The sequence below is a fragment of the Mustela lutreola genome, chromosome 3, assembly GCF_030435805.1.
Source record: "Mustela lutreola isolate mMusLut2 chromosome 3, mMusLut2.pri, whole genome shotgun sequence".
Taxonomy (NCBI): domain Eukaryota; kingdom Metazoa; phylum Chordata; class Mammalia; order Carnivora; family Mustelidae; genus Mustela; species Mustela lutreola.
This window is the reverse complement of record NC_081292.1, coordinates 184,697,864-184,835,811: the sequence shown is the minus strand read 5'-3', so window position 1 is coordinate 184,835,811 and position 137,948 is coordinate 184,697,864. Positions and strand designations below refer to the sequence as shown.

Here is a 137,948-nt window from a genome sequence, read left to right as displayed (position 1 = left end):
TATGTGCTGTTATTGAGGAAATGGGGGGAGGGGTGGATCAATGAATAAATAAGAAGAGTGGAGTGCCCAGCTGCCACCGCGGGGGGGGGGGGGAGCTTCTACTGAGCCCATTTTGGGTCTGCGATTCGAAGGAGCCCCTGACCTTACAGACCTAATTCTTGCTTGGGGAGATGACTCCATGCCTCTGCCAGGACTGAGGCAGACAGAACACACAGCAAACATGGCCACTCGAGTATGGAAGACCAGGGAACGGGCACAGAGTGTCACAGCCAGAGGGACAGTAGAGGAAGCCTACTCCATTCCCTCGTGGCTGAGGAGGCAGAGCAGAGGAGAGGGTTCATCTAACTAAAGTCATTCAGCTAGTCGGCGGCACTGGGACACCTTGGACCCAGACCTCCAGGCTTCCTGAATCTCCTGCTTACCTGGGTGCCCCTGACCTTGGTCCCTCACTGTGCTTAGCCTGCCGTTCGTGTTGGCACCCGTGTTCTGTCTGCAGGGAGGAATCCCTCTAGTCTCCCTCTAGAATGTGCAGGGGAGAGCCCCTTTGCCCAGCTCCCCCTCGCCCATGGTAGCCTGAACTCGGTGGGTGTCTCCGGGCACCAAGCCGGGCTGCCACCTTGTGTGTGTTCGCACGTGGAGGTAGGCCTGGGCCTCTCTTTGCGCAAAGGGTCCGAGTGTCCGTACCCTGCGGTCCACCTCTCCTGCGTTGTTGGGCCCACACAGAGGACATGGGGACTTTTGGTTGAGCCTGTCTCCTTGCTGACTGTCATGAATATTTCCTAGTGTAAGAAAGCAATGAAGTGCCTTTCCTCCCTGCTCTGAGATAAAACTCTCTAAAAGAAGCCTTTCCTGGAGTTGGCATTCAGTGGCGATGGTACTAGGAGAGAAGACAGGAACAATTTGTCTATGTGCCAGGCACTTGCAATAGCACAGCAGGTCGCCTGATCTGCATTGTTGTGAGAACGAGGGTGCTGCCTTCCACGGACGGACCCATGCAAGCACCTTCTACCTCAGCAGTCCCCTATGGGAGGTGCGAGGTCCACAGGCACCCAGTCACTGTCCCAAGTTCACACACGTAGGGAGGGCTGGGAGTCAAGTTCAGGTTTGGGTGGCCTGGCTTCCGAATACGTGCTCTTCGCGTGGTCTCCTTCGGAGGACAACTCCGTGAGACACCGTGGTTGCTCCCCCCACTCCCCGCAGAGGAGAGGTGGACCACCGGGGTTTTTCCAGTCAGCCCCCGTAGAAATGTGTTCACATACTCATGGTATCATTGGAGAACAGACCAAGTGCTCAGTGTTTTAAAGGCTCATCAGAAGGAAGCTATGATTTTGCAGGTTCTGCAGGGATGCATGGCTGAATCCCTGGCACAGCGCAGGGGGAGGAGAGGGGCTGTGTGTGCAGCTGAAGGCCCGGGGACCAGGCAGGTGTAGCAAGGTGCCGGTGTGCCGGGGACGCGGGGGAAGGGTAGAACCACCAGCCTTAGGGGCCTCGCAGCTTGCAGAGACCCGGGCACGGACAGCTGGGTCTCCACAGCTAAAGTGATGGCGAACGTGTGATGATAAATGAAAAGTCTCATCTTCTTTGGTGCCAGGAATCAGTAGGGAGTGGTGAGGACGGTGGCCTGTGGTGACACATGCCCCCTCTGAAAGGGACAGCTGCTACTCAGTGGTAGTCTTGTGGGACTAGAGACTTAGTGTCCTCATTTTTTCTTTTTTTTTTTTTTGAGAGAAACTATAAATCTAAATTTTTACATGGAAAGATTTTTAATGTGATTTTTTAATGTGGGCTCCGAAGTTTGAAATTTTAAGTTCACATGCTGCCCCTGAGCTGTGGCTTGAAAAGCCCACCATGGAGGGCGGTGTCCTGTGGCGTTAGCTCGGGTCGACTTCAGGGTGAGCCGAGCTCTGGGGGAAGCCCAGCACTCCACAGCCCCGCAGGACACACGGGGACAGCGGCAGGTGGCCATGGGACCAGGGTGATGTCCTTTTAGAACTCCATGACCAAGGGGACCAAGAGGCCCCAAAAAGGCTGACACGGAATTTCTGCCTATTAGTGTATGGGTAGTTTTCATGTAAATTGGAGGACCCGAAGGGCTTTGACTATTCTGGCTGTCCCAAGTGAGGGAGATGAAGTGACTCATGCCCCCTTCAACAGTCCTCTTTCATCCCTCACCATGGCCCTGCGAGCTAGAAGCAGCTGCGTGCTGTTAACAGATTCACATGTGCTAACTGGCCCAAAGGGACACAGTAAATGGGATGGTAAATTCATGCCCAAGTACATGGCGTCAGACGGACCGGGTTCCCTGGCTCAGTGCTCAGGAGCCATATGGTTTGGAGCAACTTCGAGTTTCTGAGCCTCCATTTTTTGTCATTCTCAGGGAAGCAATACCTGTTAGCTGTGTTGTGGGAGGCCATGATTTAATGTATGGGAAGTGCTTAGCCCAATGTCTCTCGCCTAATGAGAACTCAATGAATGTTAGCCGTCGCCGTGTCCAAGTGCAGGTCTTCAGATGTCAAAGCCTGTGTTGCCATCGTCTGAGACATGCCATAAGAGTAGGACACACGGGATTTCCAAGTGTCAGGATGAAAATGAGAACATAGGGTACCTTGGTCGGACTCTATGTATTGATTACATGTTGACTTGATTCCTTGGGTATCGTGGGTCGACTAAAATAGATCATCAAAATTAATCTCCCCTGTTTCCTTTTACTTTTCTCATGTGGCTACTAGAAAGTTTGAAGCTCGTATGTCGCTCACATGAAATGTCTATTGGGTAGCACTGGTCTGGAACCTGGAGTCAGAACCGTAGGGCCTGACCCAGAGCAAGCCCTCAAGAAATGTGTGCCCATTGGGTGAAAGAATAAATGACTTCCATAGATTTCTCAGGCCTTCGTCTTCTCACTTGGGTCATATGCCCTGCCTCAGGCTCCCCTGCTCCCACAGTGAAGGACCAGCCCGGATTCTCAGCTGTCATTCATCATTAGGCCCTCCCATGGCCACACCGCATGGAACCGGGGACAAGGCCCCAAGGCATGGAGGGCCTTGAGAGGAGCACACAGCCAATAAACGGCAGAGCAGAGTGTGGAACCAGAATGTCTGGGCCAGAGACTGGGCACTTAAACACCACCTCATTTTGCCAGGGAGCCCCCAGGTCTCTTTAAGCACATGTTCATAAAGGCAAGAGGAGATTCTCAGGGTGAGGCAGAGCAAGTGGTCACATGGGTTCTAGCCAAGCAGTGAGCTCTCAGAAGACGGTGTCATCCCTCCCTCTGAAACCTTGACCCCAGATTAAGGTCAAGCCTGGCCTCCACCACTCACCCCCTAAGAAACGTTGAGGTTGTAGCCCCTACAGACAGAACTCGACAGCACTCTCACTCGGGGCATTTTGTCATGACTTCAAGTAAAAGGGCCTTAGGGTGTCCTTGTAACAGTGATAATGGTATTGAAAAAAGCCAAAAGAGCTGGCAATCGCTCTCTGGAAGTCTCTGAAATCGTTAATATTATTGATCCAGAGAGGCTGCCAGTTGGCATTTGCTGGATTGTTTCTTTCTCTGAGTTCCGCTAACATACGCACACATACCACCGCCACTGCCACCGAAGCGCAGTCTCAGGGCCCAGGGGGCCGTGGGTTCTTCAGTAAGAGATTTTGAGCAATACACTTAGAGTCAATTAAAGTCAAGTGTGAGATAGCTACATAATGTCACGAAGACTTGCAGGGAGGAAGGCTGAGAAAGGCAAGTGGCAGAGCCAAGTAAGAAGGACCAGGGTGTACAAGGATGCTGAAAATGGAAAAAAAATGGAAGACAGGAATTTTTTTTTTCCAGTGTTGGTCACTTTCTGAAAATGACCATGAGTCTCTCTGTCCTATTTCTTTCTTCTTTCTTTCTTTCTTTCTTTCTTTCTTTTTTTAACACTTTTTAATTTTATATATTTCTCTGAGAGAGAGAGAGAGAGAGAGCGCCCAAGCAGAGAGGAGAGGGAGAAACAGATTCCCTGCTGAGCAGGGAGCCCCGTGCAGGACTCGATCTGGGGACTCCAGGATCATGACCTGAGCTGAAGGCAGTCGCCCAGCCAGCTGAGCCACCCAGGTGTCCAACTGTCCTATTTCTTCTTAAGATCTGAGAACACTTCACAGGTCACACACATTGAAGCCCAGCCCTGAGAAGGCATGTGGGCAAGCAGAAGCTGGTCTTTCCATGGAGGGACAGGGTCAGAGGCTGGCCTGAGAACTCAGAGCAGACCTAGAGGAGAAATAGAAGCTAAGCCTTGCAAGTCACCTGCGATCGCATACTGGCGATGTGCCATTCCCCAGACACTTGGAGACACAAAAGGAGGAAAGAGCCTCCGTTCCCACTCTTGAGGATCTGAGGTGGTGGAAAAGGTGGAACAGAAACACCTAATAGTCAAGAGAACTCAGACCAAGTCAAGGTAACAACGAGGCGCAAGTGGACAGAGGGTAGATGTAACAGGACTGCTGGAAACATGGCTCCTAGCAGAAGGTAGAACATGCCTTGCTTGCGGCTTCCCTTCTCGGTGTTGTTGCTGCTGGAGAACTCTTTGTTTGTTGGATGTTTGTTGGTTGTTTGACCAGAAAGAGGATGGAGCCTCTGGATTTCGGGGTAGGCGCTTGAGGCCTGGGGTCCCAGTGAGCCGGTGGATAAGCTGACTGTCCTTGCTGCAGACCAAACGGAGCACCTGGGTGGGGAACATCCTTGACGTTGCTTTTTAGACTCTGTTTTATACAAGATGGTAATAGAGAGCTTGGCCAGAGGAAGGAGATTGGACCAGAAATCATCCTTTTGATCATGGCTGTTACTGGTGGCCTGGCCATCTTACTTCATCAGCAGTGTTTAAGAAAAAGAACAAAAACGATCAACAAACAAAAACAAAAACCTGCATTTACCGGTGTCAGGGCTCCCACCACCGTGTTTTCCAGAGCGGGAAGGTGGGTTCGGGTGGAGTGGGGGCTGGGCGCTGAGCTGCGGAAACTAGATCGGGTCTGCTCCCTGGAGGTGTCTGCCTGCTGGGAGCCCCTCTTGTCTCCCTGCGGTCGTGATGAACGTGACACAGGGAGCCAAAGCGGGGCAAGTGGAAGAATGGATTGCAATAAACGAAACGTAGCAACCTGTGAAAACAGCAAACAAGGCGACATCAGCAGTGAAAGTCAATGAGGCAAACACCATCTGGCCCTGAAAATGAATGGAGCGAGAAAGGGGGCCTCGCCTCCTGGGGATTCGTGCTCGGACTGGGAGTGGAGTCGTGTTCATGCCTGCTTAGAGTGGAGGGCGTTGGGGGCCAAGTGTTCCTGCGTTTCTGCAGAGCAAGATGTTGGGGAGAGGTTTTTTCCTCCTTGGTAATACATCAGGGCATATTTTCACCTAATGGGAACTGTTGGGTGGCAAGGAGTCCGAGTAGTAGCTTCGTCTCCATCTCGCCTCGGAGCCGGGGGCAGGGACTTGAAGACAGCGGAGTCTCCGAGGGACAGGCACCACCGGCTTGCAGTCCACTGGCTTGCACCTGACCGCCTGCATTCGCTCTTCCATCCCGCCACTTATGCATCCCTCTCTCCCTCTCCTTCTCCCCGTCTACCTCCTTAGTACGTCACTCCCAAACGTGTGCCAGTGCCTCCTCTCCAGGCTGCCTCCTCTGAACTCTCTTCCACGTGGTGGCCAGGGCCTCCTTGCAAGCCCTGATCTGCTCCAAGACCCCCGATCTTCAATGACTCCTCACCAGCCCCCTCCAAGCTGGAGCCGCTGCCACCCAGCCTGCCTCGTTTCTCACTTCCTCATCCCTCCCCATGCTCCTAGCCGACACCGCGTTCATGCCCAACTCCTACAGGCCACGAATGAGCCACCCCGTTCCATGCTTTGGGGTCTTTGCTTATGCGGAACCATCATCCTGGAGCATTTTTTGCCTTCTGTCTTCTCCCACATACCCTCACCTGTAGGCCTGCTGATGCTTACATACACAGATGTGTCAGTCATCTCTCCTGTGGCCCTCAGCAGTGGCCGCCACGTGCCAAGGCCGTGAGTCCTGTGGGCTGCTCCCGGCCAACAGCGGGGCACAGTGGGTCATGAAGGCAGCCCCGTCCAATGGGATGTGAAAGTCCTCCAGCAAGGAGCTTTTGGCTCAGGGACTCCTCGTTGGTCTGGCCACACCATCCTTGAAACTAACCTGATGTCTGAAGCTCTTTCTACCCCTTCCTCTTTCTCACAGGTGTCAGGCCTGCCCTGTGGTCTGAGGGCTCTTCCTTACGCCCTCTGCTCCCCGCACCAGCGAATCCGTGACTCTAATGTTCTCTTTGCACCGACCTGAACTAAAGTACTAAATTAGCAGCCCCTCTGTCTTGCAGACTTACCCTAAGCTCGCTGGGGTAGAACTGAAGCTTCTCTCCTTCACAGCCCCTCCCACCTTGTGCATACTCTGCATGATTGCACCAACTGCCCTTCCCTAGAATGATCCGTTTGTATGGCTGCCTTCTCCTCCCAGGCTGTAGACCCTAAGAGGCCAACGAGTTCACCGTCTTATTTATCTTGTTAATATTACCACCCAGCACAGTGCCCATTATATTCCGATTCCCCATAGAGATTTATAAAAGGAATGAATGATTGAGCTCTTTATTCAGTGATCAGTTCCCGTGGTCCTAGACCACGTGTAAGGTAGAGAGATGAATGAATCTCGGTCCCGACTTCAAAGGCGCTCTCAGGGTGGTTGATGGGATCAGCATGCAGATCACTGTTTTATAAATGAGAACGGAATCGCTGCTATCACAATGATGTGAGCAAAATGAGATAAGAACCCAGGGAAACCCGTGATTGACTCTTCCGGGTGGGGGCAGAAGGAGGAGGCAGCCGGGAAGGCTTCCTAGAGAAAGTAGCATTCCAAGGGGGCCACGTGTCACCTGCGGGGTTTATGCACGAAGAGTATGAGGGGAAGGGCCTTCCAGGCCAGAGAAACGGCACGCACACGGACACACCCGTGTGCTGTGATGGGGGGCTATTTTGTTCATTTTATCATGAAAATTTCCCAATTTTATTATGAAAATGTTGAAACACCCACTGTGCCTTCCCTTCTCGGCGTTGCTGCTGGAGAACTCTTTGTTGGATGTTTGTTGGTTTTCTCGGCCTGAGTCCCTAGTTCTCCGTCTGCCTCTGAGCCCGGAAAGCAGCCCTCCCCGGCTTCTCCACATCGTCAGTCTCCTTGAGTGACTTTCCTGTGTCACACCCGGCAGGCTCTGAGGCCAGGACTGGCGCCTGGGAAGCCAGACACGGGGCAGCATTCAGGGGCTGTGCCCAGCTGACCCGTCTTTGGGACAGAGGACTGACTGGCTCCTGCAAACGGAGCCCCACGGCTCCCGAGGGCTGGAGCCTGCTCTGGGCCTGGGGAGGCGGGGTACTGGTATCGTCTGCTCTGTCCACCGTCATCTGTTATTAGAAGGCATAGTCTGGCTGCTTCTTGAAAACTCTTGCCTGGCGAGGATTTGGAAGGCGGGAAGAGAGAAGCATGGGAGAGGGGAAAAGAACCCACTAGCAGCCTCCTGGAGGCTGCTGGTCCTGCTGGCCGGCTTTGCCTACAGCTCTGTTGAGGCAGGGCTGGGCCACTCTCACAGCCACCTCGTCAGATGTCTTCTGTGCTCTCAGCCAGGCAGGCTCTTCTCTCGAATGTTTTCTGGCAGCAAAAACTCCCCATCTCCAGTTGCTGCAGAGGCTTCTCCAGAAAACATCTGGTCTGGAGGCCCATCGCCAAAGTGAAGGTAGGGGAGGCCACTCTTGAATCCAACTTGAGATCCTTCTCCCCATCCTTGCCCTCCACTGGATCAGCAAAGAACTCTCAATGGCAAATTTCCTTGTGCTCAGATTTCCTTATTGGAGAACGACAGAGGCACAGAAACTTGGAAGCCCCTTGGGATCCTTTGCCTTGCGTCCCCCCCCCCCCCCCCCCCCCCGCCGCAAGGCAGCTCTTCCTCCAAAGCAAGGTTCTCAGGAAGGATGGGCAAGGATTTCCTCCAACGACAAGGCACCTGTTTTCTAGAAGGTTTCTAATCTTTTTTTTCAGTGGTTGCTTGACAAAATTTCGCTCTGTGAAATATGTACCATAATTTTAAAAATGACACAAACAGGGCACCTGGGTGGCTCAGTGGGTTGAGCCTCTGCCTTCGGCTCGGGTCATGATCTCAGGGTCCTGGGATCGAGCCCCACATCGGGCTCTCTGCTCTGCAGGGAGCCTGCTTCCTCCTCCTCTCTCTCTCTCTCTGCCTGCCTCTCTGTCCACTTGTGATCTCTCTCTGTCAAATAGATAAAATCTTTAAAAAAAAATGACACAAATACTACACGAAGTCATCCCTATTATTAAATGCAAATAACACAAACAGAGGGAAAGTGTGATCTCCACATTCCCAACCTCATCCTCTCCCAGAAATAAAGGACTCTGATCAGCTTGGTAGTATCTCTTCCACATTTCTCTGGAACACAGCATTTTAAAAATTGAAACAAGGGTAGGGTTCTTTTTTGGTTCTTCTATACATATGTGATCATTGTGCCTGTCATTTTGCGGATTATATTTTCTGGTTGAGGGCGTGACTTTGAGCTCTGTCCCTGTCAGTCCTTCAAGGTCTATGACATTTTCTCCGATAGTGGATGGCATCCCATGGTTTCAGTATCTCACACTTCATCACTCCCGTGTTGATACACACTTAGCTTTCTCCCCCCCCCCCCAATTTGTTTCATGATTACAATGATACCGCTCTGATCCTCATTTCCCAAGCTACTTGAGAAGGCAACATCTGCTACTCTCTCTCCAGGAGAATTCCAAAGAAATAGAATCCCTGGGTTTGAAGGGTATGTGCATTTTAAATTCAATAGAATACTACCAAATGGCCCTCCAAAGCAGCGCACTAATTCATCTGCTTACCCACCGGGTGGGGCAGATGCGCTGGCCAGCCTCCCACCACCCATCCTCCTCTGCTTTTCCCTTGGTGCAACCCACAGCAGGAGCTGAAAAAGACAAGCAATCACTTTCCCAGCTTCTCTTATAGCTAAGAGGAACTCTGCGATACTTTTCTGGCCAGTACACACGCACACACGTGCACACACACACACACACACACACACACACACATGCCTGCATGCACACGCCAACACAAAAGCATCCAGAAGTAGAAGCGTGGTTCTGGGAAAGCTTTTGCTCTCCTGATGGGAAGGAAAGATGTGCCCAGGGCTGCCCTTGTCCTTTCTCTCTTGCATTGAGCTACAGCTGCCCACTTGAGATGGTGAGGTTACACCCACAGGGGACCAAGAAGCATGGTAATGATGCCAGAGCAGAAAGAGCGAGTCTGGGTCACTTGTGTCATCACTGAGCAGTTGGAACAATGCCAGCAACCACCTACTCTAGATACCTTATTATAGAAAAAAAACCCCAAAACCAAAACCAAAACACCTTTAATTGTTTAAGATCCTGCCAGTTGGGTATCTGTTACTTGTAGTTGAATGAAAACTGAAATGAAGACACTGTGTGTTGGTGATGGGTACCCATATTTGCTTGGATTTAGCCGTGCTTTTTATACATTATGGTAATGCTATAACTTTCCTAAAATGCTGTTGAACAATAAAATGATGATAGCAATAACTTATTCACTGCCAATTTTATATGCATTATCTTCAATATTACAAAGATCCTGAGAGACAAATTATCTCTATTTTAGTAAGGAACCAGAGACTGGAAAAAATAAGTTACTTGCCCACAAGGCAAGGGATTATGGTCTCATTCTGGCTGCTTCTGTAGGTCCCCACTCATGAAGTGCAGAACCAGGTGTTCTTAATCCAGTAAGAACAATAGCACTAACAACACACGTAGAGGCACACGTGGGGGGCCGTACTACATATATAGTCAATGCCAAGGATAATGGAAGCCCCTTTGGCATTGACCAGTGGGTCAAGATTTGCTCTCAGGGTTGCCTCCCAGCTCCTGCTATGTATCCTGGCACCCTGGCTCGGTCCTATAGCCTCATACCTGGGTCTTTCCCATTCCTAAGCCCTTAAGTCTGAGTTCTGATTAAGGCCAGCTTGTTTTTCTCTTTAGGTCCTTTCACTGTGTCCCCCCCCCCAAGCAATCTTAACAAAAATTTTAAAAGATGCTGTTTAAAAGAACCCTCTCTGCATGCATATTATCTTCTTACTTAATCATTGGATACCCCTGAGCAGATTCCTAAAGATTAGGGGAGAATAATTGCGAACACTGTCATAATGCAAATTTGGGGCCCTAATCAATAGGAGAGAGAAGCAACCCACTCTGGTTCCTTTGGCCCCTCAACCAACGTGCCATGGATTTAAGCCAAAGCTTTGTTTTGAGATGTATGGAAATCTTTGTATTCATCAATTTTTTTTTTTTAGTTGCAAATTACATAAACATAGCTTAGACTAATATAAACAAAAATTCAATTAATCAGCAAATGTCCCGGGAAATCCAGTGAAGGGACAGGCTCAGTCACAGACTGAAGAGTCTCTCCTGCCCTTGGTGTTGCACATCCCTGCTTGACCTTGCTCTGAAGACAGGTGCTTCCCCTGCAGCAGAAAGTGGGGTCTTTCATTTTCCCAGACTCCCAGGTTCCTAACAACCACCGTGGAGAGAAACAGTGTCTCCTACCAGCTTTGATGGAACAATCCCTTGGAAGACTTGGGTTGGCTTTGGGCACGTGCGCATTTCTGAACCAATTCCTACGGACCAAGAAATAAGATACTTTGGTCATCTAAGCCAGAGTCACAGTCCCGTTGCTATGGCTGGAGTGGGTTTAGGGATTCAGCCCTACCAAAACCACACATTATGGGGGAAAGAGGATTTCTGTGCACTGGATGGACAAAAGCAGCATGTGTCCACCAAAATGACTTGAGGACTGATGGATAACATGAGATAATACTTCAGCCCTGAGGCTTTGAAGGGGGCTAGGTCTTACAATAATGTCACCACAATTCACCAGGTGTAGGCTCTCAGCATGTTCAGGGATGTGGCAACTATAGAATTTCTGCATCTCTCTCTCTTTTTTTTTAAAGATTATATGTATGTATATATATATGTACATATTCAGAGAGTTGGGAGAGGGGTAAAGGGAGAGGGGGAGAAAGAATCTCAAACAGGGTCCCCACTGAGCATGGAGCCTGATGCAGGACTCGATCTCATGACCCTGAGATCATGACCTGAGCCTAAATCAAGAGTCGGATGCTTAACTAGCTGAGCCAGCCAGGTGCCCTCTCCATCTATTTTTTGAAAAGATATAATAGCCTGTCTTGGAAGGTATAGAGGGTCCCCCTCTCAACTAGTTACCCCTTGGAATGGCCACTGGCTGGGACAGAGTAGTAATAACCCAAATCCAGCCTCAGCACAAAGGCTGTTCAAACCAAGTGACATTCCAGAGCTCAGGGGGCTTGAGAGAAATCTTCCTCTTCTGCTAGTCTCCCCCTGTTACAGGGGGTCCGTCCATCCTCCTGAGGACATCTGAAGAGCAGCTCCATCAACAGGCCTCGAATTGGGGTCACTTTCAAGAGAATGCCTTTGTCATAGACCTCCTGTGTTTTTGTCCTTCTGCATGTGTGCCTTTGGTCAAATTCATGTACACGGCTGTGATCGACCTGGCCTAAAGAACACAGCACAACCCTCTACCTGCTCAATGGGGATTGAAATACCACCACTTACAGAGTTTTTCCTTAAAAATGATCTCTTCCTGGGGCACCTGGATGGCTCAGTGGGTTAAGGCCTCTGCCTTCTGCTCAGGTCATAATCCCAGGGTCCTGGGATCGAGCCCCCCGTCAGGCTCTCTGCTCAGTGGAAAGCCTGCTTCCCCCTCTCTCTCTGCCTGCCTCTCTGCCTACTTGTGGTCTCTGTCTGTCAAATAAATAAATAAAATCTTAAAAAAAAAAAAAAAGATATCCTCCTAAAAGTGATAATTCCCCAGGAGAGGCAATATTGTTAATTTACTCATTTACAGTTAGTAAGAGTGAGTTCTTCAGGCTCTTTCATGAACAAAGCTTTCTTGATGTGAAATGTGGAGCCTCTTATTAGTGTCTAGTAACTAGGCCGTGAGACCCTTGAAGATAGTCGTATCTGATCGGCATTGGAGATGTCCACCTCAGGGGAACCTTCCACATAACTGTTACTCACTACTGGTTTTTATATGAATACTCTTCAATTACCTTCAAATTCCCAGTAAAGCTATCATATACAGAACGGTAAGTGGTAGTATTTTGGGTCCAAAGAGGGGAGATCCTGTCCACCATTAGGGTAGAGTTTAACCTAGAGTTACAGGGAAGGAATCACTGTAAAATGGGACAGAAACCCTGAATTCAGGAGATTCTGGAAATGGGAGTAGGAAGCAACAGAAGAAATATGAAGATCTAAATTACTAAGAATCCTGCTGACGTTTGCTGACTTTGAGAGGCAGGTGATGCAGATGGTATCTGGGTTACACCCAGCTGACATAGGGCTCATTCATTCCCCTCCCATGCCCCTCAAATCAGGATAAACCTTTTATATGCGTTCCCATTTTCCTGAAAGGCAGTATAATGTAGCGTTTAACAGCCCAGCACACGGCACCAGTCCCCCTAAGGTATAAATCCCAGCACAGCTATGTATGGCTACACGACCCCAGCCTGGCACTGAACGTCTCTGGTCCTCAGTTTTCTCATCTGAAAAATGGGCGTAATTGTAGTTCTCAACTTGCTGGGTGGTTTGGGGGAACTCAATGAGTTAACATAAGTAAAAAGTTCATGATAAGTCTTGACATAGGGCAAGCGATACTCATTTTGCTCTTTTTATTACTACCCCTACATGACTAGGGGAAAGGGCAGTATCCTCAGAAGCAGAATCCAAGTCTCCGCTTGATTAACAGTCCCAGAAGCAGAGGACTGCCCCTCGGTCGGAGGACCCCCAGGACTGCGGATGCTCTGACGGTGCTCTGAGCCGTGCTGCCGACGGTTCAAGGTGCCATGCACTTCCTTGCTAACCGGGCCTTGCAAGCATGCCGAGGACCAGCCTGGGACCAGCACCGGGGGCGTGGAGGCTGCTCTGTTCTCAGGACTCTTCCCTCTCTGACAAAGAGGGCACAGGCACAGGGTAAGCCCACTTCCTTTTCTTCCTGGAATCCCCCTGACCATGGCTCCTCTTCTTCCCTGATTGTTTATTGAGGCTTTGGATCAAAACTGAGTGTGATGGTAGGGTATTTGGTACCTGGTTATGCATTACCTGTTTAAAGAGAAGAGACTCAGCCGGGCAACCAGAGGCCGACAGGGTAATGAGGGCTGTGGTTCTCATCGGGTTGGAGCTTGGGCAGGAGGAAAACCTTCACCCCATGGGTTCTCATTTCCATGGTGGGCTGGGTGAAGAGTGGAGAGGAGATGCCACTGAGCGGGAAGAGGCAGAAGGAAGAAGGACTTGTGGCTCCGTATGGTGCCACAGGTGGGTTCTTAGCAACGCAGCTGGTCACCAACCCAACACAGCCCAGACCCTGGACTCAGATTGCTTTGAGTTATCTTGGAGGGTCATCCAGTTGTCCATGGCTCCCCAAGAACTTCCCAGTTCCCACTTGTCATTCTGCCGATAAAGGTGGGTGGAGACATGTGAGGGGGAAGGTTCACCATTATATCACCGCTATAGCTTCAGCCCCTTACAGGTGAAAATCACTCTTGATTGCTTATTACTAGGGAACAGGGTAATTGAGAAAAGGTGAGGAGGAATAATGCAAGATGTGTTTTTCCCCTGCTTCCTAGCTTCCTCACCTCCACAGTATAATGAATTCTGCTTATAAAAGCACATCATTACTCTTAGGAATTGGTTATTGTTATAGGCAAAGCAAGCCCCTACTCTTTGCTAGGAGTCCTTGGATCCAGTGGGCAGAACAACAAAATTAGCAGCAGATTATCTCGTAGACTAAAAAATTCTATGATTTGTGTGTGTGTGTGTATGTGTGTGTGTGTGTGTTGTAAGCTGGTGATAGATTTGACTGGGGCTCTTCAAAATTTTGTGGCTATGCTTAGAGCCCCCAGTCTATCCACTCTGTACCACTCACCTGGAACCAGGACCAAAAATCTAATTTTCAAATAGGATACTTTTTAACTTTTTTTTTTCCTAGAAGGAGAGTACTTTGTGATTTTTTTTATGGCCCTTTGTCCATAAAAATGTGGTTGAACTGTGTCCATTGTCTTTTCAGAATTCTCCAGTGCCCAGATAAAGCCAACTCTCCATTACATAGATATCTATTCAACTACAATATGATTGGACAGCATCAAAAATTGATTTTTGATTACACTCAAGTTTATGGGGTTTTGGTTGCTTGATTTGTTGGTTTTGGGGTTTTTTGGTAGGAGACAGAAATAGTTTATAATTATTTATCCCCAGTTTCCCCAACTTCCAAAATTTTTCAGTAGACCTCCACCATGACGACCTCCCTACATTGGGCCGATCCAGTTTTCCCTTAAATTAGTGTCTGTTGTCCTGCAGGGGTGAGGAGTGGAGTGGAGTGGATTGCCTGGGATTGAATTCTGTCTGATTATGGCCAGTTCCTTCACCTTTTTGCCTCAGCATCTGCATCTATAAAATGAAGGTAATAATGGTATCTGCTTCATCAGTCGCTGGCGTGCAAAGTGTGTCAATACATATATCATAGTTAATTTAATGCCTGGCACATACTGAGAGCATTAGGTATTAGCTAGTATCTTATCCCATGCCTGGGGCCATACTTGCAGATGACACGCAGTGAGTTCTCTGAAGTCTAGACATTTGTCTGATGGCATGAAGGGTGATTTGGACATTTGGCAGGGGGCAATGGTCTCTGGTTGTCAGAGGGCTCTTCTACTTGCTCCTCAAGGGTGCATATAAAATATAAAAACCCAGTCCATTCATCTTTGTACCCATAAGTTCCATTTCCCAAGGCACAGGGAATTTACCAGACTATTGGGTAGAGAAGTCAAAAGCTGACATTTCTTTTCTACTCTGATTGATATGGAGAGCCAGAGTGTGAGTTAACAAAGGAGGCGGTGTATTTCCACCATGCTAAAGGTACGACTGTGTTGTTCCAGGAGTTTTACTCATTCAGAATATTAAAAAAATTTTTAAAAAGATTTATTTATTTGAGAGAGAGTGGTGGGATGGACAAAGGGAGAAGGAGACAGACAGAATCTCAAGCAGACTCCCTGCTGACTGTGGAGCCCATCGTGGGGCTCAATCTCATGACCCTGAAATCATGCCTGCGATCATGCCTGACTGAGCCACCCAGGTGCCCCTCATTCAGAGTATTTGTTAAGCACCTACTGTGTGCCAGGTACTACTGTAGGTGCCGACAGTAAACAAGACCCAACAAATTCCAGAATGCTATTAGTCACCTCTTGTTCAGAATAGCATATTCTGGATGTCCCCAGATGGCCATAAGTTTCTGAGGTGTCCTGTGAATTACCAAAAAAAAGATGACGTGATGGTCACTATAGTGACAAGCATATTTTGTTGCATCCTGATATTTTTTAGAAATAGATGGTTTATCCAACACATTGATATTTTCCACAACTATTGAATTAAACTGGATGGTCCATTCCTAGAACACAGGGAGAAGTAGACATACACTACAAAAGTTACTTGTACCATTTTGATGGTTTTCTCTCACTTTTATGTTTTCCTTGCATGTGTTCTTTGGTCTCGTGCCAATTATTATTTCTTTTCTGACCTGCTGGCTTGTGAGCTTCATTAGAGGAAGAACCTTCCTAGCTCACATCCCACTGAGGACTTGGCTTGACCGACTGCTGGCCTGAGGCGGAGGGCTCAGGCAAGTTGAAGGGAGGAAGGGTCTGCTGCCTGGTGCCTGCCCTGTGTCAGAGCTGTGCACTGGAAGCTTTTTTTCTGATATTCAGTGGAAGACTGTCAGGGGAAATGAGGCCTAACACACCTCTCTCCCGTCGTTCTCTCAGCTTCTCTGAAATGACTCGATGGGGTAAAAAGTCTCTTCAGATTTCCTCAAGCACTAATGGTTTCTGCTTTTAGGACTCCTAGGCAGAAACTTAAAGAGAGTTTGGGAGTGGTCCTCTTTTTTGACTTGAAGGAATCCATGTGCTGGGAAGACAGTGAGAGGTCAGAGTCATTGATTCACATACACCCCCACACCTGCCCCCTCTGGACCCTCAGAGAGAAATGATTTCTTGCAAGGAAGAAGACACCAGGTGTGGAGCCGATAAAGAAAAGAGGGGAATCAAGAAGGAAGGAAAAACTCCCACATGGAAAAGGACACTAATGATAGGGAAAGAAATTTTATTTTCAAGCTCTTAAGAGAATAATACAAACAACAGAGAGTTTTAAAAAACCCTAAAAACTAGTTTAAAAAAGTACTTGACAGTGTCCCTTTAATACCCATGGATGGCGCGGCCATTGTGCATTGACAATGAGAAACTCTGCAGGTGACCGCCCCCCATGGCCTTCCTGGCAAGGTCCCAGGAACTGGCAGGTGGGCTCAAGGGCAGTGCTCCTTGCTAGGGTCCCTGCACCCTGCCTAGCTACATGGGAGGGACCAGGGAGTTTGTAGCACTGAGGGATGACCGCCCTCCAGGGAGGGTCCCGAGTTACAAGGAATACTTAGATTGGTCTTCACTCCACTCCTTGGGGCATGTCCAGCCAACTTTCTCCCATCTGTTGTAGCAGCTATCCTGGATGGGAGGTGCCCTGCCCTTGGGGGCCCTGGGTCTCTGCATGCGCCAAAGCAGGAGAAGGCATGACATTGAGCGTGTCCTGGCCATGGGCAGGGTTGGGTACTTGGGAAAGTCACTCCTCGATTGACAACTTTGAAGGCGGAAGCCAAAGCAGGACTGTGCTTGAGATACCCACGGGAAACCTGTACTTTTCTCTAGTTGTGTATGTGTTTCTTGTAAACATCTTTGAGCCAAACCACCATAAAATAAAGCAACAAGGGCACAAAAAGACACCCATCTCCAAACCTAAGCCCCCTTTGAGCCCCTCTGAAATTGGGAGAAGCCAAAAATCGCCCTCCCTCTGGGGGCTCACTCCAGCACCTCCCTCCCTGCACATGGCCCCAGAGTCCCTAAAGCCATCTGAGTCAGGAATCCTGCCCACCCAGATGAGCTCAGAGGCCACCAGTGCTGCCTGTCATCCTTGCCAGCCCACACCCGTCCCTCTCCCTCCCCACCACGGCCCCAAACACAGCCCCGGGGGGAAACAAAAGCAAACTCGAGGGGGAAACAAGGCAGGCCACAGTGCCTTTCCTTCGGGCACCCTTTGCATTGTTCCTCCCCAGCCCTCATGCCCACAAGGGCATGACCACCAACAACTCCCTGGCTTCACCCTCCCCAGCCCCCTCTTCGCCCAGGTGTTGTGTGCACAGGCACGTCCGAAATTGTTGTCCTTGTGTTTCCTTTCGTTTCCAGCTGGATCACACTTCCTTGTGGAGTCTGTCCTGGAGTTCCTTGCTCTTCTGGGAGATTAGGCTCGACTGACTGGCCACCAGCCTCACTCACTCCCACTCTGACCCTGCCATGCAGGCCCTCCTCAAGGCCCACCGCTCTCTGCCTGTCCTCTGTTCCAGCCCCTGGGGTGCCCCCTGGCCTCCCCACACCTGCTCCCCAGACTGCGGCCCCAGCAGGCCCCGGCCCCTTCCCGGCCCAGCCTTCCCATCTCTGTGCATGGTCACGGCCTCGCTTCCAGGTCTCTCGTCTCACACTGTCGTGACCCTCATGACGAGCTCCCGGCTCCCGCCCTGGGGGCTCCGCTGTTCATGAGGTCGTAAGTGACTCAAGATGTGCAGGATGGTATAAGCACAGTGGTGATCGGACAGAGGGCCTGAGGGGTAGCTGGCCACCCTGGCAGGGCCTTCCTCAGGGCCCGGAGTGCCCCCGGCCTCCTCTTCTGAGGAGGGGGCATTGGCCTGGGTGGCTGAGGAGGTCCGGAGATTTGTCCTGCCTCCGGACTTTTGGTCCTCCAGGTCTTTCGTCTTGTCATAGTTCAGCACTTTCCACTGCTGGTTGACAGCCTGCCAGCGTTTAAAGATGCGGTAGACAGAGGGTCCCTCATGCACGATGAGACCTGAGGCACCAGGGAGAGAGGAAAGCAAAAGCTGAGTAAGAGACCGGAAGTCACTGCTGGAAAAAGTGTCTCCTTGTGCGTATCAACTGAGAGATGTCGGAGCAAACTAGATTTGTACCAGTTTGATTTGTTCTTTTCAAGCCTCTCTTTCAGCTCTGAGCCATAGGGCTACCATCCCTGTATTTCTAGGCTCAGTGAGTCCGCAGAAGGAGAAGGTGGAAGGCTGCCATACCTAGTTCATGAAATGGTGGCGTACCTATGTGCAATGCCTTTGCCTACCTCTCCTCCACCCCTCCCACTTCAAGACCCCAAATCGTCATCCATCGACAATTTTCCTACCTCTACCACATAGCTGCGGCCCCCAGCACTTGGCAGATGTTGAATAAACCATGTACTCTCAAAGGCACCATGAATGGTACCCACGGGCATTCCGTACCTGCCAATTGATGTCTGGAATTCCACCAGTTAACTCTTTGCTGCTTAACAAATAGCCCAGTGGCACTGAACTACATCCCTGGGAAAGACAACTTGGACACAATTATAATGGCCAGAAGCAGTGTAGAGCCAGAAAGAAGCCACAGCAGACAACCAGGCAGATGAAGATTGATTATGTGTCTAGTAGGTGCCAAGCACTAGGGCTGGTGCAGTGAGCAGGACGGAGTCCTGCCCTCCGAGAGCTTATATTCTAGTGGAGAGACATGCAGCAGACTCATAACCAAACCCATGAGACTGTTTCAGGCACTGACAGATGCTACGGGGAAGATAAAATAGGGTTAAAGAGGCACTGGCTGCAGACACTGAGGGTCCTGCTTTATCATCAATAGGAGAGGGTGGCAGGAAAGGCCTTTTGAGGGGAGGTGATATTTACGTTGATATGTAAATGATGAGAAGGAAGAAACCATGCAAAAATCTGGAGAGGGGCCATGTTAGTGATAGGAACTGCAAGTGTGAAGGCCAGGAAATGGGAATGGAATGCACATGGGTCAGAAGAAAGGTCAGTGTGGCCAAGGTGCAGTGATGAGTGGGAAGTACAAAGAGAGAGAAGGGGGTGCAGAGGCCAATATGATAAGGCCTTATAGGCCATGGCAAGGGATTTTTTATTTTATCCTAAGTATAATGGGAAGCCACTGAAGGGTTTTAATGGGCGGCAGGGTGATGTGATCTGGTTTATCCTTCAGAAAGTTCATCCTGGCTCCTATGGAACTGGATGAGGGAAACGAACAGGAGCAGGAAGTGACAGTGATTCAAGCAGGAAGGGATGGTGGCCCAGGCTAGGGTTCTAGCAGAGGGTTCCGTGAGAAATCGTGTGGTCAGGACATATGTAGAGGTAAAGCTCACAGGTTTGCCGACAGGTAAGGAGGAGGCAAGAGAAAAATCTGGACAACTCAGGAGCTTTTGGTGGTGGTGCCATTTGCTAATATGTTGATGGCAGGAGGGTAGGAGGGATGGATTTATATGGCAGTGGTCATGACTGTATTAGTTTCCTGTTGCTGCTGTAACAAGTGACCATATACTTAGTGACTTAGAACAGCACACATGTATTCTCTTATAGTGCTGGAGACAGAAGTCTAAAGTGAAGGTGTCAGAGGACTGGTTCTTTCTGGTAACTTTGAGAAGAGGATCCATCTCCTTGCTTTTAAGTTTCTGGAAGTTGCCTGCATTCCCTGTCTCTTACCTATAGGGCTCCGCATCTTTGTTCAAATGTTACGTCTCCTACTCTTCTGTCAATGTCTCTCTCTGTCTTGCTCTTATAAGAACACTTGGGAGTGCATTCAATCTACCTAAATAATCCAGGATTCTCCCCCTAGTTCACAGTTCTTAAATTAGTCACATCTGCAAGTCCCTTTTGCCATATAAGGTAACATTAACAGTCTGCAGGGATTAGGACCTGCATGTCTTTGGGGGCCATTATTCAGCCTGCCACAGTGATTAGCAGTTATATTTTGGTTATGGTGATTTAAAATGACTGATAGAAATCTCACTGGAAGGTCCAGGTGGGCAGTTGGACATATGAGTCTGAGTTTAGGAAGAATCCTGGCCTGGAGGTAGAAGTCATCAGTGTAGAGGTAGACTCTGAAGCCTTAGAAATGGCCCAGATCTTCTGGGGAGAGAAGGTAGACAGATAAGAGAAGAGGGTCAATGGCAGAATCCTGGGCCTTCTCGTGTGTAGAGGTTTGGTGGAGGTAGAGCCAACAAAAGAGGCTCTGAAGGAGCAATAAGTGATATAAACACAAGACCAGCAAGTGTGTAGACCCAGAAGTCTAGAGAAGGATACATTTCAAGAAAGAATGTGTGCTAACTCTCAGATTCTGTTGAGCGGGTGGCTCAGGTGGAATCAGGAGTGGCCACTGGCTTAGTAGGCACAGGTGGAGGAAGGATGATAGATGTACAAATCAGATAGTTCTCATCCAAGTACCTCTGTCTCTTCTATAATTTCATCAGCTAAGATGGAAGGGATATGGGAGGAAGTGTTGAAGATTTATGGATAGAAGAAAAGAGGGAAATCATTATCTTAGAAAGTGGAAGACTGAATTTACAAAGGAGATATGAAATAATTATCTAACAGTGTTGAGTGTCCCTTTGAGGTTTGTGGCCACAAATTTGAAAAGAGTTGTATGGTTTTTCCCCATTCCTTCAACTGCTTGCTAGGTACACCTATGGAGTGAGAAAGCTGAGTTTAATCAGGATAGACTTTTCCCAGGCAAGTGAGACAGGCAAGAGAAGACACAGAATTATGGATGTTTGCAAGGGAGTGGTTGCCACACTGGCCCATGAAGTCTGGGCTGGAGAGGAGGAAAGTGATACACAAAAGGGATAAGGAAAAATGGAACGTGATAGGGTCAATGCCAAGAGGTCTCTTTGAAGTTACAGAATTGCTAGAGTCAATGAACTATGGGAATGGGATTGGGGGGTTGGGGCTCAGAGAGTAGGGTGTTTAAATCCAGACTTTGGGAATGGTGTGGTTCTTGGTGATGATGAGGTCTAGGGAATGTCCACTTGAGCAGGGGCTGAGATGGGCTAGAGGAAAAGACCTGTAGCGTAATGAGGTAACCAAAAAGCTGGACAGATTATCTGCATCAACCATCCTCAATGCTATCAGACCAAATGCCCCCCTTTTAAAACAAATATAATTTAATATACCCTTTCTTATCCTGAAGTGAAATTCATAAGATAAATAAGCTACCATGATTTTTTAAAAAATAAATTAATGTGATGCCCTAAACAGATAATGTAAAAAACCAAAAACACAGGAGAAGTCATTTATAACCAGACAGTATGAATTTCAACACAAATTCTGGGACACAACTACATTAGAAAACAAACAAAAAAACCTCAAAGATTTCCAAAATGTCCCCTAGGGGATGGTACCACCTCTCCTGAGAGCTACTGATCACAGAGATGCTACAGACAGGAATGGTGGGAGGGAGTGTATGAACCAGGTGCTCCCAGGAATGTGAGGAAAGAGTAGGCACCCAGCAGTCAATAGCATCAAGAAGGGGAAAGTGTCGTCAAATATGGTTACATGCACTTCAAAGGGACTGAAGCTTCTGAAGGATAAGGGCAGAGAAGCAGTATGGAAGTGGTAATGGGGAGAAGGAGGATGTGGACTTCACTTCCAGGACCCGTAGAATAGAGTATATGGGAGAAAAAGCAGTTACCACTTGAGACAGCAAGAAACAGTGTCCTCAGAAGACAGCTGTTTCAATGAAAGAAACACTCACAGAAGCTGCTAGTGATGGACCGTGAGGTCCAGAGAAAGGGCTAGGAAGATGGAGCCAGTTAAGGGAAGCACATAAAAGGAAAGGGGTGATTGTCTATATCATGAAGGTAGTCTGGGAGGCTGGGCCCTGTGCTGGGGAGTGAGAAGACTGGGCATTTACCCCGTAGCAACTGTCAGTGGAAGGGAGGCTGCTGGCCTGGCCTCTGGGGGGGAAGAGCTGACTCACAGCAAATAACAATGAGTCACTCCAGCCTCCTCAATGTCAAGCAGAGATGGGATGGAACATCTCAAAGCTTCTCCAACCTTGAACACACTGTGATTCTAGGAGACAAGATAGCCACCCACTGCCACTCTTTCCTCTAATGTGACAACAGTTCCTGAAATTGCACTCTGGCATCAAGTTTTCCAGAGTTTGTTAGAGAGACAATCTCCCTGTGGCCCAGTTGTTCCTAATCTCTTGGGTCATGTGCCCCTTTGAGGATCTGATGAAGGCTAAGGACCATCTCCCTGGAACAAAAGCCACACAGATGAATCTAGGAGTTCATAAATCTGAAGACCACCAATGGGCTCCTTGATATGGCCTGTCTGATACTGGACAAGGAGACATCTTCTCTGCCCCGTTTCATCATCCTACCCCACTTACTTCCTTCAACCTTGTGAATATGTGTTCTGTGTTCATTATTTCCAAAAGCCTGTTTGAGCACTTCAATGTTCTTTTCCCAGACTGCAAGACCCTCGAGGACAGAGGCCAGGAATGGTTGAGGGTTGGGCAGTCAGCACAGTAGCAGGAGCTTAACAAAGCCTCAGTGACAATGGAAGAGATGGGGGCCTTGGGGAAAGAGAAGCAGGATCTTTTGAAGCCCCAAACTAACTCTTTCCAATAACAGCCACTACACTTGATTCTTAATTAGCTTCTTGATCAGACAATTTTACCCTGATTGAAGAGGGTGGCTTAAATTTTTGGTCTGAATGCTGCATTCTAATTATCTAACTGTCTAGTGTTCAGGAAGTAATTAAACCACTTTAATGGATAGATGGCTGAAGGGGGGAAGGTGCACCTGTTTTTGTAGATAATGCTTGTTTGGCAAAAATGGGAAAAGCACGAACTACCTCATTCGCACCCACTCCTCTTAGCTCTCTTTGCTTCTTGATCTACAAATTACTTATTGATTCCTTGGATGGCAGAATAAAAGCAAACAAAAATGGAGTAAGGTGGGCGGGGCTCATCTGATTGGGATGGATGAAAATAGGCAAGTTGACAAGATGGGAGAGAAGGAAGATGGGTTGGAAGTGGCAGCGGATGGAGAGAGAGGCTGAAATTAGAGTAGGAGGAAAGAAAACTACTGGTGAAGGGAGACAGAGAAGCAATAGAAAAAGATAGATCATTAGAACACATGGCAATATGGGAAATTCAGTGTGTTTTGATTGGTCTTTCTCTGGCATTTTTTGTTTCATTTAACAATGACTTCATAACCACCTCCAAGGTGCCCAACCCTGGACTGTATTTGTGGGAAATCCAGTTCCAGAAGAATTTCCACCTTCATTTCCCTGACATCTCCCCACCTTTGGGGGCAGCTCTTCCTCACATCTCTGGAGGTTCCATAACTCTCAGAACACTTTGCTTGTCATCATCTCTCTTCCCACTAGCCTCCAGTGGAAGTGGCCCTTTGGTTAGCTCATGAAAAGGGAGGCAAAATGGCCACTGTGAGTGGGTGGTCCTGTCTGCTTGGCTCCCCCTGCCCCTAACTCACTGCTGACCTAGCACTCTCAGGAAGTCCTCAACCCCTGCTTGGCATTACCATCCCAGTCCTGCCATGCTGAATATTGGCCAATGGCTCTTGCTGTGTCCAAAGTGGTGAGATACCATTTAACTCTATTAAGATATTTCCTGAGTACCTACTATGTGCTTCTCTGAGCATATGTGATGGAACAAAAGAACTGGTTCTTATCACGTATGGAGTTAACAGGCGAGGGCTAACTGAGAAGTCTGCAGAGAAGCCTCTTGTCCCCTCACCAATGCCCAAATCCTCCTTCGCGCTCCTCCTGTCCTGCTGGTATCCTGATTTCGGTAGAAAAAAAGTTACAGACAATTGTACAACAGTGCTTCTCAACTTTAGCATGCATCAGAATCTGCCAAGGAGCTTGTTACAACACCGGGTCCTGGGCTCTACCTCTAGAAAGTCTGAATCAGTTGGTCTTAGATGAGGCTTAAGGATTTGCATTTCTAAGCCACTGCTGCCTGTGTGCCCACCGACCACACTTGAGCAGCCCTGCCTAGAACATGGTCCTTACCTGGCCTACTACCTCATGGAAGGATCTGAATTTTGGTCAAAGAAAGAGCTATATGTAATTTTTTTAAAAAAAGATTTTATTTATTTATCTGACAGAGAGATCACAAGTAGGGAGAGAGGCAGGCAGAGAGAAAGGAGGAAGCAGGGTCCCTCCTGGGCAGAGAGCCTGATGTGGGGCTCAATCCCAGGACCCTGGGATCATGACCTGAGCTGAAAGCAGAGGCTTTAACCCACTGAGCCACCCAGGCACCCCTATATGTAATTTTTTTAAAAAGATTTTTTAAAGATTTTTTTATGTATTTATTTGACAGAGAGAGACACAGGGAGAGAGGGAACACAAGCAGGGGGAGTGGGAGAGAGAGAAGCAGGCTTCCTGCTGAGCAGGGAGCCTGATGTGGGCCTTGATCCCTGGACCCTGGGATCATGACCTGAGCTGAAGGCAGATGGTTAACGACTGAGCCACCCAGGCGCCCGAGCTGTATGTAATTTTTTAAAAAGTTTTATTTATTTTGGGGGGAGAGAGAGCACAAGGGGAGGGGAGGGCCAAAGGGGGAAAGGGAGAGAGAATCCCAAGCAGACTCCCCACTGAGCATGGAGCCCAGTGTGGGGCCCGATCTCACCATCCTGGGATCATGACCCAAGCTGAAACCAAGAGTCAAGGTGCTCAACCCACTAAGCCAGTCTGGCGCCCTAAGAGGTATAGGTAATTTTTTAAAAAAATGTTCTAGTTCCAGATGAGACAAACATGGAAACATGAGACAGCTAAAGAAATGGATACTTCCCTTCTAGACCCAGAAGACTTTGGGTCGCACAGTTCAGAGTCACCTCACATAGCGGACATTCAGAGTTTCTGCCACGTACTAGCCATAGGGATTTGGGCAAGTCACTTCCTCTTCCCAAGCCCCACCTCTTCCCAAGCCCCAGGCTCTTCAGCCATGGGACTGATACCTCCTTGCTTAGGAGATTAAAAAGAGGAAATGAGTCCTGTGTGCTCTTGCTTGGGGCTATGCCCAAGCCAGCCCAAGCCATGTGATACTGATTGTTGTGGGGGTGGGGGTGGAAATTACAAGCCAGAAAAAGCCCACTGGTATCTTTTCCTCCTCTTTTATAGCCAACCTGGTTCCCAAGTGCAAACACCTGTTCTTCCGACTCCTAAACTGCCCTTCCCAATCCTCAGTCTGAGTCATTGTTTATACATGAATAAGATGCTGGAGCTGAGAACAGCGCTAGGGGCCAGCTGATTCTGCAGATGCGGTGACTAGCCTGCACTCCTGGCTCCTCTCCTACCACGAAGAGCCTTCCACAGTGCCAGGGGAGGGGTGCTCCCCGCCTGCAGAGTCCCCTGCTGTCACACGGCTGCGGGGCAAGGCTTCACCCTGAAGCCTCACCACTGCCAAGCTCAACTTCCTGATGCAACCCCTTGAGGGCCTGGCCCTGTCAGAACCTTCACTGAAGAACTTATCAAGCAAGCGTGGAAAAGAAATCAATCTAACTGGCTAGTGCTGGGGGGCCGGGGACTAGGAGGTGCTGTCATGAGATGCCATCTGCCATTCTCCATGGTCACAACTTTGTGCTCCTCACAAGTGTAGCTAGGCTGGGCTCCTGGGAGCCCCTCTGAGGAGGTGGCGAGATGTGGATCCACAGGCCTCCTTTGGGCAGGCTCACCTTGACCCACATGCTTTGGGTCTTAGTTTGAGTTACTCTTTCAGCAATAAAGACCCAATGAAAGATTTCAATGTGGGTGAAGCAAAACTAGCTTCCCTTTGTGTTTCTATCCTGTTGATGCCTCGTCCATGTCCAGGGAGGGGCTGTCCCCTTGGTGGTCCCTTCTATTAGAATTCCCTTCCCAGCAGGGTTCTTGCTGGACTGGTTGACCTTGGTAAAGCTGGACAGGATGCCTCTAAGCACATCAGAGCCAGGACCATCCCGATCCCACTCAAGGCATTGTGGAGACCCTTAGAAGACCTTAGCAGGAAAATCATAAGAGCGCTGAGACTCCTTGAAATGAATGAACCCAACTCAGTGGGACTGGGTAGGGAAGAAAAATATTCCTGGGGCCCCAAATAACCCTGCATTGGTATAAGTGAGGAATCCACTCCTGGAAGTGTGTGTGTGTGTGTGTGTGTGTGTGTGTGTGTGTGTGTGTGAAGCTATGTCCCAAGAAACTATGGATTTTTTTCTGTGGGCGTTATCTAAAAGCTCAGAGCTATCACTATCTGGAAAGATACAGACAGAATTGCATTTCTCAGCCACTCTGGATGATGGTGATGAAGGTCATGGTGATGATGGTGATGGCAATGATAGCACTTATGGAATTCTTACCATGTTTTGTCACGCTAAAAGGGCTTTGCAAATATAGTCTACATCTCACAGAAATCCCCGTAGGTAGGTGGTATTATCTCCACTCGACAGAAGAGGAAACTGAGCTCAGAGAGGCTTAGGTGTTGTTCAAAGACACACAGCTTGTACATGTAATGGGACATAAACTTAGGTTCATCTTGAAACAGAATGGTGCCATGTGTCTGGACTCCTTCCTCCTCTATGTTCCAGGTCATGGGCTCCCTGAGAGAGAAGCTGTGGAGATAATTTTTTATAGTCTCTATGTATGAGTATACAATTTCTATATCAGTTCACAATAAGATGTCTTTTGTGTTATGCATTTACAAAACGTGTTACCGTGTTAGAGTGGTTAAGGATATTGGCTTTGAAATCAGATGAAACTAGGTTCTAGTTGTATGACCTTGGTTGATTTACCTCTTAACCTTAATTATTTTTATCAGGAAAATGCGCATTTTAATAATACCTACATATAAGTTCGTAGGGAGGAAATAAGATAATGCACATAAAACACTTTTAACATTTGGTACATAATGAATAGTAAATTTTAATTATTTTATTATCATATTATGAAATAATATGACTTCATCTTAAAGAAGTTATGTTAAAGTTACAAAAGTAGTTTATTTAAGCAAATGTGCCAGAATTCTATAATTAAAAATAGTTCAAAATCCCAGGATTTTAAAAGACTACTCCTGAGAGGTGCCTGGGTGGCTCAGTTGGTTAAGCATCTGCCTTCAGCTCAGATCATGATCTCATGGTCCTGGGATCAAGCCCCACATCAGTCTCCCTACTCAGTGGGGAGCCTGCTTCTCCCTCTCCCTCTCCATGTATTTTTTTTTTTCTCTCTCTCTGTGTCAAACAAATAAATAAAATCTAAAAAAAAAAAAAAAAAAAAAAAAAAAAAAAAAAAAAGGACTACCCTTGGAACTGGGTATTCTTTCTTAGGCTGTACTAGTGCAGAGCTTCTCTGGAAATTTCTCAAAGACGTAGCCTGTGACAGACATGACTGTCTGTCCACCAAATCCCAACTCTTCTCTTCCTTAGTCCAGAGTTGCCACAGAGAACGAATGACGTTTCAGCACTTTGTACCCATGGGGAGCAGGGTGACCAAGACTACATGTGAGCATGAGTCAGGTCAAGGTTGAAGAATGGGTATTGAGGGAGAAAGTGTGTGAGTGTGTGTGTGTGTGTGTATGTGTGTGTGCGCGCGCGCTTTATCCATTCTTGATTTTAATTTCTATTCACTGGAAATTAAAGATTAAAAAGCCTAGGGGACAGTAGTCACAAAATGAAAGGAGCCTGGGTCCCTGAGTCTCTCTGTGGAGGAAAACTTCCCACTGATCAGGAACTTCTACTGTATTAACCACTGAAATTATATATATATCTGTTGGGGTGACTCTAAAATACATGTGCTAGGGTAGAGGTCACAGAGAAAAGCAGCTTTGGGTTCAATGGCATGTTTCATGTCATCACTGAACTGTATTACCAGATTAGGCTTTCTTTCCTAGCCATAGACCCACTGTCAACAGACAGACATGCCACTCCTGAAGCTGTTCCCACGACTGTATTATAGGCACTGAAGACAGTTCCCAAGAGGTGTCTCTACACTATTTTGAGCCCCACTGGCACACTGGAGTAAATGAATTGCTTCCCAAGGGGTCTCCTTTGAGAAGGACAGGGCTCATTTGGTGTGTCTGCTTCTAAATCAGTCATCTGCATTTACCGAGCAGTTAGCAGCTCAGCAGTGAAGAGAAGGGGCCTTGCATAGGAAGCCCCGGTCGGGGAAGGTAGGGGGTGGGTGGAATATGAGTTAACAGTTAATCTGGAGAGTTGGAGAAGCCATATGCATTTAATGGAACCAAGACTGAACATCATCTTGCCCATTTACATGGCTGAGGCTTATCAGTTGTTTGGTCTAGCCAAACATGATTGGGAATCCCCCCACCACCATGGTGGTCGACCTCTGAGAATTATGACATCTTCTTATCATGGAAGTGACTTCAAAATCCTCAAATGTCAGACCTAGAAGTACCCTGCAAGTTATCAGGTTCAACTGTCTCATTTTATAGATGACTTAACTGAATTACAATAGGAAGAAGCAACTTGCCCAAGGTCACAGAAGGCAAGGAGAATCTAGTCTTCAGACCTAGATTTTCTACCTTCAAGTCTCTTTGGGGGTACCAGGCTGTCTTCTCTAGATTTTCAGTTTATTAATCAGGGAATTAAAAGGTTTGACAGATGGGGTCATTTCTAACCCAAGGGAAGGAAGAAAAGAAGGAATATTTCTACCAGTTGTTTTTCAATTAATGTGAATTAAAATTAAGTTTGGGGGTGCCTGGGTGGCTCAGTGGGTTAAGCCTCTGCCTTTGGCTCAGGTCATGATCTCAGGGTCCTGGGATCAAGCCCCTCCTCAGGCTTTCTGCTCAGCAGGGAGCCTGCTTCCTCCTCTCTCTCTCTCTGCCTGCCTCTCTATTTGTGATCTCACTCTCTGTCAAATAAATAAATAAAATCTTTTAAAAAAATTAAGTTTGAAAAATCATGTTTTTGTGGTCCTGCCACCCTCACCCTTTGCCCATTTACTATAAATTAGAATTTGAATTCCTTTATCTCAGAGGGCAGACACCAAGTATCTCTAAATTATAGGAAAGAACTTCAATGGACAGCAGACAGAAGAAGCTTTAACAAAAGATTTTCTATAATTCTGCAAATTGCCATCTTCCACTGTTTTAAAGATTTGGGACAATCTCAGAAATGCTCCCCTTCTCCTCCCTGACCACATCCCACTCACAAGTGAAAAAATAAACATGATAAGGATGAGGTCCTCATTTTTGCAGATTTGACTTTTTGGTGGCCAATCTCTTGAGTCTGTGGAGTGAAAAAAAAATGTTTTTGGTGCCAAAGACCTTAATTAATTTGCTCTTGTTAAATCCTAATAACTTGACCCACTGGAGCAGAGACTGTCCCATTTGTTTGCTGGGAGGCTCTGTCAGCTTTTCTGCTGGGGCAGATAGCGTCGTTAGAGGTGACAGAAGAGGAGCCAGGTGGCAGGAGGACATTCTATGTAATCAGATCTTCTCATTGAAGGGACATGGGTGAGGGAACTAAAAGCCTTCAAGAAGAGGCACTGCTCCATATAACAGCAGACTCTCAATTATGTGAGGGCAGGGGGTCAGGCTCTCTAGGCTGTGATTGGTTTCTAGTTTTAACAGTTTCCACAAACCTTTAATGAGTGCCTACTCCAAGGGGAATCTATCCAGATCAAGTGCCCCCCCAGCCTGGTCGCTGATATTTATGATGCCTGCTCCTTCCCATATGCCATTGTATTCAGTCCTCTCAGCAGTGCTCTGAAGATGGTATTATTAGCCTATTGCACAGATGAGAGAAGGGAACCAGAGAGTGGTTACACAAGTCACTCAAGGTCCTAAGGTTAGTAAGAAACTGAGCAGCATGGGGTCCAGACCCTTATGTAGCACACTCCTGCTGCTCCAGAGAGCCACCACCCTGGCTTTTGTGACTCCTTCCCTCCCTTTTTTCCTCATTCTCAGCATCCATCTCTTCAGTGTATAATGTTCTCCAGGTCTCCATCCTTATCCACCTACTCTCTGAATGCTCCTTCTAAGTTGTCTTGTCAAAACCCACAGCTTTACCCACCTCATTGTTGACCCCTAAACCCGTGTTTTATTATCTAACTTCCTACAGTTTTATTAGCCAACTGCCTACAGAAACCTTTCCTTACTTTCCTCCCCCCTCTTCCCATTAGTCACCGATCCTCTTCAGAACCAGTCCAGTGCCCTCAAATCTTCCTCTATCAACAGGAAGCCGTAAAATGCCCTTTCCTTCTTTCTACCCCCACAGAGACTCCTTCCTGGCAATGCCTTCCCCTCTTTGCAACCCATAATGTACCCCCTGTCTCTTGCTTCTCTTCTACTGCAAACTCTTTGGTTAGGAACTGCCTCTTACCTCACTGCCTGGATTTTAGGCTTGTGATGGACTTTTCATTTGATGCTTTTGCCAAAGACTTACCTTTGGTTCCCCTTTGCTTCTCCCATCGCCAACCCCATTCTCGTGCTCAGCTGTGGTATCCCCATTCAAGTCAGACCCTAGGGTTCCTACTTACTTCAGAGAAGTTCACACAGTTTTACCTCATCCACATCCTAAGTGCTTCTCAAGGTCATGCCATACACTTCTTCCCACTGTGCTGTTTTGCACTTCTTTCCCTTTTGCTCGGACTTTTACAAGCATTTTCCCACTGGCCCCTCCCTACCTCTAGTCTTTCCAGCTCTGGTCCATCCTCCCCACCATTGCCTAAGTTATCTCTTTAAAGCACACATATATCTGACCACACTTCTTCCAAGGGTAAAATCTTATCAATGCCTCCATATCACCAACAGGGTGAAGTCTGAGCTGCTTAGCCCATGATTCATGGCATTGTGGGATTTGGCTTCTGCCAACCTCCACATCCCTATGGCCCATTACACACCTTCCCACTCTGGCTCTTGATGCTGAACCATACACACCTGCCCAGAGTCTCCCAAGGGTCCCTGGTTCTCTCAAGTCTCTGTGCCTCTATACATGCTAGTCTCTCTGCTTGGAATGTTCTTTTCCTCTCTTCTGGAAAAACTTTGCCCTATCTTTTGAAAAATAGCTGAAGGATAGAGTTCCTTCCTTCAAAAAGCCTTGCTGGACCCCTCCAAAAGGGAGTTAATTGTTCTCTGTTCTGTTCCATATTTCTCTGTATGTTATAGTGGCTTCCACTGTGCTGTACTTTATTTGTAGACTGGGAGCTCCTTGAGGGCAAAGACTGTGTCTCGTTCATTACTTTATTAAAGTTCCCTAGTTTCCGGAACAAAACATTTGGCCAGGAAATGCTACCGAGTGAATGAACATGACCATCCTGAGGATCTTCTGACTCATAAATGATAAATGATTAACTTGTCTGCCTTCCCAGTGAAATATAAGATCCTTGAGAGCAAGTGACTATCTTATTGGGAGTGCCCTTTCAATAAATATTTTTTAGTGATGAATGGGTTCCCTAAGTTCATGTTAACCAAGAGATGTAGCTTCCCTTGCCCTAAGTTCCTTCCACCAGAGTGTCTCACAAGGAGACAAACTACCCAAATTTCACCTCAATTTCTGTTTTTTTAAGAATTTATTTATTTATTAGAGAGAGAAAGAGAAAGCACAGAGGGAGAGGGAGAAGCAGACTCCCTGCTGAGCAGGGAGCCTGACATGGGCTCCATCCCAGGACCCTGATCATGACCTGAGCTGAAGGCAGTTGCTTAACTGACTGAGACACCCAGGTGCTCCTCACCTCAATTTCTTAATCCTCTCACTCAGTTGGTGTCAGAATAGCACTGATCAAAAGAGAAGTGCAACAATGACTAAACTCCAAGACCCTGAATAAACGACAGGAGCAGCTAGGGCTCACTAAATTTCTTATTGCTCAGTCATTACCCTATGGGTCAAGGTGTTACTGGAACAATTTCCCTTCAACCTGCCTCCCCATCCAAGCTCTGCATATACAATTTCACAGAGCAGTCAGAGATAAAATATGCAGTAGAAAGTGCCCTGGAATTGGAGTCCAAGATTTTTGGTCTAAGTCTCAGCTCTGTCATTTGTTTAGCTATATGACCTGGAGCACGATTACTTTAAGACTTTCCTCACTTGTTAAATACGGATCATAATACTTACCCTGCTCATCTTTTAGGGAGATTGTGACCTTTCTCAGTTCTTCTCTGCCCTAGCAGGGGTTTGGTGGTTTGTTCTGTCCACAGTAACTTAGCTTTAGTCTTCACAGTGACATGGATTGGTCTAGAAGTTAAGACTTTACTCAAGAGACGTTTAATCTGTAGGGCCAGCTTTGTCTCCCAGAATGGACAACCTTCTGATATAACTAAGTCTAGAGGCCTTGTCCACAACCCTGGACCCAAGCTGTATCCAACAGAGAACCCAGACCTTCCTGGCAAAATTCAGACCATCCTAGGCAAAATTCTTTGGTGAGAACCAAAGGCCCTTCCCTGGAGGTCAGCCAGGTAGACATAGCCATGGATGGAGCCAATGTGGTTTCATGGGCAGCAAGGTGACCATGTCCCACGCTCTGCATTCTCTTGGCATCATGGCAGAGAATATCTGCTCAGCTGGTGTTGGCACCCAATGGAGTGTCTCTTTATGTCCTTTCCACTCTTACGAGTCTTCCCTTAGAAGGCTGCTCTGATCAAAGCTAAGTCTATTTTTAAGGATTACTTAAAGCTATAGATTTCATGTTTACTCAGATTCTTTACTGTCTGAGGCCATTTAACAGTCTTAGGGAATAGACAAACTGTTATTGGTGTCTGAAAAACAGAGAAAGTCCAAAGACTCATTTTAACAGATGGTCCTATTCCTTTCTTACTCAGCCTTTGGAGCTAGCACTCATTTTCCTAGGACTAAACTCATTTTCCTTCTTTGGATGGTAAATTTCTATCCAAGCACTGAATTGCTCCATCCATCCAAGGACCTTGGATCTATGGGTATGGAGTTTTTCATTCAACTTTTTTTTCAACCAACATTTCTTGAAAATACTCACCTCTCCCATTATCACTTCATCTACTTTCTGGTAAGGAATCATCTCTTCCACTGTCCACTCTGTCACATCACCGTCTTCTACTTTTTTAGGAGCTCTGGATGGGAAATGTCACTTTTCCCATAGGAATAAGCTAATTGACTGAATTTTAGAATTAATGACCCCCTTTATAGTAATAGAGGTGCTGCCCTGTGACTCTCTTGTCCATGTTGTTCATTTTTGTGCACTAAGAAGACCACATTTTGCTTCCTTCTGGTTTACCTACCCAGTCTCCTTCCACGTTCCAGCTCCTTTGTCTTGTATTGGTTCAGTGAAACAGGTTTGTGTGTCAAGAAGTCAAGATTCATGGGTAGAGGCAGGAGGTGGTAGGATAGAGATGACGGTATACTTGCTCCTTCTCTCAAAACAAACTAGACCCTGTGTTGCCATTCTGGCTTGTTTCCCTGGAATTCTGAGGAAGGTGGAGCATCAGCTGTGTTGCAACATTCCCTAGGGTGGAGGTAACCCCTGATTGGTGGCTGCTTTACTATGAATTCCTGGTAGGAGGCTGTAGTTTGGGTGTCCCTGAGTACAGGGACACTGGTAACTGCATATGACTTTTGTGGGGAGATTATGTCAAGGTGGTATTATGGCTATCATCTCCTTCTTCCTGAGCTATTATCTGAGCACTGAGAGATGAGCTCTGGACTAGGATATGGAGTGCAGCAAAGACTCACCTGCAGAAGTAACCTGAAACTGCCTTGTGGAGGCTGTGGCTCCTGTCCTAAATTCCCCTAAGTGAATCTAGTGCCAAGTGTACTCTCCAGTAGTTCTGTGAGTCTAAGTGTCTAGTTGAGCCTAAAAATAAATACACTGCTGGTGGACATTCCAGGCTCCACCTGACTATCCCTACCAGGGAACCCCTAAGGGACTGATACTTTTTAACCACTTAAGTAGCACTGAGTATTTTCCCTCAACTGGCCAGAACACTACAGAAGAGAGGTACGTGACTGATACCTAAACTTTATCCTTGAAACCACCAACATCACTACTGATTATCATCACCAATATCAAAATCATCATCAATGCAACCATCACAAGAATCTGTTTGTGCATTTCAACTACTGTCCACCACCTTTCGCTCACTTCTTTAGATCATATATTATTCTCTTTTTGATTTTGTCTCCTAGAATTTTCTCCTATGGACAACTTCGCCTAGAAAAACACTGAAATGAGAGTCCTGCTCTGCTGCCTGAGTCAGCCTAAGACAAATCCTTCAGTATCAGTTTCCCCATCTAGAAAAATGGGAAGAAAATTATTGCCCCTGGGGAAATGGTCTGACAACTGAATTAGCTCCACTTATAATCAACAAAATGATAGCATAGTCTAAACTCTTTAAAGGTGAGCTAGTCTAAATGTAAATTTATCTGACCACTTTGGGATGGAACTCAAAGCCCTTATGATCCCTATGCATCCCCCTTTTGTTCAATGGCTATCTCCAGGCAGTCACTGGCTTGTCGGGGCAGAATGGACAGATCATGGTGTGGCTTTGCATCCTGGGAAATTATGTTTTCCTGAAAGCTTGGAAGAAATGAAAACTCTCAATATTTAGCTCACTGTCCTTCCTCCAGAAATTGGGTGATTGAGTGCCATATATATATATGAAGAGAAAGAAGAGAAAGAATTTGAGAGGTTTGGAGGGAGGGAGACAAACCATAAGAGACTCTTAATTTCACAAAAGAAACTGAGGGTTGCTTAGGGAGGAGAGTGGGGAGAGGGTGGTGGGGTTATGGACATTGGGAAGGGTATGTGCTATGGTGAGTGCTGTGAAGTGTGTAAACCTGGCAATTCACAGATCTGTACCCCTGGGACTAATAATACATTATATGATTATAAAAAAATAAAACAATTATCTAAAAAATGGAAAAGAAATGGGTTGGAGGGTGGCAGATGGAGCGAAGCCAAGAAGACGAAATGGTTCTGTGGAGCACTACTCAGAGGAGATACTATGAGGAGGAGAGACCAGGGTGCCAGGAAGGCCCAAGCAGGGGTGGTAGGTGGCTCAGACCCACAGGGAGCAGGCTGGTTTGTGAGGGCTCTTCCTGTAAGTGGGCTCAGGTGCACTCAAAGTTGCAGGTAGCATCTGCATATGTTCCATAAGGGACACTGAAGACTCCTGCTGTCTGATGCAAGAAGATAACGGAAAGAACAGTGAACTGGCAATCAGGAGACCTTGCTTCTATTCCCAGCTGGGCAATCCTGAGAAGATCACTTCATTTCTCTGAGTCCCAGTTCTCTCCTTCAAAACAGGAGTTGTACGGGTTGATCCCATGATCTCTTCTACATTCACTCATCTCAGTCTTCAAATCTATGAATCCCTGCATGGCAGGTGGCATTTATGCTCCTCTTTCCCTCCCATGTTTCCTTCGGGGAAAGAGGAATATGGCTTCCCTCACCCACCCCCACACTAATGTTGGGCTCTTTGGTGACTTGCTTTGGCCCATGGGCTGTGGAGGGGACAGTAAACCAGTATTGAGCAGAAGCTTCGAGAGGCCCTGCAAGTTTCCACCAGTCCTCTTGTGCTCTTGTACCTAGCTAGAAGGGTATAACCCAGCAGTCCCTGTCCCTTTAGCCTGGACCCCAGCACAAGGAACCACTCAGAGCGGGTTGGAACCCAATACTTAGTCAGAAGCCAAGTCCAGCTGAGCCACAGCAATCATGCAGGCCTAGCCACAGGAAATAAATGCCTATTGTTGTGAGGCACTGCAGTGCTGGAGTTGCCTATTACTGCAGCCAAAGCTGACTAATATACACACGACAGGAAAGCAAGTTTCGTCGAAGCACACATCAGGACCAGTCAAAAGCCCGTCTGAAGGAGAATGAAGGGCAGCTGGAGAGGCTCCTCCAGGCCCTCCGCTGCTGCCCTCCTTCATGCCAGAGCCGTACACTTCCATATGTAGACACACCTGTTTTCTGGCAGCCACCACCCATGCCTCAGTGGGGTAGGAACGGATTTTGGTGGAGGGGGAACTAAATTAGAAATGCTCAAAGTCAAATTCCTCCCCATTCACAGTCCTCTCTTCCACAGTCCTCCAAACCTGGACCGTCTGTCCAGGTGCCATAAAAGGATGCTTTTAAAAAGGTGGTTGAACTCAGGGTGGATATATTGGTTTAGCTAGCAGAGAGAGGGAGCGAGATGCTAAGACAAGTATCCAAGTGCCAGCATCACTTGTCTCTGCCTGCTATAAGCAGCATGCGAGTCTCCAGGCCTCTCTGACTCTGATATTAAAAAACCCCAAAGAAACTCACATAGCATCCTCCCAGCCAGATTCTAGCTAATAGATGTTTTCCTGCCAAACAGAGCAGTGTAGCATATTTGATACAATATACAAACCAAAGCCCAGAGAACACAACTGTGGAACTTCAATGCTATCAGCACCATGGCCTAGGGGACAACCTGAGACTTCCAGGTTAGGCTGAATGACCAGTGCTTCATGTCCCTGAGAGAAAACCAGGACCTCAGTCACTTGAATGACAGCTGCAGAGTTGAAAACCAAAAGCATTTGTGTGGAAGAACAAAAAGACCCCGGCCTCTACCAATCAACCTAACTTAGTAGAAGAGGAAGGAACACAGATTTGGGACTGGTGTAAGGGAACAGGCAGGAATTAAAGTGGAAGGTTTTCAACTTTTTTTTCTCAAACACCGAAGAGATATTTAGAACAGAAACGTATGTAAGTGGATAAAAGTACCAAAACTCAAGGTGAAGCAAGGGTGAAGATTCGGAGCCTGTCTGCACTGTGTTCCATTGCCTACTCCCAAACTGGTTCCTGAAGCTGTGTGTGGAACATTGGGACTATATACAGTTTGAAAACCACCAGACTAGAGACATCTGGGGCATTATAATTGGCTCATGGGAAGCTGAAGAAAAGGAGGGAGGGGCAGGTATCATAATGGCTGTTTCTGGGCATTTTGCTGGGACGTGAATGGATTAAATGTATAGTCATCCCTTGTCACGGCTTGGCAGCCGTGGAGAACACAACAGAGAGGAGAGCTTCCACATTCTGTTTGAGGCAGACAGACTGACCAACTGACCTTTCCCTTCTCCTTAGAGGCAAGCCTCCTTATCCTCATCTTCAACTGGGCAAGAACAGATTTGCTTTGGAAAGATTTAGATCTTCCTCTTTGGTTTGCCTCCTCCCCCACCCCACTGACACCTCAAATCTAAAGGGTTGGCTCCTACCGAGCTTACAGCTCTCAAGCGTTGTGCTTCAACACTTCAGAGGGAGGAATCCTGAGAGATTTGTCTAGCTCACCAGCTTATGGCTCCCCACTTCCCATAGAGACAAGCCCCCAGACCCACCTATGCACACCACATCCATGAATCCATACATCCCATAGCAGATCTGGAAGAGGAGGTCTTGGCGTTGCCATTTTGCTGAGGGACTGAAGGTTGACCAGATAAGCCAAGAGATACTGGCAATGAGGAAGAGGGAACCCAAGATGGCAGCTGCAATCTGAACCTTCTCAATGACCGTCAGAGAGATGGCCTGCCACTGCAAAGAAGACAAAGACAGGTTAGCTGTTGCTGGGATGCCCCTACCCCATTTCCACCCCATTCCCATCCCTCTTCCTTCTGCTGTCATAACCTCTTACCTCAGGTTTTGGATTTAATACAAGGCTTTTTAACTTGGAACACAATGGTTATTGTTCCAACATGCTGAGTTTTATGTTCCCCTTTCAATATGGAGGAAACTGATATCACACCAAACGGTCAGAAGTTATTATAGGGAGGGGGTTCTGGGCAGCCGTGGCTGGGAAGGAAGGCCTTTATGATTGATTATGATGCAGACAAAGTGAAAGTATAGGTCAGTGAGGGTGGTATTCTGGGGCCCAGAAGATTCTTTTCAGAGCAACACTGTTTATTTTCACACCAATAGTGCACAGCCCCCCCCCCTTTTTTTTAACTTATTTTCTACAACAACACCTGGCATGTCATTTAATATAAATGCTAGTGATTACCAATTCAACAGACAAGGAGAGGACACAGGATGTGGGGGAGAGAGAAGAAAAACAGTATACTTTACTATCTGTGAACGCTAAGATTTCATTTTTTAACAGAAAAAGCACTATGCTAACAGCAGTATTGATGGACAGATTGAAGGCTGGGGTGTGGGTGGACTTTAACTCTGAAATTCTGTGATTCTATGGCTGGCCTCAGTAGCACAGGCCTAAATGTGCCTGGAGTTGGATTTTAGCTCGGGATTTATTCATGCTCTCACTCAACAAATATGTACTCTGCTAGGTGCTGGAGATAAAGCAGTAAGCAAAAACATATAAGATTTCTGTCCTCATAGAATTTATAGTCTAGGGAACACAGATGATCAAATAATGTATTTACAGCTATAGTTCATCAGGCATAAGTGATGGAGGTACATAGAACTATGAGAGCCTTTGATAGGCAAATTCGACTTGTCAGAAGAAGCAATGCTTGAGTTGAGGAGGAGTTCAGGCAAAGAGAGGAGAGAAGGGTGCTCTAGGCAGAGGAGAAAGCATGTGCAAAGGCCCAGTGGTGGAAAAAAATATATATATAGTGAGTATGAAAACCTGGAAGAAGATGAGAAAGGGTGGAGCAGAGAGAGCAAAAGGGAGTGTGGGGTAAGACAGCTGGAAAAATAAGAAGAGAAGACCATGTAGAATCTTGAAGAATATGCACAGAATTTTGGCTGTGTCCTATGAGTAAATAGGATGCTATGGAATGGTTTTAGGCAGGGAAGTAACAGGATTCCATTTGGGAAGCTGAGTGCAGTACCATCTTGTGATTGTCGGGATTTGTATAAAGCCCAGAGAATTCCCCCCAGCAGGCATTTCAGCCTGAACTCCCCAGAAAAACCAGACAACATTCCATCTATCAACAGCGAGTCCTTCTTCCACACTAAATGGCATGGATGCAAGCACTCATTCTGGCTCCATGAGGACTGACCAGCAGCTCCTAAGGAATGGTAACCATTGGAATACATTTCACTTGCTGTTCTAGTAGGACATCAGCCTTTACCTTTAATTGTACAGATAGCATCCCACTACAGGTAATCAGGCCTTTCAATTTTCCACTGCTTCCTGCAGCCTGGGTCTACACAGAGCAAGGGAATTTTCCAGAAGGTAGTCTGAACCTACAGACTCCTCTCAAATACTAGACCACCAATGCTTCCTCCAGAGCCTGCCTCTCTGTCTGTGAAGAGGGTTCCTGATGGAGCTTTTTGGTTTGACCACTGAGTCATCAATAACCTTCACTTTCTCCTGCTCCAGACTTCAAAACCCCCAAATATAGAGGCATAGAAAGTGTCTTAGTCCCTAAAGCCACCCTAATGCCTGGTCCCCCAATGAACTCTAGAACCTCAGTTGCTGACTACGGTCTGAAGCATGTTGAGAAGGGAACAGGGTGGGGTACTGTAGACAGGCTCTCCTCCTGTCTGTCCCAAGGGAACCTCTAGGAAAGGAGTGGGGAACAGAGCTGCAAAGAGCGAGAGAGAACAAGGCAGCTCTGAGACCTCCAAGGGAGGCTGGGAAGGGGAGAAGAGCTCCAGAGACTCTGCTCCCCCCAACACTGGAGCTTCATTCCTAACAAGGTTCTGATCCCAGTATCATGATCCCAGTATTCCTAAGGAGGTTCCAGTCCCAGTATCCCCACTGCACTGCAGCACCAGGACCGGCTGTTTCCTTCGACCCCAGGAAGGGGCACTGAGCAAGGAAGGATTCAGGACCCCGTTCTGGCTGAGCTCTATTGCAGCTTACAAAGTGTCACCTAGGAGAAGTCAGTAAGTCATAAGGGCTGTCAGTGTTCCCTTTCATAAAAACAGAAATAACTGGCCCTTCTCACTCCCTAGAGTACTGTGAGGCTGAATGAAAGAATTCCTTGAAGGGAACGAGCAGCTGTCATTTCCACTCTTTAGTATGTTTGAGCGAAAAAACAGTGACGCATGTCCAGATGGGGTATTCCTTTTTTTTTTTTTTTTTCTCCAGGTGGGACATTCCCGAATGCACTCAGCCAAGCCACGCTTATGCACCGAAGGTCAGAGGAGTGAGACCCTCTGTGCAAGCCCACCCTGCCAGGTAACTGTGAGCAAATTGTTCCTCCACTGTGTCATCTGTGAATTGGGAAGAACAGTGCCCACAGCCCTAGGTTGTTTTCGGTATTCAATGAGATAATACATGTGAAGACTTAGAGTGACTCGCCCCCAGGGAGCACTAACTAAATGCTTGTTAATATAACTATAGTTCAGTTGTAGCAGAGAGAGGGTGAGGAGCAGCCAGAAAGCCCCGAGGCCAACCCGAGATTCCTTTCTCCATGGCTTTTCTGCTAGAAACTGAAACTTGCGGATTGTCACTGAGATAATGTGCCATGGCGAGCGCTATTTCTCACAACTTTGGATGGGGCTTGGCCAGCGTGTTGGAGGACCTGAGACGTGGGCGAAGAGCTCCAGCTCTGACAGCAGAGGCTTGTCGCCCTGGTGCCCTCCCCCCGTGACCCCCGACTCCGCCATGGAGCCTCTTGCTTGCAGGAGGGGCCCCCTGTTGCGTCCCTGACGGTAGGTGCTTCCGCTGGCTGTAGGTGCTCCAGCTGCTCCACAGCAGCCATCCTACTCTTGCCTGGGCCCGAGAAGCCCAGGACACACAGCTGGGACAATCTGGACCACAACCACACAACACTGCCACTAGGCCAAACTACTTCCTTCTTCGGGCGCTATCTGGAAAAGTGCAGTGGCAGTTACTGAGCACACATCATGCATTTCCAGGAGCAACAGAATCAGAAGGAGTCCCCAGGGCTTAGAAACTCACAGCGAAAGGCATGTTAGTCACTTAAATTCATGAATCAGTGTTGTCAACACGGCCATTTGCTCACCATACTTAAGCGATCAGAATAGCCTTTTCTTTTTTTCTTTCTTTTTTTTTACTCCCAGGAATGGGGGGATGATCCCTTTTCATTTTATGAGTCAAGATCTGGTGCCTGTTTATGAGCCAAGGGGTTATTTTGGGGTGGGCCTGTGGATCCAGACTCTGACCCTTTTCCAAGTCTCGAAAGAGCTGCGAAGAGAGTGAACGCAGCCCAGAGGTCATGGAATCAGCAGTCTCACAACCTGCTACTTGAAGACACTTGGAGATTTGAAATGAATGACCGAAGATGGGACCAGCACCTGGAGAGGCTCCTCTCATTCTGACCCTTCCTCTGAGGTGCCTGGGAGTTTTAAGGCCTCCTTCCAGAAGTGACGCCCCCTGCTGGCCCACAGGCATGTTCTAGCGTGGACACACATTCACACACACACACACACACACACACACACACACACACACACACGAGTGCACTCATTCCTGGTTCCTGCACAGGAAGCCCCCAGCCCTACAGTCACACCACAACCTCACCCTCCTGGGCCGGCAGAATCCACTCTTCCCCTCCCCCTAAGAACAGGAGGAGCGGAGCAGCTCATTGATTATGGGGCAACCCGATCGGCTGACCCCGCATAGGTGCAGGTATTTTCAGAAGCGAAGTGCTCTCTATATGCGGGTGCACCACGCAGGGAGAGCCCTTGGGTTTGGAGGATTTACGAGGGCCATAGGGCCCACCAGCTGCGCGGGGGATGAGGGCTGTGTCAGGGTAGGGCCCGAGGGTGGGGGAGAATGGGGGTGCAGCCCTGTCCCAATCCCTGGCATCCGTGTTTCAGACCCCACCCCAGCCTCTGCTCTTCCCTTGCCCCTGATGGTAGCCCCTTCTCAGTCCCTCCTTTTCCTTCTTCCTTCCATTCTGTTTCTCGCTGCTTCCCTCTCCTGTCTCTTCTCCATTTTTCTCTGGCCCCCGTCACAAGGAGTGTGGTCTGTGGGCCAACAGCATCAGCATCACCCAGAGGTTGTTAGAAATGCAGAATCTAAGGCCCAGCCCTGGACTCTTGAGTCACAGTCTGCATTTTAGCAAGATTCCAGGTGAACTGGATGCACCTTCAAGTCTGGGATGGGCCACTGAGTCTGCTCCTTATTTCTCCTTTTTCCTCTCTTAGCTTTCCTCAGTCTTTCTCCCACACCTCTCACCCTTCATCTTTTTTCATCCTACTCTCACCTGCCCTCTTTCTTTTATTTTCCTCCCTGCCTCCCCACGCTTCCTTCCATCCATCCACCCATCCATCCATCCATCCATCCATCCATCATCCATCCACCATCCATCCACCCATCCATCCATCCTTCTTTCCGTCCATCCATCCATCCACCATCCATCCATCCATTCATCCATCCTTCTTTCCGTCCATCCATCCATCCACCCATCCATCCACCATCCATCCATCCATCCACCCATCCATCCATCCATCCACCCATCCATCCATCATCCATCCACCATCCATCCATCCATCCATCCTTCTTTCCGTCCATCCATCCATCCACCATCCATCCATCCATCCATCCTTCTTTCCGTCCATCTATCCATCCACCCATCCATCCACCATCCATCCACCCATCCATCCACCATCCATCCATCCATCCATCCATTCTTCTTTCCGTCCATCCGTCCATCCATCCATCCTTCTTTCCGTCCATCCATCCATCTATCCCTTAGCTCACTGATCCTGTCTACCATCCACTTCTCCACACCTCTTTCCTTCTAAACCTTCCTTCTGTCTCTACCCTGTCCCTTTCTCTTCTTGTCTAGGCTGAGGAGAAAACACAAGAGCTCTCTCATCCCATCTGCCCCCATGCCACGGCAATCGTGCCCAACTAGCCCATCTTGTTCCTTTTCCCCACGCTAGAGAAACCATTCTCCCGCCCCGGTCCTACCTGCAGAGGATTTTTTGTGCTTATGGCAATGACGTGGTACTTGTAGTAGCACAGCTCGCAGCTCCAGCAGCCCCTCTCGCTGATCCACTTGATGAGGCAGGGCTGGTGCGTGCACTTGACGGAGCCATCACAGCGGCACGGGCTCAGCAGCTCCCCCTGCAGGAGAGAGGCAGAAGGTGGTGAGTTCTGGATCTGAAGTCTGGCAGGTGGGTGGCCGCTGGAGTGGTGGTTTGGGCCACTGAGGTAGGACAGACCACACCACTTAAACTGGTCACTGGCTTTGGTGGGAAGCACCAGAATCCACGGGGAACAGGGGAATCAGGCAGCTTCAGAGCACTCAATTAGCATTTTGGTGCATTGGCTCCCATTGGGTGCTGCCCAAGTCCTAGGGTGCCTGTGAAATGAGTGGGTCGATTTTTATGGAAGCCCTTTGCCATCCAAAGCCCCCTGTCAGCCTGATTGACTTCTCTGTAAAGGTGTCTCAAACTCAGATGCTCTCAGAGCCAGAAAGACCATGCAAGTGACACAAGGCAGCTAGTAGGGGCTGGGGCCAATCTAAGGCCCAGACCCCAAGTTAAAGGGACAGCCACCATTAGCTCCATCCCACTGTACACGTGGGAATCTGGGTGACAATTTTTATGTAAAGTCTCTCAATAGTGAAATGTCAACAACAAAAGCAGGTCTTCTAAATATATTGTGAGCATCATTTGGTCCAAGTTTAGAACATTTGTACTCCCCTGCAGGCCAGCACATGGAGACCCCCATCCCTCTGTGAAGTCTCCTGCCCTGAGTCCCTGGTTGGCAAAAGCTTGGCAGGTGGGGACAGGGCTGAACCCAGGTACCTAAGAGGTGGGATGTGTATCGCTGCAGGTGTGAACTTGGGGCCTGGCTGGGAGTGGATGCGAAGCCTATTCTGGGCAGGTCTGGAAGCAGAGAGGCAGAGGACCTGGCCCAGCTAGATGGCGTGAGTGGATCACAGAGATGGGCTTAGCCTCCTGTATACCCTGTGACAACACGTCCATGACCATGACTGAAGCTGGTGGGCTTTGGCTTCCTGCCAGACCTGACATGGCGGCCTGAAGTGCCTCCATGAGCCTCCACAACCCCTTTCCTTTCTCTCTCCCCTCCCTTTACTCTCTCTCTGTCTGTGTTGTCATTCCCCCTCCCAGCTCAGAGTCCATAGTTTCTGCTTGCTAAATCCAACCAACTCAACTCCTTCATTTACTTTCCTAGAGATTTAAGCAGCTGGGCCCACCCACCTCCCCCAACCTGGGCTTTCTTCTGACTTACTCCAGGGTTCCCTTTCTCCTTACTTCCTATACCCACCTGCCCACCCCCACCTCATTTATTCTGGACCCAGCCCTTCCATCTCTCTCCTGCCAAAGGACCCAGAAGATGGTCCTGAGCCCTGCATTGGTGTGTTTGCAATTTGGTCACTTAAACCGTGTCCCTGCTAATCTGGAGGTACCTTCATTCAAGAAACCACATCTTGCTCCCAGTTTTGGATAAGCAAGCACAGAAGCACTTGACCTATAAAACATATTGAATCATGTTCTTTGCCATAGACTGCAGAACCAGTTGTTTCCTCCAAAGATGCATAGAATCATCTTTCCCCTCCAATTCACCCCCTGTCACTCAAAGACCACACCTTGGCCTGGATGAGGTCTAGAATATTCTTATATTGGTCTGTCTGTCAAACTGCTTCTCATCTTCACCATAGTTCCAATGCCACCTCCTACAGGGAGTCGACCCAGGTTGAGTCTTCTGCAGGTTGAGCTCAGTGCTTTGATCTCTAAGCACCTTTTGTGGAATGCCTTGGGTATATACCTGTTAGAGCACTGAGCACATCCTTATAAGGACTTGTGAGTATGCCTCTCTAATGTTCAGAGAAGCTCTGGAAGGCAGGGATCAGGGGTGGTTCATCTTTGGACCCAATCCCTTCCATGCCTTACCCGACTCCCTGAGGGCCCTCAACAATAGCTGTGTTTGAATGAGTAAATGAAAAAATTAATCAGGTGTCTGCTCAGGTTTCCTGCACTGCCCTGAAGAATGGGGATGAGATGTCTGCTCCATGAGAATGGGAACCATGTCCATTTGTGGACTTCGAGACCCCGCACCTTGCTCAGTGCCCAGCACTCAGAGTAGGTACATGCTGTAAATGAACTTGGTAGCAGAAATGCTCAGTGTGCCTCATCTCTGAAAACCCTTCCCAGTTCCCCGCTGCACTCCTCCAGTATTGACAGTATTGACAGGCCTCCTTCACTGTAGCTCCCGCCCTGCTCATACCCACTGTTGTAGCACTTCTCCCGTTTCTCTCTGGGTTCCTGCACCATGATCACTTACAGGGACACTAGCTTATCTAACTTTCCATCCTGAGCACCTAGTGCGGTGCCTGAAGCAGATCCTCTTTGCAGTGTTGATGGCAAAATACATTCCTATCTCTTTGATGAACAGGAGGTTTTGCTTCCCGAGGACATGGCCAGTTCTGGCACCTGGTGAACAGCCATGGTGCCTAGGAGAGTAGAAGAGGGAGGAGATGCCCACATTGCTGGGCACCCGCCACAGCCTTCCAGGTCCAAGGGCACTGGGTAGTGAGGAGTTGCGGTGTAACTAGGAGAAAGAACTAGGAGGGAGTGAGCAGAGAGAGGTGCTGGGGGAGGGGCAAAAGCCCTCATTATTCATGGCAGCCTTTCCTGGGCTCATTAATTCTAACAGGATGAGCTGGGTTTGATTAATCGGGTTGTTAAGCAGCCATGTCAAATTGCCAATGAAGTAAGAGACATGACTTCCGGTCCCTGGCAATGCCGCCAAGTGACAGAGAAGGCTGCACTCCTTGCTTCCAAGCGGCAGCGGAGAGACAGGGCAGAAAAGGCTGTTGGCTCTGCACAACTGATGACAAGACCTGGGCTCTCTGACATGACTCAGGAAGGGCGACCGCACCACCAGCGCTCACAGGGCCCCTGGACCCCCACACACTAGGTGGGGACAGGGACAGCATGACCCGGCCTGGTCCCAGTGCCTGGCTATGGGGCCCAGAGGCCAAACAGGTGCTGTCTCCCTGGGGGCTCCTCGTCCCCCAGACCCAGACAATGAAGAAGACAGAATAGGAACTCGTTTCAGGTGCTACAAAGATTAGAAAGCAAGGACACCAAAACTGTTGGAAAAGTTTCACTCTGATGAAGGAAGCAATCCAGGATTTGGGCAAAAAAATAGTAAATCTGGAAAGATGTTATTTTAACCTTGGCATTTACATAAGTTTTGTATTTTATGATCTAGTATATTTTTATGTACATTTGGGAGAAGGGCCATAATTTTCTTTATGTTTAAGGCTTGTAGGAGGCCTTAACGTGGACGCTTTTCTGTCTTTTGACGGGTCAGGCCTGTGCGCCTTCAAGAGCAGGAGAAGTGGAACTGAGCCAGCGGCCCGACGGATCAGGTTAGACTTCATGAAGATGAGCTCCGCAGTCAATTCCGTTAAAAGCTGGAGTGCTGGAGCCGGGAAACGGAAGTGGTGAACATCTCTGAGGCCAGGAAGAGGATGGTTCAATGACCAGCTGCAGGTCACTCAGCTGGCCGGTGGCGTGGCCAGAACGGGAAGCCTGGTCTTTCTGACACCGGACACCAAGTGTTTTACCACTCCGCTCTGTTCATCCCTCCTGTGCCCTCTGTCCCACCCCCGTCCCTCCCACACCCCTGCCTGCACCCTCCACCCCCACCCCAACCCCTCCGCCAAGTTTCTCATGCCTGCTAGCTGCACATCTGTCTCTTCTCCCTGCACCGACCCCAGAACTTGGCACTTGTCTTCCAGGATTCGGGCTGCTTCTGTGTGTCCCGCAGAGCCCAGCATGTCACAGGTGCACAGTCTGGAGTGTGTGCTGATGGGAGGGGCCCCAGGATGGGACAGAGCATGGGCCCCCCACCCCTGGCCCAGCTCCTGAGGCTCCAGCCCTTGGGCTGGGGCGATCATTACCATCTTTTTTTGGGTAATTTTTATTTTATATATTATTTACTTATTTACTTATTTTACCATCTTGTCTGCCGAGCTCCGCAAACGCCACACGTCAAAGAGGGTTGTTAATTGCAAAGGGCACCAGACACTCCTGAATGATCTGCTCGGGGCTCTAGGGCCCAGGGAATGGCTAAGGCAAGAAAACTCGGGTCTTCTCGAAGCCCCCAGCCTCCAAGGGACAGCGTGTGGGGGAGGAATGAGGAGCATGGTTTTTGGAGATGGACTCCTTAGGTTTGAATGCCTCTTCATGCTCACCAGCTGCGCAAACTTGGGCATGTCCCTCACGCTCTCTGAGGCTTCTTTATCTTTCTGCGGCAGGCAACTCTTGCCCCCTCCGAGGGTGGCTGTAAAGCTCGAGTGCGGTCACGCCCACAGAAGTGCTGGAGACAGCGCCTGGCACAAGTAAATCCTTCTGGGCGAGTTTTACAATTGTAACTCACGTTTCCATGAGGACCTCAATTGCATAGTTTTCTTCCTACTACAGTTCTATTTTATTCCCTACTGGCAAATAGGGGAGAAGGGAGCCATGCCTTTGGTAAAGTTCAACGGAGCATCCGAGAGAGGGGAGTCCACCCCTGTGACATGGGTAAGAGGTCACAACACAGATCTGCCAGCTCACGGCCCAGGGCTGTCCTCTGTGTCATGAGGGCGATGCTGAGAGTCCTGGGGGTGGAGGGCGGGACTCTTCCCTTCCCTGGGGATGCTGAGCAGAAGAGGATGGGCCTCTTGGAGGGGTGAAGTGGGGTCATGCTAGAGGCAGGAGGCAGGACAAGCTGATCCGCAGCCCTTGGCGGCGGCTGAGCTGGTGGGTGGGGAAGAGAACAGGATGGATTCTCCTTGCTGCCAATGACACAGAAAGCTGCAGGTGCAAGACTCCAGTGGTTTCTCCATTCACAGATTTCTTTCTGTTTGTTTCTGGCTTGCTTCAATTCCTCCCTGTCTCAATCTGAAAGGGCTCACTTCTGGAGTCCTTAGGTTACCTGGTTGCCATGGTAGTGGCAGGTGAGCCAAGATTTCCCTTGCCACCCACACGGGCACCGGGCATTCCTGCCACGGAGCAGAAGGAAACAAATACAGTCTAGTGACGCAAAGACTCCAGCCCTGCTGTGGTTTGCAGCTTCAGAAGATCCAAACAAAGGAGACAACAGGAACCCTAGCCTGGGGCTGCAGCCTGGGGGCATCTTCCTCTACTGACACTCAGGTGGTGGTTAAGAGCTTGGACTCTAATCTTAGGAAGTCTTGGGTATATCCAGGCTTTTACAATCTGTGTGACCCTGAGAAAGTTGCTTAACCTCTCTGGGCCTCATTCAGTCATTCTTTATTCATCAGGTATTCATCTAGTATGTTCCAGGTTCTCTTCTAGGTGACAAGGATACAGCAGTGAATGGAACTGACCAAAATTGTCTAGTAGAGAGAGGCAGACAATAAAAAATATCAAAAGACTATAAGTACCAAAGATGCTATCATGTGCTATGGAGAAAAATTAGCAGGGGAAAGGAAAATAGAATACCAGGAAAGGGGCAGGATGAGATTCTAAATAGGGTGGCTATGAAAGGCCTCACCAAATAGGGACATTTGTGCAAAGACTAGAAGGTCAGGGTGCAAACCATGCGGATATCTGGGGGCTGAATATTTCAGTGCACAGGTCCTGAGACAGAAGCATGCCAGGCTTGTTGTAGGGACACCAAAGAGGCTTGAGTGTCTGGGGTAAAGTGAGTGAGGGAAAGAGGAATAGGAGATGAGTTCAGAGATATAATAAGGATGAAGAATGAGGGACAAATCAGGAGAGGCTTGTGGGCCATTTTAGGGACTTGGCCCTTACTGTGAATGAGATGGGAAATCACGAGCATTTTGAGGAGAATAATGTGACCTGACCATGTTTGACAGGATCCCTTTGGCTGCCATCTTGAAAACAGACTAGACAGAAGAGCCAAGGAGAAAGAGAGGAGGCTGTTGCAAGCTTCCGGATGGGTGATGATGGTGTTTTGGACCTGTATGGATGCAGCGAGAGTTCTGCAAAGTGGTCCATTTCTAGATACATTTTGAAGATGCAAATAACAAGATTTGCTGATGGATTAGATGGGTGAATGAGAGCAAGGAAAACAAGGATGACGCTTGTTTTGACCTGAGTCATGAGGAGGATGGCGAATTGCTCTCATTTGAGATGGGAAAGATTGAGGGTAGAACAGGTTTTAGAAGGCAGACTGGAAGCTGGGTTTTGGACATGTCAACTTCGAGATGCCTGTTAAATAGGCATCAGAGACTGCAATAGATCCTAGTCTGGAGCTTAGGGGAGCGGTCCAGGTTCAAGACATCAATCTGAGAGTCGTTGACATACAGACGGTGTTTAAGGCCATGAGCCTGGGTGAAATCACCAAAGGAGCAAGTGTGGGTAGGGGTAGGGTGGGATACCATGGCTGATCCCTGGAGGACGCCAACATGCCAGAACTTGGGAGATGGGAAAGCACTAGGAGAAGGGACTGAGAGGGAAGGTCAGTGAGATGAGAAAGGAACACTCCAGTGGTTTCTCCATTCACAGATTTCCACGATGTGTGGAACATGTGTGTCCCAACAGTGAAACAAGAAGGCAACATGCTTCCCAAAAGGGGGCCTTCAGCCTTGTCAAAGGCTGCTGATGGGTCAAGTTGGATGAGAACTGAGAATTAAACATAGATCTGGCAAGTTTTCCTTGATTTATTCATTAAATAATATAAAGCAAAGTCATGGGCTGAGAGTGAAGGCAGGGGAGGTGGTGTTGGAGGTCTGAGAATCGGTATAAAATAGTCCATCTGGGGGAGTTTAAGAGTGAGTAGAGTGGAGTAATAAGGTATGATTGCTGGCAGCATGGAGGGTCCTTTCTATTACTACCCTCCTCCCCCATCTGTGAGACTGGGGGAGTAAGGAAATATATTTAGCACCACGCATGGCACATGGGAAACTCAGCAAATGCTGGCTCTCATGTAAGGGGTTATCAGAGGGGTTATAGCAGAGCTCCTTCTCCCTAAGCCCACCTTCACACCTACTTCCGTTTATCAATTTCCTTACTTTTTCTCTTCCCCCTTTAAGTAACCTTCTCTATTAATAAGCCTAATGTTATAAACACTTTACAATTCTAACAAAGTGCTTTCATTGACATTCTACCACCTACTACCTCAATAACCAAATGAGGCTAATGATTACTTCTCCTGTTTTACAGATACAGAAACCCACTCAAAGAGGCTGTTACTTGCTCAGGAGAAAGACAGAGGAAGGCTCTGAAACCGGTTCTGTCCATCAGGCTATACCCACCACATCTCTGCCACTCTAGCGTCACTAGCTCGTCTCCTCTTCTCCTGCCCCCAGCAGCCTGTTCATCAGATCCTTACTTATCCAGCTCCCAACAGACAGCTGACCTTGTGGGCTCCCCCCATAAACATAGAAACACAAAAGCAGAAATCCTTGTCCCCTTTCCTCAGAAGCCAATTTCAGGCAGTGTTCACTGGGTAGTAATTGATGTGGTAGTGGGGAGGTCAGGCTAACCTCCCCCTCACTTCCTCCTCACACTCCAACCCTTGGCAGATCCACCCCATCTGATACTGCTTAAGTCAAAATTAAGAGAGAGAGGTTTTTGTAAGCAGAGTAATAGATTAAAGTTTTCTCTGAGATGCGGTCTAGAATAATAAGGAAAGTTACAATTGCCTTACGATGCTCCACTGGGAAGACACAGAGGACCTAAGGCTTTAAAATCAGAATTTCCCCTCCAGGGTAGACCCAGAAGCCATGTGTCCTTGGTTGGGGGAAGAATGGACATAAGAGTAGAAGTAGTTCATTGGGATAGTGGCAAAGAATAAGGAGCAAGTGTGGGTAGGAAAAGGGAGGAATACCAGAGAAAGGAGGGGCTCCCCAATGGCCATCCTTGGATGGACATTGGATAGGATGGATAGTTGACTTGGTAGGGAAAGAAATGTTTTGTACCATTCCTCACACTCCACATATTTGGAGGATCAACTAACAGAAAGGCTCATCAATAACACATCCTGCCATCTGTACAGAAGCAACCAAACTGGTCCATGATGTTGGCCAACTATTTATGTAGCCGTGATCTGGGTTGGTGGGGGAGGGCTGGGGAGAACAGCGACAAAGCAGGAGCACAGTGGGGCCAGTGCCTTAAAGGAAAACCTGGAAGATTCCAGGCATCTTCTTTTTGCAGGAGGCCAGGCAACCATCTTTTGATTCCAGAGACCTACTAGAGGCTAATGGATCCTGGTATTAGGATCAAGAGAAATGACCTATCATGAAGACCTTCTTACCAGCAAAGGTTGTGGTCAAGAGATGAATAGGTGAGAGTGTGACTCCTCTGCCCTGAACTGTGATAAAGCAAGCTTCCCCCTTATCTATGGAGGCAGGCAAGAGGACTTCAGAGATCCCCTTGGCCCTAGAATCCATTATTATACACAGATAGGCAATTCTGAATTCTCTGCATATTGTGCCAGGCAGTGTCTAGGCAGATCTTTGTTTTCTGCCTGGAGCCCTTTCAGGCCCATCTTCTCACTCTGTCTCTCAACCAGAGCATGTAGCTTGCCCCATTCCCAGCTCACTTCCAAACTCAGCGGCGCCAGAGCCAAACCTCAGCTTCTGGAGACTAACAGTGTGTCAACACATGCACAAGGAAATCCATAATTGTTGCAAGATAATTTGATTTTAAAAAGAAAGAACTCTATTACTAAGTAGAAAAAAAAAAGATTTAAGGCCTTAATGAGCTGTAGTTATCTACACTAAATCCGATTAACCACATAATTATTTCTAGTTCTGCTCTCACATCAGCAGCTTACTTTCACACACACACACACACACACACACACACACACACACACACGTATAATCTGTCTCTCTCTTCATGAAAAAAATCTCCAGCCTTCCTGTTCATCAGTTCCAAAAAATAATTTCAGAAAGAGACAAGGAAAACACACAGACCCAAACCCAACCCTCCAAACCATGGTTTTTCATTTTCATGATAATTATTTTATTCCTGCAATGCTTTTCCCCTTCTAATTTAACTGGTATAAGACAAATGTACCTATTTCCTCTAACTGCCTCTAAATTTACTCAACTGGTACTAGAAGGAAGAACTTAACCTCACAATAATTGAATTTAAATAACATCCAATTCCATAAAGTCAAACATGGTCTGCATAATAAACAAACCACACTTTACAGGGGCCAGCGGGAAGAAAGAAGGTCATATCTTATGTGTATATTCATAACTGTATCTGTATTTCCAATGACCTAAATGCGCAATATACTGTCCGTTTGTCTTTCTGTGTAACTCATCATGGCCATCACCATCGTTTCCAAAGAGCTTAAATTAAAGGCTCATCTTTCCTCAAACCTCTGCCTGACTCAATAGAAAAATGTAATTATTTCGATAAACCTCAGCTGATCAGAATAAGGCTATTTGCATATGGCAGCCGGCTGGGCCCGTTTCCAGGGCGCCAGACCCCCAGGTTGAATCCCCGCCAGTGTGCAGGGATTCCAGGTCACGGTGTCCTCTTTCTTTCCCACAAGTCAGGCCAAGCCAAGGGCACAAGTCAATGGTAAGTTAAAGGGCAAGTACTCAATTACCCTCTGAGGTCAGACCTCATTACTCCCTGCACACTGCCGGAGGGATGCCCAGATCCTACTCTGCAAAACCTTTGTGTTATTGGAAGGGGTTGTGGTGAAATTCCACAAAAATTAATTTTCCATCATAGTAATTAATGTATCACTCTGTGCTGAGAGGGTACAGCAGATGTTCCAAGTGCAAACGAACTATGAGGATGGGTTGCACCTCATGGATGTCTTGAATCACAGCCCTAGGCTCTTAGAACTTTCTGTATGGCTGGCTCCTACAAAGTAAAAAGCTGGGTCCCTCCTGGGTGCCAACCCCAGTTCTGCCACCCTCTGGCTGGTGACCTTGCCTCTATGCCACCCAGGCCTTGGTTCCCTCATTTTCAGAAGTCAGCGTACATAAGAACCACCTGGAAGCTTGTTAGGAGGCTACCAGGCTTTGCTCCAGAGATTCTGATTATATGTGAACCCACTCTTCCTGTCTTAAAGCAAGGTTGGCTAAGACTCATTTTGCAAAGCCCTCACCAGATACTTTTTAGCAAGCCTTCTGTCTTCTGCATCACTCTAAGACTCTTATGTATACAAAGATAAAAACAAATACCAATAGCTAACAGATACTGAACACTTACTATGTGCTAAGCCCCATATGCCAGTGTTGACGGCTGAGTCCAAATCTTGGTTCTCCCACTCAGTGGGTGAAGGCCATTGTGCAAGCTCCTTACCCACTCTGAGCCCTGGCCCCATCATCTGCATCTAGATGCATTTCTAGATGTTCCGGCTGCTATGGCTGCCTCTCTTAGTAGTTCACACTCACTGAGCATGTGCTGGGTGTCCCCGTGGTCTTAAGTTGCCATGCAGGAAGCTGGATAGCAAGACTATGGGGCCAGGGGATGCAGACCGGCTGGTTTGAATCCTTGCTCTACCATTTACTACCTGTGTGACTGTGGCAAGTCTGCTCAGAGGTAAAGCAGGACCAAAGATACTTCCGGCTTCCCTAGGGTCTCATGAAGATTCAGGGAAGTAATGCACAATGAGAAGTACTCAGAATGCTGCCTGACGCATAGTGGGTGCCCGCTGTAGATCACTACTAATTGTCGCTCATGCTCCCACCAAGACTTGTGGAGTCTCCCCATCCTATCAGAAGGAGGCAGGCGGAAGATGCTGCTGTCTCGCACTGTGGACGAGGCATCCCTGCCTTTTGCTACCTTACTAAGCCCCTCACTTTACCACCTTGTAAACGAAGCTCATCAGTCCGAAACTGGTGAGTACTTATGCTGCCTGGGGGTCTTGATAATGGGTTGAAAGTAATAACAGTGGGATGAAAGCCAGGAGCCTCCAGGTACTGCTAACTGCCCTGTTATTTTGAGGGAGGGAAGGACAAAACAGATACCCCTGCTCACATCCACCTGCGGCCTCCGCGTCTCTAAGGAGCCCTCCCCACGCCTCCTTCCTAACATGCCTTTGCTCCTTCCTCTTGTGATAGGGAAAATGACCAGGCGTTAAGCCAGGGGGTTTCCAGCCATCACTCTGCTCTGCCCCCTTTCAGGCAAGGCTGTGAATGTGTGTTCACCGGGCCAGCTGAGGGCTTTGTGATGCCCTTGGAGGCACAAGAAGGAGGGAAAGTGGAAGCGAGGCAGAGAGGCTAGAATGATCTGTGTCGTGAAGAACTTAGCGAGAGAAAGGAAGTAAGAGAAGGCTTTGTCCCATGGTTTCCTCTGCCTGCGTTGAAAGGAGTAAACACTGACATGCTTTTCAGTTCTTTCTCTGTATGGGACTTACACCTTTTCTTTGTGACAAGCTTCTTTCAGATAATTGTCCATTCAGACTGAAAAGCCTGAAGCCCAGCGAGGGCAGTGGGGCGGTGGGGCAACCCTCCAGCCCTGGGTTCAGAGTCTGCACCCCTGCCGGCCTGAGGCCTCGCGCTGGGCGATACCCATTTCAGAGTCTGCCGAAAGCTCAGCCCAGTTCTCTTCACACCTCTCAAGGAAGCATACTATTCCTGAAGTCTTGGCTCCGCTTCCCTGTCAGGAATAAGCACGCTAAGGAGAATTTGAATTACTATGGCGTGTGAATAGACTCCGGTCTGTTGACTCCAAGCTTCTGCTAAGCTGCTCCAAGTGGTTGTAGCTTCTGTCATCTTGGCAATTTTACTTTTTGTTTGAAAGAATTCTATATTCCCTACTTCTGGGGCTGGGAAGGGGGTGAACTTCAAAGGCCCTTTGCTTCATCACCCGGCCCCTGTCAGAGGACCTGTCCCCAGTCCTGACATATGAGGTGCTCTGTACTGAGATAATGCCAGGAAAGGGGGCCCCAGAGCCTCCCACGCTTACCCATTGCCCTTTTAGATTCATATGGGAAAACCAGTGCAGGGGCGCCTGCGTGGCTCAGGCCGTGAAGCATCTGCCTTTGGCTCAGGTCATGATCCCAGAGTCCCTTTCTCTGCTCAGCAGGGAGTCTTCTTCTCCCTCTCTCCCTCCCCCGACTCGTGCTCGCACTCTCTCTCTCTCTCTCAAACACATAAAATCTGGAAGGAAGGAAGGAAAGAAGGAAGGAAAGCAGGGAGGAAAACCAGTGCAGAGAAGCCCAAAGTTCATAGATGCAGCCCAGGCTTCCACACCCAAAGACTGGGGGGATATGTATGCACCAGAAGTGTTTCCCACCAAAAGACTGAGGCAATAGCCCATAGTCTCCTTCATTTAGGAGCGGTTCGGTGGCCTTGATTGAGCACCAGCTCTGGGCCTTGGTGCTGAGACCTCAAGATGGTGCCCACCCATGCCCCCCCACCCCCCACACGGATGTGCTTCCTCAAACCCATCTACATTCTCAGCTTTTGCCATGGTTTTTTGACCTGCATTTCACTTAATTAGTGGCTGGTATGTAAAATATCATTTCCTCTTATTTGCCTTTAGCCTTTTTCAGGTGACGAGGTAGTTAGGCAAACAATCAAGACTTTTATAGGATTTCAGTCATTTTTGGGGATTTGGTGATCCAAATCCGTGTTGCCCCTCCCCTTAGATTTTGTGATTGATTTAAACTGTATTTATCTTCCCCTCAGCTGTTGTCTGTCAGTGAAAAGTCCTATTTTTAGATCCCTGTCTCATGTCAGGCATCATTTCAGCCACTTTTTTCCAGACCTTCACCAGTTGCTTATGTTTTTGAGGGAAGTTTTCCTGCTATGTCCCAGATAGCCAAGGATCCTCATGTCCAGAAGCTAGGAGAGAGAAGTTCATATAAAAATATATAGAAATTTATTATATATCAAAATTTTCCCCATAACTATGTCCCCCTCATATACATAGTTTCCTCCAAATTAAGAACGTGACATACAGCCCATTTTTAACTTGTATCTTTAAAAAATGTCTCATGGTTATCCATGATTTCATAGTTCATATCTGTGATTATTTCCTTAAAAGATAATCCTGGAGGATCCTAGGTGGCTCAGTTGGTTAAGCATCCAGTTCTTGACTTCAGCTTGGGTTTCCATCTTGGGGTTGTGAGATCCAGCCTTGTGTGGGGCTCCACACTGAGTGGGGAGTATGTTTCTACCCCTCCTTCTGTCCCTCCCCCCACTCATGAACACTCACGCTCTCGCTCTCTCTTTCAAATAAATCAATAAATAATTCTTAAAAAAAAAAAAAAAAGACAGTCCTGGAACAGAATTACTAATTCAAAGTTCTTGGGCATTTTTAAGGGTGTTGGTAACATGTTACCAAACAGGTCTTTCACAAGATGACCCATTTTCCATCCATATCATTACGGTCAGTACCTCCTGTTCCTGCTTCAGACTCAAGGCTTCATCACCAGCAATGGTCAGTGGTACCATGGCTGTGACCCTGAGAAAAAAATGTTCAGAAAACACAGGATGTCTGTTCCTTTCTACTTTTCTTTCTACCAGGAGGATGAGCAAGAGGTGACTGCAGGACTGGGACAGAGTTAAGTCCAGAATTCACAGCAAGGCAGCTGAGGCAATCTTGGAGGAGAATCTCAACCCTGAAGGAGAGCCAGTGGGCTCCTGGTTCTCTTAGCCTGGGTGCTGGGCAGGGGGATCCTTACCCTTCTCCAGAGACCTGATGGATGATGACAAGGACAACTCAGCATAATCTTGTCAAGAGACTCAGTAGAGCTCAGTCTCTGGGGTAGTGGGCCACATGTCTAAGACCACTGGGGCTAACAGGTCCTGAAGTTAAGACCCTCCACCCAGATAACTGCCTTTTGAGATAGCTAGGTGTGAGTACGTACCCTCACCATATGTAGCGATACCCTTGTGTAAGGTGACTTTGCTGTTAAAGGTGTCATCCGGCCTTATTTTCCCTGCTACAATTTCAGCCTTTTCCTATCTTTTCACAATGAATGGACACTGCACAGGCTTTAAGATCAAACAACTTCTAGCTCTGCCATTTACTAGCTGTGTCAATTAGTTTCAGCTGCTAACTATGCTCCGGCAGATGCACCCCAAAATTTGTGACTTTTTGTAAAGATTATTTATTTATTTATTTCCTTGGCAGAGATCACAAGTAGGCAGAGAGACAGGCAGAGAGAAAAAGGAGGAAGCAGGCTCCCCGCTGAGCAGAGAGCCTGATGCGGGGCTCGATCCCAGGACCCTGGGATCATGACCTGAGTCGAAGGCAGAGGCTTAACCCACTGAGCCACCCAGGTGCCCCAATTTGTGACATTTTAAAAATAACAACCATATATTATTTTTTACAAGCCTACAAGTTGTCTGAGTCGTTCTGCTGATCTGGTTTGGCTGGGCTTGGCTGGGCTCGCTCTGGCTTATGTGAGCTGGCTAGAGGCTGTCTCGTCTAGGACGGCGGCCCTCTGCTCACATGTCTCTTATCATCCAGTAGGACTGCTTGGGCTTGTTCACATAATGCCAGAAGAGTTCCTGCCAGCAAGAGAGGGTCGGCCCAGATGTGCAAGCACTTTTCAAGCCTTACATCAAGTTCGTAATGTCCCATTGGCCAAGTCTTGTGGCCTGCTCTAGACTCAATGTAAGCAAGCATTATCAAAAGGAAGTGACTATAGGGAAGCATAAAGATCTAGGGCCATTAGTAGAATCAATCTATCACATTAGCTCTATGACCTTAGACAATTTCCTCAACCTCTCTGAGGCTTACTTCCATCATCTATAAAAATGCAGAGCTTTTGTAGGATTCCTTGCTATAATATATGTACAATGTCTGGCACATGATACGCATTCCATATGTGTTAATTTCCTTCTCCTTTTCCATCATTTGGACTCTCTCTTTTTTCCCTTAAATGCATTATTTCTATGCATTACCTTCTATGTTCAAAGCTGCAACATAATAACATTAAACATTATGCCAGGGTCTTCTGTTAAATCTCCAACTCCCTGTGGCTAACACAATCATCTAGAATTTGGATAGTAAGGGAATCTAGGGGTCTCTCCTCCCTGTGTTCTTGGGACAGCCCAGTTGTGAGATGACCTCTTGGCTTTCTGAACCAGCTCCAACATCAAAAGTGAAAAAGAAAGGGTTAACACATTTGCATTAACTGATGACTCAGGATAGAGGCAACAAGATGGGGAACCTCCATTTCCTAATTTATAGATGGCCTTGGGGGTAGGATAAGTATCCTGGCCTCTCCTTAGCTAATCAGGCTCCAGAAGAGACATTAATTGCAGCCAGTCCATCCTGCTGGGGAGACCCAAGGCTGCCAGCTCCCTTGCTGGGAATGGAATAGAATTTTAATTGGCTGTGAAAGCATCATGACAGTTGGCGCATGAAAGATTTGATCCTCTCCCCTGAAGCAGGTGAGAGAAGCTTTGGGGGAAAAACCCTGAAGAGGTACATGACAGCAAAGACCAGCCACGTCCAGAGCTTATCCCAGTGGCAACACCACTGGTCCTGTTCCAGGGCTGGACTCTCGCCAGGGTCAAAGACTCTCTTGTACACTATCCTCGGTGTGGTGAGCACAGAAGCGTCAGGCCTGGAACCCCATTCACGCCTGTGCCCACCCAAGGACTTTCATAAGAGAAGCACTATGTAGTGACTGTCACTTGCGTAGCCAAGAAAACCAGGACCTCCTACCTCAGAGAACTCTCCATCTGTAATCTCATTCCCCCAGTGTGTGTGTGTGTGAGCATGTGTGTATGGGTGTGTGTGTGTGCACATGCATGTGTCCATTTGAACCAATGGCACAGCATTTCTGTGCTGTTGACTCAGAGTCGTGTTTCCATTTTTTTCACTCAAATAAATGAATGTGATAATGTCTGGGGAAAATATGTCTTCTTGGCAATGTGTCTGTTTTCTGCCATGGTGTTTCCCGGAACACACACAGAACATGGGGGTGACGGGATGCTGACCTGTGGAGGTCAGCGGATGTGTCTATGAAAACAAGACAATGTGAACTTGTTAGCATAAACATACAGTGATGGGTGTTGTGGTTTTCAGAGACTCTCGGGCAAGTTCTTTAACCTCTTCGTAGATTAGTTCTCTCATCAATAAAATGAGGGCAATAGCAGCACTTACCTAATAGGACTGTTGGAAAGACTAGTAAGATGTAAAGCACTTAAAATTAATACAGAGACTCAATAAATGTGTTTTCGTGATTACTTCTAGGTTAGGGGAGGGGAATGGAGCTGTTCGTTGACCCAATGTGCTCTGTTGACCTAGTGCCATAATGAACCTTCAGGCAAAAAGTAAAGCAGGAACCCAAAAAGCATACATGCAAAATCAATGCTTTCACAAAACTCCTTGAGTGAGGTGAGAGCTTGAAAAAAATTCAGAATTTTTAAGGAAACTACCTTATTAATCTTTAAAACTTCAAGCAATTAAACATCATTTATAACTACTGAACAGTTTTGTTTTCATTGTGTATCTTGATTTTTATTATCAATTTTTTATTAAAAGTTTATCAAAAATTCAGTTAGGATAAAAGTGATGCATTGAAAGAGACCATTAAAAATGGAATTTTATGATTTATAGAGATATGAAGACAAACTTCTAAAACCAAAGCAAACCCAAAACCTCAATTATGTTTCCATTCTCTCTGTGCTGCTCCTGTTCAGACCTCCCATCTCCTTACTGGAGAACAAGACATCTTTCTGGTTTAAGCTCAGAACATAGAAATGAAAATAGCCAGAATAAAAGACATGGCCAATACATAGCATCTTCTTTGAAGTGGTGAGAACTTCCTCTCCTAAAAACAGCAGATGGAAGTCCAGGACCTTAGGGAAAAAGAACCACAGGAACATCACATTAATTCCTGCCCTTAGAAGATAGAAGAGGCTTCCCTGTAATGAAAACAGCTCTTTCCACCTCCAAACCTGGTCCCTAGATCACAGCTGGTTACACAGGCTCCGGGGCCTAACTTCTCCCATTTGGACCATCAATGTTGAGGAAATTAGCAGACAAGTCATTTAAAGAAGTAATTGGTGGCACACATCAGATCACCCCTTCAAAGGATGGTCTTTCTCACATTTCCTGCATGTGTAAGAGATTGACAGTGTCAGTGGAGGCAGTTCTTTCTCTGTCCAAGGGACTGGAAAACATGGCTAGGCCACCTGGCTGGGGGTGATATGACCAGTGGCAAAGCTATTGCCTCAGAAGGTGCAGATGCCCACAGCGGGGTGCATCCCTGATGGTGTAAGGGATGACGGAGATCCTAGAATGAGCTCCTTGGACATGGGCACAGAAGCAATGAAGGTATTAAAGAACGGTGTCTTCCACTGTAAGCATAAATCAGCATTCTGGTCTCCATCTTGGGTTCTTACAAGTTTTCTTGGCCTGAATTATGTCTTTTCAAAATAGGACCACTCAGGGTAAAAGGTCAATAAATCAAGGTTCCAGACTTCTCTCACCCCAACCTTGCAGGGAAGTTCGGGGTAAAATTCCTGCTAAGGTTGTTGCCCCTTCCCTCCTATTCCTACTGCCCCCTGCAGCTCTGTCGGACCAAGGACATAAACTTCTGACAGGTGCAGGATGTAAGGTCAGTACCATCTATTATGTTTTTGTTCTGTTGTTTTGTTTTTGTCCTTTAAATACCAATGAGTCAAGTCTGTCTTAGCCCCTAAAAGAGTGAAAAACACTTGCAGACTCCATGGGAGCCATTCAACTCAGCATGCAAGCATCTCCTGTGTTATTCCTAATGACTCACCAGTCTCTCAGTGACATGGAGCTCACTACCTTAAAGGCTACCCATTGTATTTTTTAATAGTTTCAACCAGTGAAAGTTTGCTAGAGCAATGATAAATATTAGATTGCAAGGTGCAGGAGAACAGGGCTCCGTGCGAGGCATGGTGCAGAGGTAGGCCAAAAGATTGGACAATGATCATGTTGTATGGCATGTGCGTCTGTATTAGTGTGCGGAGAAGAAAAGGAGATAGGCAGATGTCAGTTCAAATTTGTGTACTGTGGCTATTTCTGAATGTTCATGTGGTCATGGTACATGGCCCAAGTGCCCTTTCCCGTCACGTCTGCAACAGTTTCCCCCATCCCATATCCCACCAGCCTCTCTACTCACCATAAGCATCACTTTTTTTGTCCTGACTCTAACCCTCAGACAAAGATGCCAGAGGCAAGAATGGAACAGAGGCAGTGAAGAGGAGCGGAACACGAGTTTAAAAAGCCAGTGTCGGAGGAGGGGCGCCTGGGTGGCTCAGTCGGTTAAGCATCTGACTCTTGATTTAGGCTCAGGTCGTGATCTTAGGGCTGTGAGATTGAGCCCTGCATTGGCCTCTATGCTTGGCTTAGAGCCTGCTTGAAGATTCTCTCTTCTTCTCCCTCTCCCTCTGTACCCTCCCCTCCCCACTCCTCTCTCTCCCTCCCTGAAAAGAAAAAAAAAAAAAAAAGCCAATGTGGGGTGCTTAGGAGTTGGCAAAAGACTCACCAAGAAAAGTAGTGGAATGGATGGGCAGGACCCCTATGGCCCCAGCCAAGCTGGCAGACATCCACATATAAATACCCTGACACCATGGCAAAGAGCTCTGATTCCGTGAATTTTGGCTTCCCACCTCTTGGCCCAGTCATCATAGGCCCATGTAGGAATAGAGCAAGTTGTACTGGGGGATGTTCTGGGTGATTTGTTCATGTAGAAGGGAATTAAGGGCTGGTCATTGCCAGCCTTCTCCCTGGACCCATGCTTGTCCCTTTTGCCCCAGACCTTCAGAGTAATGACACAGAATAAACCCTAAAGAATAAAGAGGCAAGGGACTATGCAAGCCTTATCCTAGCATGTCTTCTATCCAAACACCCCTTTCTCATCAGGACATCCCAACACATCTACCTAACCCCACCCCACCCTCTTTCACCTAAACATTTTTCATGATAGTCGCCATCATCATCATCATCACTGGGGTTGAGATTGTTTCAATTTCACCTTTTGGACTCCAAAGACATTTTGATTCCATGTTTATAAGAGCAAAGTTTTAATGGGAATTATATACGCATTGGTACACATTCCCTGAGAATGTATTTTCCAAAAAGAATTCCATTAAGCCAACTTAATTTTTGATCAATCTTTTTTAATATACGGCAGTTAAACTGTTAGCAGTTTTTCTATTTCTCATCTAATGTTATTGAAATGTCTCTTTGGGGTAATTCATTTTATAAGTAAAATGTGTGTTAACCATTCGATTAGCTGGTTGTGGGTCCATGCTAAAATTCTCTAATTATAGCACATTTCATTGAAAGTTTTATTTTGTGGCCTTTAAAATCCTTCCAAATTTAATTTTTCCTGGATCAAAATTTGCCAATCTGAATTTTCTCAAGAATTTGTGATCTTCTGCCAGATTTTAATAAATTATAAATTTGACGGAGGGCGATTTTGGCCGCTATCAGCTTTCTGGTATCGAATGCTTGTTGATTTTTCACCGGAGTGAAGATGCCCTCCCACATAAGAGAAAAGGCACTTGATTCACTGCCTACTACATGCAGGCATCAAATAAATATGACCTCATTTAAGCTACAACAGTGCTGAGAGGTGAGTGTTATTATCCCTGTTTATACATCAGCGAACTAAATCTGAAAGGAGTGAAGTCGTCTGCCCACTGTTATACAGCGGCTATACAATGAACCTCGGAATTGAAAACTCAGCTTTTGAGTATTAAAAGCGTTCATTGTTTCTATGTATCACAGGAGCTCTCTCTTCATTTATAATCATACTGAGTCGGCGGGCTGCATGTATATCTTATAGTACCTTCCACCTTGTTCTGGCCCCTGTCTGTCTTTCTGTCTGTCTCTTGTGCTTTGTTCCAGACTGCCCTTGGACCACAGGCCCCACGCCCAGGAGCAACATGACTCATTCTCTCCTCCCTCTCTGGTAAGTGGTCCCACAGTCCCCGGAAGCGCCTGGAAAGAGCTTCTGTTGGCAGCACCTTAGTGGGTCCTCACATGTTCACATCCACGAGTGCCCCCTGATTCCAGCTGGAAGCCTGAAGGAGGTGGCGGGTTGTGTGAGGGCGTGTGAGTGTATGGAGGTAAGGGGTCCCACCCGGGGCTGGGGAGCAGGTTGCTCCGCAGGAGGCCAGTGCCCTCAGCCCTGTCACTCACAGTGACACACAGGGAGGTGACCACCGGCGGTGGCGGGGGGAGTACGTTGGCATGTTGTTCTGTTTAGTGAGGAAGAGCGTGTCTTTTCAGTGGAGCACATCCAGGCAGTTTCCTTTTTTACAGCAAATTACAGGGGGATGGGAAGGAAAGGAAATGGAGGGAGGGAGAGAGGGAGGGAGAGGGGCTTCTATTTTTAAACCCTTGCCAGGCATTAGTTCTATGGAAGTTTCTGTGAGGGAAAAAGAAGGGAAGAAGAGACGGGAAGGAACAAGGGACAGCTGACTGGAAGGGCCAGGTCTAGGATAGTGGTTTCCACACATAATTTTTTTTTTTTTCAAACATACTTTTTTTTTTTTAAGTAGCCAGAAACTTTCCTTCAAATGTATTCTGTGAGGAATGCCACTATTTAAAATAAGGGAAAGGGGAGCTGTCTTCATTGACATGCCTGGGAGAAGAGATTCCAGATCCCCATCCACTTGAGCACACAGGGCTCCTGTACTAGCTTTACTGGAAACAAGTTTCAACCAACATGGCACAGGAAGAGGTCCACCTTTTCATGTGTTCACTCTCTCATCCATTCATGAAATACTTGTTGATGCCTATGGTGTTCCAAGCCCTATGCAAGGTGGTGGGGGATATTGTGGCAAATGAAACAGACCTGCCCCTGTTTACATTCTAGCATGGGAGATGAGCATTCACAAAATAATCACACAAACAAATGTAAAACTGCTGCTCTGACAAGCCCTGTGAAAAAGAGGACATGGTGTCACCCAAAGGGAGGCTGCCCCAAGGGAGCCATATGCAGGCTGAGGGCTGAAGGACAGGCAGTAACTACAGGAAGAGGGGAGGGAAGTGCATTCCAGAGAGAAAGGATAGGAGAGAACATGGCAAGTGTCCCTGTTATTAATTCCTACCTAGCAACCCATCCCCAAATATGGTGGCTTAAGATAACCACCGTTTTTACCAATTTCACAATTTTTGTAGGTAAGAAATGTGGGCAGTGCTTGGCTGGTCATTTCTTCTGCTCCATGTGGCATTGGCAAAGGCTACTCTGTGTATTCAGTTGGCAAATGGGCTCGTTTGGAGGACCCAGGATAGCTTCTCTCAAAGGTCTGGGGCTTTGGTGATGACTGGAAGCTGGACTCTTTCAGGACCATTGGTCCAAACATGGCCACTCCAACTTGGCAGCCTCAGAGTCATTGGACTTTGTAGGTGGCAGCCCTGAACTCCCAGAAAGTGTATTCCAAGAGGCAGAAAGTGGAAGTTCCTACTTCCTTAAGCCCTTTACCAGAAACCAGCACCATATCACTTCTACTCTATTCTATTAGTCAAAGCAGTTGCAAAGCCACTTCAAGAAGTGGGAACATGGACCCCATCTCTCAATGAGTGACTGCCAAAGAGTCTATGGCCATCTTTAATCCACCATGGCAAACATAGGGATCAAAAGAGAGTTAGCATAGCCAGAACACAGAGTGAAGGAGAACTGTGCACAGGAACGGGGTAGGGAGGGCGGGCCAGACCTCACAGACAAGGCTGCAGCACATCTTTGTGTCAGTCGGTCACAGAGCACCTCCAGAAGGCACCATTCCCATTGTAGGCTAGGTGAGTGGAGCCCTTGGAGTCATGTGGTGCACAGCCTATCTGGCCACGCTGACTCTAGGAACTACACTGGCCCTGGGAACCATGTAAGACTATTGAATGGTTTTGCTGGTTGACTCTCAAAGCTTTTCTGTCCCATAGAGATGATTAACCAGGCAGCCTGCAACTCAAACCGTAGTTGGTTTAAAATTTAGAGCTTGGCAGAAGATATGGACAGACACTTCTCCAATGAAGACATACAAATGGCTATCAGACGCATGAAAAAATGTTCATCATCACTAGCCATCAGAGAGATTCAAATTAAAACTACATTGAGATATCACCTTACACCAGTTAGAATGGCCAAAATTAGCAAGACAGGAAACAACAGGTGTTGGAGGGGATGTGGAGAAAGGGGAACCCTCTTCCACTGTTGGTGGGAATGCAAGTTGGTGCAGCCTCTTTGGAGAACAGTGTGGAGATTCCTCAAGAAATTAAAAATAGAACTTCCCTATGACCCTGCCATTGCACTCCTGGGTATTTACCCCCAAAATACAGATGTAGTGAAAAGAAGGGCCATCTGTACCCCAATGTTTATAGCAGCAATGGCCATGGTCGCCAAACTGTGGAAAGAACCAAGATGCCCTTCAACGGATGAATGGATAAGGAAGATGTGGTCCATATACACTATGGAGTATTATGCCTCCATCAGAAAGGACGAATACCCAACTTTTGTAGCAACATGGACGGGACTGGAAGAGATTATGCTGAGTGAAATAAGTCAAGCAGAGAGAGTCAGTTATCATATGGTTTCACTTATTTGTGGAGCATAACAAATAGCATGGAGGACATGGGGAGATAGAGAGGAGAAGGGAGTTGGGGGAAATTGGATGGGGAGGTGAACCATGAGAGACTATGGACTCTGAAAAACAATCTGAGGGTTTTGAAGGGGCAGGAGGTGGGAGGTCAGGGTACCAGGTGGTGAGTATTAAAGAGGGCACAGATTGCATGGAGCACTGGGTGTGGTACAAAAATAATGAATACTTTTATGCTGAAAATAAAAAATAAATAAAAAAAATTTAGAGTTTGGGTCTTTGCCACTCGGAATCTCCTATAGACAGAATGTTGGTGTCCCACCCCCCAAATGCATATGCTGCAGGCTCACCCCCAGTGTGGTGGTATTTAGGTGGTGGTGCCACTGGTCATGAGAATGGGATTCCTCATGAATGGAATTAGAGCCCTTTTAAGAAAAGATCCCAGGGAGGTCCTTCTTCCCTTCCACCACGTGAGGGCACATCTATATACCAGAAGGCAGGTCCTCACCAGACACTGGATCTGCTGACCCTTTGATCATGGACTTCCCAGGCTCTAGAATTTCTATGAGAAATAAATGTTTATTGTTTACAGGCCACCCAGCTGATAGTATTTTCTTAGAGTAGCCTGAAAGGACTAAGACAGAAGACTTATGTCAAAGGTCACATTAGCTCCCTCCTAAAAGCAGGCATGCCCTCCCCCCCAGCTCACCTCCGGCACTGTGGACAAAGAGTTTTGTGTTTTCTGAACCACCCTTTCTGGCCAATGGCAAAGGCATCCTGTCCTGCTTGCCTAGTCCACCTGTCCCTTAGGTGCTGAGTTCTTCCTTGTCTGTCCCAGTTTGTCCAGTGCACAGGCCCTTTCACACTGGCTCTCTGGCCGTAACCAGGTTCTGCCCAGCCAGCCTTCCCTTTTGGGCTCAGCAATTGCATTAGTTCTTCCTGGCACACTGTATTCTTGCCCAAGTCCAGCCTGGCTCAGCTTCGACCTGGTGCACTCTTGACCAAGCCAGTGCTGAATGGGCACTTAGCAGAACATGCTTACCAATGGGTTAAGGCTATTACATACAGCAGTAATTTGAACATTTCATTGCAGTAGAATGTTGTCCCGTATGAATGTATCATAATGCAATTTTGGATTGTTTCTAGTTTGGAATTACTATGAATGTTCTTATATGCCTCTCGGCAAGAAGGATGGCCCCATGAGGATGGAGAACCAAAGGAAGCAAGGTCACCTTCGCTGGTCTGATGAGAGTGCTAGACCCAGCAGCCATACTGTCAGCCCAGCTGACCCTCCTCCTCCAGGAGCACCCCCACCCCACAGTGTCCCACATGTAGTCCTTCCCATGTGGCTTCTGGCTTGATCAATCAGAAGATTGACTTCCAACTATGGCCCCAATGGTTAATGGTTAATTGTAATTCTTGTACCTGGCAAGTCTTGGAAATTTTAGACTAACTAAAAGATGGGGTCCCAGGCCCTCAAAAGAGTCCCCACCAGGATTTCACCCCCACTCCCTGCACTAGGAATTTACCTGGAATAAATATCTGGCCCTAGTTACCATGCTTTGTCTTCTTGCCAACTATTCCTAGTCTTTACTTTAAATTTGTCTCTGGACTTCTACCCTCAGGCATACATGGTCTATTTTTGCAGCTTCTGTTTTGCTAGTCTCACCCTGACTCCAGCCCGTGGAAAAGAGTCTACTTTTATTTCATAGACCAAGTTTTGGCCTCTTTTCCATATTATCCTGAGACCCCAGCCTATTGTCCTATAATGAAAGCCATGTGATCCCAGGCAGGTCATCCAAGCCCTGTAAACCTCCTAGCTTCCTTGTCAGCTAGCAATTAACCCTTGTTCAGCTTTAGCGTAATTGTTAAAAGCCCAGCTCGTACAGGTAGGCTGCTCAGGGTTCAGATCTCAGCTCTGCCACTTACTAGTTGTCTTAGTCCCTTCAGTTTGCTCTAGCAGAATGTCCTAGATCGGGTGGCTTATAAACAACAAACATTTATTTCTCATAGTTCTAGGAAGCTGAGAAGCCCAAGATTAAGGCACCAGCAGATTCGGTGTCTGGTGAGAGCCAGACAGATGGCCATCTTCTCACTGGGTCTTCACATGCTAGAAGGGATGAGCAAACTCCCAGGCTCTGTTTTAAGAGCTCTAATCCCATTCATGAAGACTCCACCCTCACGACCTAATTACCTCTCAAAGGCCCCACCTCCTCAAACCATCACATTGGGGTTAGGACTTCCAACAGAGGGGTTTTGGGGTTACACGGACATCCAGTTGATCACACAGGCAGTGTGACATTGCTTTATGCAAGTCACTGAGACTCTCAGTGTCCTTCCTCAGTGTCCTTACCTGCCAAACGAACAGAACTGAACTCACGGGGTCGTGGGGATGATGACATGAGTTAATATACAGGAAGCACAAGCAGCACTTGACACATAAGTTGCACATAAACGTTTCTAATATCATTAATGCTTTGTCTCACATGATGTTGAAAGGCTGGAGGGAGAGGCCGGTTGCCGTGATCCATCCACACCATGTGGCACAGACTACAGGTCCTGAGAAAATAGGCTGGCCTAGGATGGGTGTGCTTAGTCTTTGGAATCTAAAGGACTTTGGTTTGAATCCCACTCTGCCATGGCCGTGCACCCTTGAACAAGTTCCTTGTGAAATTAATAGAGAAGCACGTGGCCTGGCTGGCCCCCAGAGGGAACCAAGTTCAGGTCGGTTTTCTGTCCCCTCCGTGAGGTGCTACCTTGGCATGAGCGATACCAGAGTACTTTATTCGGTGGAGTCCACCCGCTAAGAGTGAGGTTGGCTGGCTCGCAGACAAGGCAGGACTGGAGGAGCATTCAGCCTCAGGCGCAGGTGGGAAGCACGCAGGTGGCCGGTCACACTGAGGCTGGGAGCCACTGCGCCCACAGACATCACCGGTGCTCATTATGTGACCTGTCACTGTCTGTCTCCTGAGTGCAAGGCCTTTAGTGCTATTTCCAGGGTAAGGTGTCTATAAGCAACTAATAATGACGAATAATGAACTGAGTGAATTGTCATTGGGGTGGATAGCTAATACCATTCCTGGGAAGAAATGGGCCAGGATGGAGAAGGAGATGACAAAGGATGAAATGACTCTGAGACCACCTGAGAAGGCCCTACTATCATGGTGTCTGGGGTCCCGAGCCTGGAGTTTCTGCAGGGGTAATGTGATGCAAAGCCCCGAGTACCCCATCTCCACCCCAAAATTCACTCAGGGCAGCTTTCTCTTTATCTGCTTTATATATTGGGTTTCCATGAATTTAAAATTTAAAAAGTAAGTTCTGCTGCTAAAAACATTTGAGAACTTGCATTAGTGAAACACAGGAACTAGTTATATTAAAGATGCATATTTCATTTTAGCCCCCACTTTGGGTTTTTCTGCTACAAGAGAGGGTGATTTTAAAGTATGTAAATGAATAAAATAATAATGCTGCTTCCTTACATGCTGATATCATATGCCGGTTTGCACTGCGCAATCATATTTCTTATTTGACTCTCGCAACAGCTCCATCGGCTATTCAGGGCCAGGCTTCTTCCTCGTTTGCCAATGAGAAGTAGGGGGCTAGGGGCTCTAGAAGTTTCCCAGGGAGATGAAAACCTGTTTGGGAACAAGGTCTATCAAGCTCTGGATGGTGATGTCAATGAGGATGCTAATCATAGAGCCAACAATTTTTAGGTGCTTATTTTTGTCAGTTCCTGTGCTAAGAACTTTAGATATTATCTCCCTTGGTTCTCACAACGACCCTACCAAGTATGTAATATTATCAGTAAATTGAGGCCCTGCGTCACTGAATAACTTGCTAAAGGTCACACTGCTAAGAATTCATGCATTTAACTTGAATCCAATCATGTGGAAATCATCAAACAAATCCACATTGAGAAACAGTCTACGCAACCATGGGTCTGGACCCTTCACTCGCCAAAAATGTCAATGTTCTGACAATAGACAACGGTAGGGAGCTAAATAGAAAAAAGTCACCTTAAAGGACATTATGGGGACATTGAGGGATCTCTGGATAGAGATTGTATAAGGAGCTCTTAGCACTGTATCAATTCTAAATTCTTGAGGGAAATAACTGTACTGTGCTTTTATAGGAGAGTAGGTTTTTAGGAGATTCATGAAGACATATTTAAGGGTTAAGTATTATGAAGTCTGCAACTTATTCTCAAGTAGTTTAGAGAAAATTTTTTGATAGATGTACATAAATATATGTTTATGTATACAAGTGCTGGCATATATGTATACACATACCTTCTATATGTACTATGTATGTCTTATTTGCATATATGCACATCTATCTATATCTCTCTATAAATTATCTATCTATCTATCTATCTATCTATCATCATCATCATCTCAATATCACAATATCTACCTATCTAAATACATGTATCTACCCATCCATCCATGCGGAGAGAGCATACAATATGTCAAAATGATGAATCTGGACAAAGGGTATATGAGTGTCCACTGCACTCTTCTTGCAAATTTTCTATGTGTTTCAGTGTTTTTAAAATTAAAAGTTGGCAGAGACATTTTTTTTTTTTTAAAGAAATAAAGCCAGGCACAGGAGTTCCTGTCCTGGGCTCCAGAACTTGCTGCCCTCAACAGCCAGGGACACAGGTTTCCTGTATCTTCCACCCTGTAGGCTAATGATGCACCCATGTAACCACATAAGCAGACTGGATGGGAGCGCCCTACCATGTGCCCGGGCCTCTCTGAAGTGTGACTAGTGAGCCACGCCTGCTCTTTGCTCCTGGACCCTCCCACTAAGCACTGTCCTGCCCAGCACCTGTCCCTAACAGTCCTCAGAAAGGGATGTTGCTGGTTGACAGTGGAGCCCAGACTATGACGTCTGCATACTGCCCAGACACTTATATATCATTCATAGCTCATTAACCCAAGCTAAAAAAGGAAAGCCATGCAACATAGTCAGCTGCTAATCCTCAGAGAGCTGATTCTGGTTGTCTTTGGATTATACAAACTGCTTAGCCACTCCTGGCCCCCTGTTCCCACCTTCTCCTATTCTTTTCAGAGAAGGGTAGGGACATTCAGATCTGTCATGGTTTTTCTTTGTGTTTACTCTCAATGACTGGCATGGGCATAGTATTTGGAGATGGAAAAGAATAGTTATCATGGCCAAAATGAAATCTCCTACTTACGAAGTGCTGTCTGTAAACTTCTGTTTTCTTGCCTTTGGATCCATCCTCACCTCCATACCCCATAAGCATAAAAAATGAAGAGTTGATTCTAATAGCAACATCTTTACAAAGCATCTGGTTCTGAAGATCCCATGGCACTTTACAGATGGTTTCTGGAAAACCTAATTAATCCTCCTGGTGTGTCTGTGAGGAAAGAGGTTTTGATCTAAATCTACCCTGAAGACAGAAGAGAGCAAGATGGGTGGAAATTATAGCAGAAGAAATTCAAGCTAGAAGAGAGGTAGAATTACCAGATGGTATGGACGGGAAATAGATTTCTGTGGCAGCTGGTACATCTCCTTTTCCAAAATATTTTTAAAATAAGAGAGAACTCCCTATAGTGGACATAGGATACATTCCTTTACATCTCCTGCTCAATCCGCATGGTCCACATAAGGCAAACTTGCCTTCGCCACATCCCGATTCCAGGCATCTGCCTGTAACCTAGGCTAACCGATCAGGAGAGATCTACTCTGGGACACCATGATTGGTTTAGGAATGGGTCACATGACCAAAACCATCAAAGGAGGTCTTCCTAAGGATTTTGCTTAAGTTTTGGAGGAAGACACTGTCTTAGTCTGAGCTCATGAGTTATGAGTACATCACAGACTCCAAGATGTCAGAGCCCATCCTGCTTCTACATGAAGAGGCTGGTGTCATGATGCAGACAGATTTTTCTACATGGACCAAAGAATGGAAATTGAAATCTGATTCCCCTGCCATTTAAATTATTTGAGTCAGCCTATAAATACCATGGAAATTAGGAAAAAAAATTACTGGTATTAAATTACAAAAAACTAATTGAAATTGAAATTGTTAGAGATAAAACCCCTTGGCTCCAGGCACTCTGCAACTCGTTCCATTCACTTCGGCTTCCTGGCTTTTTAGTTAATACACTTTCTATTTTGCTCATTGCAGCTTCAGTTGGCTTTCTGTCACTTACAACCAAGAGTGCTGATATAGCTCTGATTTCCCTGATCTTCAAGCCCCATTCCATCCCATCCCCAATCATACACCCCTCATCTCAAATGGCCTTGGTGTCTTCCTGCTTGGACCTGAGGAACCAGCAGAGAGAAAGGAGAATGATGTCTCCAATCCTCTCCTCCCCATTTTATGATGGGCAAAGCACAGAATCATGGGCCTACATGAGACCCTGAAAGGCACCTAACCAGTACCACCACCCAAATGATTCCAGACTCCTCTCAGCTTTACCATCAGGTGGTCACCCAGCCTTGACCCTTGCAGTGAGTATCTCTCCTCACCAAGGCCCCCCTTTGACTTTGGGACAGTCCCAATTATTACAAAGTTCTGTCTTAGAGTGAACTCATCGCTGGCTGGCTGTTATTTCCAGCTATTGGTCTTGTTTTCTGGGGTGACACAGAGGCACTTACTCTCTCTCTTTGCTTCATCATAACCTTCAGGTACATATACACAGCCAGTCTGGCTTCTGACACTGTCCCTATACCTAGCTCTCTTCCGTGGTTTTAAGTCCCTTCATCATATTGCCATTTTATTAGCCCACCTCTATCGGTATATGCTTAAGGGTGACAAGAGAGGCATATAGGGGAGCTCTTCTCTTTTCTGGATTCCACAGTTCAATGAATGTAGCCGAAGTCCCCATTATCATCACCAAGGAAGGGGAAGGGAGAAGAGGATTTTTTTAAGTAAAAATGGTAATATAATGGATTATAAAGAATTTGGGAAATAGCAAAAAGAAAACAAAAGATTTCCTTTAATCTTACCACCTAGAGGTCAGTGCTGTTACTACTTTATTATTTCTCTTCTAATTGTTCTCCTATAAAAACATAAATATAATTTAAAAATAAAATCTGGAATCAAACTCTGGGTACTTCTTAGATTTAAGAATATATCCAATGTCGTTAATTAACGTTATTGGTAACGATTCCAGAATAGTCCATATTGTGGCTGAACCATGTCCTTATTGTCAAATACTTTGATTTTCTCACACTTTTACTTTAATAAATAACCACATGATATGAACATTTTAGTAGAAGATATCATTGTAGAAGTAAGATTAGAAGGCAACTGAATAGGAACATTTGAAAGGCTCTTGCTCTTTCTGGTGAATTCTGCTTCAGGAATATTGCAACCATTCATTCTCCACCTATAGGTTATGAAGCACTTGTCTTACCTCAATCTGGTCAGCATTACATATGATTTTATAATTTTTTATACTGCAGTGAATTTATTAGGAGCAAATGATATCTAACTGTGGTTCCAAGTTGTATCCTTTGATTATTTGTGGAGTAGAAAAATTTTAGATTTAATAAAACAGTTCTTTTTTTTTTTTTTTTTTTTTTTTTTTTTTTTTTTTTTTTATTTTTTTTTTTTATTTTTTTTTTTTTTATAAACATATATTTTTTATATACATATATTTTTATCCCCAGGTCTGTGAATCACCAGGTTTACACACTTCACAGCACTCACCAAATCACATACCCTCCCCAATGTCCATAATCCCACCCCCTTCTCCCCAACCCCCTCCCCCCGGCAACCCTCAGTTTGTTTTGTGAGATTAAGAGTCACTTATGGTTTGTCTCCCTCCCAATCCCATCTTGTTTCATTTATTCTTCTACCCACTTAAGCCTCCATGTTGCATCACCACTTCCTCATATCAGGGTAATAAAACAGTTCTTAAATGGAGTAAAATTTGTTCCTCTTTTTTGATTTCTTCCATTTTTTCAGAGGTAAATGTTATCTAATTGCTACTTTAAGTTGTATTTCCTTGAATATTAGTAAAGTTGAACATTCTTAGGTTCATTACAGTAGTTTTTAAATAGAGTAAAACCAATTTTTTGTGACTTCCATTATTTTTGCCTGGTGTATTACTTTCATAAGCTGGAAAAAACTTAACTGATCCCAATTTTAAGTACTAAAAGTTATGGGCTCCTTAGGTCTGATCATAAAGCCTCCATAGCTACTCCACAGGTCAGTTTTCCTCTTTTTTTCTTTTCTTTTTTCTTTCTTTCTTTTTTTAATTGCATGCCATTTTCCCCTTAGGAACCGCACAGGTCAGGTTTTGTTTTGTTTAATTTTATTTATTTATTTGACAGAGAGAAAGATAGTGAGAAAGGGAGCACAAGCAAGGGGAGTGGGAGAGGGAGCAGCAGGCTTCCCGCCGAGCAGGGAGCCCGATGCAGGGCTTGATCCTAGGGCCCTGGAATCATGACCTGAGCTGAAAGCAAACACTTAATGGCAGGCTCCTCTGCACAGGTTGGTTTTGAAGGAGTGATGACATGTGTCATGAGATAGCACTTGAAAATTTTTAAAAGCACATGTAACTGGGTGGGGGGGGTGTCATCTTCCTCTCACTGACTATTTCTGACTACCTATCCATCTCTCTCATCTTCACTCACAGCTGTTCTATGTGATCCCTAGATATGGAAGGGATGTAGAGAAATCCAGTTTCTGAGGGTATGGAGTGGGGAGAGATTTTTCTGGGCTCCCAAAGGCTGATGTGACTATTATATGAAATACATCAAAGATAACTGATGCCCCTGTCTTTTAGATGATTTGAATCAGTCAGTAAATACCATTAATTAAGGGTCCACTCTGAGCTGAGCCCTGAAATAAGTATGATGGGAAGCACTCAGGGCCAAGGCAATAAGGGAGAAATGGAAGTCATTGTAGAGAGAGGAGCCAGTGGGGCTGCAAAGCCATGATAATGAGAGCCATTGATTCTCTCCCCCTCCTGCTTCATAGGTTTTGCTTCTGGTTTCCAAGTGAAATGGGGATTATAAGAGAACCAATCTGCATTATAGTTGTGCGTTGTAATCACAAGATGCTATTTAGGAACACTTAAATTAGATCTCTAGTTCAAACCTTATGCCAAAATAAATTCGAGATGAATTTAACATTCAACAACTTTTAATGAATGTCTTTTGTGTATCTAGGTTAGACACCAGGTTAGGTGCTGGGAATACAAAACAGACATTTCTGCCCTCCAGAGAGTCTACAGTCTAGCTGCAAACATTGAGGAAGTAGACAAGTGAAATATGTAACTGCGATTCTTGATGAAGCTCATGCAAGAAAACAAAAGCGTGCTAAGAGAAAGAGAAACAGGAGCTGGGAGAACCTTCTTCAGATTCCATAACAGAACAAGGAAAACTTCTCTGAGATATTTGCTCTGAGACGTGAGGAACGGGAAGGTGCCACACAGTTGCAGAGTGGATCACTCCGGGCAGAAGACAGCTGTCAACTAAAACACACCAGAAGAAAATACAGATAGATATTTTCATAACCGTGGAATAGAGACACCCTTTCTACATGTGGCTGCAAAAAAAAAAAAAAAAAAAGCTAGAAATACAGAAGTTGAACAACATCAGAATGTTTAACTTCTTCATGGCAGAAAGCACATAAAAACCAATGGTCAATGAGGCAAAATGACATAACTTGTATGACAGTTACTATCTTTCCTGTTTAGAAAGTCCTTAAAACCAAGTACCAGAAAGATTCATGCTCCCAAAGAGGGGGGGAAACGTCAAGAGAGTTCACAAAGCCAAGAAACACAAATGGCCAATACACAGAGGAAAAACTGTTACACTCCTCTACTAAATAGAGAAGTGCACATAAAAGCAATGATGGTACGCCATTTTCCACTCATGACATTGGCAAAGATTGGTGAGCAGAACTGAGAGGAATAAAGAGAAGCAGTTACTCTATCCCTTGTACATTGCTATAACCCTTCAAGAGGACAGGGAACAAGTCTTAAAGATATGCATACGCTTCAAGTCAGCAATTCTAGTTCTAAGGAATTTTTCATAAGGAAATATCCTTAGTTCCTTAGGAAGTTTTAACAATGAGGCTGTTCATTATAGTATATTCTACCACGCCCATAAGCCAGAGGCAACCTCCCGAGATTCATTGGTAACGATGGAATACAGTGAAGTCATTATGAATGATCTTATAATGATTTCCAAACTTATATTTTACTGACCTGGAACTGTGTTCAAGATGTTAAGTGAAAGATACAGATTACAGAACAATACTTACGATAGCATTGTATTTTGTTTTAATATATGGTTATGCATAGAAATGTCCTTAAAAAGTTAACAATGGTTATCTCTGACAGATGGGAGTCCGTATAATTTTTACTTTGTTTGTGATACTTTTATATGTTGTATGGTCATTTTAGAACAAATATGCATTGCTATTTTTTTCATAAGAAAAAAATAAAGCTTTTCTATTGGGGTGGGTAAGAAGTGAGTCATCTCCATCCCCTTGGGGCAGAAAGGGCAGGAAGATGATCCTGTCTACTTGGCTTCTCTGGGGCTGGTCTGTTTGATCAGCATCACCTGAGCCTCAGGAACAGGGCTAATCCCCAGGGGAGGCAATATCCTTCTCCAATAACGTTCTATCCCTGGTTTAGACACAGTCACCCAATCCACATAAGCCCCCTGCTCAATGTTTTCTCTTTTCCTGGGAAACAAAGCCCTTTGCTGGCTCTGATTCATTGCCCGGTTGGAAGCTAAGTCACCAGAGCCTCAGGCGCAGGTGTCTGGGGTGACACAGTGCGACTCAACGCCTCTAGAATAAGGGCAGCCCTTCCGCCTTCGAGGCTGTGAAATGTCAGGCGTGATTAGAAAGGTCACTTGTCCTGACAGCTCTCTGTGCTTCCCGGAGAGCAGCCTTCCTGCTGGGAACGTTCTTAATTGTACTCCCTGTGGTGGGGTCCCTTCCTGCTAACTCCCTTATAATAAAGGAGGCCGTATTCTCCCACCAAGTACTTCTCGAACATGGGGAAAAAAAAAAAAAGCCAAGGATTACAAAACCTTGCAAAACAGATCAGCCCTCTGATTCAAGATGCAGATAAAAAATGAATTTCTAGGAAAAAGCGTTGCAAGGTGGAAGAAGGAAATGGCCATCTTGGAGAAAAGAAATACGTAGCCCTGGAGAATGTGTGGGGAACTAGGGGGCAAAGGGGTTGGGGAACAGAGAAGAAAAGAATAAACACACCCCAAAACCATATCCTTAGAGCACGTGGCACAAAAACACTGAAGACCCAGGTGGAAGCTCTCTTATAGTGGCGCGGTCCTGGCCCCACCCCCTGCAGGTTAGGGGTGCTGCTCAGAAACCTGCATTTTAGAAAAGCACCAAGGGTGGTTCCAGCGGCATTCTGTGTATCCCCCTTTGAGACTCTTGGCGTGGAGGATAAGGATGGACATGTTTGAGAGACTAGCAGCTGAGCACATCGGAGGTGTCCCAGGGGGGTAGCAAGTGAAGAATGGGCTGGAGTGGGAGAGGAAGACTGACTAGAAGGAAGGGGTGGGGGTGAGCTCCTGGAGCCCCAGCTAGACCAGGAGTGTCTTCTGATTCCATTAGCTACACACCCGTTGTGAGTGTTCCCCCAGTAAGCCATCATCTCCAATTGGTGTCTTTATACAGAACCTGCACTCTGGTAAAGCATTGGCTAGACACCTGCCCTGTGGCAGAATTTTCAGTGTGTGCACAGCTTGTTCAAGGATCCCACGCAAATGCAGCTTCTTGCTCCAGAGGTCTGGGTCAGAGCCGGAGATTCTGATTTCTAGCAAGTTCCCAGACAGTGGTTCTCAATTCAGGCTGCCTAGTGCATTCACCCAAGGAGCTGTGGGAAATGCAATGTCTGAGTCCCACCGCCAGAGATTTGGATGAAATTGGTTTGAAGCATCTGGATATTTAAAGCTCTCCACTAAGGCCAGTATCCACTCCTCAGGGTACCCCAAGAAGGGTCAGGCAGAGGACTAGAGGGGGCTCTCAGCCCATACTCTCTCCTACACTAAGTACTAATTAGGCAGAGGAGTGTGGAAACTCAGTGTATATCCAGATGTAGACTCAGACCTCTGGGTTTCAATATGGCTTCAACTGTATTTTAAATTTGACCAACTATCATAATCATTGATGTATTTTTTTATTTTTATATATTTTTAAGATTTTTAAAAAATTTATTTGATAGAGACACAGCAAGAAAGGGAATACAAGCAGGGGGAGTGGGAGAGGGAGAAGCAGGCTTCCTGCTGAGCGGGTAGCCCAATGCGAGGCTCAATCCCAGGACCCTGGGACCATGACCTAAGCCCAAGGCAGAGTCCTAGCCTAAGGAGGGAGCCACCCAGGTGCCCCATAATCGTTGTTGTAAATAACACTTCCTAACTTGCAGAGTTCTTTCCCATCATAACACCTCTGTGAGTTATCCTCCTAACTCCTCTGTAAAATGAGACGTATTATACCCCTGTTATAGGAGGTAGGAACTAGAACACTGAGCTTGAGATATCTCATTCCACCTCAGACCCACTGAATCAGAATCTGCATTTTAACAAGATCCATAGGTGATTCGTGTGCGCATTTACATCAGAGAAATACTGCACAGCACGGATTCCAGTCTCTGGCTGGCTCCTGACTGGTTACAGCAAACGCTCTTAGGTCACCTGAAGGTCTTTTTTTTTTTAAAAAATGCAGTCTTTAGCCTTTTAGCACCTCATTGAAATCACCTGGCCTCACCCCAGGCCTCCTGCATCAGCTTCTCAGGGGTAAAATCAGGAATCTTCATTTTCACTGACCCACCCCTATTATATTATATTATATTATATTATATTATATTAAGGCTGAGAACTACTACCTAGAAGTGAAGGGGGAAGGTATCACCAGTAGTAAAGTGTTATTTTACGGGGTCGACAACATTTTTACTCCCTATGTGATTGGATCTAAATTATCCATGTCGATATAATGGCCTGGAGGGGGTGGGGCGGTATAGGTATAATGTATGGGGATATTTTCCTTTCATTTCTTGGTGTCTGCCTTCTGACGGCCTCTTCCTTATTGTACTTGCCCCCAGAGCATGGACAGGGCATAGGGCACCATGCTGCCCTTTACTCATTGCTCTGCGGAAAGATGAAGGAGGGGTTGGGATGAGTGGAAACGTGAAAACATCAGCCAGGATGAAGTTTCAGGGATAACCTATGGGTTTTAGAATCTTTACAATTTTTGCCCCATTGGTTGGACGTGTTATTTTTCTCATCTCAATAGGAGTTTCTAGGGTAATGGGGATGTTTTGTGTGCAGTTAGCTTTCATCATGTCTTGTCAAGGTAGTGCAGCAGGGACATTGGTCTCTAAAACATCAAATTCAGTTCCTGTGGTCACTAAACACCCCTCCCCCAGTTTGGGCTCTGATATATATCAGCTTTCTGTTCTTTTTCAAACAAACTCTTTTTTACACTTCTCCACAGGCAGAGAAAGGAGAGAAAGGATATGACCAGGTCATGTGGTGATGGCATGAAGGATACAAATGGAAGAGGGAACAATGCACATGTTGACTCTCCAGCAAATTCTGCAATTGCAGGGCAGTTAGTAGTGATGGAAGACATGGGAAAAAGCTCAGCCATGGCTCCAGCTGTGTGATACTGAGTAGGTAAAGGAAGCACATGTTAAAATTGCCAGAAAAAAAAAAAACAACTAAAAATTACTGATGAAAGAAGTTAAAGAAGGTTAAACAAGTAGTAATATTACTGTTAAGAGATGAGAACTTTGTAGTGTTTCAATGTCCATACTACTCAACACAATCTACAGATTCAGTGCAATCCCTCTCAAAATCCCAAAGTATGTTTTTACAGAAATAGAAAAGACAATCTTAAAATTCATATGGAACCACAAAAGATCCTACAAATCCAAAGTAATCTTGAAAAAGAAGAACTTCTGATGGAGGCATCAACTTCCAGATTTTGAAATACATGGCAAAGCTACAGTAATTAAAACAATAGGACACTGGCATAAAAACAGATACACAGACCAACAGAACAGAATAGAGAGCCCAGAAATAATATATGATCATATATGGTCATCTTCTAAAGAGATAACAAGAATACACAATGGAGAAAGGGTAGTGTCTTACCAAGTACTGTTGGGAAAACTGAATATCCAACCATGTAAAAGAATAAAATTGAACCTCATTTTATACCACACACAAAAATCAACTCAAAATGGATTAAAGATTTAAATATAAGACCAGAAACTCTAAAACTTCTAGAAGAAAACATAGGGAGAAAACTTCATGATATTGGGTTTGGCAATGATTTCTTGGGTAGGATACCAAAAACACAAGCCAGAGAAGCAAAATTAGACAAGTGGGATTATATGAAACTAAAAAGGTTCTACACAGCAAAGAAATAATCTACAGAGTGCAAAGATAACATACAGAATGGGAGAAAAATTTGCAAACTATATGTCGTAGAAGGGGTTAATATCCAAAATATGGGAGAAACTCTCATAGCTCAATAGAGAAAAAAAAACAAAAAACAAAAACCTAATAACCTACTGAAAGACTGATGAAGGACTTGAATAGACATTTTTCTGGAGAAGACACTCAAACAGCCAACTGGTATATAAAAAGATGCCCAACATCCCTAATCATCAGGGAAATGCAAATCAAAACCATACTGAGATATCACCTCACACCTGTTAGGAGGCTATTATCAAAAAGACAAATGAGAAAAATTGGAATTTTTGTACATCGCTGTTGTTGGGAATGTAAAATGGTGCAGCTCCTATGGAAAACAGTATGGAGTTTCATCAAGAAATTAAAAATAAAACTACCACAGATTCAGTAATCCCACTTTGGGGCATATATCCAAAAGAACTAAAATCAAGAACTCAAAGAGATAACTGTATTTACCTGTTGACTGCAGCATTAGTAACAATAACTGAGACAAGAAAACAATCTAAATGCCTATCAATGGATGGCCCTATCAAGAAAATGTGGTATATACACGTGGTGAAATATTATTCAACCTTAAAAAAAGAAGGAAATCCTGGCACATATGACAATGGGATGAACCTAGAGGACATTAAGCTAGGTGAAATAAGCCACTTACAGAAAGACAAATACTGCATGATTCCACTTATATGAGGTATCTAAAACAGTCAAACGCATAGAAACACAGAGTAGAACAGTGGCAGTCAGGGGCTGGGAGAAGGGGGAAATGGGAAGTTACTGTTCAGTAATGCAAGAGTAAGTCCCAGAATTCCGTTGTACAACACAACACATATAGTTAAAATACTGTATTGTGCACTAAAAATTTTAAGGGGGTAGATTTCATGTCTAGTGTTCTTATTACAGTAACAACAATAGCAATAAGAGTAATAATAATAATAAGGTTACCAGGAAAAAGAAAGGGTTTTGCCGAACAAATGCAACTAGTCCTTGCCATCTAACTTGGGATGCAAGGTGCGGAATAACTGGATGTTGTTCTTCAGAGCATTTTCCCTCCTTGCAGCAAGAAGCTCACTACAACTACCCACAGAAAGCAGAGCAGACTCAATAGATTATTTTTTTAAAGATTTTATTTGTGGGGCACCTGGGTGGCTCAGTGGGTTAAAGCCTCTGCCTTCGTCTCAGGTCATGATCTCAGGGTCCTGGGATCGAGTCCCACATTGGGCTCTCTGCTCAGCAGGGAGCCTGCTTCCTCTTCTCTCTCTGCCTGCCTCTCTGCCTATTTGTGATCTCTGTCAAATAAATAAATAAAATCTTAAAAAAAAAAGATTTTATTTGTTTATTTGTCAGGGAGAGAAAGAGCACAATCGGGGCGAGCAGTAGACAGAGAGAGAAGCAGTGTCCCCACTGAGCAAGGAGCCTGATGTGGGACTTAATCCCAGAACCCTGAGATCATGGCCTGATACAAAGGCAGACACTTAACTGACTGAGCCCCCCAGGTCTCCCATCTATGTTTTTAATCTCTAGGCTCTGCAAGTTAGTGCTTACATTTGAGCAACTCATCCCTTATAGAATGTTAGACCAAGGGAGGCAGGTACCTCACCACCTACACTGTGCAAAATGTAAGGGAAAAGGAGCCAAAGCAGATGCATTGTTCAGGAACCAGATGTGTGTCTGTCAGGCCAGCCATGGCTCTAGGTGCTGGAGACACAGCAGTGAAAAAACCAGGCAGCACCCTTGCTCTCAGGTGATTCAATCCAAAGGGAAGAGGTAGACCGCAGATAAGTGTTTTAAAATATGTATGTCAGGGGTCATAAGTGCTGTGAAGATAATTACATCTGCATAAAGGGACAAAGAGTGATAGAAGCTACTAGTGGTCTTTCTAAAGAGATGACATTTGAGCAGTCACGGAATGAAGTAAGGAAATGAACTGTGTGAATATCATGGAGATCCCCGCTCCAGGCAGAGTGCAAGTTCACAGGTTCTGCCTGGAGCAGGAGAATAAGAAACTCCCCAGGCCCTTCCTGAATCAGGTCAATATAATCCTCACTCCGTCCTCAAGCTTTCAAGTTAGCCATGCCTGTAGAAAGTGCTACAGCTAGAGAAGTACTATGGTTTTGAGCAAGGAGGCTACAGACCAGACTGGCCTTTTGGGAAACACAAGTTGGATGCTTTATGCCCCCAACATGATCATCCAACCTGCAAGCCCCTATGAATGGACAAGTTGCCAATTCCTTGCTTATGTTCTTCTTCATCTCCCCAGTGCACTGGGCTATGTAAAAGGGAGAATGGAAAATCTGCTTAGAACCTAGGACCATTGTAAAACATAAAGGTAGATTCAGAGAACATAAAGGACTCAACATTAAACAAATCCATAAATTATATCAACTCTTAAGGTATTCTTCCTGTGATGTTTTCTGGGAAATAAGAAAGGCACATGCTACATTTTAGCTTTTTATGGACCACTTCCTATGGGTGCTTAATTCTCTACCTCTCTTATCAGCACCCAATTTAGTTAGTAATAAAAATGTCTACTGATTGAACATTCCCTATGGGTCAGGTTGTCTGAGAAGCATATTACATAACTTAACTCATTTAATCCTACAAGGAAGATAACATTACCTTATATTGCAGATCGAAGTAACTGAGGCTGAGAGACATTAACCCATTTGCTCAAAATCGAATAGCCAGCAAGTGGACAACCCAGGTTGAAAATCTAGCTCTACCAGATTCCAAAGCCCATGATTTTAGCCCCCACACTAGATAGTCTCTTAGAGCAGCTAAGGGTGTATAGTGTAGCCTCCTTTCCTTTAAGAAAGATTTTGAAAATTTTCTCTGAAGTTGGGTAATAGTGGAGAGGAATAATGATGTTTAAAGGCCAGATCTGAGGGCACTTGGGTGGCTCAGTGGGTTAAGCCTCTGCCTTCGGCTCAGGTCATGATCTCAGAGTCCTAGGATCGAGCCCCACATCGGGCTCCCTGCTCAGTGGGGAGCCTGCTTCCCCCTCTCTCTCTCCTTGCCTCTCTGCCTACTTGTAATCTTGATCTCGCTCTCCCTCTGTCAAATAAATAAATAAAATTAAAAAAAAAAAAGGTCAGAGCTGTAACAGACAAATGGAAGTTCAAACTAGAAAGCTGGGGTGAGACAAGAGAGTCATTTAATCTAAGAAATGGACATCCTAGTGTTGGAATGAGGGCCTTAACTCCCCAGTCAGAACTCCAAGGCTTCCCACAACCTGGACTAAGTACTTCCCATTCTCCCAGCCAATAAAAAAGTATTTAATTAAACCCCTACCATGTGCCAGGTAACAAATAATAAACACAAACAGAATGATCCCCACTCTCATGAAGCTTACGTCTACCTGCAATAGCATCCAAAAAAATATGAAATCATAGTGATGATAAGTCCAAAGCAAGAGAGCCATGTGGTGCTAGAAAAGCATGTAAGAGGGGATGGTCTATCCTTGAAACAGTGATGCCTGAGTCAAGATATGAATGATGGCTAGGAGTTAAGTAGGCAGAAAAGGAGGGAAAATGCTAATAGAATTATCCAACCATTTTCATCCTCTCTTCCTCTTAGCTTGCCATGGCAGAAACCTGAATCCCGTGAAATGGAGATGGAACAGTACAGGAAATGGATCCTTCAGGTCTCCTTTTTCCAAGCGAATCTAGCCCTGGGGACACTGAACGTTTTATTCATTGAGGAGAAAGATGAGACAAGGTGACTTGGTGATACAAGACCAAAATGAGGACATTGGTATTTTATCATTTTGTATATCAGTCTTCTGGACTCCTTGGTGACATTGCTAATCAGGCAGGACTGCCTAATGCACTGCATTTATCTGAGCTAGAAAAACATACCCATTTCTCTAGGAAGACCCAAGTCAGGCCAAGACACCTGGCTTGAGGAGTAAAGCATAGATTAGATTTCTACTTTGGGGACCAGCTGCCCCAACTCAAGCCAGACGCCCTTGTCCAGTGAACAACTGTCACATCTGTACATGATGGAGCTGTGGGCAGATCTCTGCTCTACATGTCTCTGTAACTGAGACAGCTGTGAAACAAGGACGGACTGGATGATAAAAAGTATTGTGCATAATGATGCATGCTCAGGGTGGGGGAGGTGTGTGTGTGCTCATGCACACCTGTGTGTGTCCTGGTGAATAAAGGTAAATCACCAAATATGGCTAGAGAAGTCTAAAGGGAGTAACAAGAATGAGAACTAGCAAAACTAGCTTGTCTTTGGAAGGTGTTTACCAGAACCAGTAACAAGGAGAAATGTGTTTACAGTAGACAAGGAGAAAGAAGAGGTGGGCATCAAACCATTAAGAGAGAAGAAAAAAACACCAGGTGATTGGTGATGAGATTCAGAGAAGTTGAAGGTTGGTTTGGTTGATGGAACCTGGCTCCATTCTTGTTTAAAGCAAAGGTTTTTAACTTGGGGTCCATTAATGAGCTTCTGGGGACCTCTGAGCTTCCTGAAACTGTAGTCTTCTTTTACACATATGTGTACATGAACACTTTTTCTATGTGAAGTGCTCTTAGCATCAGATGTTCAACTGAAGGAACCCTGATCTTGGGATATACAAATGATCTCCATTGGTAGGTCAGAGTATTCTCCATAAGGATAAAAACATCTTGTCATGAGATGTCCTTTCAGAAAACAAAGCTATTTAAAATTAAGGCCAAAGAAGTCATAATTTTCCTTGGCAAAGAGCTACCAATGCTTCGAAGTGCCCTTTCCCAATGGTAACTCTGAGCAGCTTGGGTTTTCCAAATTAATGTGCCTAAAATTGAATAAGCAAAGTGTGTTCATCAACAGATGTTTTAATGAGTATTTCAGTAAGTTACATTCACATCGTTTCTGCCTCCTCAGGCTTACAGTAATTAATTTTCTCTTTCTTTGCAATCATCCAAAATGACTGGAACATAGAACAGAGCAGACGAGAATCTAGGCACTGGAGTCCTTCAATGTGGAGTTCAAGACTCTTCCAGTTACCAGCTGGAGAAGTTGGTAGGTTATTTCCTCAGCGTGAACTTCAGTGTCAACACTGAATGGGGATCATAACAGGGCCTAACTTAGAAGTGAGGATGGAATCATCCAATTAATCCACATTAAGTTACTTGGCATAGTGTAAGTGCCTCATACAAGTAAGAATTATAATTTACTCCATGCCTCCCTTTGAAAGTTCTGTTTTTACTGTGCGCTTTTAAAAACTGAATATAATTTACATACAGTGGAAATCACAGATTTTAAGTATGTTCAATAAGTCTTGACAAACCCATGCATGTTTTTGATTAACAAAAGTGACGTGCTCTTTCTGGTGTCTATTTAGTGAAATGTTTGCTTCCCAAACGTTGACTTATATTACAATATATGATTTATCTATAAAAAAAACTCCACCCTCTCTCCCTCCAACATACAGTTTCTAAAATAGCACCTCCCCACCCCCAGACCAATTTAAAAGCTGGAAGGAACTTAGTGCAGTCATTTTGCCCCTTCCCCTGCATCCAGGAGAGGCTGTGCATAAATCTGTTTCATTTTTAGGTCTCAAAGGAGAGTGTTTCCACAACCGCCCTCAGTCACCTGTTGCAGCACTTGGCAACACTTAACACTAGAAAACTCTGTCCCTTTCCCTCTCTGATTTTATTTTTTTTTTCTCACCCATTTACAAGCACTTTCTTGCACTCTCTCAAAAAAAAAAGTATTATATTTTTTTTATTAATTTTTTATTTTTTATAAACATATATTTTTATCCCCAGGGGTACAGGTCTGTGAATCACCAGGTTTACACACTTCACAGCACTCACCCAGCACATCCCTCTCTGATTTTAAATGAGTAGTAACCGCTAATATTGATAATGCCTTAGCAAGGGCCATGGAGGGAGACATGGGCAGAAATGTGTAAACTCAGCAACATGAATGCATGTGAGTATGTCCTGAGAATTGGGGACTATGGGTGGGGTACAGAGAAGGAGCACTGCCCAGCTCCAGCCTGCTGGTCATGGGTCAGTTTATAGTCTCTTCTTCAGAATGTATACAGTGTTTTTACATTTACTATCTCATTTTACCTCGAATATACCTGTAAGACAGGTAAGGTTAGCAGGTATCCAGTCTGGTTTTTATGAGATGAAGAAACTGAGGCTCAGTAATAGTAAATAACTAGTTCAGTCTACACAGCTGACAGAACCCAGGTCCGATGGTCCTGTTTCACGTTCCCTTGCTACATCTCAGCTTGATTCCTGGGGCAGTGAGAACGCTTGTGCACATCTCAGCAGTTAGGCCACCACCCACAGTTCATCAGTCATTTATAGAAAATGCAGGAAGAGATGAGAGGCAATTCAAAGAGTAAATATGTGGATAAATAACTGAATAATGACTGTAAAAGCAATAACGATGATATTTTATGGGGTTTAAAAATATTTGTAGGATTTAAATCTGGGATAAAAATAAAAACAGCCAGAAATGCTTCCAAAGGATGTTTGTGCCCCTCCCAAACTCACATGTTGAAATTCTAACCTCCAATGCAATGGTGTTAGAAGATGCTAATCAGGTATGTGCATCCCTTACTTTCCCAAATTTAGTGCTTTAGGAAAAGGACCCCAGAACGCTCTCTTGCCCTCTATCTGCCATGTAAGGTAAAACAAGAACACCGCAGTCTGCAAGAGGGTAATCACCAGGAGACCACCAAGCTGGCACCCAATCAGATTCTCAGCCTCCAGTAATGTGAGAAATAAGTTTCAGTTGCATATAAGCTCTCAGTCTCGATACTTTGTTCTAGCACCCCAAACTGAGTAACATAGTGGGTAAGAGGTTTAAATGTTCTACGATCTGACAATTCTTAGCATTGTCTCAAAATGGAAAATGTACCAATTTGTATTAGACTTTAGTACGTAAAGTTGACCACTAGAAAAATAAAAGGATATATAACTAAAAGGCTGAAAGAGGGAAAATACTGTATTAATACAAATGAAGACAAGAAAGGAGAGGGGGAAATAAACAAATCAGGTAGGACAAACAGAAAACAATGGAAAGATAGTAGATATAAACCCAATGATGTAAGTAATTATATTAAATATAAATAGGCCGAATACTTCAGTTAAAATATAAATATTATTGGGGCACTTGGATGACTCAGTCATAGAGTATGCAGCTCTTGATCTTGGGGTTGTAAGTTTGAGCCCCACGTGGGGTATAGAGATTACTTAAAAACAAAATCTCTAAAAATATACATAAGCATTATCATACTGGATTAAAAAATAAAAAACCAATTATATGTTCCTTAAATATAGTGACATGAAAGATTGAAAGTAAAGGATGAAAAGTGATAGAATGTCAACATTAACCAAAAGAAAATTGTAGCTATGCTGATATCAGACAAAGTAGATTTTATAGCATAAAGCACTACTAGAGACATTTTATAACAATAATATGGTCAATCTATCAGGAATATATAATAATTCTTGATTTATAGATAACTTACATATAACTTAAAATCTATAAAGCAAAAATGGACAGAACTGAAAGGAAAAATAAGGTCACCAGGGAAATCTTCAACACATCTCTCTTAATAGCACATAGAATAAGCAGACCAAAATAAATCAGTAAGGATATGAAAGAGCTGAAAAACCAAATGACAAACAAATTTTAACTGCAGATAGAGGTAAAACACTGCTCATACTAATGACAACATGTATGTTCTTATCAAGTGCACATGAAATTTTCCAAATTTGAACACATATTGTGCTGAAAGGCAAATTCTAAGAAAATTCCAACAACTGAAATCACTCGGTTTTCTCTGAGCATGTCCAATTAAGCCCCAAATCAAGAACAAAAAAATGACTAGAATATCAGCAAATGTTTAGAGATTAAGTAATAAATTTCTAACTAATCCATGGGTCAAAGAAGAAATCACATGAAAATTTCCAATCTTACTGATAGAAATCTGACATACCAAAAAGATGTGATACAACTGAAGTTTTACTTAGAGCCTTATACATTTATATTGGAAAACAGAAAGGCTAAAAAAAAAAAAAAAAAAAACATTAATCTAAGCATTCAACTGAATAATTTAGAAAATAGAACAGCAAATTAAGCCCAAAGTAAGTAGAAGGAAGAGAATCATAAAAATAAGATCAAAGGTTAATGAAGCAGAAAACAAATGCACATTAGAGAAGACCAACAAAGCCAAAATTGGGTCTTTAAGAAGAATAATAAAACAGAGAGACCTCTGGCAAGACCCATCAAGACAAAAAGAGGAAAAGCACAAACTCTATCAGGAATTAAGTTCACCATAGACCTTTAAGACATTACGAAGTTAATAATAGAATATTAAAAATCCCTATACTAAAAGTTTTAGAAAATTCAGGTGAAATAGACAACTTTCCAGAAAAGCACAGCTTAAAAACTAACATAGAATAGAAAATCTAGTATCTCTAGATCTATTAAATAAATGTTTGACTAAAAATCTTCACACAAAGAAAACTCTAGGCCCATATGGCTTCACTGGTGAATTAGGACAAATATTTAAGAAATAAGCAATATCAATATTACATAAACTACAAGAAAGAAAGAAAGAAAGAAAGAAAGAAAGAAAGAAAGAAAGAAGAAAAGAGAGTACTACATTCTATGAAGCTAGTATAAGTTTGGAACTAAAATCTGATATTAAAAGGAAAGAAAATTTCTGGCCAATCTCTTTCATGAGCATGACACAAAAATCCCAAACAAAATACATATCAGCAAATTGAATCCAGTGATACTGAAAAGATCAATACACTAGGACCAAGTAGATTTATTCAGAAACACAGGGACTGTTTAATAAATGAAACCCAGTCCATGTAGTTCATTTCGTAAGTATAATCAACATGTTTATTTATTTATAAAGGAGAGAAATCATATGGCCATCTCACTAGATTAAGAAGAAAAGATTTATTAGAACTTAACATCCATTAATGATTAAAGTTCCTCGTGAACTAGGACTAGAAGAGAATTTCCAAATCTTTTCTAGAATATCTACAAAAATTCTAATGCAAAAATAGTACTTAATGGAAAACTATTAAAGGATTTTCCTCTTAAATCAGAAATGAGACAAAAAAGCTCACTACCCTTATTTCTATTCAAACGCTCCTGGAAGTCTTAACCACTTCAATAAATAAATAAAAGATACAAATTTGTATAAGAATCAGAAAAAAAAACAAGTGACATTGCCATTATTTGTGTCAATATGATTGTGCACATAAGAAAAAATAATCTATAAATGATTATAATTAAAAATGATCTGGCAAAAGTTCTTGATTTTTAGGGCTAATAGAAATCAATTTATATACCAATGGTAAACAGAAAATAAAACATTTAGAATGATATTATTTAAAATAACATCAAGAATATTGAATACATAAAGATAAATCTTGTGAAATCTTGGAAGAACTTTATACTGATAACTACGAAACTTTGCTGAGAAAAACTTAATAAAATATAAAGATGTTCATCTCCCTAACCACATCTATGGATTCAATGCAATACCAATCAAAAATCCATCTTTTCTGTGGAAATTGACAAGTGAATTCTAAAATGTATGTGAAAATGCAAAGGGCTAAGAATAACTGATACAATCGTGAAAGACAAAGCTGTTTGCAACACCAGGCATGAAAACTAATGACGGAGCCACAGTCATTAATTCAGTGTGGTATTGAACTAATTCAAAGAGAGTAGTGGAAGGATGTCCACAAACAGGACACATCCATAATTACTTGATTTATGACAAAAGTGAAACTGCAGGGCTACGGGGGAGGAGGGGCAGACTGGACTTCTCAATCAATGGTGTTGTACACGTTGCACACCCATATGGGGAAAAAAGGGCATCTTGAACCCACTTCATCTCAGATTCAAACATTAGGTCTATATGAATTGCAATTCTAAATGTGAAAGTAAAATCTATAAAGGTTCTAGACAAAAACAAAGAAGAATACATTCATGATCTTGGGGATGGGCCAAGTTTTCTTATACAGCACACAAATAGCATTAACCATGGTGGGGGAAGGATGTGATAAAATTAAAAGCTTAAGTTTATCCAGAAACTTAATTTAGAAAGTAAAAAGGCGACTTCCAGAATGGGAGAAGGTATTCGTAAAACACGTATATGAAAAACACAAAACACATTTATGACAGAGGTCTTAAATCCAGAACCTATAAAGAAGTCCAACAAATCAAAAAGAAAGAGACAGATAACTCCGTAGAACAGGTGGCAAAAGGCTTGAACAGGTTTTTCACAAAAGAAGACAGCCAGAGGGCTAATCAACTTATGAAAAAGTTCTCCACTTCAGGGATTGTGAAGAAAATAGTTTAAAGCCAGAATGACACACCCTGTAATCCCACTGGATTGGCTGAATTTAAAACAACATGAAGACCAAACTCAATCACAATCACTCTGAAATAGAGTTTGGTCTTCCTTGCTGGGGGAAGGTTTACATCAGTACGACAAATATGGACACTGTTTGGTAGTCTCTGCTCAAGGGGAGCATGCATACCCTTTTGTCCCAGTCATTGCAAGGGACATGAATCATAAATTCAACCCCTCAGTTCCTCCTGCTTTATGCTTTTCTCTCTGCTCTGAAAAGATTTCTTTTGACCCCATTTTCTCTAAAATCTTCCAGTTTTCTTCTCTTCTGTTCCCCCTCCGTTCTGTATATTTAGCTTAGCTGGCCTCTGGGATACACCTAGGTAGTCCCTAGGCTATCTCTCCTGCCTACTGCAAACAGGGCCCTCGATATGCTTAGCAACAGCCCAAACCTGGAATTCCTTCTGCCCAGGACATGGGTGGGGGACAATGTTTTTGTAGCACAGTGCCAAAGCAACATTTGGTCCCCTAGCCCACTCCCCTAAATCTAGTCCTGAAATAACCCTGGATGAGGTGATTTTCTTTTTTAACAATAATCTCTAATGTTGGCATGGTGGGCAGAATACGGCCCCCCAAAGATATCCATATCCTAAACTAGGGAGCCTGTGAATGTGTTACCTTACATGACAAAGCTGACATAAAATTAAAGAGGTTATCCTAGATCAGTCAGGGGGACTTGGTATAATCAAGTCGCCTTCAGAGTGGAAGAGGAAGGCCGTGTGTGGATCACAGAAGCTCAACACGTGTACTAACTACTGTGGGTGGCTTGAAGAAAGTGGCCCATGCACTCAGGAAGGTGGTGGACTCTTTCGGCTGAGAGGGCCCTCGTTGACAGCCAGAGAGAGAACAGGGCCCTCAGTCCTATAATCACAAGGAATTGACTCCTGCCAACAACCCAAAAGAACAGAAACAAATCGTCTCCCAAGGCCTCCAAGAAAGAACACAAGGTGCCAACATCTTCATTCTAGTCTGGTGAGACAGACCCGTCCTGGACTTGGAAACCACAGAACTGGAAGAAAATAAATGTGTGCTATTTATAGCCAAGAGGTTTGTAGCAATTTGTTACAGCCCCAATAGAAAACTAATATAGTTGGCAAGGATGCAAAGAAATAGGACTTTTGCAAGGAAACAGCCTGTTTTATCAGAAAAGAATTTGCTAAAACATGGAATTTCCAAATAGCCAGTGAGCCCAGTAAATCAACCAATAGGCCAGATTCATCATAAAGTAGCCCATGGATTCCTGAGTGCTGTGAGGACTGGCACCAGGAAGGAACCTTCACCATTCGAATGGCCAGGTGCTATTTCTAGCCATGATATATGACTTATATGTCAGAAAAAAATAAACAAAAAGATTAGCTTGGTAGCAATTTGCAGAAAATCAATATAGTTCAGAGTTACAGGCAAATTTGGTCAAAATACATTAAAAAAGATACCAATGGGGAAAAAAAAGATACCAATGCCTGAGCAGAACCACAAAATCTACTATACATAAATCTGAAATTGTTGACAATGGAGCCAAACGGTCATTGGCCCCAAATCTTACAAACACCAGAAGATGGGCTAAACAAGAAAAAGGCAGAAACAACTGCATCCATTAATTACAGAAATTAAAAATCAAAGCTGATATGCCATTTGAGGAGCTGATGAAAGAAGGCTCCCAAATGACTAAAGATTGGAAAAGCAGAACATGCGTGACATGCGCAAGCGTCCAAAATGATCTCATCACAGGGGAAATGCTGGAATGTAAAAATGTAACTGCTAGGAATGTAGTAAAGCTGATGTGTCATTTGGGGAATTAGTAAATGAATGCTAAAAGTGCATACAATTGAAAAAGTTGAAAAGATAGTTCGCAGCAAGAAATCAGAGGATACAGTCCCATCGGACAAGACAGCTTGAGGTGTGGGTTTCTAACATGGAGCAACAGGAATGTGATGACTTCGTGCAAGTTTGTGGAAGGCTAGACACGAAAGGACAAACAGCAGAGAAACAGAAGAATCCAGAAGAGAATGAACAGTATGACAAGTGCCTCCAATATGATGGATATATGATTATTGAAGAAAGGTAAGAAGTAAATGTAGGTTAAAGTCCTAAAAATTCTAGGCAATTTTAAGCTTGCAGGGGAACTAAGAAGTGACAGCGGTACCCAGATCCCACATTAAATTTTGTTTACTAATTGCTAGAAATCAATCAGACCATTGAGAAATCAGCTGAAGTCTCGTGAAAATGTTAAAAGTGTAGCAATAGAGAGTGATATAAAAAGGATTTCGGAAGAAATCAGCAAAAACTGGAAGATTCCTAGTTGCAATGCCCACAAACTAGTTTATAATGAGAAAATATACTTTTTTGATTATTAGATACTCTTAGGGCACCTGGCTGGCTCAATTAGTAAAGCATGTGACACTTGATCTCAGGGTTGTGAGTTCGAGCCCCACATTGGGTATAGAGATTACTTAAAAATAAATAAAAATTTAAAGATACTCTCACACATAAAAACCTGCTGTTTCAACAAACTGGGCAATTCTTAAACTGCTGCTGTTTTAAGGACAAAATGAGACCAGTGCACTCACACGTGACAGCCATCTCTATAGGCACAGGAACATCTTCTCATCCGATAGAAATTGCTTTACAACAATGTTAATCAGTACACTTGCTAAATTACTTATTCTTTTAATGGGACAATTAATGAATTGGCTTTGGCTTGCCCTATCTGTCTGTCTATCTACCTACCTATCTATCTACTAATCTACCTATCTATCATCTTCCTAACTGGCCATTTGTGAACGAGTCATTTGATTAATTGATTTTTAGCAAAATATTAGATCAATCAGTGTCGGTAAGTTTACCAGAGCCATTCCCTGTCCTTCTTTCCTCTATAGTAAATGGTAATACAAATAATTAAAAAAAACCCAAAAAACAAAAAACAAAAAACAACCTTCTGGAAAGCAATTTGACAATACTTGTTAAAAGCTGTAAAAATGTGCATGTGCTTTGACCAGTAATTCCACTTCTAGGAAATTATCCTAAAGAAATAATGACAATGTGCAAAAAGATTGGGCTATACAAATTTCTTCATATGATTTTCCAGTACAGTAAAATATTAAAGACAAGAAAAAATTTCAGTAAGAGGGCATGGGTTAGATAAATCAAGTGCATATCTACAGTGAACTGTTATGATGCTTTATAATTTGTGCTGTGAAAGAGTATTGAAGGTCTTGTAAACTTATTCAAGCATTACTATTAAGTTTTTTTTTTTTTTTAAATAGCTTGTAAAACAGGGGTGCCCTGGTGGCTCAGTCAGTTAAGCCTCTGACTCTGGATTTCGGCTCAGGTCATGATTTCAAGATCCTGGAATGGAATCCCACTTGAGTCAGGCTCCAAGCTCAGTGCATCTGCTTTAAGATTCTCTCTCCCTCTCCCTCTCCCTCTGCCCCTCCCTCTACGAGTGGGCACACACGTGCTCCCTCTCCAAAATAAATAAATAAAATCGTTAAAAAAAAAAAATAGGTTGCAAAACAGATTGATACCACTCTTAGTACGAAAAAATTGCCATATGTGTATGACCGAGTGGATAAAGTCTGAACTATTTAATACGGTTATTTTGGGGCTTGGCATCAGGCATAATTTTTATTTTCTTTGTTCTGCTTACCTGGCTTCTCTAAATTTTCCACAGTTAATATGTTACTTTTTTTGTAAAGAGAAAAAAGCTAAAGTTTTTAATCACCTTAGAAGCTGGGAGCCCTGGCAATCCTCACTCTGTATGTGACCTTGAATAAACCCTAATGTCTCCAAAATGTCATATTTCCCATCTTCCTTGAACTCATGCCTCTCTTCTTGTCTTTTCTTTCCCTCCACTAAAATTCTGTAAGTGACTCACTACTTCTAGAAATCCATATCCCATGAACTCCAACCTACCTGGAGAAGATTTGCTTGGAGAAAGTTTTGAACATTTATATGTTGAATGTCCACATACAAAGCTTTCATCCAATAACTAGTGAATGACAGGCCCTTTAGGAGCAAGGGATGCTAAGAGGAGGAAGTCACTCCTAGCTGCTCACCTTCTAGTGGAAGAAACAGAGAGCTGATCCCAAACAGCATTGCACTGTGTAATAAATGCTCAACGTTCAAGTTTGAGCAAGGTGGTGTAAGGTCATAGAGGTCAACCATGCCTTCCGGAAGACATATGAGTGGGTACCAGAAAGGAGAAACAGCCCAAACCCGCACTCACTGAGTACTTGCTGCTACCACAGGGCTTTGTCAGACTTAGCCCACAGGAAGCTCACAACAGTCGCACCAGGTCAACCATCAGTGTCCTCTCCCTTTCCCGACTCTTTCTTAAGCCATTTAAAACACTGTTTTAGGGTAACTCATGTGCCCCATGTCCCTGTGCAGGTCACTCTTTGCCTTGCCCTGTTCTGCTCTATGTCCCAGGGCACTGACCCCTGGAAACCACACTTCTGAGACTCCATGGCCAACTGGTTCAGCCAAGTGGAAGGTTGGAGGGTGGGAGTTAAGGAGAAGGTAGGGTCAGTCCTCATTCCCTCCTAGCTTCAAAGAGCAATTTCAATGGTAGCTGTGCAGACTTCTTGGTTCCAGCACCCTCTACCCCATGCAACTTCCTCCAGATCCCACAAGGAAGAGTCCAGGAACCAGCCCCCTTCCTCTGTTCCTCCAGCTGAGGGATGGTACCATTTACTACATTGCTTCTCTGCTCTGCCTCAACATCTCCTGCTGGACTTAGGGCTCCACAAACACCACCAGAAAGAGTTCCCTCCTGAACTAACCAGCATGGGCTCTCTTTTCCCAAACAAACCCTGATCCATACATCACACAGCTACTCTTTGACTGGGCTAAGACATTCATGGCCTTCGGATTCTCAAGTCTTCAAAGATGTTAGCCCACATCCATTGCCATTGATGGCACGTCAATGTCTTTAAATGGATCATCTGTTTAAAGCTCATAAGAACCCTATGAAGTGGGTGCTATTATCTCTTATTTACAAGACAAGAAGCTGGGGCCCAGAAGACAAAGTAAATTTCCGAAAGACACAGCCAGCAAGTCTGGGAAGGAGGTGTTTGAAGATATAGGCAGTTAGTTTGAGTCCAAAGTCTGTGTCTCCAACCACTCTACCGTCCCTGGGTTGGACAGCAGGGAGCCCAGCAGTGGGAAGGGATCTCCAGAAAGGGGAGAGTGAAGCACAAAGAACACAAGCGTGACCTTGAACCAGCCCTTTGACCTTCAGTACATCAGTTCCTGAGCCATAGCTGAAAGGATAGACCTGGTCACCAAGAACCCCTCTCTGATGTTCCCCAGCAGCAGACCCACTGTGCTGGCATCTGTGAGAGAAGAGAGTGGTTGGCCTGTCACAAAAGATGCCAACATATGAAGTGACCTGCCTTCTGGGCACCTTCTCAGTTCCTCATCTCCACCTTCCCATTGCCTACAGTCCTCCATCCGCAAAGGGGAAAAGCCCGTGATACCCCTTGGAAAATCCATCCCATGCTCCTGGCTCCCCTCCTTTGGCATCTGCATGTCACTGGAATTCAGGTTGCTCTGATTCTAATTAGCAGGTGCCAAGCAGCTTCCATATTTCTTGGTAAATATGTCAGAATACAAGACCCATTCATTCTTTCAACACCCACCCCCTTAAGACATACTTTACTCTCTTGGCTGTTCGACTAAGAAGTGTTTTTGCTTCAAAGAGCAGAAGTGGCATTAACACCGCGAGTCTGGCAGTCTTGCAGTCCTTTTCAAACCCTAGTCTGCCCTCCCGGCCATTCCTCCATCAGCTCACTCGTGCCTTCCCTTGCCCATTCTGGGGCAGGAACAGACTTGGGGTCTTGGGTTTTATCGGGGTCTGTCAAGTAGAAAGCTGGCATCACGAGGGATCCCATGGAGACCCTCTGGGAGACCCCATGATCACCCAGGGCTCTGCTGGGACACTGGGTACCAGGGAGCCTGATTTGGGGCGCGGTGCACTTAATTTCCACCCTCACCCTAGACCTCCTGCTGTGATGTACTGAAAACAACAGCTCAAATCCAGCAGCAGCCTCCCCGCCCGTGGCTCCGCCCCCAGCACCGCCCCCTTCCCCTCGGAGTCTGGGGTGAGGGAGCCCGACTTTCCAGTCCTCCCGCGCAGCGCTCCCAGACCCCGCGCCCCAGACAGAGGAAACAGGAAGTGGAGAGGGTGGGGCGGGTTGCTCAGACCACCCCTCCTGGATGTCGGATTGGTTTTACAGCCCGGGTTCTGGGGACCATCCTTCGTTTTCATGGCCAAAATGAGGGACCTTTGGGCGGGCTGAGGGGGAACCTTTCCCACCTGCGTGTCGCTGTTGTATTAATATAGGGTAGCACGTGAATCTAATACCCGAAATGATTTTAAAGGGCTGGCGGTGCAGTTTCGGCCAGGAGCTCACACAGGATGCCCTCCAGGGTTCTTTCCCCGTCAGCCTTCACCCCCGACAGTATCTGTGGGGGAGGAAAAAGAAGAGGCAGAGGGAGGCTTCCAGGTCGGAGCCTCATTGTGAATATAATGAACCCCGCCAGGAGCCAAAGCCAGTGATTTCCTAATCTGACCCCAACCCTTCCTTTGTAAGTAGTCACGCAGCTACTGTCTGCAACAGTCTCAGCCATCCTGTCCCTCTGTCCGTCATTCCAGCACAGACCCAGCATTTTCCATGCTCATAGGACCTCATGATCAAGAAGAGAAAAGAAATGATCCTTGCCTTTAAGGACACAGCGCCCAGCTGAAGGACAGAAATACATAAGCCAAAGAATTTCAACAAAGGGAATGAGGGCTGGGCTGGGCATGAAAAAGTATTGGGGGGCGTCCCACAGAATACTGGGGATTGCAGGGACTCTTAAACTCCACTAGTCAGTCTGTGCAGTGGTATGAGAACCAAGGCCCCAGGAGGTGAGCAACTTGCCCAAGATCACCCAGCAGCCAGAGGCAGAACAGGACGCACCCAGGAGCCTCTTGGTTTCTCAGATTGGCTATCTACACCTTGCTGTCCAGGCTGTGAGCAGCTCTGTGGCTGTCAGTCTCTCTGCCTCCCCCTCATCCTATTGGCACTTCTGCTGGCAAATCCTCAAGTTTGTGCCCTCCCAGAGTGCCTGGCCCCCAGGTTCTTGCGCCCCAGGAAAGCGGTTGCTAGCACCATTCCGAGGAGGCAGGCAGCCAGTGAGAGGTGCCAGCAGAATCATTTTCATTAATTTATGCCATTTTGCAGTTCCTCCAGTCTGTGTGCTCCCTGCTGGTCCTTCTGTGTCCTGACTGAGATTGCTGTTCTGTTTGTTTCCATTGTCTGAGAAATGAAATGGTTTTGATTACACCCACGGTCTCTCGTGCATGACTACATTTTGGCTGCCCACAAGGCAGAAGGCACCATCTGTATTCTTCTGCCACTGGCTTCTGGAAGAGGGCTGCCTGCTGCTGAGAGCTGTGGGTCCAGGGACACCACCAGACCCAACCCAGCACCACCCCCACCCCCCCGGAAGCAGGGTATGGACTGAGAGGTTGGGAGGCAGAGCCGAGTAAAAGGGCAGGGCCCAGGACCCAGGATGACCCAGTTTCCTGTTAGCCCCCAAAGAAGGGAAGAGGAAGGCAAAAGAGTGTGTTAAAAAGAAAATGGCAGTCCCCAAGCAACGTCCCTTAGGACAAATCAACAAGCTGGGGTGATACCTAACCTAATTGCAGTTTCAACCTCCCCCAGGAATGTAGGTCTTAACCCATCAGGCAGGGGTTTTCTGATCCGCACCAATGAGGTAATCTGTCACCTAGGCCACCCACCCCCTGCAGGAAGAGGAGTTAATCCACCTAATTAGACACCCCCTGCCCTCCCACCCCCCAAGGGAAAGTGACCTTTTCTTTTCTTCTGCTAACTTTCTTGCCCCACCCCCCTCCTATATAAACCTTCCATTTTGGGGCGCCTGGGTGGCTCAGTGGGTTAAGGCCTCTGCTTTCAGTTCAGGTCATGATCCCAGGATCCTGGGATCGAGCCCCACCATCGGGCTTTCTGCTCAGCAGGGAGCCTGCTTGCCTTCCTCTCTCTGCCTGCCGCTCTGTCTACTTGTGATCTCTGTCTGTCAAATAAATAAATAAAATCTAAAAAAAAAAAAAAACTTTCATCATAATTATAAAAAAAAAAAAAAACCCTTCCATTTTGTACTACTGCTTGGAGCTCCCCTCCACCTGCTAGAAGGGGGTACGGCCCGATTCTTTGTTAGATCTGCCAGTTAGATCTTCAGATTGACTCAGTTGACTTTTTATTCTTTAATAAGAGGAAACTAACATTTCTGAGAGGATAAGGCAGAGTCCATCAGTTAGCCAGTCAACAAACAATACCAACTGCTCAATGCTGGGGACTTAGGGGTGAACACGGGGCCCAGGCTCTAGTACATCTGGGCAGTGATGTTCAAAATAGTAACTGGACCTGCACAAACATCAACCAATGAGCAAGGGTCCCAGGTGCTCGGTTGTGTTGGGCATTAACCTTTTAGTTGCTGGGTCCTGGTGAGATCAGGGAGCATTAATCCCAGAGGGAAAGCTGGAGCAGTAGGGATGGTAGAGCCCCAGAATGCAGCTGCTCACGAGCCGGCAGTCAAAACTGCAACAGTGCAGCAATATTAAATATCAGCCATATACACAGAGGTCAGATCAGGGGGCTATGGAGGGATTATAGTCCGCCCCTTAGCAATGGCCCATAATTGGGAAGAAAAAAAAACAATGATTCTGGGCCTTCCAATCTAGAGGAATCACTTCTAGAGCATGTGTGTATGATTTTTATAAAAAATAAATTATACAGGGGTACCTGGGTGGCTCAGTTGGTTAAGCATCTGCCTTCGGTTCAGATCATGATCCCCGGGTCTTGGGATGGAGCCCTGCATTGGCCTCCCTGCTCAGCAGAGAGCCTGCTTCTCCTTCTCCATCTGCCTGCTGCTCTCCCTGCTTATGCTCTTTCTCTCTCTGTGACAAATAAATAAAATTTTTTTTAAAGATTTTATTTATTTATTTGACAGAGATCACAAGTAGGCAGAGAGGCAGGCAGAGAGAGTGGGAAGCAGGCTCCCTGCTGAGCAGAGAACCCAACACGGGCCTTGATCCCAGGACCCTGAGAGCATGAACTGAGCCGAAGGCAGAGGCTTAACCCACTGAGCTACCCAGGCACCCTAAATAAAATATTTTAAAAAATAGAACATGAATTATATTCCCAGGCTTCATAAAAAAAAAAAAAAATGTACCTTTTCCCACACACCCTCAGAGAGCCTTCCGTTTAAGCCCTGTGGCCTTAGGACACCAGGAACTGGGCTGGGCTTTAACAGGTTCTGACTACAGTTAATCCTCACAAACACCCAGAAGGTTCGTGCTATTCCCTCCAGCTGACAGATGAGAAAGAGCAAAGATCAGTTGTCTATGGGGCAGGAGTCACCAGGGCACCTGTCTAGCACAAGAGAGAGCAGCTGGTTGAACCTAGGGCTGCCTCAGTCTCAGAGGAAAAAGGCCCCGTTCGGGTGCACAGGAGCTCTGGCCCTCCAGTCCGCACCTGTCTTGTCAAAGAGACGATCTGGGCTGAGGGGCAGACCTGCAGAAGGACCAGCAAGGAGGCTGAGGGGGTGTGACTGGCCTACAATGTTCCGCTATGGGGGCAGCAGGGAGGGGGCGCCAGCTGCTCCTTAGAAGTGGGAATTGGAATGTAGAAGTTAGACTCTGGTGCTTCTTCCACTCAGAGGATGAGTGAATCTGGGACGTGCAAAGAGAGTTGAGGAGTGGGCTGAGGTCTTGTTTTCCGTATGTCTGTGGCAAGATCCACATGCCGCCTTCTTCTCTATCCTGGGTCTTAGGGGCTGGTTCCCAGGGCGCCGCAGGCCCCTGCCCTCTGAGACACCCACAGCACCTGGGCTCGAACCCAGTCAGTTCCCACAATCTGCAGTCAGGCCACCAGCGGGGTGGAAAGGCTCTTGTATTCCCCTGCTGCAAGACTGTACTGGAATGCCAGAGAGGAGAGAGGTGGACCTTACGGGAGGGACTGGGCAAGCGGAAGGAACTGTCCAGGAAAAAAGCATGAAGACAGGAATGTGCATGTCTGTGCAAGGAAGGGTCCTATGATCCACTGTCCGGAAGAACAGCGATAGTAGAAAGTGAAGATTTAAATGTAAGGTTTTGGCCAAGTTGAAGGACTCTTAGGGGACGAGGACCTTAGTTGAGGTATTTTATTCAGTGGGCAGTAGGTTTGGTAGATAGAAGGTTTGATAGTAGGGTGTCTGACGAATTAGGAGACTGACAGCTAATCTCTGAGCTCCTAATATTTGTCACACTGTTTATAATCATTCATCCAGCTTTATATATACTCTTCCTCTATCTTTCAACGACTCCCGAGAACAGGCTGTGAGAAAAATATTAAATATTACCCCTTTGCAGGTAACAACACCACAACTCAGAAATGTCAAATGACATCTCTGAGGTCGCACAGCTCACGAATGACAGTTCAGGATGGTAACTGAATTGGGGAGCTTCCTAAAACTGGAGGTGGGGAAGGCAGGGAGACATCTACTGAAGCATTCTGGGTCTGAATAGAAAGATCTCTAAATGCAGTGGAAGCCAGGGGAAAGGCAGGGGAGGGGTGGTGGATGCTGAAGTCTTCCGAGTGGGCCCTAGTGACTGATTCAGTGCACATGGAGGTGTGCACGGAGGGAGGAAGAGAGGGAGAAGTCGTGGGATGCAGGATGGGGCATGGGAACCCTGGAGAAATCGTCAGCCGTATAGGGAATTTGGCAGGAGGAGGGCTCCGTTCGCAGAAGATGGTCTTGCTGTGATTTCAGAAATGTTGCAGAGGTGTGGGAATGTCGTTTTCACTTCCCGGTTTGGCAGTACAGAAAGACAAAGTAGAACAGAAGCTTCTCAACTTTTTTTTTTTTTTTTTTTAAACTAATCTGCAGCAAAAATATACATTTAACAATACTTGCCCTTCCTACGTGGAATGTACTTGGAATTTCATCCTATCCTATTCCGGTGTATTTCATGGGAGGGTGGGGGGCAGGGGGAAGTGGAAGAGAACTCCGGCTACAATGCCTTCATGCAGTTGACTTCATGACCCACACCTGCCGGGGATGGCCCGCAGTTTGGACAAGTCTTCCCGGGAAGCAGGGTGGGAGGGGTGGTGAGGGGCCAGTGTTCACGTGCACCACACACAAACATTAACAAAGACAGACCCAGGAGAGAAAAGCCCAGAGGCAAGGAGGGAAAAACTGAGGGTGTCTAACGGGCAGAGGAACCATGGAAGGAGAGCTTCTAAGAGGCCACTGGGTTTTAGAATTAGGTCATCAGGAACCTTCCATGGAACATTTTCAGTCAGTGGTGAAGAGGAAACCAGACTGCACAACAGAGGGGCGCGTGAGGGGATGAGAGAGCACTACACCTTCCAGGGATATTGAAGACCTTAGCACGCCTGTGTGCCCACGAGCGTGGCCAGTGAAGGGGACGCGATTAGAATGCCCGAGAGCATGTGTGCGCATGCTCCTGGCAGTGGACGGTCGGGAGTCCCGGTGCCGATGGAAGACGCTGGGGTGAGCTGGGACGAAGGGCATTGGGGTCATCGTCTTGGAGAGGGGAGGAGACACGAGGTAAAGACAGACATCTGCAAAAGCGAAGGGGAAATGATGGCAGGTGGAAATAGAGAGAGGATGGAATATGAAGGGCTGACCCCACATTTCTCCGTAAAGTAGGAGGCAAGTTCATCGGCTCAGAATGAAGTGGGCAATTTGATGAGAATGGGCAGTGTTTGGAACAGCTGCTAGGGCACATCAGCAAGCAAGGAAAGAAGAGACATTCTGAATAGTTGGAAGACCAGTGTAGATGACTTGTCTGTGAAACCCATTGGTGTGGGTTTCAGAAGACCTCTGCCCTCTCCTATCAGCTGCTCTCAGAGCAGGGCCCCTTCCCCCCACGGTTGTGCTCTGGGCTCCATCACCTTGGGAGTTCAGGGAATGTTGATTGCCAGCTAAACGGCCACAGAACACAAACCTTCATGCCCTGATTTTTTTAAAGAATCTTGCCTCTAGGCATTCCAAAATAAGCTCCCTCTTTTAGATTTCTGACTCCACTTCCAATAAATCACTTGACAGCACAGCCTAGCCCATCTGGAGCAATCAATCAGCTCTTATCATCAGCAGTATTCTTCTCGTTTTCCTGCCCCCCACCCCGGGATTTGCAACCCTGTCTCCGTCTTGGAATCACCTGAGGAAGAGGTAAAAATACTGATGCCTCTTCCCACCATACAGACTGACTGAATTAGTCTGGGTTTGTGAATGGGCATCTGTAGAGTCCCCTCCCCCCAGATAATTCTAATAAGCCAGTTAACACTGAGAACCACAGAGCCCCTTGCACTCAAAGTGTGCTCTGTGGACCAGAATTATCAGCATTGACCTGGGAACCTCTAGAAATGCAGAATGTCAGGCTCTAGCTCAGACATGGGGAATCAGATGCTATAGCTCAGCAGGGACTCCCTGCAGTTCATACGTATTTTAAAGTCTGAGAAGCTCTGTGCTAGAGATCTAATGTAAGCTCTGTGTAAATCTCATAAGAGGGTCTCAGAGATCACACCCCCTTGGCTCTAGGCAGTCTGGCAAACAGCGGATGGCTGCTTTCCCCTAGAGTGTGAAAATAGGCATCTATCAGTCAGTCAACAAGAGCTTCTCCACATTTGGCAAGCAGACACTGAGTATGAGAGGTGTTGTCTCTGTATGTAGCAGTCTACAGTGCCATTTGTTGGAGGATTGTTGTAGTCTGACCAACAGTCCAGGTCCAACTGGCACTATTCCAGGTTCAGCAATAAGGTCCCACACTGTGGAAAAATCATTAGTCCTCTGGAAAGCTGGAATGGTTGGCCACCCTATGTCAAGTAACATTCAGAACTGATTTTACCTGGCACACTCTAGACACACACACAGGGTTGAGAAATGTGATCAAAAAGACATGACCAGGGGCGCCTTGGTGTCTCAGTGGGTTAAGCCTCTGCCTTTGGCTCAGTTCATGATCTCAGGGTCCTGGGATTGAGCCCACATCGGGCTCTCTGCTTCCCTCTCTTTCTGCTTGCCTCTCTGTCTACTTGTGATCTCTCTCTGTCAAATAAATAAATAAAGTCTTCAAAAAAAAAAAAAAAAAAAGACTTGACCACCCATTGACCTGCAAGCTGGACCCAGGCACTCCCTCCCTCCCCCGTCCTTGAAATGTGAGTTCCACTTGCTTTCCCTGCTCCCAGAGGCTGCTGCAAAGACAGAACATTGAGACGGTGAGGCGGTGTTGAAAACACCTGCACAATATACCTGGCTGAGCCCAGTGAAGGCCTCTTGATAAGCTTTTAAGGCTTGGAAGGCAGGTGCAGGGATTCATTCACCTTCCTGCTGCTCAAGACAAGCCTTGTATGTAAGTTCCCTTTGCTAGTATTAAAATTGCCACCTACCACCCGGGGTGGCATGCCTCTTTCCTCAGTCTCTCCCTGCCTTCTGCATTTGGGCTTGGTTTCAGATTACACCAGTAAAGCTCAAAAGACAGTTAAAGGTCTACACATGCACTCGCGCACACACACACACACACACACCATCAAAGGTATGATCTGTTTCTTTGGTTCCCACCACCACCTCATGAATACACATAGCCTAAAAGTAGGGTTTCGATGCATCAAGTTAATGCAATGTTAGTTCATCCATTCAACAAAAATCCATTGAGTATTCTCAGTGTGTCAACCTCTGTACAAGATGCTGGGGAGCAGTAGGACCCAAGTAGACACAACACCTGCCCTCATCGGGATTACAGTCTACAGAGGAATGCAGGAGCAATGATAGTGCAGTGGGGTGGATGCTGTGATCACAGTGCAGGGAGCCACAAAATTTATAGGAGAAGTGCCCATACAGGTACTAGGGACTTCCAAAGGATGGGAGATTCTAATCAGGTGGGGGGAGAAGGGCATATGTAAGGGGGCATAGAGTTTCCTAAGCAGAAGGAATGGGGGGTTGCAGGGAATAGAAAGAGCATGGGAGCTCCTTTGAACCTGAGAGAAGGTCAGTATCTCTAGGAAAGACAAGGAAGGCAGGACATGAGGGTAGGCCACAAAGCAATCTGGAGAGGCAGGCAGAGATGGGCTGGTTTCTAAAGCAGGTCAAAGCACTGGGACGTGGTCCCGAGTGTGAACCACGGAGTGGAGAATCACTGAAATTCTGTAGAGAACAGACATGGAGTGAACAGCAGGGAAAGCAAAGGGTTAGGAATCAGGGAGAGAGAAGAGGACAGCTCAGACTGAGGTGGTGGTAGTCCAGGCCTAGAGAATCAGATGGATTGGAAAGATGTTTAGAAGTAAAAGGGGATGCCTGGGTGGCTCAGTTGGTTAAGCGTCTACCCTTGGCTAAGGTCATGATCCCAGTGTTCTGAGATCAAGTCCCATGTCGGGCTCCCTGCTCAGCCAGAGCATGCTTCTCCCTCTGCCTGCTGCACCCCCAGCTTATGCTCTCTCTTTTTCTGGCAAATAAAGAAATAAAATCTTTTTTAAAAGAGGAAAAAAAAAGAATACAAGTAAAAGCAATGGAAGAATATGTTGGTTGAAAAATGCCCATGAAGGGATGCCTGGGTCCATTAAGCATCCGACTCTTGATTTCAGCTCAATCTTGAGCCCAGGGTCATGAGTTTAAGCCCCATGTTGGCTTCCATGCCCAGCATGGAGCCTACTTAAAAAGAGAAGAAAAGAAAATGCCCATGATGGACAAAGGGTAGAAGAAAAGAGAGGAATTGAGGTTTCTTTTTTTCTTTAACTTTTTATTTTCAAGTACTTTTAGACTTACAGAAAAGTGGTAAAAATGGTAGTTTCTATAAATCCCTCCTCAAGTGTCTCCCAATGCTGACATCATATGCATTAACATACAACCATGAGAATCAGAAATTATGCTAAATACTGCCACCAAATGAAAGACCCCACTCAAACTTCACCAGTTTTCCCCAGAGCCATGTTTGGTTTGGGTTCCAGGCTCCCACACTTGATTTAATGTTACGTATTTCCGGTCTCCTGCCATCGGCAACAGTCCCTCAATCTTTCTCCTCTTCCAGGGTCTTGAAATCCCTGAAGACTATACCTCAGTGTTTGCTGAATGTCCCTCAAGTCCACCTGTGTGGCGTCCTCGGGTTTCTGCCTCTGACAGCAAGAAGGTAGGCTCCTCATTGGCAGATGCATATCTGCCTGCTCACTAAGGGATTCTCCGTCCCAGAAGCAGTACTGACTGTGTTAAAGGAATGACAGGGAGGGTGAAGTGCCAAGCATTGAGATATGGTCAAAAACACGCTTCGTGGATCTCCCCCGGCTGCCATAAAGTATCACAGACTGGTGGATTAAACAACAGACATCTGTTTCTCCCAGTTCTGGAACCTAGAAGGCCAAGACCCGGGTGCCTGCATGGTTGGGTTCTGGTGAGAGAACCCTGGCTGACAGCCCCCTTCTTGCTGGGTCCGCACATACTAGAGACAGAGCTGGCAATTCTCTGGTGGGTCTTCCTGTAAGGGCACTAATCCTATCATGACAGTCTCACCCTCATGATCTCCCCTAAGCCTCCTACCCACCCAACCACCCTTCAGCCCCATCTCCACTTATCATCACATAGAGGGTTGGTGCTTCAACATGTGAACTGGGGGGATGGGCAACAGTTCAGTCTATAGCGCCCACATTAGCAGAAAGCAGAAAATGTTGGTTAGGAAAAAAAGAATGCTTTTCTTGGGTGGATCCATGAAAGTATTCAAATACCTAATTGACTTGGATTCTGTTAATCCCACTATGCTAGGCACAGTGAGTGATACAACGGTGAGCTATACACCTGGCACTAGCTCTCTTGAGCTCACCTTCCACTGCGGAAAGGAAATGAAGTTCAACGGTGATAACCAGGCAGGCAGCCTGTGGTGAGTGTGTGCTGTGTGAGCACAGCCAGGATGAAATGCCATGTAGGAGGGAGTCCTCACAGAGGAGGTGACAGGTGAGGGTGACAGGTGAGGAGGTGGTTAGGGTTAGGGCTGTTGGTAAAGAAAGAAGGGAAAGAGGTTACAAGTGAAACAAAGCCTTTGAATGGAAACCAAAAGCAGAGAGCCAAGAGGTGTGTTTGGAGAATGGAAAATGGCAGGCACTGGGGATTTGCTGGAGTGGATGATGGGACATCGGGGTGCTGGGCTGGAGGCTGGAGGCTGGAAGAAGTTAGGTCCAAATCCCAACAGTCTTTGGTTGTCACCAAACCAAAGGCATTTAGCTTTTTTCCATGTCAGTAAGAAGCCGGAGATCGAACTGCTCAGAATTCGTTTTGTGGAGTCAGAGTATGGTCTGCATGTTACTTTTCCTCCTTACTGAAAAGAGAAGCTTTAGTGGAGGCAACACACTGGACATGCTCAAGGACCCCTGGTCCTCACTGTCCTGTCTCCTGACACTCCTCACTTTCACATGCCACACCACCTTAACTTTGCAAGTGTCAGGGAGTCCCTTCCACCACCGGGCTCTGCTGAACTCTTGCCCATTCTCCTAGCACCAGCTGGAGGTTCTTGTCTATGAGGCTGTCCATCTATGATTCACTTGAGCAAAGTTGACCCCGCCCTCCTTTCTGCCCATGCTATAACTAGAACATCTCTCCACCATTAATTTTATGACAGTTCCCTCACATACTTAACCCTCTTGTCAGATTGAAAGGTCACTGAAAGGAGCCATGTTTATTTCTCTGCCTCCCTAGGGTGGGCACTATGATTGGCACATCATTGGTGCTTAGCAAAAAACTACAGAATTTAAATTTTTTAAAAGATTTTATTTATTTATTTTGACACACAGAGAGAGAGATCACAAGTAGGCAGAGAAGCAGGCAGAGAGAGAGGAGGAAGCAGGCTCCCTGCTGAGCAGAGAGCCTGATGCGGAGCTCGATTCCAGGAACCTGAGATCATGACCTGAGATAAAGGCAGAGGTTTAACCCCCTGAGCCACCCAGGCGCCCCTGAATTTAATTATTTTTAATTAAATAGAAGAAAGAGCACTAGAGGAGTGCCTGGGTAGCTCAGACAGTTCAACATCTGACTCTTGATTTCGGCTCAAGTCATGATCTCAGGGTCCTGAGATCGAGCCCCACATCGAGCTCTGTGTTCAGTGGGGAGTCTGCTTGAGATTCTCCCTCTCTCTCTGCACTTTCCCCACTTGCATGCTTGCTCTCTCTCTCTCTTTCTCTCAATAAATACATAAATCTTAAAACAAACAAACAAAAATAAGAGCACTGAACTAGGAGCCAGGAGCCCAGAATCTAAACTCCAGCCCTGTAAACCAACAGAGTTACCTGACCTTTCTGATTCTGCCTCCTTATCCATAAGGAGAAGAACGGATGGTAATCTCTATTCCACAGTTTTGTCCTGAGAGACTCGACTGCATTCCCGGAGCATAAATAGAGCTGAAGTTCTTTCCTACCCCTTAATGATTTGCTTAGAGTCTGGAGCGTTTATAGAGCAACAACAGGCACCCCACAGATCGCTGCTAGCACTGGGAGTTCTGCTTCATGCCAGACATCACTGAGGGCAGAAAAAAGACCTCTTGTGCATATTTGAAGGAGAAATGAAGTGGGACAGGGACTAGAAATTTGATCAAGAAATTAACATCATCCGGGAGGGGGAAAGCAAGAGCTACAAACTGAACTGTGCCAAGAAGCTAGAGTAGTTGGACCAGGATGTCCAAGGCCCTCCAGGACCACTAGCATGACTTGGGGCCTGCCATAGGACTCGACTTCACCTCTAGACTGTAAGCTCCATGACAGTTGAGGCCTTGTCTGTTTGGTTCATGGCTATACTGTCTACGCCTAGTCCAGTTTGTGTGTGTAACAGTAGCACGGAATCATCATGTAACCTCTTTGGACCTCGATTCGCTCAATCTCAAAAAACAGTGGGACATCCCATTCTCCCAACATACTCTTCTATAAGCAAGAAAACCTGCTAACACTTTCTAGCATGAGGGGAGGTTGCAATAATGCTGATGGCAACCTAGGAATGATAGTTTAACAAGGAAAGGCAAACTTAGTACCATGTTTGTGTCTCCACACAACACATGGTTGTGTTCTCCAGCTCTCCTATCTCTCTGTGCTTGCTCCCATCGGTGGAGATGATGAAGGTCTAGAAACACAATGGAGCCAGTGCTGTATTGATGACATTTTTTTTTTTTTTTTTACTCTCTGGCCAGGAAATGACCTTTAGGTTAGAGAGAGCTGAGATAAAAGTATGCCTGGTCCTTGAATGAAACACTGTTTACCAACCGCAGTGAAACACAGACCTCCACATACTTGCAGGCTGGGAACTTCTACACCCCTTTTGTCAACTGGCTGCCCTCCCCAAGAACCTGAGATGGTGGTTATCATGGTGACCACCCACAATGGGGGGGAACCCCTGTGTCCCCTTCCTCAAGGGGGGCTAAGTGAGGCAGCTTCCTCGTGTAAGCCAGGGTGGACTAGGCCAGGGTGGGCACATTTGGAACCCTGAGCTGAGCAAGACTCACAGCTTTCACAGTTGACACCCTAGGGAAGCGACCAACTTGATTCCCCAGAGGACACAAAGAAAGGAGGACAAGTGAAAGCTTGTGTCTTGAAGCAGAGTGGGCTTTTCCATTCCTCCTGGGGCTGATGCTCCTTTCCTCCCTCCAGGTTTTTTGGAAAAGCTTCTACTTCTGCCCACTCTCTTATCTTGGCCAACCTCAGTCCAGCACAGCTATCTCCTCTTGTGAGAATACCTCCCTGATTCTCAAGCCTACACACCATTGCACTCAGCACAACTATCAGTCCTTACCATCCTGCCTTGTTATCACCCCATCGGCAGTTACCAGACAGCAAAATTCCTGGAGGACAGAAGCCACGTTCCGGTTCACTAGCATAACTAGAACTCTCAGCAGAGCTCTGGCCTAAAGCAGCTGCTCAATAAATGTTTGCTAAATGAAGGAATTAGAAATATCACTCCCCTCTTGTGGGAGGAAGATGAAACAAGTTGATATCACAGTTTAAATAAAATCCACTCATCAACTTCGACAAGGTGTCTATGGTGTCTGTGGTGTCTAAGGAGTCTGTGAAGCTAGAACTCTATTCCCTTTGCCTTCTATAACCACAGAGCCTAGTGTTAAACAACAATCCTTCAGCATAAAAGAAATCTGGGCAATGTCCAAACACACTGCAAGGTGGACTTAACTTTTGTAAAGATTCTCAACAATAAAAGTTATAATATAAATTATAGGGTTATCCCTGAATGCACTAGAAAATGAAATTAACCATGGGTTGACCCTATTCCTGCCATTCTCCCTCCCTAGTCTCTTCTATTCTCCAAATGTTCTGGTAGATTAACACTTCACTACAATATAGGAGTGTTTTAGGAAGCAAATGAATGAGTATTTTTATGGCTGAAAGAGGAGTAGGGGAAGGATGAATGACTTTCTCCTATAAAGTATTTACTGGTACTTTCCAGTCTGAAAATAGGAGCACAACATCTCTCCTCTCCAGATCCTGTTTTCTCACTTCTAAAAAACTAGGAAAATAATGTCTGCTCTTCCTTCTTTACCACAGGGATATGAGCTAGTGTCTCTGTATGTATTGGAGGATAAGGAAGCTCCTGGACCCCAAGGGTCCTTCCAGACTCTCCTGAAGCTTCCAGATAAAAACCTCAGTTCAATTAACCATGTGAGTTTCTGTGGCATTACTATTCCCAGGCAGGTGGCTCCCAAGCACAGCCAGACCATGAGGCTCTTATTACAGAAAGGCCATTAGAACTCAGCCCAGAGAAGCTAGCATTGAGAGTAATTGCTGAAGAGGAGTAAACCTGCCCCTCGCCTCTCTGCAGCCTGCCCACACTTTAATCCACCCAGCTCTCTGAGGAAAGCTATACTGGGTCTTAAAACATAGCAGGGCAATTTGAAAAGCAATGAGAAGGAGAGAGGATTAGGCAAGTGGAAAGGAGTATGTTTCTAATGAGGAGAATGAGGTAGAACTTATACTGGTATACTTTGGCATACACTTTCCCTGGGAGAATTCCTCTTTCCCAGCCCTACTTGTCCACTCAAAGGTTAGCTTCTCTGGCAATCCTTGTCCTGTTGTCTCAGGCATCACTAGTCACCCCTCCTGTGTAGTCCTCCAGCACCATGGATGCAATCCTGTTTCAAGGAACCCATCATGTTGTCTTGTGGTTGCTTCTCACAATAGACTGAGCTCCCCAGCTTGCCTCCACATTCCCAGGGCCTGGCACCCAGCTATGCTGAATCAATGGTCACACCAATCCTTTTGCTGCCATCAGACCAGGTAGACCAGAAAGAAAATGGACAACAGGACATTTTCATCTTTAAATCATGACCATTGGGGATGGAAGATCCCTTAAAAGGTCATCAAATGTATTCCCCTCGTTGAGTAAGACTAATAAAGTGCCTGATGAGACATACTCACATTCTGTCTTTCACATAGGTCCCCAGCAATGTTGTGCCCAAAGCTGTCTTGCCCACCCTCAACTAGCTCTACCTCCCCTTCTGTAAAACCTATTTAACACGTGTCTTTTTGTAGCAAATAATATGTCACACCTTTTTATTATAAAATTCAACCACATATAAAAATATGAAAATGTTTAAAAATATATAAAACATATGACTGTAAAACATATAAGTATACATAAAATATAGTGTAATAAAACATTTAAGTAGATGAAATAGTACAATAAACTCGTCACCCAATCATAGCACTTTTAAACACATGACCAGTCTTGTTTCATCTATGGTCACTGGATTGTTTAGAAGTAAATTCTAACTATCATGTCAAATAAACACTTTTGTACTTCTTTTACATTCATAGGAAAGACAGAAATTAATTTAAATCATGAAGAACCTCTATGTGTCTTTGGGGAAGAGGAAGAACCTTTGAAATCATATCATATACTTCTCCAAAGCCCCAAACTGACTTTTTTTTCCCCACTAAACACTTAATGGGTGTCCAAAGCAAGAAACAAAGCAGTGGGTATTATGTAAAATGTCAGCAGATTTTGCAAAGACTAGACCCTCTGGGCTCTCTCTGGAAAAAGGATACACAAAAGGCTGGAGGAGCAGTGAAAGGACCAACAACCTCAAATGCCTTTTTCTTCTGAATTAAATAGTCGTATTCCCTGTGCAAACACACACCCACTCCCTTACATCCTCAGTGTTCTCTCTCATTCCCACAACATGCGCCCAACAGGAGGGGACACCTTTGCACTCTGACAGGACACCAGCTCTCATTCAAGGGCAGCTGCCTGGTTTGGGCAGCTGTTTCTAAACGCGTTGGAGAATGCAGAGCCCTAGTACTAGAAAGCTTTTCTTTCTCAAGCGGCACATTGCTCTATGGAGGCTTAATTCTGTGGCTCCTGGAGGGATTGCTACAGGATGTATCAAAATAGACAACCCACACTCACTCAATGTGCCAAAGCCCTCCTTTTGGGGTGTTAGGTTAAAAATTGTTAAAGTACCACTGCATAATGGCCAATGCTGTTTCTGCTGCTGATGATTAACTCTGTTTATATGCCTAAGATCTCCATATTGGGAAAATATCATTGCCCACTCAACACTTTCACTCCTCAGGTGTCACCCTGTCAATCTCAAAGCACTTAGCACACAGTACTTATACCCAGGGAAATGTGTGAGGCATGTTTATCATCCTCCCTGGATAGAGGTGGAAGGAGCACCCAGATAGTTCATGTTTATGGGGAGCCCCTTCATGCATTGCAGTAGGTGTTGTCTACTCAAATTCTTGTGACAATGCTATGACATATTTTTTATTTGTTCCCCAGTACCACAAAAGACACTAAGTTCAAAGGATTTAAATGATTTGCCCGAAGCCCACAGCTAAGAAGTTCTAGAGCCCAAATTCTAAACGAGGTTGTTATAACCACCAAAACCATGTTTTTTTTTTTTTTCTGTATTAGTAATTGCCAATTTTTCCAAATATAAGTAACTACCCCCATTGAAATTATTTTTATTTTTTTAACTTTTAATTCTGCATTGATCTCAGATTCATTTAAAAACTTATAAAAATAGCACAAAGAGTTCCCACTGACCCTTCAACCAACTTCCCCAAAGGTTAACATCTTACAGACTAGTGACCAAAACCAGGAGCTTAACATTGACACAATACTGTTAACTAGTTTACACACCTTATTCAAGTGTCACCAACTGTCCCACTAATGTCTTTACCTGGTGCACAATATCCAATTCAGATCACTCATTGTATTTAGTCGTCATATCTTCTTAGTCTCCTCTAACCTGGGACATTTCCCTCATTGTTCTTCATGACCTTGGAGTCATGACACATTTGGAAAGTACTGGATAGTTGTTCTGTAGAATGTCCCTCGACTTAGCTCCCTTTTAATGCATCACTTTCACAAATGCTCAAGGGACTTGATCTGTATTTTGAGTATTTATTGATTGAGAATAGACTTACGGACAAGACGCTAAAGTGAAGGATGCTTTTGATTTCATTCATTACAATGGCTTTCATACACTTTTTTAAAAAAAAGTATGTATATCTGTGTGATCACTTTCTCTTAGTCTACCAGCAGTGGTTGGGTATTTTTAGTTTCCTCCACCCTGATGATGTCTTGGCAGCACCTCCTGAGATCAGCAGCCACAGTCACACACACACCAAGGCAGAAATTCTCAAAGAAAATTTGAAGAAGTGAGTAAGGTCAGATAACAACATCAAGAGCTAATGTTTATTGAATATTTGCAAATTTATCATATGTTTGCATTCCACACTATGCCAAGAGTTTTGCATGCGTTATATCATTTGAACTTCCCAGCAACCTCTGAGACAGATACTTTCTATAGTGAAGAAAAATGAAGATTCTGGGTTTGTAAGTGATTTGCCTGATATTTTAACACTACTACACAGCAACGCTGGGATTTGAAAGAAGTTCTGCTTGGCTACATAGGCCCCATGTTCTTATTCACTGTCTTAACTTCCTGCAAAAGCATCTTTGATTCTTTGCTTCCATTGTTCCTATGCCTGGAACAGTCTTCCTTGTCCTATTTTCCAAATTCTTTCCCTGATTCGGTATTTAGTATCCAGTTCTAAATTCATTCTTCTAAGGAGACTGCTGTTGGTGGAGGGGGGACTTGGTATGCCAGCCCCAGGTACTGCTCCTCCATATAATATGGCATGAAGAGGACAACACAACTAGAAGGGGCTTGGATATTTCTGAGGACAACCTCTTTCTTTTCTAACTGAGGAGATAGTAACAAAACAACTGGTATTTATTGAGTGCTCATTGTAGGTCAAGAGTTTCTACATGCTCGATATGTATTCTCTCATTTACATTTCTCACAACCCTAAGAGAGAGGTACTAATATTGTTGAGGGAGGGACATCTAGAATTCACCATACCTGAGTTTTCTCTTTTTCCAGGTACCCAGGAGGATGAAACTCCCCATCCCTACTGCTATTAGGTACAGCCATTCTAGATCCAACCAATGAGCTGCAGGTGAAAGCATTGAGTCATTTGTAATGCATGTCATCATGGGTACTCAGTGAGCTATGCGGTGGCAAGCTGCATACTTTCTGTTGCCTTGCCTTGGGACTCTGGGACTTCCCGCATGAGGCCCCTGATTTGCCTTTGTTCAAGAATACTCTCTGAACGTAATTCAGGAGTGCAAATTAATGGTTGTATTAGTCAGGGAAATTAATATTAGGTGGGCAACAGACAACCCTCCAAGTCTCAGCATCTTAATATAATCAAAGTTTGCATCTCCCTCATGTTACAGACCTGTGTGGGTTAGCTTTTCCATCTTACAGCTATCCTGATTGAAACTGATAGCTCTCAGATCACTGAGGCAAGGAAAGAAAGAGATGCAAGAGGTATCCCTTCTTGTCTCTGCCCTGAGTGACACATGTCATTTCCTTCTTCATCATATGGTCCTGTGTCCTCTCTCCACTTCCAGTGCCCACCTGCCTCTTCCTTGTATGTCTGATAATTTCAGGTCCAGGGGAGGCATCTTCCCCCTCCCCTTCGGCTGCCTCTCCAAACTCCTGCCTAATCCACAGTCTTCCTGAATCATCTGCCTTAGAATTGTCAAAGCCAGTGGTTGAAAATGGAGATTCCAGGGCAGCACTACCTTGGGGCCATGGCCTGGGACTCAGCATTCTCCCCCTTACCCCCAATTTGGGGCAGTTCTTGGTATCCACAAATGTTTCAGAATTATTATAGGTCAATGTCACCCAAACCTCAGTCACGTACACTTTCAAGGTGTACCATCTATACTATTACTTACTCGATACTTAACATTTTTCTTGAAATGTCTTACATTTTTACTTCAATAAATTTATTTCTAAAGGAGGCTTTTGTCACTACCATAAATAAAAAACCAATGTCATTTATCAAAGTAGGAATAGACAAGCTGTGTTTATATGATGGAATATTATTCAGTGCTTAAAGGAAATGTGCTGTCGGGGTACAAAAAGACATGGAGGAACTGTAAGCGCATATTACCAGGTGAAAGAAGCCAGTCAGAAAAGGCCACACACTGTATGATACCAACTATATGACCTTCTGGCAGAGGCCAGGCTGTGTTGCCAGGAGTTCGGGGGTAGGAGCAAAAGGATAAATGGTGGAACACAGGGGATTTTTAAGCCATGAAACTGTAATAATACCATATATGGTAGATACGTGCCGTTAGCCATTTGTCAAAACCCTTCAAACATATAACACCAAAAGTGAACTCCAATGGAGACTATGGACTTTGAGTGATAATGATGTGTCAGCGTTGGTTCACCCATTGTAACAAATCACTACTCTGGTGGGGGATGAGGTTGGGGTGGAGGGTTGGTGAGGAGTGAGTATATGAGAACTCTGGTACTTTCAGCCCAGTTTTGCTTTGAACCTAAACCTGCTTAAAAAAAATAATCTATTAAAAAAAGAATAGACACACACAACTGCAAACAAAACAAGACTAACCAATTATAGCTAGATATTACTGTATGTCCAAAGACTCTGAGCCCGAAGCCTTCTCTTTGTTTATAAAGGAAACTGACAAGAGTTAAAAAGGTGTTAAAGACATATTATCACTCCAATGAGCTTTTTCCATTAGACATAATCATAAGGCATGAGAACAACTGAAAAGAGAACAGTGTTCTCACTTGATGACCAACATTATTTAACGTGGTGTCTCCCCAGGGTGTCCATGTCATCCCAGGCTTTCAGAAATCCTTGTCTAGGGATGACCCTGAATGCAAATACCTTGCTGTCACATGTTGGGGAATCATTTCTTCTGCCACCTCCTCTATATGCTCCTCTGCGTGCCTAGCCTGTTTCTGGCCTCTAGGGACTCAGAGCCCAGGAAAGTGTCTTTCTGCATAGTTCCTGCCAAGAAGGGAGTGCTGCTTAATAAAGATCTGTCAGGAACATAGCGGTGATGGAGATAGATAAAGACTACTATGTTGGGGGTGAGAGACCTGGGCAGGAGAGCAGGGAGTTGAACTGAATCAGGCAATACAAAGGCAGGAAGTCAGCTAAACAGAAACACTGGATCTGAACGTGCATCCCTGAGATCAGGCACAAAAACAGCCGGGCGTTTACGGTGGTCAAAGTACAGCTTTACTTAGAGCATCTGCTTTTTTAAGGCTGTAGTACAAGAGAGTCGTAGGAAAGGCAGCAGCGTGGTCTGGGAACCCTACTCCAGGTCTCTGAGCCACGTTGACAGAATGAGGGTAAATATCACTCCCATTTAATGAACAGCTGCTATGTACCTAGAACTTTAATACAGCATGTTCACCACTTATGATAAGTGCTCAAGCTGAATATTTTATTCCTGCTTTGTAGACAATGAAATCAAGGTCTAGGGAGATTAAGTCACTTGCCCAAGGTCACCCAGCTGGGAAGGGCCCAGACTGGGATTTAAATTCATGTCTTTCTGACTTCAATGCCTGTATTCCTCTCATTGTTCAGCAAAAGAACAAGAACAGGTCTATTCCTGGCCAAGTGGACTCAAGCCAGGACAACAATCACTATGATTACTAGGATAGGAATCATCACTATTTGTTATTATAGAATCTGAAAAGGAGGTTGGATGGGGTGAAGATGGATGTCGAGGGAGCTTCCGTATCCTTCTTGCCTGGCATTTTAATTTCTATACAGACATGTACACATATGTACACACACACACACACACACACAAATATACCTTCTGCTATGTGTACACTAGGGACCCAAAATAACACTATTAGTCTGGAATGAACATGTACCAAGAAGGATACCAAGGGATCAGCAAATTTTGAGCCCCTACTGTATGCAGAGTCATATGCTAGCCAACTAGGATGGCTTCGAGAGGCTTCTTTTGGAGAAGTTGATGTTGATTGACTTCAGCCACATCCAAAGGGAACTTTCCATAAAGAAGGACAAGAATTTGATCTGTCCACCTCAGCATCTCTGAGCAGTTTCCCTGAAGAAAGTCTCATGAGGGCAACAAACTAGGCCCAAGACTGGGGCTTGAACCATGGAGTTCCACAGAGCCTCTGTTTTGCTGACAGTTTGCATCTACCTGGAACTCAAATTGTAACTAAATCAATTTTGCCTATTTTGTTATGAGACTGCCAATCCCATGTGTACTCCATTTTTGCTTTTAACATATACAGAGGGAGGTATCAAATATGTACTCCATGTAATATGCACACATAAACTCTATCTTACATATGATACATCTTGGTAGGGGGATGGTGTGCAGCTCAGGCCACACACTATTCACTTGCCAGCTCCTTTACATCCGGGCTCACTTCCAACTTGGCTTCCTTCCCAGCAAACAAGAAGCAGCTCCCTCATTCCCACACTCCTTCGAGTAGCCCTTCTCCCCCCTCCCCCTCAACCTGCTCCCCCCCCCCCCAACTCACAGGCCACAGCTGGGCCTCTCTAACACACCAGCTGGAAAAAGTGGAGAGCATCGGTGGAGGGGAGGGGTGGAGGAGAGGAGAGAGACGGAATCCCAGGATCTGGCCTTTCTCCTCCCAGGCTCTTTAGAAATCCATATTTTACTCCACCCTACCAGCTTTATTAAGTACTTTTCTTTATGGGAGGTTCAACTTGAAGCCACACCCAATAAGTTAGCCAACATACCACATCCAGATGCAGGCTACCAAGTGAGGAAGGATGGTTCCAAAGTGAACACTGTGTAGAGGATCAACAGACAATCTCTAGGTGAGATTCACTCTACAACTGTTAAGACAGCAAGTGCCTCTCTTCCTCCGAACCTTCATTCTGTCTGTGAAAGTGAGACAGGTGCACTCGATGCTTTATTCCTGTGCATGCGTGTGCATGTATGTGTGTGTAAAAAATAGATAGCTAAATCTGGAAAGCAGCCAAGGACTTGATGGTGAAAGCTGAACTTCCTTACATCACTTCTCAGTAAAATATGAGAGCACTGGTGAGAACCCTGGAGGAGGAAAGGGTCCTCAGAGATTTCGATTTAAACAGGATCAGGACTGGGACGCCTGGGTGGCTCACTTGGTTGGGCGGCTGCCTTCGGCTCAGGTCATGATCCCAGGGTCCTTGGATCGAGTCCCACATCGGGTTCCTTGCTCGGCAGGGAGCCTGCTTCTCTCACTGCCTCTGCTTGCCTCTCTGCCTGCTTGTGTGTACTCTCTCTCTCTGGCAAATAAATAAAATCTTAAAAAAATAAAAAACAAAAATAAATAGGATCAGGACTGACCAAAGTAGAAGTGGAAAAACCACAGCAGACAATCCAAAGAGGGGAACATGACGTGCTGCTCATGACTCTGGGTGAGGGGTAACTGGGCTTCCTCTTTTTGGGGATGTTCTGCAACCTTAGGTCCATGATGGTATCTGTTGCCTATTATTCATGACATGTGCCTAGTATAAATTCATGATTACCAACAACTTAGGATTTCTGTGAACACAGGACAGAGACTATTTTTTGTGATCTCTGTGGAAGACACATTTGTACATGCCATCTATTGCATACACTGGGATTAGATACTGGGACAAGACGAACCCTTGGATTGACAAGGGATGCAAGTTCATCTCTTTACACTTAGATTAAAAATGTCTCTGGACCCTCAAGCAATCTCGTAATGAAACCCAACTTTCGAGCTCAGCAAGGATCTTGAAGATCACTAGTTCTAATCACCAATTTGAGCTCCCTTTCTAAAGCAGCCTATATTATCTTGGGAAAGCTTTGATGAAAGTTCTTTCTGCTATCAAAACCAAAGTTGGGTTCCCTGAAGATTTCATCCCTGGCCAAGGCACTGACCATTGTGATTCCACAAAACAGGTCTGCCTCTTCTGCACAGCACATTTTTCAGCAGTTGATGCCAGCAAGTGTTTTTCTTCCTTATAGTCTCTTCTCCCCAGCCCCCCTATGTGTGGAAATGCTCACTGGATGAGCTCTAGAGGATGATTCATTCAACAAAAACTTACAGAGTATGAAACAGGTGCCAGGCACCAGAGTGGGAGCTGATGACCCAATGATAAGCAAACACAAGTTGCTGCTTCGAGGGATTCTTATAGTCCCTTTGCAGTGCCTCCCTTAGACCCAGGCAAGTCTCTTGCTTAGTCCCTTGCTGTAGAAGGCCCCACTCTGGCCCTTCTTCAGCTGCACTCTTCCCATAGGAAATCTGTGAGGTCAAGGAGCTATGCCTCTCTTCTAGAACTTGCTCCAATTACCTGGGACCCCAGAATTCCTGTGTATTCAGACATGAGCCTGCTCTCAGAACATTCTCTTCCTTGGGTTCAAAGGAAGAGGGGCAAGGGACAGCTCTTTCGGGATAGTATGGACAGAGCCTGAGCAAGCCAACAGGAGTATCCATGCGTGTGTGACAAAGGCTCATCCTGCTGCCAGATGTAGCCAACAGTGGAAAGAGAGTCAAAGTGGCTTGTAGGCCAAGGGCTGGGTACCCCCATATGGCTAGCACAGAATTCTAAGGAATCTAATAATTCTAATTTCAAACCTGTCTTCCAGGTTGTTTTGACCTTTTATTTGCCAGGATGGTAGGATAAAACTCTTTTTATTTAATAGTTATCTGGATTTATTACTTTTTTTTTAAAAGATTTTATTTATTTATTTGACAGAGAGAGATCACAGTAGACAGAGAGGCAGGCAGAGAGAGAGAGAGGGAAGCAGGCTCCCTGCTGAGCAGAGAGCCCGATGTGGGACTTGATCCCAGGACCCTGAGATCATGACCTGAGCCGAAGGCAGCGGCTTAACCCACTGAGCCACCCAGGTGCCCTGGATTTATTACTTTTAAGTATTTTGGCTTGTGGTATGTGAGGTATTGTTCTAGGGTCCATAAACGTTAGGAATGGGCCTATTCTTTGTGGAGACTGATATTAATTAAATGATCATACACACATACACACACACACACACACACACACACACACACAAATGTAAAATCGAACCATAGCTAAGTGCTAAGAAAAATAAAACTCTGTTTGGGTCTCTACTAAAATGCTCTACTTGATCTCCATTCCCAGGGTTCTCATCGCATCTTGGGGTCTCCAGTTTCCCCTGCGCACTGCAAAGCTCTTCTCTTACTCTCCTGGGACCCAAACCACGGACGAAAATATTTCACACTATTCTTGCTCCTTCTGAACACAGAACTCTGTGGAAGCAAACCCCAGGAAGAATAAAGGAGGCAAGCCAAGGCTGTTAATCTCTTCTAGACTCATTTCCTCTTTTCCATCTGGTCCAAAACAGCACCCCCCAAGACTGCCATGTTGGATTTCATCCTCACACCCACCTCTAGGTGCTCCACAGCTGACCCTGCCTAGGAAATGCTTTCACCTCTTTGCCAAGATATCCATGTGTCTCACAGCTCTTCTGCTTCCAGCTGCCTAAACTCAGCCAACAACCATTGCTTCTCACTTGGTCTTCCACAGCAACAGAGAAGCCTTCTCTGACTAACTGGGGAAAAGGTAGCACATTCCCCCATCTTGTGTCACTGAAAAGGCACCCCATACACTAGTCGCTGTTAAGCACACATCTCTTTCTTGTATCCAATATTACTATAATTCACCTGTGACCCATTGTCTGTGTGCTCTTGATCTCTATCAGTCTCTCTGATGTCTGGGTTAGATTGTGAAACTCCCAGAGGGCGGGCCACATCCGCCCTGTGTCTCCAGACCCTGCTCAGCAGAGTGGCAGGCATAGTTAGGCACTTGCTGAATAAAGACTTTTGATGATGGAAACAGGAGCAGCACTCTATGCCTAGAGGATTGTGAGTGCACAGGAAGCAATCTACTACCACCACCAGCCCACAGTCACAGCAGTCCTGCCAGGGACTAGCCTGGGAGCTGGGGCACACTGTTCCTTTTAAATGAGGCAGAGGGAGCACGGTCTTGCCTCTGAGATAGTAACAGCAAAACCCTGTGACAGCATGGCTCTAGCTGTGTTGACCAATCTGACGCTCAGAATGACCATCAGTTGGGGGTCGATCATTATTATCCTTGTCTTACAAAGGGAAAACCTGAAGCACAGAGGGGCTGTGCTACTTGTCCAGGCCTCAGACTGGGGCCATCTGGTTTCAGAGACCTCAGCTTACCCACCATGGTCCATCAAAGTGAACCAATGCAGCTTCAACCGGAAACAGGGTGAAGAGATGCCAGCTGGGCTCTTTCCCCACACTTCCATGGATCCTTGACCCCTGTCCAACCAGGATGAATGGCTGAGAGGAGGGGAGTGGCTACTCAGTCAGCTTTCCAGCATGGAGCCAACTTGGCTCTCCAAGCATTTATCCACACACCATCCGTCTGCCTCCTCCTGTCCTCTCCTCTGTTTCTCACACATGCTAAGCTTGTTCACAGTTAGGACTTTGAACCTGCTATTTCCACCACCTGGAATGCTTTCCCCCCAGGCCTACTTATCAGGGGGGTCTTCTTATCATGTAGGGGCAGATCAAATGGCACATTCTTGGGAAGGCTGTCCCTGATCACTCTATCTAATATAGTTGCATATTTCTCAAACCCACTCTTTCCTTCTTGTCTACTCATTATCCTGTTTGACTTTCAACATGGTGCTCAACACCATCTGAAATCGCTTTATTTATCTACGAGTTGACTGGTCTCTTTCTGCATCTCTACTAGAATGTCAGCTTCTGGAGAGCAGAGATCTCACCTGTTTTTTCCCCTCCTGGATACTCAGTGCCCAGAACAGCATCTGGCACCCAAAAATGCACAACAAACATTTTTAAAGTAAATGCATGCATGCATGAATGCATGTAAAGACCACAATGGACACGTGCAAACCTGGAACCAGTTGGACCCTCCAGGTGTCCCTTACCACGTACAAGCCCTTGTCTGGAAAAGATCAGATCTTCATTTGGGACAGTCTTTTAGCCCCTGGAGCAGCAGGCAAATGACTAGGAGCTGTTTGGTTTCTTTGTTTGGGCAAAGAAAAGACCATGACATTCAGCGCTGAGACTGCCGACTGCTCTCCCTTCTGAGCCACATGTGCACGACTGCCGGACAGCTGGCTCCCTGAACAGAAAACCAGATCCTGACATCTCAGCTCTTCACTTTCGTCTTTCTGTCTGTCTCTCTCTTCCTACTCTAGAGGGTTTCCCCCATCTCCTTTGTTGCCTTCCTCACTGAGTCCTATGAAGAAAATTGAGTAAAAAGAGGGAAAATATGTTCATATCTAACACGTGCTTCTCTTATTACTACGATAGCACAATCTCATTAAAATCTCCTGGCTCCTGCACAAATAATAAAACCCCCCAAATATAATCATCATATGCAGGAAGTGCTTGACTTGATCCAGTCTTATGCCAACACGATGCCCCTATTCCTTCTACATAATAATAGAGCCCATTCCTTTATTGGTGTTAGCTCTTTTATTCAGTCCTTTATTTATGACACACCATAAAAATAATGAACAAGAAAGGAAAGCTCCTAACCTCTGCCCAGATCCTCTATCACATGCAGATATTTCACAGTATTCCTAAAGATCCTTTTCTTCTCCCTTTTTTCAATAAAATACTGCTTTTCCATGATCAAAATACCTGCCATTGTATTTTAATCCCTTTCAAGATGTTTTCAGGCTCATTATCTTCTGAATCCTCCTAACACACTTACAAGGGAAAAAAAGGAGAACAGTAAAAGATGCCTCTAAATCACAGAAGTTGGAAAAGGGGCCCAGAGGCATGGAATAATTTGAAGAGGTTCACACCGTGAAATCCCATCCAGATTGGCCTCCAAGTCCTGCTGTTTTCTAGAGACAAGGGTGTTTTTGCCAGAAGCCACACTCCCAGCAGCCCCTGTGACACACAGACCTAAGCCAACACATATGGGAGAAAACAGCTTAAGAAGTTTGGAAGCTAAGTAATTCTTTCTTATGGGAAAGATGAGGCTCCTGATTGGGGCAAAAGGCTGACCAGGAGCATCCTAAAGTGAGGCCTCACTCTTGCTCTCAGCCAAGCCACTCCACCTTGTGCCCACCAGTGGAAGTGGAGAGAAGAGCTGGATGAAGGGCCCCAAGCAGGTGCCCTGGAACTCCTCACCTAACAAGAGTCCTCAACTCTGGACAGGACTTAGTTTGGGACTTCAGTAAGCCTAGTCTCAAGAAGGAGGAACCCAACCCTTAGCTCCTCAGAAACATTTATTCACACTGAGATCTATGTGACCTCCTCTCATGATGCCCAGGCTTCTTGGACCTAGTCATCTTCTGTCCCTGAACTATGTTGCCCATTCAGAGCAAAGATAAAATGAATGAAAGTATCAGCTAAGCCTGTCTCTCACAAAGCAAGCCTTCAGCAAGAGCCAGAGCCCCCTCAAGATCACTGGCATGGCATTCTGCTCTGCCCCTTGTTCAAGAAGCACCCAGACATCTTCCCTCTACATCTAGGAAGCTACTGAAAAAGTGGCTGAAGTGACCACGGAACTCCCTTGACCAAGGTGCAATTTAATATTCCTTCTCCAGGATCACTAACTTGATCAGATTTTTTTAGATGAGACTTTTCTATCTGGGATTCGTGGAAAGTGTTGCTATAATTCATGACTCTAGGATAATGTCCACATACTATCTCCAGCCTCTAGCAGACACTAGATTGGGAGTGGAGCTGGAAGGACTGGGGTGAGTCTATCTGTGAAAATCTGAATGAACAGGGAAGGGAAGGCCTTCAGACTAGTGCATGATTATACTTGGCATCCCTGCCCTGGATGGGGAGCGTTTAAGGGATATTCTAAGTTGAGGTGCTTCAGGCCTGAGAAGGGGAGTAGATATGACAAGATTCCTTACTTTCTTCTCCATATCCCTTAAACTCACCCCCAACCTGCTTACCTATTTGCTTTCAACCTAGGGGAAAAAAAAAAAAAAAAAAACTTGAATCAGCCAAGAAGTGTCTCAGCAAACTAGAGTGTCTTCTTGGGACTAGAATCTCTCCCCATTTCCTCCTCACTGACTAAAATATACTACTGAGGATGTCCGTGTCATTTGGGAGGGGGTAGTTCAAAGTGAAAGAATAGGGTCAGGCTTGTGTGTCAGTCTATGAGAATAGGGAAAAAGGAGACGATCTCTGCATAGTTCCCTCCAAAGAGGGAAGAAGTTTGAATCTAGGACTGAAGACGGGCCGGGGTAAATGCCAGTAACAACAAATCATATGAAAAATGATCTTGGCCTCAAGCATGAATGTACCACCAAGTTCCTTCATTTTATCACTTCTGACTTCTGAATCTTCTATTCTGAAGATGCTTATAGAGTTTTTGGATGGAATTGAAGACACTAGCATTGGAGGAAAATGCAAAAACTAGGGTACAACTGAGTAACCAAACAGGCTCTACCAGGTACCAGACACCTTTTGGGCAAACTTATCCACAAGACATCACTGAGGAGCCCTTAAAACATATATTTCTTAAACTAAAGACAGCACAATGGCTCCCCAGAGCAAGCAGGTGAGTAGTAATCTGCAAGATCTGGAGACACCATCAGGCAGCAGGAAAAGGGAAAAAGGGTCTCACCTGTTCTGGCCCCTGGAAGCAGATGCGGCAGAGCGGGGTCCTCATGCCACTGTCCAGGCTGCTTCCCAGTGAGTAGCAATCCTCAGCCTTCCCCTTACAGAAGTCATCTGAGGAGGCACTGCTGAGCAGCGACGTGGGTGGCTCTGTGGCTGGGCCACCCCAGTCATCTTCCACAGAAGAAGGTGGCAAAGGTGGTGGAGGTGGCAGAGGAGTGGTCTCCCTGCCCACCCCTTCTCGAGGACCCCTCCAGCCTGCCCACCCCCCGGCACCCAGAGCCGGAAGGGTGTTGTTGTTGGCCGCCAAACTGGGGGGCTGGGGGTCGCCGTGCATGGGCAGGGGCGCTGGAGGGGGGCGCCGCAGCAGGAAAACCTTCAGGTCATTGAAGAGCATGCGGCAGCGGCACTTGAGGAGACCCTGGTGGCGCAACATCTGGGGAGCCGGGGCCCACGATCCACAGCGGTACCAGGCACAGCAGCAGCAGCTCCACCACCACCACCAGAGCAGCCCACTCAAGGGTATCAGCATGTGCCCAGTGGAAGCAGAAAGCCCAGGAGGGGCAGCCAGAGTCTTTGCAGAGGAAGATAGTAGAATGGTTTTTTTTTTTTTTTTGGGGGGGGGGGGATCCACAGCAGAGCTGTGTTATGAAGGGGGGGATCTGCTTTCTCACTGGCTCTTCTTACACCCCCTCAAAGTAGCAAATCAATTGTTCCCAGGACGAAGAACTGTGAGTCACTGGTTTTGAACTCTCCCTGGAAAGCCCAACAACAACAAAAAAGGTTTTCTTGCCTCCCCCCTGCCCCCTCACCAACCTTAGCTTTGCTCAGGTAGTTTCCTCCTTTTTGCCTTTGACTTGGGGGTACTGGCATGGGAAGGGGGGGTAAAAAAATGTTGAAGAAGGGCTCTTTGGGCCTTGAGATCAAGGTCTCTAGTTGTCAGAAAGTTTCCCAGGAGAAGATATTTTCAGTTCTTCTCAGATTCCTAGGCAATGGGAAATCTCTTTTCTTTTGTATAAAAGGGTGAAGATTATAAATCAAATTTGAAGTGGACTGAGCTGGGCTTAGGGCAAAACGGCTCAGTGAAAAATTGAGCACTGCATGTGCAGAGTGAAAAGATAGTTTTCCTCAGGTAGCAGGAGATTGGTTTGGTGGGGGTGGTGTTCGGTGGGAAGGAGAGGAGGTTGGGAGAAGTTTTAATTCTCCTGGGCAGAAAACTGGGGCAATTAATCCCCAGAAGCACCAGAGTTGCTTTTAAGAGAGCAGTTGTGGGGGGAGAGGGGGGGTTGCAGGTGAAATTGGGCAAGGGGCTTGTGCTTTGCCTCTGCAGCCAAAAAAGCTGCACGGAAGAGGGAAAAGCCAGTTAGGAGAATAGAAATGGGAAAATAATGGACTGAGGAAGGGGAAAGAAGCGGGGGTGGGGGGTGGGGGGGTGGAGATCCTTTAACCCTTGCAGAGCAGCTTCCTTCCTGAGCATTAAGATCCTGGCCAGAGGAAGGGTGTGTATATGGGAGACAGGAGGCGGTGGAGCAGAGAGAAGGGGTAGAGAAAAGGGGCGTGTGGGAAGAGACAGGGGGAAGGAGTAGTTACATGATCTCAGCCCCCAGCCCACACCTGCGGCAGTCCGTAAATCCGTGGCCCCTTCCCTTTGGCTCCATCAAAGGTCCCTTTGGGCGAGGGGCAAAGGCCAGGAGAAGGGCAGATCCGGGCGGGTGAGTGGCCTTGCCTTCTCTTCCTCTTCCTCTTCTGGGCCGTTGTCGCCCTCCTCCTCTTGCTCCGAGTCTGCCCGCGGCCGCTGGTGCTGCTGTGGCGGCGGCAGTGAATTCTGGTAGGCGTCCCGGCGTCTCCGGGGCGGGGGCTGCTCCGGCTCGTCCTCTGGCTGCTGCTCGCCGTCCGGCGCGGCCGCGACTCCCGGCTTCATGATCCTCCTCCTCCTCCTCCTTCCCTGGGGGCCGGCTCTGAGCCCCCGCGCCCGGGCAGCGCTGCCATGCAACCAGAGGCGAGGCAGGCGTAGGGGTGGGGGCGGCTGGGGAGTGAGGAGGGGAGGGCAATAAAAAATGAAATAAAACTAGTGGAAGAATAATAATTCGGTTCTCAAATAATCAGGAATGGGTGCTTCTGGAGGGGTGGGGGTGGAGGAGGGCGGCTGCCGGGTCTTCACGGCAGTTCTGCCCTCACTACCCCCACCAAGGGCGGCCTCGGCCGGCTCTCTGCCACCCCCCACGCCCCTCCCTCCTCTCCGCTGACTCCGGCTGGTTGGGCTCGCTGTTGCTACCTCCTCGCAGATGCAACGAGGTAAGGCTTGTTTGCGGTGCCAGTTGCAGGTGGGGAGGGGGAAACGAAGCAGTGTGGCCGAGGTGGGAGATAGCCAGCACTTGGCTGGGGCTTGGTCCTCGCGACTCCTCAAAGCCGTATATAAATATATCTCTTATAAAAGGCGAGAGGAAGCAAATCAGATTCCAGGCTGCTGCCAGGTGTTGTCTCGTCTTCCGCCGTTGCTCAGCACCCGTCGCCGCGACTGCTGCCCCCCTGGCTCAGTTCCCAGAGGGGTGGTGCTGGAAGGAAGGTGGCGGGGCGGTGAGCTGACCGTCCGAGAAATGGAAACAAGGTTCTTGCCGCGGAGAAGGCTCTCAGCTATCTCCGCCTCTGCCGCTGCCGCGGCCGCCGCTGCTGCATTCAGCACCCCAGGCGAGTGGACAGCTCCCACCCAGACCACGCGCGTCACGCAAGTAGGGGCCTGACGCAGACGCCGCGGAGGGATGGAGGAGGGAAAGGGGCCAAGAGGAAAAGAGGCTAGGGAGAGAAAGAGAGAGAGAGGAGAAGAGGAGAACTGTTAGAGGGAAGGGGATGGGGAGGGACCAAGGGAAAGGAAAGGAAGGAGGCTAGGGAGGGATTTAGGAAGGAAGGGAGGAGGGAACAAGAAAGGGGGAAAGGCAAGTGGGGTGGAAAGGAGCAATTCAGGGTACATTTTCCCCCACCTGGAACGTATCAGTGTGGATAGTAAGGTTGTAGGATTTCCTCCCAATGTACACTATCACCAGCCCTCTGAACGCGCATACACAGAGCCTTCTACATCTCAACCAGAGTCCATTTCCAAGCTCACAAACATTGTAAGCAGATAGAAATCTGCAGGCTTTGGGGGGGAAAAAGTAAGTTTTGTGACTCTCTAACGAACTCCAGGACTCGGTGGAGACTAAGTCCCTCATGACTAAAAACTCAAGAGAAAAAAATGCTTCAGAGACGGAGGGGGATGCCAGCACCATTTTTGCCAGTTTCTTCTAGAAATTCAGTTCCAAGGGGCATGATTTGTTTGTTGCTGTTGTTTGGGTCCATTTTAATCCTCTGTGCCTAGGTCAGTAATGACATGTAGTATGTGCTCAATATGTATTTGTTGAATGGAATATGACCACCATCGCCATCATCAAAGTCATCATTACTCCAAGGTATAGACCTCTCCCAACTGTGAATCATAAGAACCCAGAGCGATATTAACCCTCCCCCTAACCACTATCTCCAGCTTCCCTCCATCCAAGCATTTAACTGAGCCACTGACAAGAGGTCATTTGAAATGGATTTTAATTTCCTCTTTTATTTATGTTTCTGACTCATGTCACCCAATCTCATCCTTGTCAAGGAGTTTCTAGTAAATAGTAAGGAGTCCCCAAATGTGAAGAGCAAGAAAAAGAAAACTTAAAGTGATCTATACAAATAACTCAGTACTTACAGCTGTAGACCTGGGTCATTTAAAACTTAGGTTTGCTTTCTTGCCTTTCTTCATAACCCCTTTCCCCCTCAATGCACACAGACCACGAGGGTCATAGACATGGACAAGCTATCCCAATGAGTCATCTACAAAGCTGTGGTTAATGCCTTTGGAAATATTGGAGCCATAGACAGAGAAGCATGTAAAATCTCCACACCAAAATATCACTGGCATGAAGATGAGCCCTATGAGTCATAAGAAAACTACCCCTTTGCTGCCATCTCCTTGAATGATTTATTCCTACAAGCTCTAAGGAGCAAGGACCTAAGTCTGGGTCTTGATTAAGCCGGGGTGCCTGCTTGTATGAATCATTCCTCAACACCCACCATGGATGCCGACCCCTGGTCCAAGGTGAGTGGTTGGAAGAGAATACTACAAAAATAACTACAAAAACAACTACAAAATAATATGTATATTACGGATATCAGCACACCCACTCTGCCACAAAAGAGAATTTCTTTGTTATAAAAATCCATCTGCTCTCAAGGAAAATTCTCTGTACACCACATTACCCTGTGCCTGATTCTGACATTGCACAAATAATGATCACATCATGTATTCATCTCCCTCTATAAGACACAGAGCTCCTTGAAGGCAGGGACCAGTATTTATGTTTGGAACTTCAACATATAAACATAGTGCCTAAAGCCTACTGGGTGATCAAGAAAATGAGTGCTAAATGAAAGAAGGGCCTTTTTGCTTCAATGAAGCGACCCTATTTCTCCCCTTCAACTAAAGCAGATTCATGTGAGTGCTCTCAGACATGACTGAATATCTACTTTACCTAAAATTGAACTTCAGGGTCTTGTAAAATGCTAATCCTCATAAAATACTAGTTTCAAGTATGTCGTGCAAGTAAATTGGGGTAGGAGATAGAAGAGGCAGACAAAACCTGTATTCCGAGTTATAAAAAAGGGTGATATCCACAAGACTGTCTTTCCCAACCTTTCCACTGAAAGGAAGAAGATTCCTAGAAACAGGAGGCTGCTATGCACAGGGAGCAAGAACAGGGCTGTCTTCAGAAAGACTGGAAGGCTTGAGGGCTCTATTTTGAATATAATGTAAATCCTGAAAAGCACCTCAGTAAGTGTGTCCTAATGCTGTTGATAAAACAAAAGTTGTAAGCCCCAAGAGTAAAAGCCACAGTAAAGGAAATGTAAAAATCAATGGGTCTCCATTCAAATATTCAAAAAATACTTACTGAACGCCAACACCAACGGTAGGCAAGGCATTGTGTTGGAAGATGGCAACACAAGAATGGATTGGTTGGAATCTCATCCTCAAGAGTCTAGTAGTATAAATATGTACATAATCATAATATAAAGTACAAAATAATAAATGCTACAAATGTGTAAGAAGTTTGGGGAGTGTTTAAAATAAGGAGGTAACTATGTTTACGGCTTAGCAAAGGTGGGGAGAAGTGAAGATGCCACATCTCCAAGAAAGCCCTTTTCAAAAAGTGACATTTGAACTGAATTAAGATGTAAGTTAAGATATAAGGGGAGGGGATGCTGAGTACTTTAGTTCTTCTATTTGACTAGAGCATAGGTCCTTGAAATTAAGCAGCTAGAAGATAAGTCTGAAAGGTAGGTTGGAGCAGGATCATAGAAAGCCCTGAATGCCAATCTGGGAGAAGATTTACTCATTGACCAGTTATTTGTTTTAATGGTTTTAAAGATTTGGAGCTGAAGGTGAAGGGCGGTAATAAACTTTATCACTGAGCAGGTTAATTAACTGAATGCGATTTCATTGCTAACAGGTGAGAAGCAATCAATATTTTTCATTTCATGCCAGAAAGTTCTCAGCTCCTTAATAGATTTAGTCTTTTAAATGAGGTTGTTTTTCAAATATATTTCATTACATACAGAGATGCTGGGGTCATATGAATTAGAAGAGTAGAAGAATGAGAGGCTCCAAGGAATAGCCTTTAGGAATAAATACCAGGAAATGAAGATTTCAGAAAAGACTTATGGAGGTCATTGCACTTGCTTCTTTAAACAGGGAGTCCTAAAGTGATCTCAAGAAGAAACAATAGCAGTTTCTTCTTTATCTAGACAGATAGTACTAAAGCTAGAAGACATTTTACAGAGACTGAAAAGAAAACAAACAAACAAAAAAAAAACAAAACAAAAAAGAGGTCCAGAAAGATTAGATGGCTCTGTGCCCAAGATCCCACAGCAAAGTAAGTGTCAGAAAAGAGCTCAAACTTCTACATCTTCTGATCTTCAGTGCAGTTTTCTTTCTACTATATCAGTTGGGTCTCTTCAAACATATAGTTCATCAAGAATAATTGCAGAATTAAAGTTATGCAAATTATCAATAGCTACCATGTACTGAGCCACATGCCTTTCTCATGTATACTTGGAAATATCTGTGCATTTATTAAAAATAGAAATTATTAGGTGCCACCTAGGTCTACTGAATAAGAATTTCTTGAGGAGAACCTGGGAAAATGCATTTTAATTAATGCCTTATCCAAGTGATTATTTTATTTTAAGATTGTATTTATTTATTTGACAGAGAGAGAGATCACAAATAGGCAGAGAGGCAGGCAGAGAGAGGGGGAAGCAGGCTCCCTGCTGAGCAGAGAGCCCTATGCAGGACTCCATCTCAGGACCCAGAGATCATGACCTGAGCTGAAGGCAGAGGCTTTAACCCACTGAGCCACCCAGGCACTCTGTGATTCTTTCATTTTAAAAACTTGTTAGGTAGTGGGTATTTTCCTTATTTGGGGGGTGAGAAAACCGAGGCTCAGAATAACTAAGTCTAAGATTATACAGCTGGTGAATACCAAAGCTGAGATTGTAACACTGTCTCTCAACCTAAAGTCTATGTCTTCTTATGATGCCACAGAGCCATTTAAATTAAATTTCTGTTCCACATAGAATCCCCACACCGTTATTATCTGTCTGCCATATTGTGTCCCATGTTTAAAACTCAGGCTAGGGTAGTGGTAGGCAGCCTCTAAAAGGGTTCCCAATGATCCCCATCTCCTGATAGTCAAGCCCTTCTGTAAACCCCCCCTTTTGAGTGTGACTTGCTTCTAGTAAATAGAATACAGCAAAAGTGATGGCATATCACTTCAGAGATCAGATTACAAAAGGCAAAAGGCAGACTTTCATCTTGCTCTCATTCTCTCCTTGCTCTTTTCACTTGTCCATTCTGATGGACATGTTGTGAGATGCACTATGGAGAGGCAGAGAACGGAGGATAGCCTCCAGCCAAAAGCTAGCAAGTAACCAAGGCCCTTAGTCCAACAGCTCATGAGGAAGCAAATCTAGCCAACAGCCATATGACTGAGCTTGGGAATGGACCCTTCCCCAATTGAGCCTTGAGATGACTATAGCCCTGGCCAACAGTTCAACTCTAGCCTCATGAAAGAAGCTAAGCCAGAGGACACAGCTTAGCTCTGCCTGAATTCCTGACCTACAGAAGGCATGAGATAAATGTGGTTGTTTTAAACCCTCTGTACTCTATCACAGCCCCTACCCCAACACACACATACAGAGACATCTACCTCTCAGCCAGCGTCCATCTCCTAGGATGTAAGGAAATACATGAGTATTTGAGTAGATATCCAACTGCAAGCCTTGGAAGAAATAGTTTTGGGAATCCCTCACTGGACCTGAAGACTTGGTAGAGACTAAGTCCCTCATTACTGAGAATTCATAAGAAGGAAATGCTTCAGACAGGAAGGGAGATGCTAGCTAGCATCATTTCCTCTTCTAGAATTTAAGCTCACAGGGCAGGCATTTGTTGTTGTTGTTGTTGTTGTTGTTCATTTCAATCCCATGTGCCTAGGTCAATGATGGCATGTAGTAGGTGTTCAATATTCACTTGTTAAATGGATTGTGACCATCATCACCATCACCAAAGTCATTACTCCAGGCCCTAGACCTCTTTCACTTGTGGATCACAAGAATCCAGAGCAATTATTACAGCCTTGCCTTAACCAAAAGCCCAGGTTCCTCATTATCTAAGCTTTTTACTGTGCCACTGGTAAGGGGTTATCTGAAATGGTTTTAATTTTCTCTTCTACTTCTGCCCCTGACTCATTGTCATGGCACTCCATCCTTCTCAAGGAATTTCTAAGGAGGAAAAAAGTGCCCCAAATGTAAGAAACACACTAAGTTTGGGGGTAATTTCTTACACAGCAATTGGTAACTCTTACATAAGGGCACTGAGAACTTTAGTCATTGTGCCCATGCTTTCTATGCCCCAAGCCACTCTACTCTGACCTCAGACAGTTTGATAAAGATGCAATGCAAGTATAAATGTGAGTATTCACCAGGAAAAAGCACAAATATTTTGTATGCTTAGCTGGTGGACTGAACTTAAGACCTAAGAGCTCCTCTGAAGCCGAAGTATGCCTCTAAGATGACCTCTGGTGCTTGTTAAAAGTGCAGATTTCTCAGTAGACTCTCACCTCCAAAGATTTTTACTTCCTCATCTATTATAGACTTGGGATATGCATTTCCTACTAGTTCCTTGGGCAATTCTGAAACCGGTGGTACTTGAGTTCCACTGTGGAGAAACTGACTTAGAAGATAAAGCTCAAAGTCAGGCCTCCACCCTCCAGTTACCAGCCATTACATGGGCAGGGTGGCCACTTCCCTGCTAGAAGTTGATATTCTTCTCCAGACATCAGTGAGGAAAGAGCACATTCCAAATCAATATCAAAAAGAGGCAACATAATGATATGGACAAGTGCTAAGCAGAGATTTGTGTGTTCACCACTGGAGTCCTAGACCATTCTCAGTGATGAGGATACAATACAGAGCAAGATAGATGAAGGTGTTGCTTTCACAAAGTTCACATCCCAGTGTGGAAAACAGAAGCAGGCAAATAAATAAGTTAATTTCATACTGTGGTAAGTGCTAGAAAGAAACTAAACAAGTTATGGAGCGCCTGGGTAGGTCAATCCGTTAAGCAACCAATGGGATCTTAGCTCTGGTCTTGATCTCAAGGTCATGAGTTCAAGCCCCACGTTGGACTCCACACGGGCATGGGGCCTACTTAAGATAGCAATAACAAAAACAGCAGCAGCAATAACAACAATAATAATAAAGAAACTAAACAGGGTAATGTGTGATAAGGGATGACCCACTAGCCAGTGTGTAGACTGGAGGGTAATAGATGGTGAGGACAGGGAGGGCTTCTTGAATTTAGACCTAAGATGTGAAGAGGAACTAATGATGTGGAGATCTGAGGCAGCATTCCAGTTAGAGAAGCAGCAAGCACAGAGCTCAAGGCAGGAATGATGTAACTTGTTAAGGGAACAGCAAAAAGGCCAAATTAATGGGAGACTAAGGAATGAGAAGAGGTGATGGGAGATGAAACTGGAGAGGAGAGCAAGAATTATATCATGTAGAGACTGTAAAAATGTTGAGAGAGATTGCATTTAATTCTAAGTGAACTGGGAAGCCACCAAGGAATTTTAGGTAATAGCTTTCTATTTTTAAAAGGTCACTCTGGTTGCTTAGTAGGGAAAGAATGAGAGGTCCATCCATTCCTTGAACACTTACAAGATGCCAGACACTGTGTCAAGAACTTTATATGCTCTTTCTCATTTAGTCTGCACCAAAAAACGTATGGGTTAAATATTATCATTTCCCCCATTTAATAGAAGAGGAAACTGAGCTCAGAGTATTAAGCAACTTGCCTGAGATCAAACAGCTGATAAATGACTATGGTCATTAATTTCAGTGGTCACCAATCTTTCTGGTTCTCTTCCCTTTCCTGGATACATGGAAAACTGTACTTCTCATCTCTCTTTGCAAATAGGAGGGTTTTGTGACTAGTGTTGTCAATGGGTTGTGACTTCAAGGGGAAAAGTTCTCCCAGGCTGACACATTTCAGAGCCAGCATGTGATCTAAATCCTGATTCCTCTGCCTGTGCAGTCATGGTAGCATGTGTTGAGATGGGATGCCATTAGATGAAAGCAGCCTGCCCTGCTGAGCACTATATGAAGGGAGCTGCCCTGCAGAGTTACTCAGACCTGCACTGACTTGGTGGAAAGACAAAATAAACTTTTATTGTGTTAAGAAACTGGAAATGTGGTGCTGTTTGTTACTGCAGCACAACTTAACCATTTCAAGAATGGAAATAGACTCTTGTGTTATATGAACAGTTCGCCCTCTAATCAGCTGTGTGACTTCAGAGTTCAGTTGTCCTCTGGGTCCCAGTTTTCCAGTCTGTAAAATGTTAGCTTGGGGTCAGAAGAGTGATGTGGTTCCTTCCAGCTGTGTCACTGAGTGAAATACACCACATTAGCCTGAATTTGAGCTGAGCTCTTATATGTTAGTGGAAAATAAGTCTCTGGTTTCCCTCTCTCCACATGCTATGGTCACTTGATACCAGCTCAGCACTTCCTTTTCCTCTGTAAGCCTCCTGACTCGTGCCTGAAACCACCTGCATGGCCTCCTTTCCATGCCACATTCTTAGCTCAGAGCCATCTGTTGGGGTTTTCAGTTTGGGGATACTCCTGGAGGGGAATGACTTGCCAGCCTGCTCCATGTCATCACAGCCCTCCTGCACACCTACTGTACCAGTGTCTGCTCAAGCTTCTCCAAGTTCTGTTCCTGGGAAGGCAAATCGTATTATTAAATATTCAAAAAGCCTGCAATGACACAGTGGACATGAAAGACAGAATCTGGTTCTCAGTTGTGCTGAAAGGGCAGTTGCCTGTGTCTATCCCACACCTGGTTCCAGAACATGAGGGCTTCTGTCCTTTGTGGGGACCAAACCCTTCACCAACCAGCTCTCCTTGGGAACAGTGACATGTGACTATGCATGGAATTATAGGCACCTGAGATGTACACATACATATGTAATCCTAAACAGAAATATAATCTGTATTTATACCATGAACTCCCCCTGGTTCACACGTGTACAATGATACCCACACCTGACAAACTTCAGCCATGTGCTATATATAACCCATTTTAACAGAAAACTCACTTAATGCAATGTGGCTTTAAAAAGAGCCTATTTTAAATGGCTGTCTGATGTGCACATGTAGATCGATAGCCAGACAGATAGAAATATTGATTTTTAGATACATACATAGCAATAATAAAACCTTGAATTTATATACCCTCCTTGTCCTGGGGAATTCGCAGGACATGTTGTCTCTCCTATGTGGAGAGCACAAAAGTTTATTTGTGCATGAGATGTGAAAAGAGTTAATAAAAACCGAAGAAAGCCCCTTAGTATCCTGATTTATGCTAACTTGCACCTCATACATCCTAAGTGTCTAGATTCCCTCCAAAATAAGGAAGACCTGAGCTCTATAACCAATACCAAGAAGGTATATGTAATACTATCCCTTTGCAGGCTATATCACTATATTCTAAACAATATTAACTGGAAATTTTTAAACTGCACCTTCACTTCCTGCGATATTTATCATCTCTAACTTTTCAGATTGGATATAGCTATGAATATAGGGAGTGCTACATGACTATTTAATTGTGCAAAAATCCATTAAGCTATCCACTAAATATTTGCGCACTTTACTGTGTGTGAGTAAATAACTCTTTATAAGAAAGTAAGAAAATACAAATTTGCCTCGAGAAGTCCAGGATGCATTCTCATAAACTGGAGTCAAGTTAATAAAGGGTATAGTATATGGGCATGTCTCAGAATTCAGTTAGTGCAGATAAAGTGGGACAGAGTCTTCAATCTGATGGTTCCTGGTTATGTGACCTTGGCCACCTCATTTAACCCTTCCATGCCTATTTCCTTATCTGTACACAAAATAGAAACAATCTTGCAGCATGATATAAAGATTAAATGAGAAGATTAATGTAAAACACTTAACATGGTTTCTGGCACATAGCAAACTCTCAATAACAGTTGGCTATTCCCCTTATGATGCAGGGACCCCTAACTCCTTGTGCTGACACAGCCAGAGACCACTCAATGCATGGCACTCTTCACATGCTGCAACTTTTGCCCCCCACCTCCACCACCACCACCACCACCACCACCAAAAGCATCTGCAAAAACAAAAAGGTTTAAATATGATCAGAAACCTAATGAATGACTTTTTAAGGTCCTGATTGTCCAAAGCCATCCATAACAGCCAAATGAATAAATTTTGGTCTTCCAAATTTCCAGCTGAGCATTATGTTTCTTCTAACATCTTCAGCAAACAACACAACATCCCCCCACCACCAACTCCCCTACACTAACGTGCTGTCACACCTCAGCTCTGGTTTTCTAATCTTGAGACTCTACCTCACGGTCATGTCACCCAGCAATTCCCTTTTATATACACCCCTACAGTTCTGATGCCCCAGAAAAATTAGCTCGGCCAAAACATTCTCTTCCAATTTACTTAAGAGGGGAACATGTGTGAGCAATGTGTGTGTATAGAATGAACAAAGACATGGGCTTTGTAGTAAGAAAGGCCTGGATGTTCCTCCTAGGCAAGTCTCTCAGGGCATGTCATGTGACCTCTATGAGCCTTAGTTTCCTTATCTAGAAAATGGCAACATGGATCCACTTCTTAGAGGGTGTGGTGAGAATGGATAAGAACACACATATCAAGTAAGTGCCAAGCACAATGCCTAGCATTAACACCACTGACCAGAAACATAGCTTACTGCTAAGTAGGACAGAGCATAATGCAAATTCCTTGCTTAGAAGTTTGCAGTTCTGTTGGACAGGATAACTTTTTATTAGGTGAAATAAAATTGTGTGCCTCCTTAAGAATTATCTTCTCTGAGCATTTTCATTGAGAGTTGGTCCTAGCTAAGACTGGCAAGATTTGTGCAATTCATACATACTTGTGAAATTATCTCTTACTGACAAACCATAATGACTGTAATAAACAGGGAAGCCTCTGTTCTAATAAACAAGTAATTATAGTTGACAATAAATGTGTAAACATTATGCTAATTAACAAATCCTTCCATAGCTGTTTCCCAGTTCGGAGACCCATATACATATGCTTGGGAACATGGGTAAGACTGGATGGTCCATGTTCTCATCCATAGGTATATGAATATATAGGCAATTGGTGCCACCTTCCTTGTCAATCCTTTTTCACCCACAATAGAATTATCTTCTTCAGTGGAGAAAATAAAGTCATCTTAGCATCTTGGTTTCCAAAGTAATCCCTTTAAACTCAGAATTTCTAGTAACTTATGGAGGAGCTGTGATTTATTACACAAAGTGCCTTTAGATATGGGGACACGGCCTCATTACCTGGGTTCTTTCCAAAACAAAGACGTGGCTTGTCAATCCTGGAATTTGGGAATGGCAGGTAAAAGAAGGCTGAAAAAAGAAAATGGTTGAGGTTAATAAACTTTCTTAAACCAACAAATTGTCTTTATTGAACTAAGAAGGAGAAAAACCACACAGGGAGATAGTGCCCAGAATGGAGGTTCTATCCCGCTTGCAGGCAGAAGCATTATAGCTTGGAACTTCTCTTCCAAAGTAGAGAGCATTCCCATCTATGCTTCCCTAAAGACGAGCTGCAAAATTATTTCCAATGAGGAGCAGCTGCAATTAATTCCCTGGCCATATGCAAAAATGCCAGAGGCCCCAATTATAAAAATTTTCCCAAGGAATTCTTTTTTTTTTTTCTTTACTATTTTTTGTTGATATAATGACCAAAAGAAAGACAGGCATCATGTTCTCCTGATCTCTTTCCTCACTCTTTTATTCCTCTAGGAAGAGGGTTTATAAGTATCACATTCCTTTCGCATGCTCCCTTTCTCTCATCTTTCCATGTTGACAACTTCTAAGTCTTCTTGGAGAAAGAGGCAGAGAGAAGTAATATTGCTCATGGGTTAAGGACACTGCCTTTTGGCTCAGAAAGACTTGTATTTGATCCCAGCTTCTCCACTCTTTCAGTCGGCACAGGTTAGGTTATGGTGCAGTAACAAATAGCACCACATTTCCAGTTTCTTAATACAAGAGTTTATTTTGCCTTTCCACCAAGTCAGTGCAGGTCTACGTAACTCTGAAGAGCAGCTCCCTTCATGTAGTGCTCAGCAGGGCAGGCTGCTTTAATCTAATGGCATCCCATCTCAACACATGCTACATGACTGCAGAGGCAGAGGAATCAGAATTGCAGGTGACATCCTGGCTCTGAAATATGT

The 137,948-nt window shown here is 45.5% G+C and overlaps 1 protein-coding gene across 1 annotated transcript; it reads right to left on the bottom strand.

Moving 5' to 3' along the window:
* Positions 1-16,282: 16,282 nt before the first annotated feature.
* Positions 16,283-126,219, bottom strand: MARCHF4 (membrane associated ring-CH-type finger 4). Its single transcript, XM_059168102.1, has 4 exons — positions 124,080-126,219; positions 42,767-42,922; positions 37,314-37,506; positions 16,283-18,059 (listed from the first exon to the last, which is right to left on the bottom strand). The coding sequence occupies exons 1-4, from the start codon at positions 124,602-124,604 to the stop codon at positions 17,692-17,694; spliced, it is 1,242 nt and encodes a 413-aa protein (XP_059024085.1). The 5' UTR covers positions 124,605-126,219; the 3' UTR covers positions 16,283-17,691.
* Between the last annotated feature and the right edge of the window lie 11,729 nt (positions 126,220-137,948).

What these genes read in the sequence shown, in the direction of transcription:
- MARCHF4 (XM_059168102.1), bottom strand. Translation starts at nt 124,604, where the DNA reads ATGCTGATACCCTTGAGTGGGCTGCTCTGGTGGTGGTGGTGGAGCTGC. An exon ending in GCTTCCAGGGGCCAGAACAG is followed by an intron (nt 42,923 to 124,079) that starts GTGAGACCCTTT and finishes TCTCTCCTGCAG; the next exon opens with GGGGAGCTGCTGAGCCCGTG. An exon ending in CATGGATGTGGTGTGCATAG is followed by an intron (nt 18,060 to 37,313) that starts GTGGGTCTGGGG and finishes CTGGTGCCTCAG; the next exon opens with GTCTCATCGTGCATGAGGGA.